The sequence below is a fragment of the Tachypleus tridentatus genome, chromosome 5 (assembly GCF_004210375.1).
Source record: "Tachypleus tridentatus isolate NWPU-2018 chromosome 5, ASM421037v1, whole genome shotgun sequence".
In the NCBI taxonomy this organism is placed as follows: Eukaryota; Metazoa; Arthropoda; class Merostomata; order Xiphosura; family Limulidae; genus Tachypleus; species Tachypleus tridentatus.
The window spans coordinates 51,660,618-51,804,796 of NC_134829.1; the positions used below are offsets into that span (position 1 = coordinate 51,660,618).

The following is a 144,179-nucleotide window of genomic DNA, read 5'->3' on the forward strand; positions in this document are numbered from 1 at the left end:
ATCACCACCCACCCTTAAGCTACTCTTTTACCAACAAATAGTGGGATTGAACGTCATATTATAACGCCTCCACGGGTAAAAGGGAGAGCATGTTTGGCGTGGCACGGATTCGAACCCACGACCCTCGAATTACGAGTCGAGTGCCTTAACCATTTAGCTGTGCCGGGCTGGAAAATTGGGAAGTCATTAGTTGTGTACAATAGGTGACGAACATCATATATGTGTAAAATGTAAGGTTTATATTAAATTAAAACACATCTTAAAATGCTGGCTAAAGTATTAAATATCAATAGTTTCTTTCAATTCATTTCTTCATTTATTGTTCGCATCGTGTTCAACACAAAGTTACACTAAGGGTTGTCATCGCGGGTAATCGAATTTCAAACTTTAACCTTGTCAGCCTGTAAACTTAAACTTACCGCTGCCCCGCTGTGGAGCCTTAAAATTATCAAATTTTGTAAAACCAAAAGTTTATTTTAGCGTAAAAGTACACAATGGTCTAGCTCTGCTGTGCCTGTTGTACTGACTGAACATTGAATTTTATTTTTTTAAGCTTTCAAGCGTCATGCTTTGTCACCGAGGATGGGGGGCAAAACCAGATGGTCTGCAAGAGAGATAACATGTTACACGCAACTTAAACCGTAAACATTTGATGAAATATGACTGATATCGATTTTTGCCTTCCTATTGAAACAAATGAGCTGTAACTTATTTGCGGTCGTTGATTTGGCAAACAACAGTTCGGACAAATGTTAAAGTATAGAACGTCATCTGGAGTTGTTTGTTTTTTTTTCTTTTAATCGCAGTTAGAACTTTTAGAGTTCATCTTAAATTTTACTTAGCGCTAAACTGAAATTTAAGTAAAATCATAATGGGATGAATAAAGAGAGGCCTGTTTAGACTTCCGAAAATAACATTACGAACGACTGTTTGTTTGTTTTGGAATTTCGCACAAAGCTTCTCGAGGGCTATCTGTGCTAGCCGTCCCTACGTTAGTAGTGTAAGACTAGAGGGAAGGCAGCTAGTCATCACCACCGCCAACTGTTGGGCTACTCTTTTACCAACGAATAGTGGGATTGACCGTCACATTATAACGCTCCCACAGCTGGGAGGGCGAGCATGTTTGGCGCGACTCGGGCGCGAACCCGCGACCCTCAGATTACGAAGCGCACGCCTTAACGCGCTAGGCCATGCCAGGCCATTCGAACAACTGAAAGAAAAACTAATTTGGAAAGGAATTAGCGATGAAAATTGGTTTTCAAAATTGAAATTAACAAAAGAGATGGAAAGAAAATACTTCTAGAGTCGACATTACGGACAGCTGGATTCAAATCAAAATTGAACACATATTATAAAGAGAACGAATGATTAAAAATAAAAGAAATAAAGAGAAGCAGTTCTACTGGTTTCCTCTGGAAGATGGCGCAGCAACACAAGGAATAACCTGATTACTTCAAGCCAGTGTTCTAACGCTTTACAACGTTTACAAGTGTTTCGCGCGCTTCAGTTTCATTCCATGTTCAGAAATTGGCGTATGAGGACGTTAGGTTTCCGGCAATCGCGGTGTCTGGCCGGCGTCGTTTCGTCTCCCTGGATATTTCTCTACCGCTACAGTTAAACGTGCTTGGGATGGTAATTAGCTCTACTACCGTATTTACGTCATGCAGTTTGTGCATAAGTTTTTTGTTTTGTTTCTTAAATTCTTTAATAGCTCACAGTTGTTTGATACGTGGCGATATGGACGCCATAGTTTGAGTTAACTTAATCTAAGACTAACTTGGTTATTTCAGGTTCAAAAAGTAAAACTTGCGAGATAAATAACTGGTTTGTAAAGGTGAATTATTGTGATTTTCCTTGTTAATATAAAATAGAATAATTCAACAATATATCTTTAATGTGTTTCTTTTCTTCAGGTTTATAAATTTTAATATTTCAATATAACGGAGGTTCTATCAGTCGCCATTAATCTAAATAAATGCATGTTTAATTCAACTGTCATACATTTAGAATGCGAAACATGTTGAATTCATCGTTTGTAATCTGAAACATATTTTCCATGTTAAATTCAGTCGACAGACAATACGCGTTGGATGACGCAGGACAACATGCTATTGTTTGTTACTTATTAAAACATAGTATAAACACGTATTTAACAGGATAATATTGTCGAATGGAGGTTCGGGCGTAACTTGTAATGTATCCAGACTGTAAATCAGAGATTCTTAGTTCGCATCCAGTTGCTGAACAAACGTACTTCGCACTGTAGTGTATTCGTTAAACTCCAGTATTCGGTCAGACAAGAGTTGGCGGCGGGTGCTTGTTGACTAGTTGCCTTACCTGTAATCCAACGTTTCTTAACGTTTTTCATATCAGGAACCGGCTCGCTGTTTCCTTAAACTGTTGCGTACCGTTAAGAGGCAAGTACAGTGTTAACCCATTACATGACTAATACATCGGTTTATGTTTGTTTATTCGTGTCGGGAGGAAGTTAGGGAAGACGATGCTCAGGTATTTCTTGTGTAGCTTTGCAATAAAAAACAATAAACATTTTAACACCGCGTTACGTTGTTGTACTTTCAAGACTATATTATGCAGATGTAATTTCAGGAGTATGATATTCCGCTATAATTTCAGGAGTATATTGACGTGTCATAACTTCAAGATCTTATTATGTTGTTATGTTTTTAATATTACATTGTACGTTTCGATTTGGAATATTATATTATGCTGTTATAACTGCAGGCGTTTATATTGTTATACTTACGAGATTATATTATACTGTTACTGTTACAAGATTGTGGTATTTTGTTTTAACTTTTCCGGACAACGTATCCAACTTTATAGACTTCTGGTTCATTTTATTAGTGAAAGAGCAAAACTACCTTAATTATATTAATTTATATTCCAGTCGTTAGCTTTTTCTGATCCACTTGTTAATCACAAAATATTTGCAGAGGAGAGAGATAAAAAAAAACAAAAACACATTGGCCGCTACTTCTGCTGGGAGTCATATGCTATAGTGTAATTTGGAACTGTGTGTAAACCTGATCAGGTTAAAAATGTCGAAGAAATTGTTTAACTGAAGATTTACATAAAATAGCTTGTAGAATGTTTTCATTGAGTATTTACAAAATTATAACTTGTAGAATGTTTGTTTGTTTTTGAATTTCGCACAAAGCTACTCGAGGACTATCTGTGCTAGCCGTCCCTAATTTAGCAGTGTAAGACTAGAGGGAAGGCAGCTAGTCATCACCACCCACCGCCAACTCTTGGGCTACTCTTTTACCAACGAATAGTGGGATTGACCATCACATAATAACGTTTCCACGGCTGAAAGGGCGAGCATGTTTGGCGGGACGGGAATGCGACCCTCGTAGCTTGTAGAATGTTTTCGTCGAGTATTTACAAAATCGTAGCTTGAAGAATGTTTTTGTTGATTGTTTTAGAAAATTATAAAGTATAGAATATTTTCATCGAGTGTTATTGCAAATTATAGTTTGTATAATGTTTTCATTCAGTAGTTTAGAAAGTTAGCGTGTGAAATGTTTTCATCATTTGAAGGTTTACTTAGACTAGCTTATGGAATGTTTACTTACTGAGGGATTATAATGGTCTATAATGTATAACTAAGAGCTTCTTTGATTTTGTTTTTACATTCTCTGGGTCACTGTTAACTGTGTAGTAACAATGTGATTACCATACTTTGTTTTAGTTTTGCATCTTTCGATTCACGTTCCCTGCTCTGCACTGATCAATTATATTTAACTCCTACATATGTTCTAGATGCAAAATTCTGAACATATTAAGACGTTCTATTTGCACTTTCCCAACAGAGATATTTCATAAGGTCACTAAACTCAACCAGTTTCCTACTATTAAACTTTTTTCTTAAACGGAACCGAAGACATAATGAAAAGTATTTTATGTGTGTTTCTTTTACTTAAAAACAAATGTACCTTTTATTGAAGTTGATGGTGATATCTCTAATTATTTGATTTTTTTTTTCGTATTATACAAACTAACAACTTCTCTACTTTGGCTTTTTGTTTTTTATTAGAAACATTTTGGAAGTAATGACAGAATAGTGCGAAACAGTCAGATGATTACTTGATGACGAGAAACCCATTTGAAATATAAATGTATATTAGAACGGTTTTTATGGGTATTAATACTTTTATAAATAAGGAGAGAACAACGTTTTGACCTTCCGAGATCATCTTCAGGTTAATAAGAAGAGAGTTCGAATGTGACCGTTGACGGACACATGTCTTAGGGACGAGAGGATAAACGGGTACGGGATTGTAGGGGGCGATGCAGATAGATGTTAGGTTATTAATTAGTATAGGGTATTAAAGTGTTACTTTATATTGGTTTAATTTTGGTTTTAGTTGCTGTATAAGTAGGGCTTCATTGATTTTGCGTTTGTTTATATTTGTTTCCCTACTTAATATTTCGGTGTTTTTTATGGTTATGTTGTGTTTATTTGATTTGCTGTGTTCAAAAATGTGTGAAGGTGTTTTTATGTGTTTTTTTTATATTTTAGTTTCCATTTTTCTGCTTGTTTCTCCAATATAGAAGTCGTGACAGTTGTTGTATTTTATTGTATTTTATAAATTATATTGGTGTTGTGTTTGTCAGTGTAGTTTTTACATAGTATGGACTTTAGTTTTGTACCTGGTTTTAGAATAAATTTGGTGTTTACTGGAATGTTGTGTTTTGTTGTTAGTTTTTTCCATATGTTTATTATTTTTTCGCTGATGTTCGGAACATATGGTATGCAGCAGTATAAGGTTTTGTAGAGCGTTGTATTTTGGGATTTACTATTGTTTGTTTGTTGTTGATCTAGGTGTGCGACTACATTTTTTTCCACGTTTTGTTTTAGGAAATTTGTTGATGTTGATGAAGTGTTGTTTTATTTTGTTGACTTCATCGTTAATTTTATCAGGTGAACATAGTGTTGTGGCTGTGTTTATTTGATATGTTGAGTTTTTGTTTTGTTTTGTTTCATGTGCCGAGTCTCAGTTCTAGTGATACACAATTCTAAACAGAAATCCACAGAAAATTACCCATACAGGATTGTACATTCTATGCTCACCCTTCAACATCAACAACATTTCCGTTTAATGGTGTAAAACGATTAGAAAATTGACTTTTATCTGCATACCAACAGTTTCATTTAACAGTGTGAACAGATCAGGAGATTAACTGTAGTTACATGCTGATTGTAACGATTGACAATGTGAAAACAATCAGTAGATTGGCTGTATGACCCATCGTTCCGACTGTTCCATTTAACACAATGGTTTGTTTTTAATTTCGCACAAAGTTATTCGAGAGCTATCTACGCTAGCCGTTTCTAATTTATCAGTGTAAGACTAGAGGGAAAGCAGCTAGTCATCTCCACCCACCGCCAACTCTTGAGCTACTCTTTTACCAACAAATAGTGGGATTGACCGTCACATTATAACGCCTCCACGGCTGAAAGGGCGAGCATGTTTGGCGCGACAGGGATGCGAACCCGCGACCCTCGGATTACGAGTCAAGTGCCTTAACCACCTGGCCATGCCGGACCGCTCATTTAACACAGTGTTTATTTTTGTTTTTGAAAGTTCATCTGAAGCGACTTGAGAGATATCTTTTGCTAACCGTTGTTGATTTAGATTTAATATTCCAAAGGGAAAACAGACAGTCAATACCACCCACCGCCAATTTATAAATTTCGATTTAAAGCTTTTGTAGCTTTGAGTTAACACAGTGGTTCTTAACCTTGTTGGAGGTACTGTACCAGACCAGTGGTTCTTAACCTTGTTGGACGTACTGAACCAGACCAGTGGTTCTTAACCTTGTTGGACGTACTGAACCAGACCAGTCGTTCTTAACCTTGTTGGACGTACTGAACCAGACCAGTGGTTTTTAACCTTGTTGGAGGTACTGAACCCCAGAAGTTTCGTACTTGCATTCACTGAACCCTTCGTAATTGGAAAAATAAAATATTATTTTTTTTCAAATTCAAAACATAAGTAGATATTTTATTAGTGCACAAAATGAACCATGCATCACTTGCACACAATATAACTGTGTTCAAAGAACAAAACCAACAAAACATTAATTTCACACAAAAACAAAACTCAATGAATATTTACTACAAATCAATGTGACTTTTGCTGTTGCCTTTCAGAGACAAGTTTAGAAATGCGCGGCTTCACCTTGGCAAGTGCCACTCTCATATCATTTTCGCAACAAAGTCTGTTCCTTTTCTTCGTTTTTATGTCTACCATTCACGTAAAGGATTGCTCGCAAAGATACGTTGTAACAAATGGTGTTAGTATCTTAAGGTCTTTCTTAGTATTAAGAGGGTACGCTACGATTTGGTGACACCAAAACGTTGAGAGTATTGTTGTTCTAAAAAGTTGCTGTTGAATTTGGCTCTGCTGAAGTTCAATGATTTCGTCGAGGTATTCATCATTGACATCTGCTGTCGCAATACTAAACGTGAATGGCTGTCTCACCCATGCTGGATGTGACTCTCTGGTGGGAAGTATCTGTCGAGAGACTTTGCGAGGATGGCAATTGCTTCCTTCAGTTCCCCGGGTACAGAAATGTCTCCGATTTCAAACACATCTTCGATCTTACTTACACAGTCGTCCATCAGGAGAAAGTTTGTGAAGTTATCATTTTCTGTTCATCGTTTCCATAACGGTAGCTTTGTTTGAAAAACCTTCAGGTTTTCTTTCTCTTCGATGATGTTGACTTCACCTCCCTGCATCTGTTGATTGAGATGATTGAGACCATTGAAGATATCGGCCATGTACGCCAAAATGAGAATGAACTCAGATTTTTCGAAGCAATCTGCATGACAATGTTGGTGATCTCGCAAAAATAGAGCTAATTCCACACGTATGGCAAAAACACGATTCAACACCTTTCTTTGGGATAACCACCGAACGTTAGAATGATACAGAAGTACCTCGAATTCAGAGCCCATTTCATTACACAGCTCTTTGAAGATGCGGTGCTTCAGGGCACTATTTCACACAAAGTTCACACATTTTACTACAATTTTTAATACTTCTGCCAGTTTTGAAGGCAAGGATTTTGTTGCCAACGCATGCCTGTGCAGAACACAGTGCGTTACAATGATGTGTGGTGCATCGGCTTTCACCAGCGCACCAAAACCAGAGTTTCGTCCCAGCATGACTGGAGCTCCGTCCCAACAAACTGTAGAAACCATATCCCACGAAAGATCGTTGTCTCTGAAGAAGTTATCCACAATTTCTTCACGTCGGCTGCCTTGGTTGTTGTTGTAAGAGACTTACAAAATAAAAAAAATCTTCTTTCATCTTGTCGTTCTTCACATAGCTCACGAATACAACAAGTTGGCTTAGATTGGAAACGTCGGTGGTTTCGTCGAGTTGAAGGCTGAATGTTGCTGGTCTTGAAATCAGATCTGCAACTACTTGAGCTAAGGTGTCATCGCTCATGCCATCTATTCTGCTGCTGATGGTGTCATTTGAAAGAGGAATTTGGGATAACTTATTTTCAGCAGCTTTTCTCAGCATGATATTCGCCATCTTCAACGCAGCTGGTTTTACGAGTGCTTCACCAATGGCGTGGTTTGCCCTGCTTTTCGATCAAATATGCAACTTCGTACGATGCTGTGAGGATCGGTTTGTCGATGGGTACAAAACAGGTAAAGTAGCCTTTTCATCGAACCTGGCTCTCTTTACCTTGAATTCAGCAAACGTTGTGTTCTTGTATTTCCCATCTCCATGCAGCTTTAGGGAGTGTTCTCTTAGCTTTGCCGGTGCTAGACTAGAATTGCTCAACTTGGCATTGCAAATCATGCATTGAGGACGCTGACTCCCATCATGTTCCGTTATACACGTGAATCCATATTGCACGTATTCGTCCGACCACTTTCTGTTTTTGCTTGACATAGTTAGTATGAAGGGATTGAAAGATTAAGAAAAAAATCACAATTACTACAGTCACAAGTCGACTGCTAAGCGCACGAAGTTCCTTGCAGCACAGACATTAAGGCCAATTGATGTGACGTGATCAGCCGCAGCCAATGATGGCCAAGTGGAGCATGACGTCACGAATCATACGAGTGGTGCGAACGTAATGGACACACACACACACACACACAATGTGTGTATCTTTACCTCCGCCGAACTCCTGAGACTGATTCACCGAACTCCTGGGATTCGATTGAACCCAGGATAAGAACCACTGAGTTAATATAAAAATACTTCTTGTTACAAAAATTTTGTTTTTGACACGTTAGACAGTAAAGCGTTTATATATATTGTAGTGACTTGAACAGTTTTCACTGTTGTAAATATCTTTGTAAAATCACTAAAAATGTATGCATTAATTATATATTTATTATAATTTCATCTGTTTGAGTTTTGTTAACTACCGATAAATTAGACAAATGGAGAAATCAGCTAGGAAAAGAAAAAAAAAACAAAAACAGTCGCAATTATCAATATAGAATACCTCACCCAGAACACGTGCATTCAGTTACTCATATCACGGTGGGTCATTATTTTCCATTCTTCAGTAAAACCTATGAGCTTGAAGGTAAAAATATGCTTGACTAGCACGAAGTTAGTCTTACGGAAGCCTAAAGCGCCAAGTGGGTAAAAAAAAAGGTCTCGTTAGTACGAGATGATAACAAAATGATGACGCAAGCCTTTAGCGTTATGTTTAAACGGATTTAATATGAGTGTTTCCATTACTATTGTAAATTATATTTTATCCTGTGATTAACGCAAAACACAGAAATCATCTGTGATTTATATATATGTTAAATAAGAACATTAAGAAAGAATTCCGATAATAAGAAGTTTTTAGTGTTAATGTGTATTTTAACGTAATCACTTAGAAAGACTGTCTTAGCAACAAGGTAAGTGGTCTAACAGTGCATTGTTGTCCGTTACAAGTTCCGGTAAAAGGACAGAAAGCTCTTAATAAAAGTATTTTAACGTAGACAAAAATCGTTTATAATTCGACATATTAATTTACCTACGTTATGAGTCTTAAACAAATAAATGTTTTGTTGTGTAATACTATTAATATTCTAGTTTTACTGCTGAGATTTAAGAACCAGTGTACTTGTATGGTTGTTGTTCTTCAAGTTCCAATACTGTTTAGATTTTCGTATCAATAAAATCGTTTTGTCTCTTAGATTTGGCCGGGAGAAACTTCTACTGACATCTGAGATTTCATCCACAGTCCCTCGCAATGTCAGACTCGTGGCGTGAGGGCGCCCTCTCTCGTATGGTCAAAGTAACGCACAGCGGAGTGAGGATACGAAGTTACTGGGGGTGTGGTGTGTTTTATGTTCTGGAGGTGTTGTATCTGCTGTTGTGTTTGTGGTGCAAAGCTGAAGTTTCGAGAGACAGCAGTATCTATAAAGTCTACAGAACATTTAACAGAACTGTCAACTTTACTCACATCGCGGTGGACTTCCATTCTGGCCGCGTGTATTTAGGAGCCACGAACTGGATATATCAGTTCAACAATTCCTTAATCATGGAAGCTAAAGTTCAAACGGGACCTGTACTGGACAGCGTCCAGTGTTCCCCAATCTACTGTCGTAATCAGGAGAAGACGTACATGGCTAACTTCAATAAAATTCTAGTCATAGATGATAAAAATAGTATGCTAATAGTTTGTGGGAGTGCTCACCAGGGGGCGTGTCGACGTCATCAGTTGATAAACGTATCACATTATGAAGATCTAGTTCCAGTTCCTGTAGCTGCTAATGATGGAAGTTCTTCCACTTACGCCTTCATAGGTACAGCTCCTTATCTTGACAATATTTCACGAGTCCTTTACGTAGGAGCCACCAACAGTCGATTAGGGCCATACAGAGATATGGTTCCTGCTATTACTAGTCGTAGCCTGGCTGACGGACCAGACAAACCTTTTGGGATCATTGAAAAGTCTTTTTCCACTATTTCTCGAGTTGACATTAGTTCACACCTTAGGGATTACTATCTCGTTAATTACATCTATGGGTTCTGCTCTGGAGATTTTGTTTACTTTTGTACTGTTCAAAGAAAATCTCACTTGAGGGCGCTGGAGGAATGGGGATACGTCACGCGTCTGGCGCGTGTGTGTGCGTCCGATGCTGGTTATAACACTTACACAGAAGTAACGTTGCAGTGTGTTAGTAAAGATGGTACCGATTACAATATACTTCAGGATGCAAGTATTGTTGCTGCAGGCTCCAACTTGGCAAATAAGTGTCAGATCCCTACAGGAAGTGATGTTTTAGTCGGCGTGTTTAGTAAAGGTGCTACTGACCACACTTTTCAACCTGCCCGGATGTCAGCCATGTGTGCTTTCTCGCTGGCAGAGATAGAGCAAAAGTTCACTGAAAACATTCACTTGTGTTATAATGGAAGTGTGGTCACTCGCAATATGGATTACATCGCCGGGAGCATAAAGGATTGTCCAGGATTAGGGTAAGCATGTTCATGCATTAGTAGTTAATGCGTCACTTGTAAGACAAGACGGTAGAGGGTGATAAATGCGTATTGACCTCAAGCAATAAGGGAGGGAATGGGTAAAGACAGTGATACCATCCGAGTAGTGAGCGTTGCTAGGTTCCCATGACGGGTAAATATGACGGTGGAATGCCACAGACGATTACGTAGTAGATCCACGAAGTGGAACCAGAGGACACTGGCTTCATGAAATAATGTCATGAAAGAGGGCACGTTGCTAGGCCGCCATGACAGACGAACATGACGTCAAAGACAATGATGCACACGAGATGTAACAAAATATCTCGAGGCGGGAAGATTTAAAACACTGATTCATTAGTTCTGTATTTAATTTTTCTGTTCGGAAATACAAAAGTTGTCACATGGGAAGGGAAGACAGAAGAAAATAAGATAGTTAGAAGAACAGAAAGGTCATACGTATACATGACAAAGGACACTTCCTAGTTGGCCAAGTCTATTTTGCATAAAATGAAAGTAATTTATAACACATTGTCTACGCATATACAGTATAGTTAATATTAAAAAACAAATGCTTCAAAGTTTACATATTTAACACTCACCATCTTTTAACTAAAAATTTTGTATATTACTGAATTTGAAAGTCAGTAAACACAGTTCTTCAATTTTACATTGTGATACAGAACACTAAATATATTTTTCAGTATTTGACGGGACATTCTAGTTAGTGTAAATTATTGTATATTGTGCCTGACATAAGGTCAGATATTAAGACTTGTCAATTGGTTTAGAAAAATTTTCAAAATGACGGATCTATTCAGTTATACCTTTTAATATCTACTTGCGCATGACAATGCACAGGATTTCGTTATACACTGACGTCTAATTATTGTTTTATGTAGTTTATGTTAAAATGCTTCGAAACTGGCGCATAATTTGAATCAGTGTTGTTATATCTTAGACGAAGATTTCAAATACTGTGTGTTAAGGTCATTGACAGCTACACGATAAAGGTCAGCTCTGGTTTATTTAACAGTAGTGGTAGGTTTATTGTATGGCACTTTTTAAATTAGTGACAGAACGTAGGTTGTTATGATTTATTGTACTGACATCCAATATCATAGTCATTACATACAGAACATACTAAATATCTGTCATATCTTTGGGAACACAAATCACCATGGTGACATCGTGTTCTTCATAAAAACATTGTGTCATTATTATTTTACAAACTATAGGCCCGGCATGGCCGAGCGCATTAAGGCGTGCGACTCGTAATCTGAGGGTCGCGGGTTCGCGTCCCCGTCGCGCCAAACATGCTCGCCCTTTCAGCCGTGGGGGCGTTATAATGTGACGGTCAATCCTACTATTCGTTGGTAAAAGAGTAGCTTAAGAGTTGGCGGTGGGTGGTGATGACTAGCTGCCTTCCCTCTAATCTTACACTGCTAAATTAGGGACGGCTAGCACAGATAGCCCTCGAGTAGCTTTGTGCGAAATTAAAAAAACAAACAAACAAACTATGATTGATTCAGTTCTAATTTTACTATTTATGGTATTTACTTAAACCTAAAATTACATGAATATGCGAAATGTATGAGATTTCTTTCATTATACAGTACAACACATTATATATTTGATTGGTTCATTTGTTTGTTTTGAATTTCGCGCAAAGCTACTCAAGGGCTGCCGGCACTAGTCGTCCCTAATTTAGCAGTGTAAAACAAGAGGGAAGGCAACTAGTCATCACCAGCCATCGCCAACTCTTGGGCTACTCTTTTACCAACGAATAGTGGGATTGACCATCACATATAACGCCCCCATGGCTGAAAGGGCGATATGTTTGGTACGACGGGGATCCGAACCCGCGACCCTCGGATTATCAATCAAACACCTTAAACCACCTGGCCATGCCGGGCCGTTTGACTGGTAACAGTGTGTTATTTCCAGGTGATTTAGATAAATTCGTTTACAACTTTGGTTTTGGTTTGTTTTGAATTTCGCGCAAAGCTACGCTAGGGCTGTCTACGCTAGCCGTCCCTAATTTGTAAGTGTAAGACTAAGGGAAGGCAGCTAGTCATCACCTCCCACCGCCAACTTTTGGGCTACTCTTTTACCAACGAATAGTGGTAGTGACCGTCACAATATAACACTCCCCACGCATGAAAAGGCGAGCATGTTTCGAACCCGCGACACAAGTTCGGACACATTAGGCTAATTTTTACTTAAATATTAACAAATGTCCAATCATGTTTGTTCATTTACGTTTCAATGTAAGAAAACGTACTCTTTCAAAACTGACGTAACATAACTCGTATTATCTTTTTTACCTAAATATCGGTGCAAAAACAAATTATATCTACATTACTCTTTCTAAACCTGTTTGTTTAACAAAGCATAAAATACATTTTTCAAAAATGAAAAATACCGAAAGATAAAACAGTCGTGGTAAAACCTTTTGTCAAAAATCAAGTGAATATTTTTAGATAAATACAAAAGAAGTATTTCCTCACATAAAATTATACTTCATTAACAGAACATAGATAGATAATTAAATGTCTAAATTATAAATCAGTATTATGTGAATTTCTTCACACGAAACTCGAATCTCATCACATATCGTATCTTTAGTAGGTAAAATCTCGGACTTAGTTATAACATGCTTTGAAACACTTACTAACAAAACTTTAAAATACACAAAGATTCTGCTCATAAAAACATGAAATACTCATCTGTACGGGTCTACCTTAGTGTGTTATGATAAATTGAGTTTCATTACTATCAATTCTTTTTTAAATCTCAATTTATATACTCTTCAGAAAAAGAAACGCAAAAGGGATAGTTTTTGTTATTTTAAAGAGAAATATATGTAATAACGTTACAAGCTCAGAGTATGTGATGTTACACGTGTTAAGACACTGATTGTCAGACCAAAATGACAATAAAAGTTGTGCACTTTGAAAACTGAGGAAAACATCGGATTTTTCGCCAAACGCATTCGTGTCCAATAAATTTGTTTGAGAGATCTGCATGTTCTGCAAGTGCAACATGTGCAAAATCCCTATAAAAGTGACGGGTTCTCGATTTCCATAGCTCAGTGTTAAGCCACCGACACGCAATACAGTTACGCCAAGACTGACTGAAGCACAACGCAACAACGCCATCGGTCGCTTGGAAGCAGGCGAATCTCGATCAGATGTTACCAGAGCTGTGAATGTCCATCCAAGCACCATCACAAGGCTATGGAATCGTCACCAACAACATGGATAAACTCGTGACCGTCCACGATCTGGCAGACCTCGTGCGACCACGCCCGCACAAGATCGCAACATCCGGTTACGTCACCTTCGGGATAGGACTACCACTGCGACGTCTATTGCCTCAACCATACCAGGGCTGCGTAGGATTTCCGATCAGACCGTACGCAACCGTCTACGAGATGCAGGAATCCGACCTCGACGTCCAGTCAGACGCGTCATCTTCACCCAGCAACATCGTCAAGCACGGCAGCAGTGGACTCGGGCACTTCGGGTATGGCCTCATCGACGATGGAGGCATGTTTGGTTCAGCGATGAATCACGTTTTATGCCTCGTAGGCAGGATGGAAAGACCCGTGTTTACCGTCGCCGAGGTGAACATTTTGCAGCAAACTGTGTGCAGAAAATTGACAGATTTGGTGGTGGCAGCGTCATGATGTGGGCTGCCATCGCCTACATTGCCAGAACAGACCTCTTGCACATTCGAGGGAATCTTAGGCTCAACGATACGTCGACGAGATTCTTAGGCCCCATGTGCAACCCATCATGGTGAACGTCAACGACGTTTTTCAACATGACAACGCCCGCCCTCACACAGCCCGACTCACCACTGTCTTCTTGAGACACCACAGCATCAACGTTCTTCTCTGGCCCTCCAGATCACCAGATTTAAACCCCTTCCAACATCTTTGGGACGAGTTGGACCGACGTCTGCGACGGCGACAACCTCAACCGCAGACTCTACCTCAGCTTGCAGCACCTTTGCAGGCTGAATGGACAGCCATTTCACAGGATGTGATTCGTCATCTTATCGCTTCCATGGGCAGGAGATGCCAAGCAGTTATTGATGCTCACGGGGGTCATACTCGTTATTGACGTTGAGTGACGTTAAACTTCACCTAGTGAGCGTGGACTTCGCCTTTGCAGACTTTGGATGTTCAGCAGTGAATGTGCAAAGTTTCACACATGTCATACAGAACTACTCGGAATAAACTTGTTAATAATTTGTCTCAAATTTTGCCTTTTGCGTTTCTTTTTTTTTAAGAGTATATTTGATACAACAAACTCATGTTACGTGATGAATCAGTGTAATATCATTAACATATGTAAGCAAAGCCACATATTAACAAAGCATCTAAGATCTACTGATATGCCATTTATGAAAACACCTTAGTTTATATAATACTGATTTACAGTGCAATGTAATAATTCCCATGTCATATATTTGTTATAGGTTTCTAGCATTTCTATTAGTCATATCGAATAAATTAACGTAAGTGAAATATAACTAATGAAAGTTTCCTTGTTCCAGAAATTATACAAAACGTGTCATATACTTGAAATATTTAACTAAACATTAAACAGACGGTTCTCCATGGTACAGATCATTAGATCTTTACTCTTACATGACTATATACATTTAAGTTAAGACTTCTAAAATATTACACATGCTGAAATACTTTCAAAATGTATAGATGTGATTGTCATATCTATATAAGTCATTTCTATATAAATGTTTCACTTATGCTGTCATGTGATTAAACAGTGTGATAACTAATGCAACTGTGGTACAAAGAATAAAGGGCCATGTTGAAAGAGAAGAAATGAAAACCTACAATGGTATTGAACAAGTATATTTTTGGTGTTAACAATACTATTGTGAAGTTTGTAAAATAATAATGACACAATGTTTTTATGAAGAACACGATGTCACCATGGTGATTTGTGTTCCCAGAGATATGTCAGATATTTAGTATGTTCTGTATGTAATGACTACGATATTGGATGTCAGTACAATAAATCATAACAACCTACGTTCTGTCACTAATTTAAAAAGTGCCATACAATAAACCTACCACTACTGTTAAATAAACCAGAGCTGACCTTTATCGTGTAGCTGTCAATGACCTCAACACACAGTATTTGAAATCTTCGTCTAAGATATAACAACACTGCTTCAAATTATGTGGTAAGTCAACGGATTTACAACGCTAAAATCAGGAGCTGGATTCCCCTCGGTGTACTCGGCGAATAACCCTATGTGGGTTTACTATAAGCAAACATGGTGACAAAGAAAGGTGTTCAGGATTGACGAGAAAGGTGTTGCTTGACGCCAGCAGAGAAAGTGTTCGAAATGGGTGGAGAAAAGGGTGTTGCTTGAGGCTAAGAAATAAAGGTGTTAAGGGTGGACAATAACAAAGGTCATCTTTTAGTTTCATTTTGAGTTTATTTTCTGATTAGTATATAATAATCTAGTATATTTTGTTACAATTTACATTAAGAAATATCTGAGTTTAGAACAGAAACGATGTTTCAATCACTGGGCCTTTAACGGTAAATTACGAGGAGCCTATAGTTGGTTTAGTTTGTTTTGAATTTCGCGAAAAGCTACACGAGGGATTGACTGCCACATTATAATGCCCCCAGGGCTAAAAGAGCAAGCATTTTTGGTTCCACAGGGATTCGAACCCGCGACCCTCAGATTACAGTGAAGTATTGATAATATACATTTATTGTTGTGTATCACTATGTAAAGTGGAAGAACTGTGTTTCCTGACTTTTAAATTCAGTAATTTACGAAAATTTTCGTTGAAAGATGGTGACAATTAAACTTGTATAGAGTTTGAAGCATTTATTTTAATGTAAATATAAATTACTTTTATTTTGTGCAAACTAAACTTACCCAACTGGGAAGTGACCTTTGTCTGTGCAAACTACACTTACCCAACTTGGAAGTGATCTTTGTCTGTGCTACACTTACCCAACTTGGAAGTGATCTTTGTCTGTGCAAACTACACTTACCCAACTGGGAAGTGACCTTTGTATATGGAAACTACACTTACCCAACTAGGAAGTGACTTTTGTCTGTGGAAACTACACTTACCCAACTAGGAAGTGACTTTTGTCATGTATATGTATGACCTTTCTCTCCTTGATATATCTAATTTTTCTCTGTCTACCCTTTTCGCGTGATGACTTTTGTATTTCCTAACAGTCAAGGGTTAGGCAGTTTGTGTCCAGATTGTGCGTATGATATTTCCTAATAGTGTCTTATTGTTAGTTTCATGAAATTTCAGTGGAAAATGGTTAAATAAAGAGCAAGTCATCCCGTCAATACCTTTTAATTGTAACAAAATGATCTTTAGTTTAATTTCAAATAGAATCTATTCGTTCTAGAATCTTATCCATTTCTCGTGATATTGTGGAATGATGAGAGCCACCTGGAAGCAAGCTGGTAAACAAATTAACTGTGATTGGTGCTGTCGCCTGTCTTGTGAAGTGTTTGCCAATAGATAATCAATAAAACCATTCTAAAGAGAGTGATTGGGCTTGTATCTGAATATTTTATTAACAGTTAGTGCATGTGTTGTTTCAAGTTATTAAAAAACCTTGATTTCAGAATTGTGATAAGAACATTTTTAGAATTGCTGTGGGACATTTTTTCTCATCCATTTAAAAAGATTTCTTTAAGAAATTAAATCATAGGTGTTCAATGGTCAACGACTGAATAAATTATGCTACATAAGAGCTCTCCTTTTGGTCATTCAGGACAATGATAGAACTACTTTTTATCAGGACATTGACTAACAACTCTCTCTTCTATTGCTTCACGTCCGGTAGTGTATGTAAAAGTAGCTGTTGAACCAACTACCACATGGGAACTAAGTTACTAAGAACCACAAGGTTCCTGACAGTACACTTTGGTACTTTGTAAAAACGAATTGTTCTTTTTCAGACCAGAACAAGATGTCCAGTTGTATAACTAACCACTATACCTATTATTTTATAAACATTTGCATTAATTGCAATATTTAACCAGAAAAGAATGGTTTAATTTATGAACACCGAAATGTTTATAATTTAACTTCATTTTGCAGGAAGGGGGTAACGTCTTCGACTTTTGTGGGGAACCCCTTAAGATCAACGGGTCGATTCCTCTGACTGTGTTTGCTGCCATTGAAGACAGAAACGTCACTTATAAAGCAGTAACCACCACAACAACAGCTGAGCACACGTTAGCCTTTGTGGGAACAGATGATGGTCGTTTGAAAAAGGTGATAAAGGAAATCAGTATAGTTTCAGTAAATCATTCCGGCTCTAAAACAGTGTGGAAAAGTAATTTTATGCTAAGTATTTCACACTTGTACCAATTATTCAATAAAGACATATTTAAAAAAACATCTAGTTCCAGAAAACATCAACCAGTTCTAGTGATAGAAAATACTGACCAGAAGTCCCTAATTTTATCGTTCAAGACTACTTATACTTCAAGATGATACATACCAAGAATAGTTAATTTTACAGTACAAGCTCACTTATAATGCAAAAAAACACCCAGCAAGAATTCTTACTTTTACTTTGAATGGCCACTTCTAGTGCCAGAAGACACCCAGCAAGAGCCCTTAATTTTACTTTGAGTGGCAACTTCTAGTGCCAGAAAACACCCAGTAAGAATCCTTAATTTTACAGTACAAGCTCACTTATAATGCAAAAAAAAACACCCAGCAAGAATTCTTACTTTTACTTTGAATGGCCACTTCTAGTGCCAGAAGACACCCAGCAAGAGTCCTTAATTTTACTTTGAAAAGTTACTTCTAGTGCCAGAAAACACCCAGCAAGAATCCTTAATTTTACTTTGAGTGGCAACTTCTAGTGCCAGAAAACACCCAGTAAGAATCCTTAATTTTACAGTACAGGGTAATTTCTAGCATTAGAAAACACCCAGCAAGAGTCCTTAGTTTTACAGTATTGGGCCACTTCTAGCATCAGAAAACACACACCAAGGGTCCATCTTTTGTAAGAAGTGAAATTATTAATTGGTTTTTGTCGCTGTTCATTTGTTTTATCGTAAGTTGAAACACTGGATTGTCTGCATTATACTCAACGCTTGGATATAACATTGAATTTTATTATTGTAAACCCTGGTCCTCATAAAGTTTATCGCTGAGCTACTGGGGCGGGAGAAGTGTTGCTGTTTACTGTAGTTCCGAATACGTTAACTAGAATTTATCTGTGGTATAGTAATATTTGTCATACTTGTATATATATATATATAATTGCGAGGATCAGTAATACAATGTTCAGGGCATTGCAAAAATCAGTGAAGACTATCCAGAGCAAATGATGCTTGCAAGGACTTCGGTTAGGGATAGGCTTAATAAGAGGATTAATAATGAAGGAACACCCACTTTGAAACGCCCTCTACCGTGACCAAACATTCCCGGATAAAACGTATGATTATCTGTATACCTAAGGTGAAACTCTGGTCGTCATGAAGACAGAGCTTTGTTTTGGTGTAATAATTTTAACTGTGTTTTTCTCTCTCTTTTTATAATAATCATGCATATTACACTTAGAAACAAGTTCTTGGTATAGAAAGACAATGAACAACCTTTCCTCTGACCTTTAATAAAACACTAATATGTAAACACAAGAACAATCGCTATATAAGTCTTGTACTAACCCTAATATAACTGGTTGGTGCATGTACTGCAATGAAATGCATTTTTTGGGCGATTTAATTAGTACTTTTACTTAAGGCTTAACGAAACAGACTGTTGGAACTATCAGTGAAAAATCACCGTTTATAAAATTGTCTACACACATTAATACCCACCGTACAGGCTCGGCATGGCCAGGTACGTTAAGGCATTCGACTCGTAATCTGAGGGTTCGAATCCCCGTCGCACCAAACATGCTCGCCCTTTCAGCCGTGGGGCGTTATACTGTGACGGTCAATCCCACTACTCGTTGGTAAAAGAACAGCCCAAGAGTTGGCGGTGGGTGGTGATGACTAGTCTTACACTGCTAAATTAGGGACGGCTAGCGCAGATAGCCCTCGAATAACTTTGCGCGAAATTCAAAACAAACAAACACACCGTACGACTGCATTTCTTACATATATTTAAGTAGCTTATGGTCGATCAAAGTGAGTGATATATACATTCTAAAATAAATATCCCACTTTACCTAGCTCAAATTATTTTTTCTATTGTTTCTAACCCGGAAGTTCAACAACAAACACTAATAGAATTAAAACTAGAAAGTGCAATAGAGGGAGGTTTCAAGTTAGTTAGGATTACAAAAGACAGTGATAATAATATAAATGAAGATGTTGGTTTGTGTTTGAATTTCACGCAAAGCTACTCGAGGGCTATCTGCGCTAGCTATCTATAATTTAGTAGTGTAAGACTAGAGGAAAGCAGCTAGACATCACCATCCACCGCCAACACTTGGGATACTCTTTTACCAATGAATAGTGGGATTGACCGTCACATTATAACGCTCCCACGGATGAAAGGGCGAACATGTTTGGGATTCGAACCGCGACCCTCAGAGTCGAAGTCGAACTCCTTAACCCACCTGGCCATGCCGGGCCCATATAATAAAGAACAAATTGTTTATTTTATAACGCATTATCCTGGAGTTAAATTAATAATAATAATTTCGATAAAAAAAAAAGTATTAAGAATCTCGGATAAAATTCCACAAACTAAGGTTGAAAATAAACAAATCATATTATAACGAAGACAATCCAAACATTTATTTGATATCTTAAATCAAAGAAATGAACTAGAGAAAACTAAGCAGGTGTTTTTCATGTAATAAAACAAGTTGTTGTGTATGTGGGAAAGGTTATATTACGTAAAGGAAATATATATTATTAGAGGCTCTACTGGAGAGAAGATAGTTTTTGTAAAGTTTTATATTTAGTTATAATTCATGTAATGTTAATTGTGTATTATTTTGTATTTATTGTAAGAAATATACAGTATGCAGAAGAAGTAAAAATTTTATGACACGTAAATTTCATATCAAAAATACAAATAATAGCTCATTATTTGTAAAAACACATTAATAAATGTATCGTGGAAATGTGTTACTTTAGAAGTCCTTTTTTTTTCATATATTTCCATTGTGGTGTACTTGAGGAAAAAATAACATATTTTTCTATGAACATTTTTTATTCATAAATTTATAACAACGTTAAATATTACACACTTTAACCAATAGAGGAAGTTTAAAACATAAATCTTTAAGGCTAAAAATGTGGGAAATTTTGCACTGTTAAGTAGGCCTTATTTAAAAAATTTGTCGTTGAAACTGATAATGTGAAACCGGTATTTTATGCATATATGGTTTATTTATTTCTTTTAAATTAACAATAACAAAAGTTTATAAGTAGTTGAAAGTCACACATATATATATAAAATGAAATAAATATCTTCAATAGTATTAATTAAATTAATTTTTAATAGACGGTTAAAATCAGAACTAGTTGTAGTATAATATAAAACAATAATGGACTTAACATACATCAAGCAATAAGAAAATTTTAGTAAAGAATCCACTGTCAATCCAAGTTGTCACCTTTAAAGTAATAACCGATAATGTCTGTGGTAATAGCTTTCGAATGTGTTGAGAATATCCCATTAGTGAAATAAAAATCCAAACGTTCATATTATGCTAGTCAGTAGTCATGGAAAATTAATTGTTTGTTTGTTTGTTTTTGAATTTCGCGCAAAGCTACACGAGGGCTATCTGCGCTAGCCGTCACTAATTTAGTAGTGTAAGACAAGAGGGAAGGCAGCTGGTCATCACCACCCACCGCCAACTCTTGGACCACTCTTTACCAATGAATAGTGGGATTGACCGTCACATTATAACGCACCCACGGCTGAAAGGGCGAGCATGTTTGGCGCGACGGGGATGCGAACTCGCGACCCTCTGATTACGAGTCGCACACCTTAACACGCTTGGCCATGCCGGGTCCCGGAAAATTAATTAAGGGTATGGAGTTGAGTGCAGTTCCTACTGCCTTTCACTGTGTGCAGCCAATTATGGGAAGGCAGTTAGTTACCTTTAAATGTTTTTTGTAATTCCTAAAGTAGAAATGAAACCAGCCTAACATTTCTATTGTAAACTCATATAGTAGAAATGTTATTGTGGTTTTATTTCTACTTAAGACGCTTATATCTAGGGTTTGGTTCCCCGTGGTATATACAGCAGATAGCCCAACGTAGCTTTACTATAAAATAAACAAACAAACAGATCTTTTGTTTTATTGATGTTGTATTTTTTGCGCATTTTGAGTGAAATTTTAAAGTAGATATTAGACGTTGAAGATAAAATTTCGTGCACAAGTGCAAACTTTGTTACAGGATACTGAAATTCTTTCTTCTCTAACGCTTGTTAGGTAGTTACTTTACTAACAAAATAACGCGAGTCATTTGGTTTGATTTTTACGTACGTGTTGATTATATGACGTCACTTTACGTGATACGTCTTGTTTTAGATGCTCCTCAGCAGCAAAGATATGGCAGAAGAATTTGAAGAGGTTTTTATTGATCCAGGACATCCAATCCTCTCAGACATCCATCTGGATCCAAGCGAAAAGTTTCTGTACATTGCTTCTCCTTACACGGTAATTGATAAAAGAAATGACTTTTTATTTGACTAATTCATTTGATGTAGAAATGTGTGTTAACAATATTTTAGTATTGTACACCATAAGGTGAGAGAGGTCAAACTGTGTTGTGATTAAAATTAAAGAAGCAGTTGGTTTGGCAAAAAACACACAACAATACAACAACACACTATTGTCGTCATGAAGCAAACATGATGTAATAGTCAACGTTTTAGAAACAATGGCAGTTAATTCTGTTAACAATATTGACTGTTTAGTTTTGTGAGTCCATTTATTGCGTGTTAGGAATTGGCAGTAATATGTTTAACGCTATTGTCGTAAAACCTATTGTTGTAAAGTGATGACTAATAGTGAAAGTTATTGTTGTGATCCGGCGCTCATTGTTATACTTAACATTGAACCAAAACGTAATGTAAAGGGTGTCTGAAAATAATGGGACCATAGGTACTTCAATTTTACATAATCTGCTCCATGCTGTCTTTGTAAATTGAAATAAGTTTGCAGACGGTATTTATCGTCTCTTTGCACACTGCAAAGCATATTCGTCACATTCTCAGTGGTCCGACACTCGTCGTAAATTCGATGTCTCAGATGTGTGGTGTGCTAATTTTTTTCTTTGTATACACGTGCTTTGAGTAGTTCCAGGCAAAACAAAAGAGAGAGAGAGAGAAGAAATTCGTGGTTGCCAGATCCGGAGATTTGTGGCCTATTCCTGAGGATCATGTCTCTGCAAATTAAATGTCCTGAGAAAGGTGTCATTCAACGATGCTTTGACTTTCCAGCTGCAAATCACCTATGGTTCCAGACTTTTCGGACATCCTGTGTTGATACACCAACAATAAACACTTGGGAGAAATGTGGTTTATGTTCTGAATTATTACGATATGAAATCAACGGAACGTTTTACTAACGCAATTGATGCTATTACATTATTATCATCAATGAACCTTTTATTGTTCTACAATATAAATCATGCGAAACATCAGAAAACATTATGTATTATTCTAATATTAAAAATTCTTTATTTAACGACATAAAGTCCGATTATCTGAACAACAAGAACAGAAAAAAATGATTTGCTCAAATTATTATTTTTACAAATAGTTGAGTAAAGTAGTGATCGACAGATGTCAGCAGTATACCACGTGCGAAGGGTGTTTAGAGTCCAGAAATCCCTACTGTGGCTGGTGTTCTTTGGAAAGAAGGTTTGTGATTAAGATAAAAACTAAAATAATTAGGGTTTCTTCTTACTGATCACAATCTTAGTTTTAAGTTCGATTAAAATAAAACTTGTTTCCGTGTAAAATGTGTGGCGAATTAATCATTTGCTCAAATTAAGAAAAATATTAGTTCACACATTATATTTTTAGTTTTACGAAACTGAAATATAAAAAATAAGCCATTTTGTATTTTTATTGTAGACGTTTACGAAACTAAAGTACGAAAAATAATCTATTTTTTTGTTTCCGTTGTATTTGTTTACGAAGTTAAACTCGGAAAAATAAATTATTTTTGAAATTATTTGAAATTAAAATACAAAAAATATTTTGTTTTTGTTGTGTTCTTTTACAAAGTTAAAATTGGAAAAATAATTGTTTGCTGTTAAGCGTATAGCTACACAATGGACAATTTGTGCTGTACCCACTATGGGTATCGAAACGCGAAATTTTGGGAATGAGGCACCTCTTAGAATGAAAATTTTAAACACACGAACTGTACTTACAAAAAAATCCGTTTAACCACTTTCTTTGATTTATTGTTAAAAGGTTATACCTTTTTCTTCCGCTCTATCATTTTCTAATAAGATATATTAAAAGGGTGATATATATATATTTTGTTTTGGCGTACACCTTTGGGTTAAGTTACATCATTTCTAATGGTGACTTTCATGGTTTACCCAAGACAGAGAAAAACAAAAATTGAAACAAAAGATATATCTGAACTTAGAAGAGTTCATTTGTTTTTGAATTTCGCGCAAAGCTACTCGAGGGTAGTCTGCGCCAACCCTCCTTAATTTAGCAGTGTTAGACTAGAGGGAAGGCAGCTAGTCATCACCACCCACCGCCAACTCCAGGGCCACTCTTTTACCAACGAATAGTGGGATTGACCGTTACATTATAACGCCCTCACGGCTAAAAGGGCGAGCATGTTTGGTGCGACCGGGCTTCGAACCCGCGACCCTCGGATTACGAGTCGAACGCCTTAACCCACCTGGCCGAACTTAGAAGAGAAAACGAAACAAGATATGTTTATTTAATCTTTTTATTACATTTGCTCTCACGAGAATTTGTTTTTGTCGTACTAGTCTTACGATTGCTTGTTCGTTATTGTGTCTCGACCAGAATTTTATAGCAACAAAAACACAATATAACGCAGCTGTGATCTCGTTATAAGTATTTAACTTTCAAAGTCATTCAGTGGATTGCTATAATCTAAAAAAATATCACGTAAATGTAAGTTATGAGTTGTTTAAGAGAGAAATGTGATTGTATCAACAATTCTAGAACAGTCAACAATAAAGTTAGTGATAGTTTTATTACTCGTATTAAAAACGAGTTAAATTTATCGCAAGACAATGAGTGAATGAGGTCAGGTTTTATCTGTAGCATTTATTGTCCACTTAAATTTATATTTTTCTAGTATCTGTAGATTCACTTGCACGCTATAGTTATAGTACTTTTCAGACCCCTATCTTTATCTGATTCGTCAGCACGTATTATGTTTGACTATTTGAGTCTGACAGTAACGCGAATAAAACCGAACTTGCTAAATGGATTGTGGCCATTAGCTGTTGTTTTCACGTGTTCAGTTTTTAGAGTGACAAAATACGAAGTATGTGACTACGTTAGCTATTCCATAATTGGTTGTATTTTATCTTGCGAGTTATTTGAAATATTTTTGTTAAATAATTAAACCAAAAATGTTACGTTTTTAATAATAATACGTGTGGGTTTGACCCTAACTGAACTATTTAATTTCTGATATAAATGTTAACGACAGGAACACGCACAAAAATATGTAATGAAACAACAACAGAAAACTCGAGCACTTTAATTTGGGTGACTGTTCTCGTTAAGGGGGAATATTCGAAGTTAGACAAAATCGTCGTGGGATATGATTGGGATTTGTGACCGATAAGAGATAACCCATTGTGTAGCTTTCTTTTTAATTAGAAACAAACAGACAAAAATAAACAACAACAAAAGATTAGTGTGAATGTGTGAGATCGAATTTTGCTGACTCCAATTTTATGTCAGTCATTAAATTGCTAACTGTGTATTTCCAGGTATTATTAACACGTTTTTTGAATGTAGACCATGAGCTGAAAGTCCTGGGTACTTGAAAAGACATTGCTATTACATACTTCAAAATTCATAAGTATGTTTAAAACATTGCGTTATCGACTTCACCAAATTTGCTCAAAAATTTTTAACGTTTGTAAATTGAAATGTGTTTAAAGTATCATAAAGTTATTGAATCTGCGGTCAAGGAAGTCGCATGCATCAACGTCTAGCGCGTGCGTGTCTTTTTCAAGATGTGTTAATATTTAGGTTAGGAGTAGGGTTCTCTTATAAAAGTTGGGTGGTAGGTCACTATTGATTGGCTGTTTTCCCTCTGGTTCGTGTTTCAGAGTTAGAGACAGTAACAGGAAGGCTTAGATGCTTTGTCACAAATATATAAATACAGTTGTTGTTGTTTTCTTGACGTACAGATGTACGGTGAAGATGGAATGCCAAAACGCCACTTTGACCTACGGATATAAATCAACTCGATGGTTGTCCATGGAGACTCAAAAGTGTATAGACGTCCAGTCTGTAGATCCAGACATGATTCCTTTGGATGCCATGGTTGAGGTACATTTTTAACCAACCGGTATCAGACAGTTAATGAATAAGCTTGTACACTAACTTTATCGTTTTAACCATCAGACAAGAAAAGCAGCTTTAGTTTAACACATTCACTCCTGCAATTGATATTTAGGATCGAGCACTAACTCCATATCTAGGTGTTTGGGTACATAAATTTGTATACCCAGGAGGGTCAGGTACACTAGAACTAACTATGACTGTTATTTGTTTATTTTGAATTTCGCGCAAAGCTACATGAAGTCGCTCTTAATTTAGCAACATAAGGTTAGAGGTAAGGGTCATCACCACCCGCCGTCTACTCTTTTACCAACGATAATAGGATTACTGCACATTATAACGCCCTCGCGGCTAAAAGAGCAAGCAGTTTGGTGTGACGGGAATTCGCACCCGCAAGCCTCAGTTTGCGAATCAAGCGCCCTAAACATTTTGTCATGACTTTTGAGAAGTTAACAAGTTAATCGCTTCACATCAGTTAAAAAACAATATTTGTTGTTTAAAATCTCAACTCCTAAAGTTAGGGTTATGTTCAAGCACTACTTTGTTTAAAAGTGAATTTGCCCATTTGAGGTGAGGTGTCAACCATTTTGTCATTATTGTTTGAAACAATAGAGTATACAACATGCACACTGTCCTGCAAAGTTTATATACATATATGGATACACACATGTAGATATCAGTGTGTAACATAGAAAATGTTCTGCAGAGTTTATATACATATATATATACACACACACAAAGATATTGGTGCACGATGTTCTGTTAAATTTAAACTACTACAGCGGTATATCTACGGATTTACAACGCTAAAATCAGGGGTTCGATTCTCCTCAGTGTACTCAGCAGATAGCCCAATGTGGCTTTGCTATACGAAAAACACACACATAGATATCAGTGTACAACGTGCAAAATATTCTGCTAAGTTTAGATATTTATAGACACAAACATATATCAGTGTACAACTCGCACAATGTCCCTGCTACGTTTAAATATAGTGTATGGGCATATAGGTCTTAATAATTAAATTCCGTTTTGTTTTAGTAATGCTTAATTTGAAATACTGTAACTCATTGTCACATGTATGTTCACTACAAACAGATTAAACTGGTTATCAACCAACTTCCGAAACTCCCTAACGATGCACATTATTTGTGCATATTTGGGAACAGCACACCCACCACCGCCAATAGCACAGAATCTGGTCTTTCGTGTAGAACACCTTTGTTGAAGGAACGTCCTGTAGTTCAACCTGGAAACGGTAAGTTATTTAACACGTTTTAGCACGGCATATTGGCTTCTGAATCATAACTGATATGAAGACAACTGTAATTAAAACTGGTTGAAACAAAACTTAAATATATTGTATAAGTTTACTTCAGATATTTGGTAGAAATCTAGTTTCATATTCCATCTTAACTTAAGGTTAGATTATCAAAAGCTGTTGAACAAAGTCTCATCTTTTGTGTTCATATATTTAACTATCACACAGTCGATTCCTGTTAACAGTGAAATTTACAGTGTTTATTAATTCACTTATTATTGAAAAGTTTCTATCTTATTCGTAAGAAGAGAACAACTAATTTAACCTGAAGATGACCTAGAAAGGTCGAAACGTTGTTCTCCACTTATTAATAAAATGTTAATACCTATACCAGCCGTCCTGAGATACATTTTTATTTCAAGTGGGTTTCTTGTCATCAAGAAAAGTTTATTCGTTTAAAGTCTGAAGTTAATATTGTTTTGGTATAACAGAGTTTCTCTGTTTAAAGCCTGAAGTTAATACTGTTTTGGTATAACAGAGTTTCTCTGTTTAAAGCCTGAAGTTAATACTGTTTTGGTATAACAGAGTCTCTCTGTTTAAAGCCTGAAGTTAATATTGTTTCAGTGTAACAGAGTCTCTCTGTTTAAAGCCTGAAGTTAATACTGTTTTGGTAAAACGCAATTTCTCTGTTTAAAGTCTGAAGTTAATACTGTTTTGGTATAACAGAGTTTCTCTGTTTAAAGCCTGAAGTTAATACTGTTTTGGTATAACAGAGTCTCTCTGTTTAAAGCCTGAAGTTAATATTGTTTCAGTGTAACAGAGTCTCTCTGTTTAAAGCTTGAAGTTAATATTGTTTTGGTATAACAGAGTTTATCTGTTTAAAGACTGAAGTTAATACTGTTTTGGTATAACAGAGTTTCTCTGTTTAAAGCCTGAAGTTAATACTGTTTTGGTATAACAGAGTCTCTCTGTTTAAAGCCTGAAGTTAATATTGTTTCAGTGTAACAGAGTCTTTCTGTTTAAAGCCTGAAGTTAATATTGTTTTGGTATAACGGAATTTCTCTGTTTAAAGCCTAAAGTTAATATTATTTTGGTATAACAGAGTTTCTCTGTTTAAAGACTGAAGTTAATATTGTTTTGGTATAACAGAGTCTCTCTGTTTAAAGCCTGAAGTTAACATTGTTTCAGTGTAACAGAGTCTCTCTGTTTAAAGCCGAAAGTTAATATTGTTTTGGTATAACAAAGTATCTCTCTATTCAGATCATGTTATTGTGGACCTTGCAATCCGTTCCAGTGAAACCAATACAGATTTTCTTCATATCCCATTCAAGCTTTATGACTGTAGCGTCCATAAAACGTGAGTGATAATCTGTACTTAAATTAATGAACCGTAGATTAGGGTTAGATAAGATTTATATGTTTTGAAGGTATTCAAATAAAAAACACAGTAAGTAATTAGTAACTATGATAACACTATGTAACAAAATTTTTACTTTTTCTTGTTCCTGGTCAGAAAGTGTTATTTCCCAATTCCTTATGTCTAAAGTGAGTGGAAAAGACCTATTTTTCTCTTCAAACTTTGCTTTTGTGACCTGGGAGTGTTTTATGAGAACATGATGGGAGACTATAAGTGGGGGCTGATACGTAGAAGTGATTTACATTACAGTCACAAATCTCGAAAAACTACTCACTTCTAAACATTTTTGAATAACTTTAGTATAAATACATGTAAATCTTGATTCATATGCTGTTTTATTCAGACCTTAAAAATGTGCCAATTTGGCCGTTTTTACATAGAAAATAGGTTAATTTCTAAATTTCATTATCCAGGTCACGAAAGCAAAGTTTGAAGGGAATAATGACCATTTTCTGTACTTTTACAACATAAGCAATTAAGAAATAACACATACTATCCAGGAACAAAATTTGTGTTACGTAGTGTTATTATATAGAGTTATAAATTTTGATTGCTTTGAAACACAAAAAATAGTCGAATTTAAAAATATATATTTTATAATAAAATATGTAGAAGTACAAATTTAATGCATAGTAAGTATAGCGTTAAAATAAAGTTTAATGTTTATAACCTTAAATAAATGTAGTTTTAGGCATAAGTATTTCACAGGTGTATGAAAGAAATCATTGATGTAGTGTGGTATTCAGTTAAACGATTAGAAACCAAGCTGCGACTTTCAGTTGACTCTCTAAATGACTAGTTTACTGGGAAGTAAACCAAGCTGCGACTTTCAGTTGACACTCTAAATGACTAGTTTACTGGGAAGTAAACCAAGCTGCGACTTTCAGTTGACACTCTAAGTGACTAGTTTACTGGGAAGTAAACCAAGCTGCGACTTTCAGTTGACACTCTAAATGACTAGTTTACTGGGAACACATTTTACTCGGAAGTTTTATTTCACATTCATTTAAAATTCTGAAAACTGTATCTACCCTAAACATCTATATGTAACGGATGCTCCGAGGGTGTGATTATCCTTTTGTTATCTCTTCCCAGATGTTCCAAGCGTGTGATTAACCTTTTGTTAACTGTCTTCAGATGCTCCAGGTGTATGATTAACCTTTTGTTAACTGTCTTCGGATGCTCCAGGTGTGTGATTAACCTTTTGTTAACTGTCTTCGGATGCTCCAGGTGTGTGATTACCCTTTTGTTTTCTCTCTCCAGATGCTCCGGGTGTGTGAATAGCGCCTGGAAATGCAAATGGTGTATTCACCAGAATGAGTGTATTCGCAGCACTAACTCCTGCCAGGGCACCGTTGTGAAAGTAGAGATTCACGTAAGTAAATATAGACAAGTTATTATGGAAACACAATGAATTATAGACACTGTAAAAAGTGTCTTTTTAAATATACACGTATACACAGTTACGTTAAAAAACATTATCTAGGTATCAATCTAACATATGTTTTGATCCAGTCGTAGAAACAGCAGGTTCAAGAGATTGTTATCATAGTTTGTAATTTTTCATTTAAACCCAAGTTTGTAAACTATTCAACAAAGTGACTGTAAATCACAGGATTCGGATCTTGGCAAGAGCAAAGAACGTAACGGATGCCCAAGGTTAAACTTAAAGAACGAAATCTTGATATCCGATGGAGAGGACCGACGGATCGAACTGGATGTTCAGCACGTTCCGATATTCATGGTACGTCTCTACTATGAAATTTGTTGCGAATAATTGTATTTTTATATGTGAACTTACACAACTTGTTTCACCGTTACAAATGTATAGTATTTTTATGTGTGAACTTACACAACTTGTTTCACCGTTACAAATGTATAGTATTTTTATGTGTGAACTTACACAACTTGTTTCACCGTTACGAATGTATATTATATATAAAGTTTTTAATCATAATGAGTGACTGGTGTTTTTGTCAAAGTAAAAGTTAAAATACAGCCACGTGATCTCTTGAGATACGTTCATATAATTGTACTTTAAAGTTTAGAAATTGGGTTGATGGATAATTTGATTACCCATCTAACAGTTGAATAAGCTAGAACAAACAGAGACAAGTTGAAACTTGTCAGATGGACGTATGATTTTGTGGTCAATTTAGCATCTAGCATTCGCGCATTGTGGTATTAAGACAAAACAAAACGATGAGAGATATTATTTTGGAACTCGACAATGATGTTTTATATCTTCCTTCAGAACGACATCCACTGTGTTATTGAAATCGAAGGTGAAAGAAAACTAGTTGAAGCGCAAGTTCTGGGCAGCCGAATATTCTGTGCGAAGACCACCGTAAGTTGTTGTCCTTGTTTTAATTTTACTCGTATGTAACGTCTCAGTTGAAATTATATTTTCCAACGACTGCAACATCTATTCAATAAGTATTTTTTATCCTCCATTTTATATCCCACCACTATACCCGATTTTGATCATACAAACTTCAATACCACTATGCACGTGTGTAAGACATCCACTCAACAATAAATATTTTCATTAAAAATAAAGACAACGACAAGAAGGAAATCTAAATATTTAGAATGAAACAGCTTTATCTGTAACTGTAGAGGGTTTGAGGGACCCCCGACATCCAGTCCCATGCACAGGGTTAGCTATTTTATGTTAGCCAACCATCCTTATATTTGTGTATAAACAATTAAACACCAGAAATTGATCTTCCTTGTTAATAGTTTTATGTTTGTTCGATCTGAGATAATATGAAGTTGCTAAGCTACACCTGTGTTGTAGAGATATACTACCTCAATCAATACAGTTTGTATAGAGATATACTACCTCAATCAATACAGTTTGTATAGAGATATACTACTTCGATCAGTACGGTTTGCATAGAGGTATACTACATCAATCAGTACGGTTTGCATAGAGATATACTACCTCGATCAGTACGGTTTGCATAGAGGTATACTACATCAATCAGTACGGTTTGCATAGAGGTATACTACATCAATCAGTACAGTTTGCACAGAGGTATACTACATCAATCAGTTTGCACAGAGGTATACTACATCAATCAGTACAGTTTGCACGGAGGTATACTACATCAATCAGTTTGCACAGAGATATACTACATCAATCAATACAGTTTGCATAGAGGTATACTACATCAATCAGTACAGTTTGCACACAGGTATACTACATCAATCAGTACGGTTTGCATAGAGGTATACTACATCAATCAGTACGGTTTGCATAGAGGTATACTACATCAATCAGTACGGTTTGCATAGAGGTATACTACATCAATCAGTACAGTTTGCACAGAGGTTTCCTACATCAATCAGTTTGCATAGAGATATACTACATCAATCAATACAGTTTGCATAGAGATATATTACATCAATCAATACAGTTTGCATAGAGGTATACTACATCAATCAGTACGGTTTGCATAGAGGTATACTACATCAATCAATACAGTTTGCATAGAGGTATACTACATCAATCAGTACAGTTTGCATAGAGGTATACTACATCAATCAGTTTGTATAGAGATATACTACATCAATCAATACAGTTTGCATAGAGGTATACTACATCAATCAGTTTGCATAGAGGTATACTACATCAATCAGTACAGTTTGCACAGATGTATACTACATCAATCAGTTTGCATAGAGGTATACTACATCAATCAATACAGTTTGTATAGAGATATACTACCTCAATCAATACAGTTTGTATAGAGATATACTACTTCGATCAGTACGGTTTGCATAGAGGTATACTACATCAATCAGTACAGTTTGCATAGAGATATACTACCTCGATCAGTACGGTTTGCATAGAGGTATACTACATCAATCAGTACGGTTTGCATAGAGGTATACTACATCAATCAGTTTGCACAGAGGTATACTACATCAATCAGTACAGTTTGCACAGAGGTATACTACATCAATCAGTTTGCACAGAGGTATACTACATCAATCAGTACAGTTTGCACAGAGGTATACTACATCAATCAGTTTGCACAGAGATATACTACATCAATCAATACAGTTTGCATAGAGGTATACTACATCAATCAGTACAGTTTGCACACAGGTATACTACATCAATCAGTATGGTTTGCATAGAGGTATACTACATCAATCAGTACGGTTTGCATAGAGGTATACTACATCAATCAGTACGGTTTGCATAGAGGTATACTACATCAATCAGTACAGTTTGCACAGAGGTTTCCTACATCAATCAGTTTGCATAGAGGTATACTACATCAATCAATACAGTTTGTATAGAGATATATTACATCAATCAATACAGTTTGCATAGAGGTATACTACATCAATCAGTACGGTTTGCATAGAGGTATACTACATCAATCAATACAGTTTGCATAGAGGTATACTACATCAATCAGTACAGTTTGCACAGAGGTATACTACATCAATCAGTTTGTATAGAGATATACTACATCAATCAATACAGTTTGCATAGAGGTATACTACATCAATCAGTTTGCATAGAGGTATACTACATCAATCAGTACAGTTTGCACAGATGTATACTACATCAATCAGTTTGCATAGAGGTATACTACATCAATCAGTACAGTTTCACAGAGGTATACTACATCAATCAGTTTGCACAGGGGTATACTACATCAATCAGTACAGTTTGCACAGAGATATACTACATCAATCAGTTTGCATAGAGGTATACTACATCAATCAGTACAGTTTGCATAGAGGTATACTACATCAATCAGTACAGTTTGTATAGAGATATACTACTTCGATCAGTACGGTTTGCATAGAGGTATACTACATCAATCAGTACGGTTTGCATAGAGATATACTACCTCGATCAGTACGGTTTGCATAGAGGTATACTACATCAATCAGTACGGTTTGCATAGAGGTATACTACATCAATCAGTACGGTTTGCATAGAGGTATACTACATCAATCAATACAGTTTGTATAGAGATATACTACATCAATCAATAGAGTTTGCATAGAGGTATACTACATCAATCAGTTTGCATAGAGGTATACTACATCAATCAGTTTGCATAGAGGTTTACTACATCAATCAATACAGTTTGCATAGAGGTATACTACATCAATCAGTTTGCATAGAGGTATACTACATCAATCAGTACAGTTTACATAGAGGTATACTATATCAATCAATACAGTTTGCATAGAGGTATACTACATCAATCAGTACAGTTTGCATAGAGGTATACTACATCAATCAGTACAGTTTGCACAGAGGTATACTACATCAATCAGTTTGCATAGAGGTATACTACATCAATCAGTTTGCATAGAGGTATACTACATCAATCAGTTTGCATAGAGGTATACTACATCAATCAGTACGGTTTGCATAGAGGTATACTACATCAATCAATACAGTTTGCATAGAGGTATACTACATCAATCAGTTTGCATAGAGGTATACTACATCAATCAGTACGGTTTGCATAGAGTTATACTACATCAATCAGTTTGTATAGAGATATACTACATCAATCAATACAGTTTGCATAGAGGTATACTACATCAATCAGTTTGCATAGAGGTATACTACATCAATCAGTACAGTTTACATAGAGGTATACTACATCAATCAGTACAGTTTACATAGAGGTATACTACATCAATCAGTACAGTTTGCACAGAGGTATACTACATCAATCAGTTTGCATAGAGGTATACTACATCAATCAGTTTGCATAGAAGTATACTACATCAATCAGTTTGCATAGAGGTATACTACATCAATCAGTTTGCATAGAGGTATACTACATCAATCAGTACAGTTTACATAGAGGTATACTACATCAATCAGTACAGTTTACATAGAGGTATACTACATCAATCAGTACAGTTTGCATAGAGGTATACTACATCAATCAGTACAGTTTGCACAGAGGTATACTACATCAATCAGTTTGCATAGAGGTATACTACATCAATCAGTTTGCATAGAGATATACTACCTCAATCAATACAGTTTGTATAGAGATATACTACATCAATCAATCAGTTTGCATAGAGGTATACTACATCAATCAGTACAGTTTGCACAGAGGTATACTACATCAATCAGTTTGCATAGAGGTATACTACATCAAACAATACAGTTTGTATAGAGATATACTACCTCAATCAATACAGTTTGTATAGAGATATACTACATCAATCAATACAGTTTGCACAGAGGTATACTACATCAATCAGTTTGCATAGAGGTTCCCTACATCAATCAGTTTGCATAGAGATATACTACCTCAATCAATACAGTTTGCATAGAGGTATACTACATCAATCAATCAGTTTGCATAGAGGTATACTACATCAATCAGTACGGTTTGCATAGAGGTATACTACATCAATCAATACAGTTTGTATAGAGATATACTACATCAATCAATACAGTTTGCATAGAGGTATACTACATCAATCAGTTTGCATAGAGATATACTACCTCAATCAATACAGTTTGTATAGAGATATACTACATCAATCAATACAGTTTGCATAGAGGTATACTACATCAATCAGTTTGCATAGAGGTATACTACATCAATCAGTACAGTTTGCACAGAGGTATACTACATCAATCAGTTTGCATAGAGGTATACTACATCAATCAGTTTGCATAGAGATATACTACCTCAATCAATACAGTTTGTATAGAGATATACTACATCAATCAATCAGTTTGCATAGAGGTATACTACATCAATCAGTACAGTTTGCACAGAGGTATACTACATCAATCAGTTTGCATAGAGATATACTACCTCAATCAATACAGTTTGCATAGAGGTATACTACATCAATCAATCAGTTTGCATAGAGGTATACTACATCAATCAGTACAGTTTGCACAGAGGTATACTACATCAATCAGTTTGCATAGAGGTATACTACATCAATCAATACAGTTTGCATAGAGGTATACTACATCAATCAGTTTGCATAGAGGTATACTACATCAATCAGTACAGTTTGCACAGAGGTATACTACATCAATCAGTTTGCATAGAGGTATACTACATCAATCAGTTTGCATAGAGATATACTACCTCAATCAATACAGTTTGTATAGAGATATACTACATCAATCAATCAGTTTGCATAGAGGTATACTACATCAATCAGTACAGTTTGCACAGAGGTATACTACATCAATCAGTTTGCATAGAGATATACTACCTCAATCAATACAGTTTGCATAGAGGTATACTACATCAATCAATCAGTTTGCATAGAGGTATACTACATCAATCAGTACAGTTTGCACAGAGGTATACTACATCAATCAGTTTGCATAGAGGTATACTACGTCAATCAGTTTGCATAGAGGTATACTACATCAATCAATACAGTTTGTATAGAGATATACTACATCAATCAGTACGGTTTGCATAGAGGTATACTACATCAATCAGTTTGCATAGAGGTATACTACATCAATCAGTTTGCATAGAGGTATACTACATCAATCAGTACAGTTTGCACAGAGGTATACTACATCAATCAGTACAGTTTGCACAGAGGTATACTACATCAATCAGTTTGCATAGAGGTATACTACCTTGATCAATACAGTTTGTATAGAGGTATACTTCTTAAACTGATACTGATTTTGAAGAGGTAAATAACTACTGTCAGTATTGTTTTTGGACAGATGTACTATCCTAATCCGTTCTTCTTTTGGACAAGTATGCTACCTAAATCTGTACTGTTTTTGTAGCAATATACACCCTGTTCGATACCGATAGTGTCAGATTATATTACTATACTGTTTTGTAGGGTTATATTACTATACTGATTTGTAGTGTTAAATTACCCCAATTGGTACTGTTTTTAACTCTCTGTCTCCAGTATACCTACAAAACCCAGATTGGGAAGCTAAAGTTTAACCTGACACTAGTTTGGCGAAGAGTGTATGTTATAGACCGAACAACAGGTAAGCAAGAGTCTTAAATAATTATTAAATATATTTACTGTGATCACTTCTTGAAGTTTATATGACAGGAAAAATATAGGTGAGGTAAAAGTCCAGGATATCTTGTGATGGAATGATTTTTTTTTCCAGCTCTGATAAACGAAGCGACACAGAGATGATTATAATAAGTTATGTACAGGCGGTCTTCACGTGTGTGCTATGGTCACATTTTGTCGAAAACGAGTCGACAGATACAGACCAAACTTAGTATGATTACTTAGTGGTCTAAAAGAAGACAAATTCGTATTAAACATTCCAGTATATTAAAATATTAAAAACATTTTATAGTATAGCCCCGATAGCATTATTACAATTGTTATTGTAAATAGTTGAGTTTGAAAAAAATGATGCCACAAAAAAAAATTCTGCAAATCAGAGACTGTAAATGAAATGCTAAGCGTTTTTGTTTGCTTTTTGCAGTAACTCAAATTATACAATAATAAAATATCCAGTTACAATACAGAACATAAAGATATTATTGTTGTTTAAGTTTTCCGCTCTTTTTATGATTACAATGTTCTTCAGGATATTTCGTATTTCTTGATTTAGAATACAGTTTTTCATTGGATAAAAGTTCGAGATTATTCATAAATTAATGCATTAAATGTACCAAGTTCAGAGAGTAAAAATCTTTACAACATCTCTACTGTGCAATAGGCTGCTTTGAACAAGAAGTGACGCAACCACTTTGCCATTTCTGTCAATTTTCTCGACTCTACTTCTACACCACACTTCTCCTGTCTTACAATAATGGAGAATCTCAGCAACTGAAAATTTTCGCAGAGGTATTGCTCATTTTCAACCCAATTTACGCGTATTGTCCGTGTTTTCAAAAGAAACGAAAGGGGGGGAGGGTGAATGATCCTTAAAATAACCTGCAAAATTTTTAAGTTAAGACATTTAAATTGTGCTCTTAGTCTTTCACAGAGGTAGCAAATTAATATTCTGTGCAAGATGATGAACATAATCTTCAAGCATGAGTGATGCAGATTAGATACAGAAAACAAAAGGTTTCTGTGAAGTATACAAACGCTACTCTCCAAATGTTGTCAGTGAGGCTAACTGCTAGTGATATACAGTTTTAGTTTAAAGGTGATATGAGGTTTGCATTAATTTCTGTAAATTGTTGTGCCATTTCTTCTTTCGTGCTTAGTAATTTTGCTGTGCAGCTCTAACCTCGTTAGTTATTCTTGGGTTAACGGCCGAAAACGCCACTAGGAGCAAGGATATCTAATTGATGCAGAGTGGCTACTGAACCTTTCTATAGTTTGGCTTTTTCATATTTAAGACTATTTACTGTCAGTAGTTACTGTAGATTTTTATTGTTCTTTTGGTAGAAGTTATACAAGAATGTAACATTTAGTGCCGTCGTGTAACATCAGATGTTTCTTTACGTTTGCTAAAGTTTCCTAGTATTTTATGTAACCTCTGTTGTTTCGTAACATTTATTAAAATTATATATCACAGCATGAGATATCGCTTCAAGGGTATTTCAAGCAGTGTTGACATATTTGAGACTTGACTTTAATGGACTACTCTTGTCGTTTTCTAGAACAAAAAAAACCTGTCCTTCTCTGAAACAGGAGAGTGGTCCATTGAACCTAAATATCCACTATCGTTAAATATTGTTCAACATTTAGTTTTGAGTAACACATGCGTTTATTAAAACTATTTCTTTATTAACATTAACGAACTGTTTATCGAATATGTTGAATTTATCTTGCTTATACCGTTTATTACTTAGACTTCGACATAAAGTTATTATAGGTTAGAAAGGTGATAAGTCTTACCAGCTATATTAAATGTCTGATTTCGTAGAACTTTTTAAGGTTTGTAACATTTTTGCTCCGTTTAATAGTTTTTGGAGATTTCTATTCATTGGTTGATGAATTAGGTAAACAAAGACCACGTAATCTGTTTTTGTAGTGACTTTGTACAAATGTAACCTACTTACTGAAAATGGAAATCATCTGGACTGCTCTTTGTGTTTGACCCGCGACCTCAGGTACAAATGTGTCTGGTGCCGTGACTCGTGCAAGTTTCGTGACAGTTGCCCAAGTCGTGACGTAATCAAGACGTGCCCTCCTCCACGAATTGATTTGGTAAGTTCAAAGCAACGTTAACTTGCTATCGACTGTTTGGTTTTTTGTGTAATAATTCATTCACTCACCGTGAACGACATATGATACTCTAGGTGTTTGGATAACATGTGACATATTGTCAGTTAATTATCCGTTTTTTATTTGCTTGGAAGGGCGAAGTGAATAAACAAGTTATAACTGGTGTTATAGTGGAACGTAAGCGTTTTGTTTAGTTTTAATATATGTTGTTCGTTACTCACCACACGTAACCAAGCAGCACTGATAAGCTGTGAAATCGCAGATAATCGAAAATAGCGAGTCGAAGGCCTGTAATTAATCTTCATGAAATTCAGATTACGCGGGGGAAGGCAATTTATAAATAGATGAATAATCATATAATATATAAATAACCTCTGAATAGTCCTCTGAATAATGTATACTAAATTGTGGCGGTATATGATATATTATCCAAACATTCATCGTATTTTAGGTTATTAGTAATGTTTAAAGAATTACATATTAAAACCGACCAAAAATGATCGCATGCCACTAAAACGTTAGGCCTAATTTGTTTATTCACTTTCTTCCAAGCAGCGCCGATGAGCTGTGAATTCGTAGAAACTAGTCTACTGCAGCCGAATTAGGTGAGTTAAAAAATAGGTTAGACCTCTACGGCATCTTTTATTTTCTGAAATTCACGTTTTAGTGAGGAAAAGAAGGTCAAACGTATATGTTAATCGTATTATGTAGATTTTTCGGGACAGGCTATAAGAGAATGACATTGCTTGTACTTGTCATACGATATTTAACTCATGTTCCTCTGTGGCCCGGCACGGCCAGGTGGATTAAGGCGTTCCATTTTAAATATAGTTGATTGTACAGTTAATTATTCTCGTGCTCCGCGAGGGCATGTTGTGTGGTTGTTTAATAATAAATTACTAGAGAATGTGAACTATACTAGAAATATTGAATTACTGATTGAAAGAAGCAAATAGGGAAAAACTTATTAAAATGATTTAACCGCTTGGTACGATCAGTTATTTAGTGATATTTATCTTGTTACCCGAAAATATGCAAAACTAGAAGCCCCAAACCGTAAGTATAAGCTTGCACGACTAAAGTCAAAGTTACGTAGGGAGAACAATTGTCGAAAGACGCTCAGTGTGATCCTAAGTATTCCTATTACTTGATTTTTTTTTTTTAATTTTGCGCAAAGCTACTCGAGAGCTATCTGCGCTAGCCATCCCTAATTTAGCAGTGTAAGACTAGAGGGAAGGCAGCTAGTCATCACCACCCACCGCTAACTTGTGGACTACTCTTTTACCAACGAATAGTGGGATTGACCGTATCTTATAACGCCCCCACGATTACGAGTCGAACGCCTTAATACGCTTGGCCATGCCGGACCCTACTTGGAAGAGCAAATAAAAAATAAATAAACTATATACAGCTAGCCAGTATAGAAGGGGCCCTAGTTCTGGCACTTGGTACAGAAGGAGCCCTAGTTCGGGCACGTGTTAAATGGTTTGAATAGGGAGAAAGGAGCACACGGTACTTTTTTCGTACAGAAAATAATAGACAGAATAAAAAATACATTCGGAAATTGTATGATGAAAATAATGTGCCTTGTACAGCTATAACAGATATTTTAAACTGTGTATATTCTTACTACCAGAACTTCTATGAATACAGCGATATTGACAGAGACTTTGTTTACATTCATGTTTAACTTAACTAAAAAGTTGTCTTCCGTCGACCGAGGACTTTGCGAAACTTCCATTATCTCAGAGGAAGTATTAATTTCATTGAAAGAAATGAAGAATGGTAAATCTCTCGGTCTCGATGGCTTCACCATAGAATTTTTCCAGATTTTTATGCCTCTTATTGTGGACGATTATGTTAAGTTGTTAAATCAGATGTACTCGCAAAACCAGCTACTACCAGTTGTGAGAAAAGGGTTAATAATTTTGCTCCCTAAGGGAGGCGACAATACCAGATTACAAAACTGGAGACACGTAACTTTGCTATCTCTGTCGTACAAAATTCTATCCCGTGTTCTGGCCTTGCGTTTGTCACGTGTTATTGCGAATGTCGTTCCTATAGATCAAACATTCCGTGTTCCTGGTAGGGATATCATTACCACTCCACTGACGTTACGTTCTATAATGGAATATTTGGATTCAGAGGGGGAGGGTGGGATTCTAGTCTCTGTTGATTGAATGCAAGCATTTGATAGAGTTTATCATTCATACATGTTTACAGTTCTTTCTCGAATGGGATTCGGTACCAATTATTGCAATTGGATAAGATTATGTTATACCAACATCACTGGTTTTGTTAAATGTAATGGATATCTGACAAAAGAATTTACTATTTCTAGAAGGATAAGACATGGATGCCCTTTATCTGCATTACTGTATGTTCTCTGTGCGGAACCTTTCAGGGAAGTCTTGGTACATAACCCAAAAATTCGAGGTATTTCTCTCAAATACAATAATATCTGTTCGACTTCACTGGGATACATGCATGCTGACAATACTCAGATAACAGTGTCTGACGCTGACTTTCTTATTGCCATACAAGAAACGTGTGACGATTATGAACGGGCATCTGGTAGCAAAGTAAACTGGGAAAAAAGTAAAGGTATGTGGTTGGGCTCATTAGCTGATAACCATTAATTAAAAATGGGTAAATTGACTATTGGAAATGGCCCTTTAAAAATTTTGTGTATTCAGTTCCATACAAATGTGGCAGAAATGCATGATCTGAACTGGGAAGTATTGTGTCAGAGAATAACACGCATATTGATTGCTTGGAGATATCGGAGTCTGTCATTGAAAGGCAAAGTTATGGTTGTGCACTCGTTAGCATCCAGTACTATTTGGTATTATCTGATGGTCTTGCCGATTGTAAAGAGGATTTATCTGAAAGTTAAACACGATATTTTACGGTTTATATGGGATGGTGGAGTACATAAAGTGTGTTGTGAAATTTTGGTATCTTTGAAAGACAAAGGTGGTCTCAATTTAACAGACGTCAAGATGAAAATGGTGGTGTTTAGGTTAAAATGGTTCTTCACATTATAACACATTTCAATCTCTGTTTATCCTCTTTGCCCATCTTTTAGGCAAGTATGGTGATTTAAACCTTGGGCACCATGTGTGGTATTGTGACATGACACAAGATGGATGTTCCTACATTGTATTGTGAAGTATTAGAGTCATGTAAAACGGTCGTCAGATGTCGTCGAATCTTCCCAAATAACACAAATTGTTTTCCGGCAACCACTGTTTCTCAATGTTTTTGTTCCCACTATGGAATTAAGCACATTCTATAATAAAAAAATTTATTAGCGCGGGACTAATTCGCTTAAGGGACTTCACTTACGAATTTGTCCCTCGTTGGTTTCTCTTAAAAACTATTATCGAGTTATGTCAGGATGTATCTGAAAGTGTGATACCAGTTCAAGTCAGACAGTATTACAAAAAGTTATATGATGCTATTCCAGAAGAATGGAAAGACTTGGTTGAAAGAGAGATTCCCCCAATTACAGGAACGACAAAACTTATTTTTGAGATGTGTGATTCAGATGGTGAAAATGTTATTCACTTAAATGACCTTTCTGTTTAAGTTAATATACCAGAAGTCCATCCCCGCTACTGAAGAAATTACTGCATGGAAAGATATTTTAATAGATACTAACTGGAAAACAATACATAAATATACTTATCACCCATTTAGAGGTTTTGTCTTTGTTGATGTGGATTATTTATTTTATCACAATGCTTTAATTATGAAAAATAAAGTAGTTCATATGCAAAAATATGATACTGGTTTATGTACACTTTGTGGTAAAGACATTGAAACAGTGAGACATTTATATTGTCTGTGTCCAGTGGTTCAACCCTTATGAACATTAGTTTTCTGCACTATTTCCTTTATTATCATTCTGAAATTAGTACCAATGAATCAGAAACGGTGAATTCTTGTACAGGGCTTCCTAGAAGGATTAAGAAAAGATGACATCCTACAGTGTATGTTTTGATTACATTAGCTAAATATTGTATTATGACTGTTAGGAAAATTTGTTTAGCCAAAAATATCTATTTAAATGTGTTGTCATTTTATAAGAGTCATGTAAGGAAGAACATAAGTTTTGATTATTCCAGGTATGTTATTCGTAGCGATGTCAATTCTTTTTTTCAATTTTATTGTAAACTTGTTCGTTCTTGTTAACAACGTTACATTATTGTATGTCCTTTGATATGAGCAATTACAGATAGTATTAGGTGCATTCAATTGTATGTAACTGTGTATTTGATTTTTGTACTTGTTTTATATGTAATATATATGATTATGAGGGCTCTTTAACAGGTTTGTAAATAACAAAATTAAAAAAGGCGTTCGACTCGTAATCTGAGGGTCGCAGGTTCGAATCTCCGTAGCACCAAATATGCGTGCCCTTCCCTTTGGTTTTACAATACTAAATTAGGGACGGCTAGCGCAGATAGCCCTCGTGTAGCTTTGCGCGAAATTCAAAACAAACATATTTGTCGTTCACATTACAGTTTTTCTCTAAGGGTTAAAAAAGTATCTCATCCGGCTGTATATATATGTTTAATAAACTTAAATACTTTCTGGTTTCCTAAACCACTGAAGCTGATACATTCTCTGTAATGGAGGTGCTGAAAAAAAAAACTGAACAAAATCGAAACCCCATATATATATAATAAGAATCTCTTCAGGCTAGGGGGCGATACTTCACTATCAGCACACACCCCCTGCCCTAAAATGTAGTTTGTTAAACCTTTTTCGTAGCATTATAGGCTAACCTTCAGAATAAAAATGGTCTGTTATAACCTTAATGTTCCTTCAGAGTTACGTCGGGAAGAAATGAGAGGATTTGCTTTAAGTTTTATTCATCTTAAACTAAAATCTTTAATTGTGTCTTTCATAACAGAAATACACACACACATTGGGTAATTTGCAGAGCCCACCGAGGGGAATCAAACCCTTGATTTTAGCGTTGTTAATCCGTAGAGCTATCGCTGTACCAGCGGGGGACCACACACACATACACACACGAACGCAAATATTTATTTAATTATTTGTTATTTTGAATTAAGCACAAAGCTACACAATGGGCTATCTGTGCTCTGCCAACCATGGGTATCGAAACTCGGTTTTTAGCGTTGTAAGTCCGCAGACATACCGCTAAGCCACTGGGGGGCATTTATTTAATTAAACGATATTTGATTTATGTAATTAGTTTATTTTATTAGAAAATCTTAATTGTATTAATATTCATATTCATCGTTGTTTAGTCCTAAGCAAATTTCTTGTGGTGGTAAGGGCACTCACTCGCCCTTTCTTCCGTGGGGTGGTTATAATGTAATGGCCAATTCCACTATTTGTTGATAAGAGTAGCCCAAGAATTGGTGGTGGGTGATGTTGACTAGCTGTCTTCCTTCTGGTCTATCATGGATAGCTAGCGCTAAAATTCCCCGAATAATTTTGCACAAAATTCAAAACAAACGAAATCCAAATACATTTTCCTGAGGCCAAGCATGGCCTAGTGATTAGGGAGCTATTGTATATTTACAGGTCCGAGACTCTCGTTGCGTTGGTGCAAAATCGTAACCCACACTTTGGAGCTGTGGGTGTGTTATAAGAGAGACACACGGACAGATTATTGCGGCCAAAGAGTTGGCGGCGGATGATATTGACCAGTTAGTTACCTTTGCTTATAGTGCCATTTGAAAATTTGAAGTGGCTAGTACAAACAGTTCTTTTGTAGCTTTTTCGCGAATATCAAAGAAACTGAAAATAAATTTTATTCCGTGAGAATTCTTCGTGATGACGAATAAAAAATAATAAACTATTTAATCACAGGTGTCGCTAGTGGACATACTTTTTTTCTTTTTTCACGACATTTTCCTGAAGTACGAGAACAAAGAAATAGTAGAAGATAAAATTAAACAAGTTAGGCATGAAAACGTGACTTTTGAGTTCGTCTGGTTATACTTCCACGTAATTTGGGTGATATATTATTTACCTGGTCCTAATTTAAGTGATATCTAGGTTTCTTTAATCTCTGCACTTCTTATTTCTAAAGAAGACAGTCAATTACATAGAAATGCTAAAGTTTCTGGTTTTATTTTCTAAAATTCAATTTATTTTAAATTCTTGATGATTATTTATCTACTTTTTCATCGTGATTATTTAACACTTTTGTCCATTTAAAAATAATGAAAAAAATGCAAACAAATCATGTAAACCTAATATCCCGCAGTCTAAATATTGGTCACTAGTACCTGTAGCCTGCTTAGAGGTTAAATAAATTTGTTAGTTCTCTGCCCCTCTGGACCCAGCATGGCCAGGTGGTTAAGGCATTTGACTTGTAATCCGAGGGTCGCGGGTTCGAACCTCAGTCACATCAAACATGCTCGCCCTTTCAGCCGTGGGGGCGTTATAATGTAACGGCCAATCCCACTATTCGTTGGTAAAAAAAGCAGCCCAAGAATTGACGGTGGTTAGTGATGACTAGTTACCTTCCCTCTAGTCTTACACTGCTAAATTAGGGACGGCTAGCGCAGATAGCCCTCGTGTAGCTTTGCGCGAAATTCAAAACAAACCAAACTATAGCTTTTCGTTTACCAAGTAAAGAAAAAAAAAACTTTCAAAAAGGAAGAACATGTAAAGATGGGTGATATCAGTCCTTCAAAAATAATGTAGAAAGGTAGTAGGGATGGCATTTGTATCATCCTAACATAATAGTGCGGGTAAGAATAAACATATAGCAACATATATATCATTCTATTTCTGTCTAGTAACGTTCTATTATAAGTAATTCAGCTTTTTGTTTTTCTATGAGGTTTACAGATGTTCTCAGAACTTTGTTGTAAAAGAAAACACTGTGTAGTAAATTTGTTTTGAATTTCACGCAAAGCTACTCGAGGGCTATCTGCTCTAGCCGTCCCTAATTTAGCAGTGTAAGACTAGAGGGAAGGCAGCTAGTCATCACCACCCACTGCTAACTTCTGGGTTACTCTTTTACCAACGAATAGTGGGATTGACCGTATCTTATAACGCCCCCACGATTACGAGTCGAACGCCTTAATACGCTTGGCCATGCCGGACCCTACTTGGAAGAGCAAATAAAAAATAAATAAACTATATACAGCTAGCCAGTATAGAAGGGGCCCTAGTTCTGGCACTTGGTACAGAAGGAGCCCTAGTTCGGGCACGTGTTAAATGGTTTGAATAGGGAGAAAGGAGCACACGGTACTTTTTTCGTACAGAAAATAATAGACAGAATAAAAAATACATTCGGAAATTGTATGATGAAAATAATGTGCCTTGTACAGCTATAACAGATATTTTAAACTGTGTATATTCTTACTACCAGAACTTCTATGAATACAGCGATATTGACAGAGACTTTGTTTACATTCATGTTTAACTTAACTAAAAAGTTGTCTTCCGTCGACCGAGGACTTTGCGAAACTTCCATTATCTCAGAGGAAGTATTAATTTCATTGAAAGGAATGAAGAATGGTAAATCTCTCGGTCTCGATGGCTTCACCACAGAATTTTTCCAGATTTTTATGCCTCTTATTGTGGACGATTATGTTAAGTTGTTAAATCAGATGTACTCGCAAAACCAGCTACTACCAGTTGTGAGAAAAGGGTTAATAATTTTGCTCCCTAAGGGAGGCGACAATACCAGATTACAAAACTGGAGACACGTAACTTTGCTATCTCTGTCGTACAAAATTCTATCCCGTGTTCTGGCCTTGCGTTTGTCACGTGTTATTGCGAATGTCGTTCCTATAGATCAAACATTCCGTGTTCCTGGTAGGGATATCATTACCACTCCACTGACGTTACGTTCTATAATGGAATATTTGGATTCAGAGGGGGAGGGTGGGATTCTAGTCTCTGTTGATTGAATGCAAGCATTTGATAGAGTTTATCATTCATACATGTTTACAGTTCTTTCTCGAATGGGATTCGGTACCAATTATTGCAATTGGATAAGATTATGTTATACCAACATCACTGGTTTTGTTAAATGTAATGGATATCTGACAAAATAATTTACTATTTCTAGAGGGATAAGACATGGATGCCCTTTATCTGCATTACTGTATGTTCTCTGTGCGGAACCTTTCAGGGAAGTCTTGGTACATAACCCAAAAATTCGAGGTATTTTTCTCAAATACAATAATATCTGTTCGACTTCACTGGGATACATGCATGCTGACAATACTCAGATAACAGTGTCTGACGCTGACTCTCTTATTGCCATACAAGAAACGTGTGACGATTATGAACGGGCATCTGGTAGCAAAGTAAACTGGGAAAAAAAGTAAAGGTATGTGGTTGGGCTCATTAGCTGATAACCATTAATTAAAAATGGGTAAATTGACTATTGGAAATGGCCCTTTAAAAATTTTGTGTATTCAGTTCCATACAAATGTGGCAGAAATGCATGATCTGAACTGGGAAGTATTGTGTCAGAGAATAACACGCATATTGATTGCTTGGAGATATCGGAGTCTGTCATTGAAAGGCAAAGTTATGGTTGTGCACTCGTTAGCATCCAGTACTATTTGGTATTATCTGATGGTCTTGCCGATTGTAAAGAGGATTTATCTGACAGTTAAACATGATATTTTACGGTTTATATGGGATGGTGGAGTACATAAAGTGTGTTGTGAAATGTTGGTATCTTCGAAAGACAAAGGTGGTCTTGACAGACGTCAAGATGAAAATGGTGGTGTTTAGGTTCTTCACATTATAACACATTTCAATCTCTGTTTATCCTCTTTGCCCATCTTTTAGGCAAGTATGGTGATTTAAACCTTGGTCACCATGTGACATGACACAAGATGGATGTTCCTACATTGTATTGTGAAGTATTAGAGTCATGTAAAACGGTCGTCAGGTGTCGTCGAATCTTCCCAAATAACACAAATTGTTTTCCGGCAACCACTGTTTCTCAATGTTTTTGTTCCCACTATAGAATTAAGCACATTCTATAATACAAAAATTTATTAGCGCGGGACTAATTCGCTTAAGGGACTTCACTTACGAATTTGTCCCTCGTTGGCTTCCCTTAAAAACTATTATCGAGTTATGTCAGGATGTATCTGAAAGTGTGATACCAGTTCAAGTCAGACAGTATTACAAAAAGTTATATGATGCTATTCCAGAAGACTGGAAAGACTTGGTTGAAAGAGAGATTCCCCCAATTACAGGAACGACAAAACTTATTTTTGAGATGTGTGATTCAGATGGTGAAAATGTTATTCACTTAAATGACCTTTCTGTTTAAGTTAATATACCAGAAGTCCATCCCCGCTACTGAAGAAATTACTGCATGGAAAGATATTTTAATATATACTAACTGGAAAACAATACATAAATATACTTATCACTCATTTAGAGGTTTTGTCTTTGTTGATGTGGATTATTTATTTTATCACAATGCTTTAATGACGAAAAATAAAGTAGTTCATATGCAAAAACATGATACTGGTTTATGTACACTTTGTGGTAAAGACATTGAAACAGTGAGACATTTATATTGTCTGTGTCCAGTGGTTCAACCCTTATGAACATTAGTTTTCTGCACTATTTCCTTTATTATCATTCTGAAATTAGTACCAATGAATCAGAAACGGCGAATTCTTGTACAGGGCTTCCTAGAAGGATTAAGAAAAGATGACATCCTACAGTGTATGTTTTGATTACATAAGCTAAATATTGTATTATGACTGTTAGGAAAATTTGTTTAGCCAAAAATATCTATTTAAATTTGTTGTCATTTTTTAAGAGTCATGTAAGGAAGAACATAAGTTTTGATTATTCCAGGTATGTTATTCGTAACGATGTCAATTCTTTTTTTCAATTTTATTGTAAACTTGTTCGTTCTTGTTAACAACGTTACATTATTGTATGTCCTTTGATATGAGCAATTACAGATAGTATTAGGTGCATTCAATTGTATGTAACTGTGTATTTGATTTTTGTACTTGTTTTATATGTAATATATATGATTATGAGGGGTCTTTAACAGGTTTGTAAATAACAAAAATAAAAAAGGCGTTCGACTCGTAATCTGAGGGTCGCAGGTTCGAATCTCCGTAGCACCAAATATGCGTGTCCTTCCCTTTGGTTTTACGTTACTAAGTTAGGGACGGCTAGCGCAGATAGCCCTCGTGTAGCTTTGCGCGAAATTCAAACAAACATATTTCTCGTTTACATTACAGTTTTTCTCTAAGGGTTAAAAAAGTATCTCATCCGGCTGTATATATATGTTTAATAAACTTAAATACTTTCTGGTTTCCTAAACCACTGAAGCTGATACATTCTCTGTAATGGAGGTGCTGAAAAAAAAACAAAACACTGAACAAAATCGAAACCCCATATATATATAATAAGAATATCTTCAGGCTAGGGGGCGATACTTCACTATCAGCACACACACCCTGCCCTAAAATGTGGTTTGTTAAACCTTTTTCGTAGCATTATAGGCTAACCTTCAGAATAAAAATGGTCTGTTATAACCTTATTGTTCCTTCAAAGTTACGTCTGGAAGAAATGAGAGGATTCGCTTTAAGTTTTATTCATCTTAAACTAAAATCTTTAATTGTGTCTTTCATAACAGAAATACACACACACATTGGGCTATTTGCAGAGCCCACCGAGGGGAATCAAACCCTTGATTTTAGCGTTGTTAATCCGTAGAGTTATCGCTGTACCAGCGGGGGACCATACACACATACACACACGAACGCAAATATTTATTTAATTATTTGTTATTTTGAATTAAGCACAAAGCTACACAATGGGCTATCTGTGCTCTGCCAACCATGGGTATCGAAACTCGGTTTTTAGCGTTGTAAGTCCGCAGACATACCGCTGAGCCACTGGGGGGCATTTATTTAATTAAACGATATTTGATTTATGTAATTAATTTATTTTATTAGAAAATCTTAATTGTATTAATATTCATATTCATCGTTGTTTAGTCCTAAGCAAATTTCTTGTGGTGGTAAGGGCACTCACTCGCCCTTTCTTCCGTGGGGTGGTTATAATGTAATGGCCAATTCCACTATTTGTTGATAAGAGTAGCCCAAGAATTGGTGGTGGGTGATGTTGACTAGCTGTCTTCCTTCTGGTCTATCACTTTTAAATTAGGGATAGCTAGCGCTAAAATGCCCCGAATAATTTTGCACAAAATTCAAAACAAACGAAATCCAAATACATTTTCCTGAGGCCAAGCATGGCCTAGTGATTAGGGAGCTATTGTATATTTACAGGTCCGACACTCTCGTTGCGTTGGTGCAAAATCGTAACCTACACTTTGGAGCTGTGGGTGTGTTATAAGAGAGACACACGGACAGATTATTGTGGCCAAAGAGTTGGCGGCGGATGATATTGACCAGTTAGTTACCTTTGCTTATAGTGTCATTTGAAAATTTGAAGTGGCTAGTACAAACAGTTCTTTTGTAGCTTTTTCGCGAATATCAAAGAAACTGAAAATAAATTTTATTCTGTGAGAATTCTTTGTGATGACGAATAAAAAATAATAAACTATTTAATCACAGGTGTCGCTAGTGGATATACTTTTTTTCTTTTTCTCTTTTCACGACATTTTCCTGAAGTAGTAGAACAAAGAAATAGTAGAAGATAAAATTAAACAAGTTAGGCATGAAAACGTGACTTTTGAGTTCGTCTGATTATACTTCCACGTAATTTGGGTGATATATTATTTACCTAGTCCTAATGTAAGTGATATCTAGGTTTCTTTAATCTCTGCACTTCTTATTTCTAAAGAAGACAGTCAATTACATAGAAATGCTAAAGTTTCTGGTTTTATTTTCTAAAATTCAATTTATTTTAAATTCTTGATGATTATTTATCTACTTTTTCATCGTGATTATTTAACACTTTTGTCCATTTAAAAATAATGAAAAAAATGCAAACAAATTATGTAAACCTAATATCCCGCAGTCTAAATATTGGTCACTAGTACCTGTAGCCTGCTTAGAGGTTAAATAAATTTGTTAGTTCTCTGCCCCTCTGGACCCAGCATGGCCAGGTGGTTAAGGCATTTGACTTGTATTCCGAGGGTCGCGGGTTCGAACCTCAGTCACATCAAACATGCTCGCCCTTTCAGCCGTGGGGGCGTTATAATGTAACGGCCAATCCCACTATTCGTTGGTAAAAAAAGCAGCCCAAGAATTGACGGTGGTTAGTGATGACTAGTTACCTTCCCTCTAGTCTTACACTGCTAAATTAGGGACGGCTAGCGCAGATAGCCCTCGTGTAGCTTTGCGCGAAATTCAAAACAAACCAAATTATAGCTTTTCGTTTACCAAGTAAAGAAAAAAAAAACTTTCAAAAAGGAAGAACATGTAAAGATGGGTGATATCAGTCCTTCAAAAATAATGTAGAAAGGTAGTAGGGATGGCATTTGTATCATCCTAACATAGTAGTGCGGGTAAGAATAAACATATAGCAACATATATATCATTCTATTTCTGTCTAGTAACGTTCTATTATAAGTAATTCAGCTTTTTGTTTTTCTATGAGGTTTACAGATGTTCTCAAAACTTTGTTGTAAAAGAAAACACTGTGTAGTAAATTTGTTTTGAATTTCACGCAAAGCTACTCGAGGGCTATCTGTGCTAGCCGTCCCTAATTTAGCAGTGTATGACTAGAGGGAAGGCAGCTAGTCATCACCACCCACTGCTAACTTCTGGGTTACTCTTTTACCAACGAATAGTGGGATTGATAGTCACATTATAACGCCCCCACGGCTGAAAGGGCGAGCATGTTTGGTGTGACGGGGATTCGAACCCGCGACCCTCAGATTACGAGTCGTATGCTTTAACTACCTGGTCATGCCGGGTCCGCTGTGTAATATGGTAATGTTATACATGAACTATTTAAAGTACCATTTCAATGAGCAATACAAGCCATTCCTACCTAGACAGTGCTGCCCTCTACTTCATAACAAAGTACAAATGTTCCCTTTTTAAACAACACACACATTTATATATCTTTAAATAACAGATATATATATTTAATTTTAAATTGTGTATTTTAAAGTACCTTTTGTTTATGCTGTAGAAAGGTTTGTAAGCTGAGTAACTTCCTACCTTGTCTGCTTGTCCTTCTACAGTTTGGGCCACACTTGGTTTGTACGTTGCACTCAAATAACTCATGTTTCGCACTTTCGAATGTGTGATAAGAGTGATTGTCAGATCACTCTTTTACATTATAACTAGCTTCAAAGTTGAGATTGTTTCCTGTTGAGTATTTGCCTTCTTTCTAGTCTATTAGTTGAAAACTAGGAATGGCTAGCACAGGTAGCCATTATATAAGTTTGCGCGAATACCAGAAGCCTTCTCATCTTGCTTTCTTTTGTTACAGATTGATAGTTTCCAAACTTTAAAAAAGTTACTATCGTATCTATTTATATTAGAGATGATACTAATATATAAATTATTTTGTAATTCAAATTGTTTAAAGAATGAGCTTATGTGGTCGTTATGGGCATGGCATGGCATGGCACAGTAATTGGCATGTTCACACTGTGAATCGTAGAGTTCATTGTCCGCTTTGTAAGAGTGACGGTCAAACATTTGTACTCTGCTAGACAAAATGCAGCCCAACAGTTTACGGTAGGCGTTGTTGATCTGCTGCTTTATCACCAGTCTGTCGGTTCAAAATTACTGATAATTATGGGTAGATGGCGTCTGTGTAGCTTTTCTTAAACCGCATTATATAGGTTTGTTTGAAGATAAAGTCCTACAAGAAGAAGAAAAAAAGACTTTACACATGAAAATTTGATAATATAAATATTATTTAGCAGTGAGTTTACTGAATTAATAGCATCTTTAATTATTTCAACTTTGTTTTGGGGGAAAAGATAGGAAAATAACTAACCAAACTTTACTTTCCGTTAAAATGTACCCAACAAACGTTTGAATGTAATTAAGATATTTAAACATCTGTAAAATGTGAATTGTAAGCATTTTCCTTTTTCTCTTTTTTTAAGACATACTAAATAAAAAATTTCCCAACAGATACACCCTGTCACAGGCCCTCTACAAGGTGGCACCCTGGTGACAATAAAAGGTAGTAACTTAGGAACGATAAAAGAAGACATCCAAGATAAAATTACAATTGGTGGAATCCCTTGCCAAGTGGTGGAATACAATGTTTCTGTTAGGTGAGAACAAAATTATAGTCAATTTAGGGTGATTATAAGCGCCACCAACCAGGGTAATTAGGAAGAAGAGCTAACGTATGACACTAAGATAAATTTTCAGACACAATCTATCATAATTACTTTTATGTATATTGCGAACCCTGGTGTCTCTCAGAGCGTTCTTCTGTCTCCCGTTTGAAAAGCGACGCGCTAAGACTAAGTCTAACATTCACTTTTAAAATGATAAGACAACAGAAATGAATAATGTTGATGCCTAATTTTATTTCACAAGCAGTATATTCAACACTAAATTGTTATAAATTAACTACACAACCATTCACATTTCGAAATGTAACGTAACTTACATAATAATGTATATTCACCTATGTTATCGGTGAGCGGCTCTTAGCATAACTGAAATGTTCAACAGTTGCTTTTCACAATGGGCAGCACAAGTAGCTCGGAACTCTGAGTGAAACCAAGAACGTAACACAATTAACCCTTTTAAAGTATATAAAATAATTTACATTATAGATTACGGCAACAATCTGATATATACGATCTTACTGTAAAAAATTATTTTCATTTTCATTTGAGAAAGACACGCTTAATGTGTAGTTGTAATGCTTGTCTCTGTTGTTCGAAATACAATGTTTTCGTTTTTTCTTTTCCTTTTAAGTCAAGACTTTTTACACTAGCAGATGATGTTTCAACAAAGTATTTTTGACTTTTTTTAGAGTGGTCTGTCGTACAGGTGAAAGTCCTACTGTCAAGAGGGTTGAAGTCGTTGTTGGTAACAACGCGGGAAGAACCACGGCCACGGAGAAGTTCTCTTACCAAGTAAGAACTGGAGATGCGTAACCTAAACTTTTGTGTTTTCAATATTATAGTGCTAAGCCTAACATTATTGACACTATTTCTTTGCTCGCAGCTTGTATCCAAGAGCTTAAAGTATTTTATTGTTAGGAGTTTACAGTTTTTTCGGATATTTACTTGTTTGGTGTTTAATGTGTTTTCATTACAGTGCACGTTTTCTATTATAAAGAACATAACTTGTGTTTAGTAATATACAGTGTGTTACGTTGTGTGATTAGTAGCATATAGTGTCTTACATTATATGTTTAATAGTGTACAATGTGTTACATTGCGTTATTAGTAGCGTACAATTGTGTTTAGTAGTGCACAGTTTGCTTGTTGAAGCATGTTCACATTTTGACTTCATATTTTCATGCGAGTGTTCGAATGTAGTTTGACATTCTCGTAAATACGATGTGCGAAGGGTCATTGTTGTGTCCTTAATTGGCTATTTCATAGAAGCTTGTACCAGCTTGTTCATGTGTCTGTTTCTACAAGTTTATATAGCAACATTTGTACAGGTGTGTTAGGGTTACCTTCTTTGTATATGTTAAAAATGTGGAACGATCGTTGAAGTTAATAATCTAAGGAAATCACTTATAACCCAGTCTGACTAGAATTTGTGGTATTACATTACTTTTTATCAACTACTTGCATTATGTGAACGTTTTAGGAACATTCTCTGAGTGCCAGCAGCTAGTGAGAGGACCCTAAGATGAAATACAGACTGGACAGTTGAGTAACAGACGTATTCAACCTTTGTTTTATGACAACATATGCTTATGTTTATGCTTTCTGTCCTGTTCTTGTTGATTATTTATCCCTACTGAACGTGTCCAGAACATGCACTTTGTGAATAATTGATTTCTTTTCTGGTAAATGTCAATAAACCTGAATAATATTACGTGAGGAAAAATGTACACTCCATAACGTTTTTTTAAACATGAAGAAGATATCTATAGTTTGTTAAGTATTTCTTTATTAATGTTAAAAATGTAGAGTTTTCTATATCGTGGGTTCGATAGCGTAGGAAAAAGTATAGTGTGCTAAATAGCGTGTTTGGCAGCATAAATAAAACTGTACATTATGGTACATCACATGTTTGGCAGCATAGATAAAAGTGTACGGTATAGTACATCACATGTTTGGTAGCATAAATAAAAGTGTACGGTGTGGTACATCACATGTTTGGTAGCATAAATAAAAGTGTACGGTGTGGTACATCACATGTTTGGCAGCATAAATAAAAGTGTACGGTGTGGTACATCACATGTTTGGTAGCATAAATAAAAGTGTGCAACGGTATGGTACATCCACATGTTTGGCAGCATAAATAAAAGCAGATAATGCGGTGTGGTACATCACATGTTTGGTAGCATAAATAAAAGTGTAACGGTGTGGTACATCCACATGTTTGGCAGCATAAATAAAAGTGTAACGATATGGTACATCATCACAGGTTTGGCAGCATAAATAAAGAGATTAACGGTATGGTGCATCCACATGTTTGGTAGCATAAATAAAGTGTAACTGGTATGGTTGCATCATATGTTTGGCAGCATAAATAAAAGTGCAACGGTGTGGTACATCACATGTTTGGTAGCATAAATAAAAGTGTACGGTGTGGTACATCACATGTTTGGTAGCATAAATAAAAGTGTACGGTGTGGTACATCACATGTTTGGCAGCATAAATAAAAGTGTACAGTATGGTGCATCACATGTTTGGTAGCATAAATAAAAGTGTACGATATGGTGCATCACATGTTTGGTAGCATAAATAAAAGTGTACAGTATGGTGCATCACATGTTTGGTGTTGTAAAAAGAATTTTACTTTGTTTTGTCACATAATTAGTAGTGTATGAAAGAGTGTGCATCACATAACATCTCGTGCTCTCTTATAAATTGTTATGAAAAGCGGTCATTCTGATACATCATGTTTGTGTTTAACTCAATGACTTTTAAAACTGTAGTCAAAATTGTTTATTAATCTAAGTAAATTTAATATGTTTGGTATGTACAGGTTCCAATGACTAGAATAAATAATAACCAGAATAAATATGTTATGAATCTTGTAATATTTTAACAAGACAAGGGCAAACAAGAACCAGGATAAATGTATCTGTTGTGAATTTTGTAATATTTTAATACGAGAATGAATAGGAACAAGGGTAAATGTGTCTGTTGTGAATTTTGTAATATTTTTATACGGGAATGAATAGGAACAAGGGCAAATGTGTATTCTGTAACTTGTTCAATAACATATGAAAATCTTTCTTTTACAGAATGTAATTTTAACAAATGTTTATCCAAACAAGGGGCCTCAGTCTGGGGGTACACACCTCTTTCTAAGTGGTTCGAGCCTAAACATTGGAAGTAACATACAAGTTTTCTTGGATAAATTGCCTTGTATCATTTACAGGTGAGGTTATCTGTATACAGTTGTTTTATTAAGATAGTTGGAGTGCATGTTTAGATGTCATATAATACATTTCAAGCTCCCCATAGTTAGTTATAATACTTTTCCAATAATAATTCGTAGTAATTGTTCAGGTAATTTTATCTGTACATATGTAAAAACGGCTCATTTGGGTTGAGAAAATATTTTACACAGAGGAGTGAACAACGTTTTGACCTTCTTCGGTCATCGTCAGAAGAAGGTCGAAACTTTGTTCACTCCTCTAAGTAAAAAAGTTTCTCAACCCAAATGAGCCATTTTTACATGTATATTTCTCTACAAGTGGGTTTTCTCGACATCACTGATAATTTTATCTGTGTTTCATTTCATGGTTATAATTTGAGAATGGATTGTTAATTAAAGCTATTTGTGGACATGTTAATTTCACCAGTCACATGTCATAATGACTACCGTGTCTAGAGTGCAGGTTGAAAAATTTCTATTTCACACAGTAATGTTTCAAGGTGTGCTTTACACTTTCAGCCATGTGTGTGTTATAAGAATGATAGTCATTCAAGTTATTTGATTCAGGGGTAAACAAAACACATTTACTGGTAAGTACTACTGACCAATTGCTCTTATTATCAGTACTTCAATATTAAAAATTGCCAAAACTGGAGACTCTTGACCTCTCTGCTTAGTCCTTGTGTATGAGGTGCAATTCAGGTTGGATTTGCGAGTTGATACACATGAATTAAAGCAGTAAATATTATCAGAGTTCTCAGGTTCGTTGTCCAATGTAAGGAGGGAATTATTAGCATTGAGCTATTGTAAGAAATGTCAGTTGTGTTTAGAAATATTATGAATCATTCAACATGATATACTATGAAAACTGGATTGTATACTATGAAGATTGCATGTATTTATACTATGTGTAATGTTTTATAGCATACTGTATTTCTGTCTTTGATGTGACCATGTGTTTAAGCCACTGTTGATGAAGTGGAGTCCTTTTCTATACTGTGGTTTAAATATGGATACTGATTTTAGTTTTCCCATTTTTCAGAACACTAGCAAGTAACAGCCAGATCAGCTGTCGTACAACTAGAGCCCCCTATCCATCGTACAATGTTACACAGTTGGTCCTTCAGGTTGACGATGCCAGTCTATTGTTCCCCAACCCTTTCACCTATGTAAATGACCCAACCATCCTTCGGATCTACCCACTAAAGAGCTTTGCTGGGTTAGTTGAGGTGTTATATATTATTAACTACATACGTAAGTTAAAATTATATCGTTGTTATCATTCTAAAAGAGCAATGTTAAATTTCATTAGTTAAAATGGTGCATTGTTAGCCAGAATGGGAAGTTAAACTTGGTAATCATTGACATCTTGTGGATCTACTTTTAAAAATCATTGTTGTTTAGTTGATTCAATGTCATCTTTATTTTCACAATTTTTAAATTTCACTTTTGCTTAACAATATTATTTGTTTAGAAAGTCACCAGTTCTACATTTTAGTCTGTTAGTGCATTTTTAAATTTATAAATCATTGCTCTAGGCTAATCTGTTGCTAGGTGCTGGTACATGGGAGGTGCTTCTGCTCTAAATATCCATTTGGCATCTTGAAAAATCAGAACAGAAAACCATGATTGATATCATACTGAAATTCCAAAATTTCCAACACTTATGGGCTCAAGCCTAAATTTTATTTAAGCACATATTGACACCCCTGCTTCTTGTAAAGGTTTTTACAAAACTGCAAACAAACAATTTATAAATGTTTATTTTTTGAGTTGTGTGTGAGTGCATTAGTTAAGATTTTTTGTGTAAGTAGACAGTTATAAAGTTTATGAAAGATATTTTGCCACATCTGCATTATTAAGTAGTAGTTGATTCAAACATCTGATACGAGCTCTCAGTTTGTTTATATGAATGATAGTTTAAGACAAGGCTGCAGCATTTAAAAAAGAAAGAAAAAACATATTTGATGACCTTGAAAAAAATATGAAAAGGTGTGTGGAGATAAGAACTTCCATCATAACTTGGGGCAGGGAATAAAGAGTTTTGAGTTTGTGCACCATTGGGGGAAAAAAAAAATATTTTAAGCTATCTATTTTCATTATAATCAAAGCTTTTCGTGTGCTGAAATTGCATGCTTTGTCCAAGAAATATGTTATTTAAAAAGTAAGAACATGCTGTTCAGCTGTGATACTTATTAATGATAAATTATGACAATCAATGTATTTCACTAAAATAACACCCACAACTTGTGATAAGAGTAGGAAGAAGGTGACTTGAAAAAACATTTAGGTCATGTCCAGGGTCTGCAGATAAAAAACCACTTGAGCAGTGCTCACGTCTGTTAAAGATGGTTAAAGAATGGATGTAGGTTGATAACTGGTATCGACAGATAGAGGCCCAATTGCTGTCCTGGTTTAGGGAGGCGAGAAGTTATTCGTTTTTGGAATTACAGAATGCCTTTTCATGGCACAGCAGTAAATCTGAATGCTTATAACACAAATAATTTGGTTTTGATACACGTGGTAGAACACAGATGTTCCATTGTTTAGGTTTGTGCTAAAAAACAAACAAACAAAAACTATAAAATATTACAATTACTTAAACTTGCAGTAGAATTTTTGGTGATAGGTCATTTGAGTGCCATCTAGTGAATTAAAAATCTAACACTCTAAGCTTTATACTGCATAAATTATAGATATAAGTACTGCAGTTAATTCATGTACTGTATTTGTTGGTGTACAATACAGCCCTGGATATTTTGAGCAAACTAGGTGTATGTCTTTGTGATTCAGTGTATCGGGTGACCTTTGTTGTCAAGCAAGTCTAAGGCATTACATTGGTAACGAAATACTTAAGTTATTTTTAATCTATACTAATTTGTATTCTGGGGTAATCAGTAGAGCCACAAGTGTTTCTTATGCTCTTTAAACGCTAAAGATAGCTCAATGTGGCATAAAATAGATCACAGACATATAATAAACATCTTTCTGAAGATTTCATCGCTGTTGAATTAGTTTTCTATTATAAAAAAAATACTAAATTTTAAAATATAGTAATGTACTATAAAAACAAAATTAGTGTACATTACCGAAACTAACTTTTATTGGTATAATCTGAGCAATATTTTGGTATGACAGATGAGATAAATACATGTCAAATAAATAGAATGTCTTAATTAATTGTAACTCTCATGTAACTCTATGAAGAATTGAAACAAGTGGTACAGTTACAACTATGTTATGGTAACACAGTAGGTAACACGAGGTTAATGAACTTACTCCAAAGAAGTAAACAAAAGTAAAATGAATAATGTAGCTTTGGTTAAATATGTTATTAACTGGAGAGTTTCTACTAGGACTCTATCTCCGAATCTGTGCTTAAGATGAAGGGTAAAATAAGGCACTGTTTTAACAGTAAAACTATTGTCTTATACACTTAAAAATGCAGTAAGCTTAGTTTAATGTAAATGTCAAAACTGGCCAGTGGCTCAGTTCTACTTATGTTGTGTTTGCATAACTACATACACTAAATGAATTACTACATTTGAAAAACTCTAATAGTATAATACTTCAATGTGTAAAATAATCTTTTGGATCTCGGATAAGGATTGATATATTTTCTTGTTACATTTTAAGCAATAGATAATATAACCATGTAGATGGAGTGGATGTTGTGACAATGCAGATTAAATGGATATAGTAATCTTGTTGATGAAGTGGATGGTGTAACAATATAGTTAAATTGGATATTGTGCTGTGTAAATGAAGTGGATTTTGTAACCGTGAAGATGAAAGTCATATACAAGGAGGAGGTTATTTGGAAAAACATTTTGGCAAATTTCATTTGTTTTCAAATATATCTGATAAAAGAACATGTTTAATATTTTGTGAACTTTGCTAATCTGTAACTGTGCCTATTTTGCGTTGTAGTGGTGGACGAAGTATCATTGTTGATGGAACGTACTTATCATCTGTACAACAGCCATGGATGGCTGTATTCAGAAATAATACTCTTGTTAATAAGACGGTATGTTATTACAATTATTCATGTAAATATGCAGATATTTAGATTAAGCCCAGTGTGGGTTATTTGTGTTCAAGTAAATTACATCATATGTTTTCATTGTACATTATGTAACACAATAAATGAATTTCTACAATTCTTATATCACAGACTCCTACATTTAACTGGCTTGTAATCAGTTTTTACTTGTTAGCTGTCAGATGATTTACCTCATGCACGAGTAACCCCATTCAGACAAAAATATGAAATTAAGTGTAAAATAAGTCTAGTATTGAACTAAGAATGGAACTAAATAGAGCAAAGATGAAAATACTGTCTCAGTAATTTGTAAAGTTTTGGTGTACAGTATACAGAATAAGACAAGTGGAGAAATATGAATTATTTCATGAAAAATTAAATACATTTATTATTGTTTAATTAAGTTAATTGAATATCTTTTGACATTGAGACTGGCATGTTGTTGGCATGACTTTACCTTTTGTAGACACACACAAAACACATAGACAGTACTGTATTAGCGTAAACATTAAGAATTAGACATTAACAGACTACGTACCAGTGATTGGACAATGTTTTAAGCTGTTTAATTTTGACTGTTTCATCTGCTTACATTTACTATTTTATTTATTGTTTATTGCTCATAACCTTTGTGCTGGTATGTTGTGTGTTTGTTTTTTCTGTAAAAGTTTAATTTGGTCATTTCAGTTATGTACAGTTCGTAGTCCAGATCAGATGATTTGTCCATCTCCAACCATAAAAGATGAGAATTTCTTCGATCAAGAAGATGTGAAAACTCTTGAGCCTGTTGACCAACTTAAATACAGATTAAGTTTTTTAATGGATGATGTTAAAAAACTGTTGAATCTACAGGAACATTTTCCAACACTTCATTCAGACATTATTTATGTTCCAAACCCTCAGTTTCTTCGATTCAAGAATGATGGAATCAAACAATACAAAGGGGAGCCCTTAGTGATTGAGGTAAGCATTAAAAGCAAACTTTGACATTTTTGGGAAACTTGTAGCTTCCATTTCAATTTTTAAAATTAATTAATTTTTGATAATTTTCCTATTACCATAATTTATAATTTCTGACCCTTTGCCTTCTGTTGTGGAAGGTTTGTGAATATGTTCTAAAAAAATTAAAAACTTTGTGATAATGTTAGACCCTTTTGCTTCTGGTTTTTCAAACTATTGATAAAAAATAAGTGAGTTTCAATATAAAATTTGAGGAAACAATGACCCTTTTGTCTATCCAGGCCACTCTATTTACTGCATTAATTTTAAAAGAACAACAACACAAAGTCAGCTCGCATCATTCAAATGTGCATTGAGATTCTCCATAAACTTCTTTAAATCCTCTTAATCCACAACATCTGAAGCCATCCCTTTCTGAAGGCTAATAATCCTGTTAGATAAATAAAACTGTCTTAGCTTAGGATGACTTCTGCACTGCCAAAGTTATATTTGTGTTCCATAGTCCTACCATTCTCACCTTTAAATTTGAAAATAGATAATGCACTAACACTGCTAATTCCCAGCTTCATAAAATTAGCATTGTCGTTAAAATGGTCAAATTATTTTGGTTTAATTCATTTTGTTTAACATAGTATCACTAAATTGTCCAGTGTTGTTTTAATAGTAAATTCATTTTTAAATAAGTTCTGTTTCAACTCTTGTAGTCAACACTGTGAAAAGTTGTAATATGTATACATAAAACTAAATTAACTGTAATATTTTATTATTAGTGGTATAGTATAGTGAGATTAAATAGGTAGTTTTTAAAATAGTTTCACAAATATGTCACATTATCTAATCACTTAGGAGTAATTGAAAGTCTTGAATCTTTTCAACATTATGAAATATTTATAAATAACAAAAATAGTATCTTCTAAAACAGTTATAATTCCAAGGTTCTTAGTCTTCATCTATTGTAACTTGTTTAACTGTTTATTTTTCATTTCTGTAAGGGTTTTATTATTTTGAAACCCATTTATATGCTTAAAATGTATAAAATCTAATTTAGAGAAAGAACTTTTTTCAAATGCTCCAACATATTTTTTTCATTTCTTTTATGAATGTCTCTCTTAACCTTAATTCAGTCTTCAATTCTAATCTTAAATCACTACTCTTATGAAATCCAATAATATCCACTAAATTAGAATGTAAAATTTAAGGAACTTGGAAATAAATTTATACGTTGTCAGTGTTTCAATAATTTAAGAAAAGAATATTTCATTAGTTTTAAATTTCTTTACAATATTATAATTATATTGTCTTTGAATAATCTGAATCAATGAAACATTTCTTGGAACTTGAGCTTAATAATTAAAGCGCATACACATAATATTCCATATAATCATAAATCTTTAAGATTATTACAATTTACTAACCATTCAGGACTTTCACATTTTTGGAAGTTCATAAAATGAGTGATAGGTGAGATTGAAAGAAACATGCAGCTGCACAAATTGCAACTTGAATTGTACTACAATAATTAGTGACCATAGTAAACTGTGAATATGATAGTTTTTTCATGTGCTCATGATCACAGTGCATTTCTAACATTAGCATAAAGTTTGAGATGAAATTGGACCTATTGGTCCACCTCAGCTGTTCCATCCTCTAAAATAAATTAAAATAATTTTCAAAAAAATATTAAAGCTAACCCTTATCATTCAATTACTTAACAAGTTTATTTCTTAAACTTACTTAAATTTACTGCCTTAACAACATCTCAAAGCAATGCATTCCAAAGGCCAACCACCCTGCTAGAAAAATGAAACTGTACTAGCTTAAGATGACTTCTACCCTTCCAAAATGTATGCTTGTGTTTCCTAGTCTTACTAGTCTCTGTGGTAAGTATGAAAAACAATGATACATCAACATCATCAATTCCCTTGATAATATTAAACATATCAATCAGATCCCATCAAAATCTTCTTTTGTTAAGAGAAAACAATTTGAGAGACTTGAGTCTCTCCTTATGTGACAACCCTTCCATCCTAGGCACCATTCTAGTAACCCTTCTATGAATCCTTTCCAACAATTCAGTGTCTTTCTTTAAGTGAGAAGCTTGAGACTGAATACAATACTCCAAATGTGGCCTAAACTTGTACAATGAAATTATAACCTCTTTAGACTTGTATTCGATATTTCTATTGAAATAACTTAAAATCTTATTTGCCCTCCCACCAACAATAGCACATTGTTTGGGTAACTCAAGAATAATGAACCATTACACCAATATTCTTCATGATACTCTTAAGGTTATTCTCATCGAAACTATTCTTATAATTCATATTATAACCTACATACATTGTCTTGTATTTATTATAATCAAAACTCATCTACCATTTATTTGTCCAACTCAGTAAATGATCTACACCCTTTTGTAAATCATCAATATCCTGTTCACAGGCAGCAACACCCAAGACCTTAATATCATCTGCAAATTAAAGTAATTTATCGACTGTTCCTTCATCTATGCAATTGATGTAAATCAAAATAGCAGTGATCCTGAGACTGAGCCCTGAGAAAACCCCATTTGTGGCATGAATCCAGTTTGACTGAACTCCATTTATAACAATCTTTTACTTTCTTCCTTCTATCCAATTTGCTAACTTATCCTCTACACGTATAGAAATCATTTTTAAAAGTTTTTTATGTGGCACTTTGTCAAATCTTCTTGCAACTCCAAATACACCTAAACTTCACACTTATTCTCATGTACATAAGCAGTGTTTGTATAGCCATTATGGTTACTTCATTAGTTCACTCAAGAAAAACTCGTCTCTCACTGTGTGGTTACTAACAAGTTCCTGTTAGAATTCCAAGAAATAAACTCTACTCATGAAGATAAAAAACAAATTCAAACCTTTTGCTTGCAAAAAAAGTATGAGAGTAATTTATATTTATTATAGTTTGATATTCATATAAGGCAAGATAAGTTAATCTTCACTGTAATTTCTCAACTAAATAAGTTAACATTGAACTTTCACTACATTTTCATTTTTAGAATATTAAGTGTGTAAAATCATCAATAAATCTCATAAATTTGAATTTGAAGTGTGTGTATCTGTGTTTTTATATACATAATAATGGTTAATTAGGTTAAATATAAAATACATTAAGGACTTGTACTAACTCTCATTCATAATACCATATCAAAGCAAAATACCCCATACTTGATTATTGAATACTTTATTATACAAAATATAACATTTTTCTGTTTATGTTTCCAATGGTTGTATTTTGCAACACATTTTTTGAACTTGTTTAGGGATATTGAACTGTTGTAATTGTACAATCCTAAAACAACTAAACTTGTTTAGAGGTATTGAACTGTTGTAATTGTACTATACTAAAATAACTAAACTTGTTTAGGGATATTGAATTGTTCTGATTGTACTGTACTAAAATAACTAAACTTGTTTAGGGATATTGAATTGTTCTGATTGTACTGTACTAAAATAACTAAACTTGTTTAAGGATATTGAATTGTTCTAATTGTACTGTACTAAAATAACTAAACTTGTTTAGGGATATTGAATTGTTCTGATTGTACTGTACTAAAATAACTAAACTTGTTTAGGGATATTGAATTGTTCTAATTGTACTGTACTAAAATAACTAAACTTGTTTAAGGATATTGAATTGTTCTAATTGTACTGTACTAAAATAACTAAACTTGTTTAGGGATATTGAATTGTTCTGATTGTACTGTACTAAAATAACTAAACTTGTTTAGGGATATTGAATTGTTCTAATTGTACTGTACTAAAATAACTAAACTTGTTTAGGGATATTGAATTGTTCTGATTGTACTGTACTAAAATAACTAAACTTGTTTAGGGATATTGAATTGTTCTGATTGTACTATACTAAAATAACTAAACTTGTTTAGGGATATTGAACTACTCTAATTGTACTGTACTAAAATAACTAAACTTGTTAAGGGATATTGAACTGTTGTAATTGTACTATACTAAAATAACTAAACTTGTTTAGGGATATTGAATTGTTCTGATTGTACTGTACTAAAATAACTAAACTTGTTTAGGGATATTGAATTGTTCTAATTGTACTGTACTAAAATAACTAAACTTGTTTAGGGATATTGAATTGTTCTGATTGTACTGTACTAAAATAACTAAACTTGTTTAGGGATATTGAATTGTTCTGATTGTACTATACTAAAATAACTAAACTTGTTTAGGGATATTGAACTACTCTAATTGTACTGTACTAAAATAACTAAACTTGTTAAGGGATCTTGAATTGTTCTAATTGTACTATACTAAAATAACTAAACTTGTTAAGGGATATTGAATTGTTCTGATTGTACTGTACTAAAATAACTAAACTTGTTTAGGGATATTGAACTATTCTAATTGTACTGTACTAAAATAACTAAACTTGTTAAGGGATATTGAATTGTTCTAATTGTACTATACTAAAATAACTAAACTTGTTTAGGGATATTGAATTGTTCTGATTGTACTATACTAAAATAACTAAACTTGTTTAGGGATATTGAACTATTCTAATTGTACTGTACTAAAATAACTAAACTTGTTTAGGGATATTGAACTATTCTGATTGTACTGTACTAAAATAACTAAACTCGTTTAAGGATATTGAACTATTCTGATTGTACTGTACTAAAATAACTAAACTTGTTTAGGGATATTGAATTGTTCTAATTGTACTATACTAAAATAACTAAACTTGCTTAGGGATATTGAATTGTTCTAATTGTACTATACTAAAATAACTAAACTTGTTAAGGGATATTGAATTGTTCTAATTGTACTGTACTAAAATAACTAAACTTGTTTAGGGATATTGAACTATTCTGATTGTACTGTACTAAAATAACTAAACTTGTTCAGGGATATTGAATTGTTCTGATTGTACTGTACTAAAATAACTAAACTTGTTTAGGGATATTGAATTGTTCTAATTGTACTATACTAAAATAACTAAACTTGTTTAGGGATATTGAATTGTTCTGATTGTACTGTACTAAAATAACTAAACTTGTTTAGGGATATTGAATTGTTCTGATTGTACTGTACTAAAATAACTAAACTTGTTAAGGGATATTGAACTATTCTGATTGTACTGTACTAAAATAACTAAACTTGTTTAGGGATATTGAATTGTTCTAATTGTACTGTACTAAAATAACTAAACTTGTTTAGGGATATTGAATTGTTCTGATTGTACTGTACTAAAATAACTAAACTTGTTTAGGGATATTGAACTATTCTGATTGTACTGTACTAAAATAACTAAACTTGTTCAGGGATATTGAATTGTTCTGATTGTACTAAAATAACTAAACTTGTTTAGGGATATTGAATTGTTCTAATTGTACTATACTAAAATAACTAAACTTGTTTAGGGATATTGAATTGTTCTAATTGTACTGTACTAAAATAACTAAGCTTGTTTAGGGATATTGAATTGTTCTGATTGTACTGTACTAAAATAACTAAACTCGTTTAGGGATATTGAACTATTCTGATTGTACTGTACTAAAATAACTAAACTTGTTCAGGGATATTGAACTATTCTAATTGTACTACACTAAAATAACTAAACTTGTTAAGGGATATTGAATTGTTCTAATTGTACTGTACTAAAATAACTAAACTTGTTTAGGGATATTGAATTGTTCTGATTGTACTGTACTAAAATAACTAAACTTGTTAAGGGATATTGAATTGTTCTGATTGTACTGTACTAAAATAACTAAACTCGTTTAGGGATATTGAACTATTCTGATTGTGCTGTACTAAAATAACTAAACTTGTTTAGGGATATTGAATTGTTCTGATTGTGCTGTACTAAAATAACTAAACTTGTTCAGGGAATTTTCATTTACTTACAGATAATATCCATTAATTTGGTTTTGGTTGTTTATTGCATTAGATATTTTCTGTATTAAGACACATTATTAACTTACTGCAACTTTATATTACAATAGGGTAGTGGCCTCTTGCTGGCTGCCTCAGAATCAGAAGTGTCAGTGAAAGTTGGAACTTGTACCTGTAACTTAACATCACTTACAATGACTCAATTAGTTTGTCTACCTCCAAAAGACCAGCCTTCCACCAGTGATAATCAAAGATCTAATACTGATCTTCCTCTAGTTGTGGTAAGTTTATATTATTTGTTACTAATTGTAGGTGTTAGGTGCCTCGATGTGATCAACTGAATAAAACCATACAAGAAAATGGTGTAATTTTTGAACCTGTTAAGTATTCTTTCTTTGTACACATAGAAGAGATAAACATTTTTCCTTCTTTGTTTCTATAAAACACTGTAAACGTATACATGTGAGTTTAATTTTTGACAGATAATATTAGCTTTATTTTCATAGTGAGAGGAAATTGTGGATTTTAACAACCATGAAAACACTAAATCTTTTTGATGAAGCAGTTGGTGGGTTATTTAAGTTACCCAAAACATCATGCACCAATTTTCTCATTCAGGTTATTCGGTGCCTCCAAAAACAACCTTTATCATCTGTATTTAATACCATTGTATGTTGTAATGTGTATTTTCTTATAGCAAAACCACATCTGGCTATTTGCTGTGTTCACTGAGGGGAATTGAACCCATGAGTTTAACAATGTAAATCTGAAGGCTTACCACCATCTCACTAGGTGACTGATATTATTGAAAATAATAAATTGTATTTTCTTTAAATCAGGATCCTCATGAATAAATAATCTGCCAGTTATCCCTAAGTTATTTTCTTAAGTTATGACTAAATAATCTGCCAGTTATCTCAAAGTTATCTTTTTAAGTTATGACTGACTAATCTGTCAGTTATCCCTAAGTTATTTTCTTAAGTTATGTAAGATTTAAAATATATTGTAATTTTTCATTATTCTCAGGTGAATATTGGGGAAAATCTGCAATATGAAATTGGATATTTACGCTATGAGGTGACCAAATTATATGAATTTCCAACAGAAGTAATTTGGGGTGTTGCAGTAGGTGGTGGGCTGCTGATAATTCTTAGTGTAATTACACTTCTTACTCTACGTTACAAAAGTTCTCAAGCAGAACAAGAGTATAAGAGTATCCAACTACAGATGGACACTCTGGAAAACAGCGTACGGTCCGAGTGCAAGCAAGGTGAGAAGTTTAATAAATTAGTTGAAACATATAAATTTAATACCTTAGTACAGTATTTCTCAATGTATGGGAGCATGAGTAGTTAGAGTCAGTAGTAGAATAATGTAGAATCAAGTATTTTAATATATTTTTATTAATAAAAATAATAAGTAATTATTACAATACATGTAGCATCTTAATGTGTATCCATGTATTATATCTCATCACTTAACTCACTCTTTCTCTCAGGAGAGCTTGCCAGAACCCATAGTTATTAAAAGGGGACATGGATGACAAAAGTTTAAACAAAAGCTACATTAATATATGCATATAATTTTTGTCTGAAAAGTAAAAAAGATATGGAATAGATAAATAACATTTTAGTGGTTATAGTATCAGTAGAATACATCTGTGTCTTCTTGCATTTCATATAAAATTTTAAAACTACTATATTATAAAGATATGATATCAGAGTCCTTAAAATAAAATTAATTATAGTATTCTTAATTTTACAGCTTTTGCAGAACTTCAGACAGACATGACAGATATAACTAGTGATCTCCAAGCTTCTGGAATCCCAATACTTGACCACAGGACTTTTGTTGTAAAAGTATTTTTTCCAGGAGTTCATGGACACCCATTATTACAAACTAACGTAAGGATATCGTTGTTTCTTATTTACACTGAAAACAAATATGAATTTCTTTTAATGTACATTTAATATTAACTTTGAAATGTATTGAATCTCAAATCACATTAACATCTAGGAAACTTCCAGTTTCCTTAACAAATATTCAGATTTTCCTTTGCTGAATGATAAGATTTTTTTGTATAAGTTCTTAAAACTTTTCAGCTAAGGATTTGAAACCTTTCCAAAATTTAGCTTCAGTAGTCTTTATTTCAAAAAAAGAAACATAAAAGTTACATTTTATAATCTTAAGAACAGATTACATTATTAACCAACAATGCTGTTTTCAGGCTTCAGTTTGTGAATCAGGTAACCTTCTTTTGTATAGAGTTTTTTCATCATTAGTTATAGTTAAAGCCTTAAATAAATTAAATGTGGTGGGTATGTCACGGTTTCTTAGGATGTGTTTGACTGTTCTGGATTTGGTGGGTGACCTAACATTTGACTGTTTTTATATGTATTATAAGTTTCATTTTTGTAGACTTCTGTAATACATATAACAGAACACTAAAATTTTAGGTCAACCATCAAATCCAGTATATTCAAACATGCCCTAGGAATTTATGATGTAGTCAACTCAATTTGTTTAGAATCTTATCTGTAGCCAATAATAATAGAGGTCTCTGTATATGTTACTCTTCTGATTCATAAAGTGAAGTCTGAAGTCACATCAATGGTTCAACAAGAAAATGATTTTTTTTTTAGTATCAGCTTCTTTCTTCATTACAGCAGCTATCCATTCTTTCCTCTTATTGTGTTTAATTAATAAAGTCACAGTTCATATTCAGGTTTTCCTTGTAATATTTTGTTTTCTATATATAAAGTCACAGTAGATATTTGCTCTTTTCTCTTATTCAGAATCTCTTGCCTTCCTTGTAATAACTTTTATAAACAGTCACATTAGATGTTTATGCTTTACTTGTGATGGTTTGTTTTCAATTCTAGGTGAAGTCAAATGGATTTTGTAACAACTATAACGCTGCAATGAATCAATTCCAACTACTCTTGCTCAACAAAACCTTTCTCATTACTTTTATTGGAGTGTTAGAAGCACAGAAGACATTCACAATAAAGGACAGGTCAGTGGGCAGTCTTTTAACAGCGAGTGTTTTCTTTGTTCTTTATGCAGACTGTTTCTTTATGTACACACTTTCTCTTGTTAACTTAAGGTGTAAGCATATTGTTGAAATATTTAATACACCGTATTTACTTATTTAAAGAATATTAAAAGTAATAAACAGTACTTGTTTGATTACAAAGACGTTATTACATGTATACTACTCAAACTGTTTTATTAAATAGTTTATATTATAGCGTATATAATGTGTATGTGCAATGATTCTTCTTATCAAGAAGTAGATAACTTAATGTTTGTGAGACAGAATGAACTTTATTAGCACGTCCATTTTTCATTTTAACATAATAAACTTACAGGGTCAATGTAGCTTCATTGCTGATGATTGTTCTAATGGAGAAGATGGAATATGCTACTGAGTGAGTAACATTACCTCCTAATGTGTTGTGTAAATAGAACGTGTTACTGAGTGAGTAACATTACCTCCTAATGTGTTGTGTAAATAGAACGTGTTACTGAGTGAGTGATGTTACTTCCTAATGTGTTGTGTAAATAGAACGTGTTACTGACTGAGTAACATTACCTCCTAATGTGTTGTGTAAATAGAACATGCTACTGAGTGAGTAACATTACTTCCTAATGTGTTGTGTAAATAGAACACGTTACTGAGTGAGTAACATTACCTCCTAATGTGTTGTGTAAATAGAACATGCTACTGAGTGAGTAACATTACCTCCTAATGTGTTGTGTAAATAGAACGTGTTACTGAGTGAGTAATATTACTTCCTCATGTGTTATTTGGGTAGCACGTGTTATAGAATGAGTAATACTTTCCCCTTAATTGTGATGGTTAAACTAGTTGGAAATACATTATGAATGACTAAATTTTTAAATTCATCAACGTTTTTATTTTGCATTAGTGAATTAAACATAATTTACTGAGACTTACATCCAGTAGTTGCATCATAAGTTTTAAATTTCATAAATGTTTAGGTAATATTACACTTCTAGTATGTTTCAAGAGAACACTGAATTGGAAAAGTTGCTATCTCTAGCTGATATGTAAATTATAATATAGAAAATGAACGTTTTGGTTAAATTTACAGAAGTCAAACAACAAATTAATTATAAACTTCTTTTTGCTCAGATATATTTAGAATAGAAAATTTTAACACAGTCTTTGTTTTATTGTTTCTGTAGCATATTGAAAACACTTCTTAGTCAACTAATAGAAAAATCAGTTAAAACAACTAATCCACAGTTGATGTTAAGAAGGTATGTTGGTATTTTCAATTTTGTTTGTATTTTCTGAACCAAGCATACTGTTTTTTCTGTTCTTCATCTGATATAGATTAATAATGTATCCACAGAAAACTCTGAACTTTGTTTATTCAGTGGATTTTACATTACCAAAACAAAAAATTTAGTACATATAATTGTTTGTTTTTAATTTCACACAAAGCTACACGAGGGCTATTTGTGCTAGCTGTCCCTAATTTATTCGTGTAAGACCAGAGGGAAGGCAGCTAGTCATCACCACTCATCACCAACTCTTGGGCTACTCTTTAACCAACGAATAGTGGGATTGACCATCACATTATAATACACCCACAAGTGAAAGGGCGAGCATGTTTGGTGCGACAGGAAATTTGAACCTGCACCCTCAGATTACAAGTCGAACACCTTAACCCACCTGGCCATGCCAGTCCAAGTATATATAAAGGGAGAGGAAGTGACTTCCAGTTGGATGAGTTAAACAAATATTAAACCATGTTTAAAAGAGAAAGTAAGTTATGTAGATATTAGGTTTGTTTTGTAGTTTGTAATGGTGTCCTTTTTTTTTTAATTTTAAATCTAATCAGATAAAAGAAATATATATATTTTCAGGACCGAATCAGTGGTTGAGAAGATGCTGACCAATTGGATGGTGCTAAATATGTATGATTATTTAAAAGTAAGTGTAAGACTTCCAGAAACATGTATTAAAATTCTATAATTTTTTCTTTGAAATAAGTACACTAAAATATAGTTTAAAACAAAATTCAGTTTTTAAGCAAACTGTTGTCTGAATTTGAAGTCTTTTTTTATGTAAAATATTTTGTTTAATATTTTTAATGACTAAGGCTCATATTTTTTTAAGTCAAATTTTCAAAAAATCCTGTGACTTAATAAATTTTACTTTTGATATAGTGTTTTATCTGAGTCTATGTCAGGCAGATAACAACCAAAGTTAAGAAGAAATCATTGTTTTTTAATTTATTATTTAGGACCATGCAAGCAGGAGTTTGTTTTTACTTTTTAGTGCCATGAAACATCAGGTTGAGAAAGGGCCAATTGATGCTTTGACGAATGATGCTCGTTTCTCCCTGTCAGAACAGAAGTTGTTAAAAGAATGCATTGAATATTTACCTGTGGTAAGTCATGTGTTCTTTATTCCATGTAGTAGTAGAGATTTTTGTTTCTGAAAGAAGAAAAAGTAGAATATATATTGTGAGCTTTCATTGCCTTTTGGTTTTAAAAGTTTGTAGAGCTTACAAATTGTTCATACCAAAAAAAACAGTGAGTGATTTGAAACAAATATTAATGAATGAATTACTTTTCTTCCTCACAGTTTTCTAAATTAACACTTAAGACCTTTCAGTTAATCTACAATGACCTATGAAATCTATTAAAACCTATATTTCAAAGTTGTAAGATCTTATAGTCAAAATAACCCATAAAACTTATACTCTGTGAGCTGTAAGTTTAAGTTTATTTAAGAGAAATCTTGATAACTATATAAATAATAATGGCTGGCTTTGAGGCTTTTCTTTTATCTAATAGCTTTATTCAGTAATTAGGTTATGTGGAAATCTAAGAAACCTACTTTATTCTCTATAATATTGTGATTTTCTTAGTCGTTCGAGATAGAAAATTGGTTGTTTGCCAAATACATTAAACAGAAAACCTATTTGTATCTGATCAGTAAACCTACAAAAACTGATATTTTCATATTACATCCTGTTTTTGTAGCATATTTATATTAATAAACTAGAAGGTTCAATAGTTTATTGACTGAAAAGTAAGTTTTATATTATATTATAATAAGATAACCCTATTAAGTACTCTGGGCTACTTGAACAGTTTGAAGTTGTTCCATCAAGTAGCCAAGATTACTTTATAGGATTATCTATTTTAGATACTGCTAATTATTGGTGTATATTTAAAAGATTATTAAACTAGTTTAGTCTTTTTTAGAATTTCAGTTCTTCAGAAAGCTAAAATACAGAGGTTAAGTATATTATCTTTGCACAGTTTTGGAAACTATATCATTATAGTCCATGTCACCAGTCTGGTCTGTCTGATAACCATGCACATTTGAAATAGCACTGCAGAATACTTTCCATTGCAAAAGGCTCTGCTGTCAGGCTGTTATGTACAAACCATTCAACCATTCCCTGTATGCTGTCCATAACCCATTGAGTATATGAGCTAAATAGATTTTCCTTTCCCATTTTAATAAAATAATCATAAAAATTCAGAGGTATTGCATTTAGTGACTTGACTGGTGTATTTTTATGTGTCATAGCATAAATACTCATTTCATTATCTAGCTGCTTGAGGTATACAATAGTTAAATGAATATGTTGTGGAAATAACTTTAGACATGATTTTTGTCATTTCTCCACATGGAGATCCTTCTTGATTAATTTGCATACTCTTACCTGTAACATATGGATAGCTCTTGTCACTAAAATATGTATTTGGTAATTCTTGTCTATTAAAATATGCTGCATTTTGTTTTTGCCATGGCAGGGGTATGGCTCATTGCAGGTTCCTTTCTGAATGGTCTTGATGGACCAAGTTGATCCACATTCCTTTTCCATCATTTGGCATTTAATAGGTGCATCCTTTGAATTTAATGGCATTGGAAAACAAAGTTCAATGGTGATTCATTCTTTTCCACTACAGTTGTATATCAGCTGTGTTTGGATAAACGTCTGACCAGATAATACAGTTGCAAGTGTTGACACTTCCAGAAAGTGCTTCATCAGTGTATAGGGTATAGGTCATAAACTTCCACTCTTGCCAAGAAGTGGAAGCAGAGGTGCATTAAGTGTCAGACAGGCCTGGGGTTGAATTTTTTTACTGGCCTATTATGATGACAACTTTCTGTGTATGTAGATATGAAACATTGTAATGGAGAAATTTGGTCATATATTTTTTTTTCCCTTATTTATTAAGGTAATTTGGAAAGGTATTTTGTAGATTTCATTGTTCTTTCCTAATTTTATTCACACTTTCCATGGAAAGCTTCTTTTTCATGTTTTTTTAAAAAAACAAATTTATGAATATTTGCAGACAATTCATGTGTTCCAGGAAAACCAGGATAAAATAATCCAGATTAAAGTGAATGACTGTGATACTATAAGCCAGGTGAAAGCTAAGATTCTGGATGTATTGTACAATAATACACCATTCTCTTTGCAACCTTCCATTAATGAAGTTGATTTAGGTAAGAGGCCATATAAAGAATTGTTATTCTATGTTTAATTTGATTTGAAAACTTTCATGTTATTATATATAAAACTTTTAATTCAAATTACATACAGAATGATTATAAAGAAAGTCTTGCAGCTCAGTATATTAAGGCTTACAGGAAATTTAAATTACACAAGGGTACTAAGGATATTATGTAAAGTAATAAGCCACAATTGCTGCATATTGGCACCAGGGTACTACTACAATCACTTGTAACAACTGTTTAAGGTATGTTCCTCCAGCATCTGGAATATACTGCATCAATGTGACAAAGAACATTACACCAATGATCCATATTTCATCTGGTGTGCTGGTCATTTTTGGATGGATGCCATCTTGAAGTCTGGAATGTTCAAGCTTACTATGGGACAAGTAACACTTCAAGTATTGAGAAATTTGCTGGTGTTAGGTACAGTGAGTAACGTGTCCATTCACAAGGAAAATGACATGTTCTGTTCTGAAATTGCTCCTTCATGACATGTTTCATCATGTTACCAGTAAGTGCAGGGGCACCATCCCTCATGGAAAACCATAGTGTGTCTCTCATTTCATTGCTAAAACACTGGGATCACATTGGTATAGTGTCATGTAATCTTGACTGTGCATGTTTACTGTCTATATACTGAAGATTCTTCAGAAATGTATTGTCCAATAAGAGACTCGGCTGTTGAACCACACCATATCATCATCTTAACATCATGGACATGTGTAGGAAGTGTTACACGTGATTTAACTTCTGACCAGTTAATGCAGTTGCAAGTGTTGACACTTCCAGAAAGTTATCAGTCCATAGGGTATAGGCCATCACCTTCAATCTTGCTTAGAACTGGAAGCAGAGGTGGATTAAGGATCAGAGAGGCCTGGGGTTAAATATTTCTACTGGTCATTACAATTGCAACTAAAGTGAAAACAAAACATACTTCATAATGAGCTTTTTATTAACGTGGGCCTGGGGCTATAGCCCCAGTAGTCTCTGCCTTAATCCACCCTTACTGGAATGCAAAATCACCATATTAGGTTAAATATGTTTCCTTCAAAGTGTAAACATAACAAAACTTGATGAAACTTTGTAGAATGGATGGCATCTTCCTGTTGTGGAGACACGAGTGTAGAGGACGATGTTTTGAAAGTCTTCCGCTTTTCGTCTTCAGGTTTCTTCATGAATACTCTGCCTAAGCAAGCTATCAAAGAATAACAAAACTTCTAAGGCTGCATTTTCATTGTTAATTTTTAGGAGTGGTTGAAATTGGAAAATAGAGACACTTGCGATATAAGGTTCACTGCAGTGCACAGATAGCCCGTTATATAGTTTGTACCAAACTACAGATAAATCGACCAAATTTTATGACTAACTAGTTGAATAACTTTGTTTTCTAATTGAAACATAAATACTTTTTTTTATGACACATCCAATTAATTGTCACAGTGATATGCCTTTGGAATTGTATTTTTAGAAACTAGGGTTTGATACCCATGGTGGGCAGTGCACAGATATCACATTGTGTAGTTTGTACTGAATTACAAACAAACCAACCAAATTTCGTGACAGTTCTGAGGTTGAATAACTTTTTGTTTATTGATATACAAAACTCTTATAAACCATCTCTCTCATCAGCAAACCAGTTGGTCATGTGATTTTATGTAAATATGTAAGTTACTAAAATAGAACATCAAAATATTGACCTCTTTGACTCTAGAATGGAGACGTACTCACAACGATAACTTAACCCTCGTGGATGAAGACTACACGTCTGTGACATCTGGTGGTTGGAGAAGGTTAAACACGTTGAAACATTATGGTGTGAGAAGATTTGCTGTGATGAATATTCTTATTAATCAGAATAGTTTCAGCTCTAACAGTAAGTAGCATTTCTCTGTTGCTAATTGTTGCTTCATGTTGTAATACCATGTTGAGTTTCAAATCTCATGTAATTAATAAATTGTTTCACACAGTATTATTTCTATATTGTCACGTGCTAAGATAGCCCAAAGTGTTAAACCAAAGACAGTCACATAACAGCTCTGTTTGTCACGTGCTAAGATAACCCAAAGTGTTAAAACCAAAGACAGTCACATTTTAGCTTATGTTTTAGCTTATGTGCATTATCTTGAAATGTAAGTATATAAATACATTTTTCATGAAAGGTTGAATTCTATTTTGTGAATAACAAAAAACTAAACAAACTAACTGTTTCATCTATGATAATAGATACAAGACTCTATATGATAATAGATACAAGACTATACAGTAACAGATACAAGACTATACAGTAACAGATACAAGACTATACAGTAACAGATACAAGACTATACAGTAACAGATACAAGACTATATATATTAGAGTTACTTGACATCTCTTTATTTTATTCATTGCCAAATTAATATCATTTAAGTGAAATGCTCTTGGCATTCAGCTTTAAGGTTTTGATAATAAACATTAGTTTTTGGTGGCTCAAATTTATATTTTACCGTCAACTTTCAGAAACTGTGCAACCACAGAGTAAGGAACATGTGATAATAATCCAGGTTTACTACAAATTTACTTTTAGAATTGTTCTTCATAGTTTTCTTTTTGAAGTTTTACTTGTAAAATTTATTCACATTACTAAAATGTGTTTTTTAACTGATTTTACTGATGTTTTATTAAAATACCTCAGTTATTATAATGTACCTCAATAGTTTCTGATGTTTTATTAAAACACCACAATAGTTAGAATGTACCTCAATAGTTTCCTGTTACTTTATTAAAACACCACAGTTGTTAGAATGTACCTCAAAAGTTTCCTGTTACTTTTTCAAAACTGTACAATATACAAAATGTTTTGTAACAAGTCGGTAATATCTTCTTTATGTTTCACCTGCTAGGCACTGAGGAGACTTCTTGGGGCTCAGTAATGCCAGTTATGAACACACTAGAAACAGAACCAGGCATGAAATACTGGCATCTCATCAAACCAATGGATAACCATAATCATCAAAGCATAAGGCCTGAGATCTTTCTCACTAGATTATTGTCCACTAAGGTACTGGTAGCCAAAATAGATTCATAACTGATATCAAATAAATAAATAACATGGTGTTAAAACATTCTTAGCCGTTGTTGTAACATAAATAAAATTTATCATATCATACAATTAGCATTTATAAAGACAATTTTACTAATATGAATAGCATCTCAAACCACTACTTCATCAATTGTGTCACAGCCATCTTTAATAGCCTTGAACTAAAGGTTTTATCAATAGATAATAGATTGTGGTTTACATGATATTATACACTCTTTTTTGCTTTTCTGGAGAAGCTGTTATTGATAATAACCAGTTCTGAAATAATATATAACAAGTAGAATATTTTTTAAGGTACTTTGATAATTTAACTGACTATATAATAAGTGCATTCTGGCTCTTTAAACTTTGGTTATCAGTTTTACGAGTACAGTAAAAACAAAGAAGAAATTACATTGTTTGCACCATTGTCACATTTTTTTTCATATAAATATTTAATACTACATAAAATAGAATAATCAGTAATGATTCCAGTTCTTCTTTGTGTGTTTTGTAATGATTTTTGTAATTTCCCATTGTTTTGTATGGTCTTTTGGTTAGCATGTCTAAGTATGGATCTGTGAGTTTGGGCCCTAAGGTTTATGTTTTGGTTCTAGTTACAGTTAACTTTCCGTTGAGTCATGTACAATGTATTTTTATCTCAGAAGTTTTGTTTTATTTTAGGGCACAGTTGAAAAGTTTGTGAATGACTTCCTGAATACAGTATTCACTGTTACTGAAAATTTTCCAGCCTGTGTGAAATGGTTGTTCGATCTTTTAGATGAAGCTGCTAGTAAGCATGGAATAACAGACCCTGAGATAGGACATGCATGGAAGAGTAATAGGTATGATAGCATCAAAATTTAGCTATTTGATCATTTATTCAGTACTTGAATTCTCTGTCTATTCATGAATACTCTTGTATTTGTAATTTGTATTTGTATTTGTAAGATAAAAAATGTTTTGTAAAATGAAATATGTCAAAATAATGGAGTTTAGAATGTTAAGTTAATTTCAAGGTATAGTTTCACCACCATACTCTAACAAATGTGATAAATATTTGAAGTCATTTAAAGTTACACATGACATTCAAAGAATCATTTTTTACAAATTGTGATATATTTTTTGACAGTCTGACTTTACGATTTTGGGTGAATTTTATCAAAAATCCAGACTTCATCTTAGACATCAACAAAACTCCTCTGCTAGATTCCTGCCTTTCAGTCATTGCTCAGACACTGATGGATGCATGTTCTACAAATGAGCACAGACTTGGGAAAGTATGGAGAAGTGTAATTTAGATTGTTATAATATTTATATTAAAAATATTTTGTTAACAATGGATTATTTACCTGAGTTGTAAAAATTTCTGGGTTTTCTTTAAAAAATGTTTCTAATTATTGAAGATTATTCAAAACCATAAATGAGAAAAAGACATCGATTTTTGATCAGATATTTTACTCTACAAATTTCTTGTTTATTTTTCTAATGGTTGTACATTTAAATTATTCAAAACCGTAAAGTCCCCTGCTGGTACAATGGTAAGTCTTCAGATTTGCAACACTAAAATAAGGGGTTCAATTCCTCTCGGTGGACTCAGCAGACAGCCAAATGTGGCTTTGCAATAAGAAATACACACACACACACACAGAACCGTAAATGAGCCAAAGAAATCGATTTTTGATCAGATATTTTACTCTACAAATTGATCTTGTTTATTTTTCTAATGTTGGTACATTTAAAGTTGTTTGACAACATTAAAATATTTATTTCTTAACATTTACATGAAAAATAATTGTTTAATTAATTTCCTTACACCTGCAAATAAGAAAGTAATGGAACAGCTCAATAACACCGTCTTTTTTCATTTATATGTTTTTAAATCAAAACTACATTGGGCTATCTACTGCATTCACTGCAAGTAACTGAACCTCAAATTTTGCCATTGTAAGCCTGGGGACAGGTGAAACTGATGAACAGTAATATTGTGAGAAGAACCTCGTTTTACAATAGCCTGTGTTAGTCAAGTATATTAATGTTTTTTATTGTGTTAGTCAAGTATATTAATGTTATTTACTGTGTTAGTCAAGTATATTAATGTTATTTACTGTGTTAGTCAAGTATATTAATGTTATTTATTGTGTTAGTCAAGTATATTAATGTTATTTATTGTGTTAGTCAAGTATATTAATGTTATTTATTGTGTTAGTCAAGTATTTTAATGTTATTTATTGTGTTAGTCAAGTATATTAATGTTATTTATTGTGTTAGTCAAGTATATTAATGTTATTTATTGTGTTAGTCAAGTATATTAATGTTATTTATTGTGTTAGTCAAGTATATTAATGTTATTTATTGTGTTAGTCAAGTATATTAATGTTATTTACTGTGTTAGTCAAGTATATTAATGTTATTTATTGTGTTAGTCAAGTATTTTAATGTTATTTATTGTGTTAGTCAAGTATATTAATGTTATTTATTGTGTTAGTCAAGTATTTTAATGTTATTTATTGTGTTAGTCAAGTATATTAATGTTATTTACTGTGTTAGTCAAGTATATTAATGTTATTTATTGTGTTAGTCAAGTATATTAATGTTATTTATTGTGTTAGTCAAGTATATTAATGTTATTTATTGTGTTAGTCAAGTATATTAATGTTATTTACTGTGTTAGTCAAGTATATTAATGTTATTTATTGTGTTAGTCAAGTATTTTAATGTTATTTATTGTGTTAGTCAAGTATATTAATGTTATTTACTGTGTTAGTCAAGTATATTAATGTTATTTATTGTGTTAGTCAAGTATATTAATGTTATTTATTGTGTTAGTCAAGTATATTAATGTTATTTATTGTGTTAGTCAAGTATATTAATGTTATTTATTGTGTTAGTCAAGTATATTAATGTTATTTACTGTGTTAGTCTTTATTAATGTTATTTATTGTGTTAGTCAAGTATATTAATGTTATTTATTGTGTTAGTCAAGTATATTAATGTTATTTATTGTGTTAGTCAAGTATATTAATGTTATTTATTAAGCTGGTTTATCTTTTTTTTTAATCATTGGAGACCATTTTTTGCCAACAAAAAGTGATCAAACTCCTTAAATTATTCTGGTGATTTTATCTTTTCTATTGACCTCGACTAAAATTATTCTCGTTATTTTATCTTTCTTATTGACCTAGACTTTAAATTATTCTGGTTGTTTTATCTTTTTCATTGACTTAGACTTTAAATTATTCTGGTTGTTTTATCTTTTTCATTGACTTAGACTTTAAATTATTCTGGTTATTTTATCTTTCTTATTGACCTAGACTAAAATTATTCTCGTTATTTTATCTTTCTTATTGACCTAGACTTTAAATTATTCTGGTTGTTTTATCTTTTTCATTGACTTAGACTTTAAATTATTCTGGTTGTTTTATCTTTTTCATTGACTTAGACTTTAAATTATTCTGGTTATTTTATCTTTCTTATTGACCTAGACTTTAAATTATTCTGGTTATTTTATCTTTCTTATTGACCTAGACTAAAATTATTCTGGTTATTTTATCTTTCTTATTGACCTAGACTTTAAATTACTCTGGTTGTTTTATCTTTCTTATTGACCTAGACTTTAAATTATTGTGGTTGTTTTATCTTTCTTATTGACCTAGACTAAAATTATTCTGGTTGTTTTATCTTTTTCATTGACCTAGACTTTAAATTATTCTGGTTGTATTATCTTTCTTATTGACCTAGACTTTAAATTATTCTGGTTGTTTTATCTTTTTCATTGACTTAGACTTTAAATTATTCTGGTTGTTTTATCTTTTTCATTGACCTAGACTTTAAATTATTCTGGCTATTTTATCTTTCTTATTAACCTAGACTTTAAATTATTCTGGCTATTTTATCTTTCTTATTAACCTAGACTTTAAATTATTCTGGTTGTTTTATCATCTGTATTGTTCTAGAGCTTATTCTTTGATCTTGTTTTCCTTATTGTTATAGAAGAAAATGCTTTGCTAATTTATCACACAAAAACAGAAATTCCCTTCAATTATATGAAAACAAAATATTAGTTACAAGGTATTATATAATAATTACAAAAATTGGCTATCTTACAGAAAATTTTATTACCAGATAATTTGAATAATATGATTGAAATGAGAAGCTGTCATTTCCCTTTATATAAATTCAAAATGTATAACTTTTTATGAAAGCTAGTAAAAAGTACTTAGGATCAGAGAGGATTCTAAATCAACTTTTAAAAATAATCGGGAACCCTAGTATTTTTCATAAATTGAGCTGTTTTCACGTGAAGACACAAGTCCACCATCAAGAATGCATGGATGTTATCAGTTTTTTATATGATTTATCAACTTTTTATGAATCACTTGCTTGAGTAATTCTGACTACAGTGAAATTAATAATACTAAAATGATTGTGTTTTTATTATTTTAATTTATGATTACTAAAAATGTTTGTTTAAATTCAGTCTACAAACAAGTTTTACTATCTGGTTATTTGTTTAAGTTTCAAATTTTAACATTCATGCCTATTACATATATTTTATTTCACTCATTCATTGTACTGATTAATTTATCCAATTCTGATTAGTTTTACCATTTTTAAACTTTTTGTATTTCCTGTTTTTACACTAGTTCCTTTCACTTCATAATAGAGGTAACTGCATGTGTATTGTATTTATATTTACTCCCTAAGAAGTAAAAATGCATTTAACACTAAAAAATGAGCTATTCAAAATTAAGTTTTATATTTTGTATGATTAACTGAGAATTATACTTTTCAAAAAAAAAATATTTTCAACTTTTGGGTGCAACGAAAAAGCTGTTTCCTCACATATCGTTTTAAAAAGAACATTTTTGTTGAAATAATGGGTAAATTTCGTTTTCAGTTAAATTTTTACAGCATTTTGTGCTAAGGTATTTAAAGTTGTAAAAATAAAATAATTTCAAAATGGATTTCATTCATTATTTCGAATGTATGTTATATCTGTGTGTTGTTTTGATTATAGGTTATTTTGTTTGCAGTTATTAGATTATACGTTATTTGTTTTACAATTACTAGGTTATTTGGATACATTTCTTTTTAATTTTGTTTTCACACAGTTGGCAAATACTAGCTATATCACAACATTAAACATTTTAATCTTTGAAAAATTAAGTGCTTGGTGAGAATCTCAACCAACAATATTTCTCAGCTATATTGCCAAAATATTATATTTTTTTTTAAGGACTCGCCATCAAACAAGTTGTTGTTTGCAAAGGACATTCTTGCACACAAAAGGATGGTGACAACATTTTACAAAGAGGTAGCCCAGTTACCTGCCATCACTAATCAACAGCTCAGTGTCAGCTTACAGAAGTTGTCATTGGTGAGTTGGTCTGAGAAGCTCAGTGTTATTCACAAGAAAGAGTTGTATATACAGTTGAGAAATAACATGAAAGATTAAGGCCTAGGTTAAAATAGTTGTAGAAGCAAGATTTCACTCCAATAAATAAGACTAAAGGCTTGTTATTAAAATAATTTTAATATAAACCTACTTTATATGTGTTACTACTATATTCACCTCTACTTGAAAGATGAGATTCAAAAGTGAAATGCCCAGCATGGCCAGGTTGTTAAGGCATTCAACTCGTAATCTGAGGGTCACGGGTTTGAATCCCAATCAAACCAAACATGCTCGCTCTTTCAGTCATTGGGGTATTATAATGTGACGGTAAATCCCACTATTCATTGGTAAAAAGGTAGTTCAAGAGTTGGTGGTGACTAGCTGCCTTACCTCTAGTCTTACACTGTTAAATTAAGGATGGCTAGTGCAGATAGCCCTCAAGCAACTTTATAAATAAAAAAAAAAAGAAATTACGTTAGTTGACATGTAACCCCCCATGTTTTCCAAGTTAGATTATAATAATGGAGTTTCATTTTATGAAGTTTATTTAAAATGACCAGTGCTGTTTGGTTCAGCCATCTTGTAACGTGTAATGATATAATGTGCAGTTTCATGAAAACGTGTAGGAGAAAGTGAAACATTAGGTTTCAGGCTACTTTCAAAGAACAATGGAAGGTAAATCACAGATGAAACGTCAGAACTTTATTAATCTTCATACTTAGTGCAACAGAAACTCAGTGAAAGTGTTTGAGTTCAGCGAACAGTTAATATATTGTGTGTCCCCCTTTTACTTTAATAACTACAGACAGTATTTCAGGCATTGTTGCAACATATTTAATCAACACGTCATTTGGGATTTTACTCCAAATGTCTCTAATACACTCCTGTAAAAGTTCTTTGGAAGTAGCATTTGATTTATCAAGTTTTTGATCTCTCAAATCCCAGATCTGCTTACCTGGATTGAGATCAGGTCTCTGTGGGGGTCATTGCATTATTTGAATGACTCCAGCAGCTTCTTTCTTAGCTAAATGATTTTTGGATACATTGAATGAGTGTTTGGGATCATTATCTTTATGATAGTAGAATCCTCTCTGAATAACACACAAACCACTGGGTATACCGTGATGGATCAGTATCTGATGATACTGGCACTGGTCTATTATTCCATCTATTTTACAAATATCTCCTGTAGCCTCAGCAGGCCAACACCCCCAAACCATCACGCTATCATGATTTGTGATAGATATTATGCATTCAGGTAAGTATCTTTTGCCTTTTTTTTTTATTGGACGTAACTTACGCTTTGAACCACTTATTTCAAACTTGGACTCATCTGTCCATAATGCCCTTTTCCATTCATTAGCAGTCCAATTTTTGTACTTTTTATCAAATTTCAGTCTCTTGACAATATTTGGAGGTTGAATGAGACTTTTATAACTGCTATATGACTAAATATCCCATTCTTGTTGAGTCTTCTTGTAATTATGGATCTGGACACTTTTCTGTCAATCAGTACATGGTCATTTATCTTATGTTTGACATTGGCAGCAGTTTTCCTTCTCTCTAAAGATTACATAAACAAACATACTTATCAGTGTCATTTAGTTTAGGTGTTCTACCTCTTCCTTTCCTAGTTTCAGTACACTTCACAGTTTTTGGAGACCATTTCAAGTCTACAGTAATTTGTCAGAGTCCAGCCAGCATCACGTAAAGCTTTTGTACAAACTCTCTGCTCTACTTATAATTTTCTACACGTTTTTGGGACATAGAATGATAAAAACTTAATATACAGTGTTAAACACTGTTTTATCAAGGTGTATTTGTGGAATGCTATTAAAATAAATTTATTCCAGAATATACTGACACCATATTCTAGCTTCTTACAAACTTCTTCAAATATAATGAAGACACTACACGGGGTACCATGACAATTCTTTCATACCCTAAATTTGATCAATTTGTTCACTTAAACAGAACCCTTGTGACATGCATGCCCTTGGTAGAAGTATACAAGTATACTCACCTGGGCTCATTCATTTGTTATCAAGTATCCGTGAAGCATTACTATAGTGTTGAAATTTACATTCTGTAATGACATGGAGAAATTAGCTCCGTAAAAGGGAAATAATGATGAAATATTATTTTGTCCTAACACTTTTACACAGTACTGCAGATCAAATAGCAATGATTTTTTCATTTAATATGTATATTATATTTTTTCTAGGTGCACAGAGGTGAATTTGACAGTATGAATGCAGTGAAAGACCTGTACATTTATTTAGAGAGATATGTTAAAGAGGTAATGCTAATTATTTACACAAATTGTGGTGAGGTTTGTCAAGCATTTTAGATGGTTGGAAACATGTAAATAACTCGCATAGAATGGTTTATAAATATTAGCCCGGAACTATCAGGTTATTGTATGAATGCTTTTGTATATCATATATTGGGTTTAACTTACTGTATGTTTTTCAAGATAAACCAATTCATGATCATTTAAATGCCTTTCATTTTAAAATCACATTTGTATTTTTCTATACAAAACTAAAAATATTACATCTGTTGAAGCCCTAGAAAACCCAACTTCACTTCCTTTAGCTTTGTGGTCAAATGTATGTCTAATGCAGGGGTGGGTAACTTCATGACCACTGGCCAAATGTGGCCACTGGATAGCACAGTTGTGGTCAACTCGACTTTAGGAATCAACTTTTTTCATTGTTTTTTTTTATTGCAAACTTGGTAATCAGTAACTGCACTGTCTCATGTCATCTCTAATGTCGCACACTTCATCACTGCCACAGTCTCAGCCCATTTGGTTATGTCAGTCTTGTTCAGATGTTTGTTATCGAGTGTGCGTCGTTTTGCATGCACTTGCAAACGTATTTTTATTGTTGCACAACATTGTTGTTTAAATATATTTTGTTTTTAATTCCATAATATAGATAAGTGGATAATTTGAAAACAAATGAATCCAGATGATGGAGAACACTCAGAAAATAGACAGTTTAATTGGTTCTGGCATTACTGACAAAAAGAGAATGATATGTGACTGGAGAAACGAGAACTTAATGAAAGTTGAGAGTTGAAATTTGTAATGATTGAAGTAAATAATAAACCAGTGTGTGTTTTGTGTAACAAAGTTTTTAGAAATAATAAAGCATACAATCTTAAGCAATACTTTAACAATCTTCACAACGATTTTGATGTAAAATTTCCAGTTGATAGCAAAAATCATGTGAATGAAATTAGCCATCTGAAAGCACAACTTGATGAACAAAATGGAGGCCTAAAAAGATTTTTATCATCGATAGAACTAGTTACATTAGCTAGCTATAAATTAGCTTAGATTGTAGCTCAAAAAAATAAATAATTTTCTGATGCTGAACTGGTAAAAGAAATATTGATTGTGGTCATTGAAACTGTTGGAGAATTATGATTCAAAAATAAAAGATGATATTCTTGTAGTTTGTATGCAACACTGTGGTAAAGATAATACTGTGTAGTTTGTATGCAACACTGTGGGAAAGATAATAATGTGTACTTTGTATGCAACACTGTGGTAAAGATAATACTGTGTAGTTTGTATGCAACACTGTGGGAAAGATAATACTGTGTAGTTTGTATGCAACACTGTGGGAAAGATAATACTGTGTACTTTGTATGCAACACTGTGGGAAAAATAATAATGTGTAGTTTGTATGCAACACTGTGGGAAAGATAATACTGTGTAGTTTGTATGCAACACTGTGGTAAAGATAATACTGTGTAGTTTGTATGCAACACTGTGGGAAAGATAATACTGTGTACTTTGTATGCAACACTGTGGGAAAAATAATAATGTGTAGTTTGTATGCAACACTGTGGGAAAGATAATACTGTGTAGTTTGTATGCAACACTGTGGGAAAGATAATACTGTGTAGTTTGTATGCAACACTGTGGGAAAGATAATACTGTGTAGTTTGTATGCAACACTGTGGTAAAGATAATACTGTGTAGTTTGTATGCAACACTGTGGGAAAGATAATACTGTGTAGTTTGTATGCAACACTGTGGTAAAGATAATAATGTGTGGTGAAGTTTTATAATTCATTAAATGTAGAATACATTTATGTAAAATTATATATAGTATGGTTACTACAACAACTGTAAATTCATTTCTTAACATTTGATATTTGCTTAGATGTTGACAGCACTAACAGTGGACCCAGTGTGCACCAAAACTCACCTGGCATACAAGCTCCAAACAGTGACCTACATTTTACAAGGAGAAGAAACGTCTGTTTGCTGAGAAAAAACATTACTTTCATAGAATATTAAAAAGTGCCAATTAAGAAAGCGAGCCATCAAACTTAATGTTTTTTCTTCTGAATTTCTTGGCCAAAGACTTAGTTCACACACATCAAATCAAAGTAAAATAAACAAAGGGGGTAATTTAATCTTGGTGGTCAGTTAGAGTCCAGGTTGGAAACTCAGGGTCAAATAAGAACTGGGTTTACCTTCTACTACTACTACTACCCCATGAATTAGATGACCAAGTTGGGCTGAAGATAGCATATCAGACAAACATTGAGAAAATGGTAGACAACATTGGGATTGAGAAAACATAGTTCTTATAGACTCTTTGTGATCAGTTGATACATGAAAATAAATATTTTATTGATAGCAATGGAAAGCCAAGTGAATAATAAAATTTTGACTTTTATTTTAAGAAGGCCAAGGAAAACTGACAGTTGAATACTGGAGTTTGTTTGTGACCAGTACTTGTAACGAAACACAGGGTATTTAAATTATGTGTAAAAATGCTTTTTATTTATAAATATACAGAAACTTGTAATTAGTAAATAGACACCCAAGTTTAAAAGAACACCAATGTTATTTTAGAACTGTATATACCTTTAGCAAACTGTGACTGAAGGTAATGCTTTGTTGTGTAACTCTTTACTTCATATAGGTTCATGGATCATATAGACAAGACCAGTAATCCATTTCTGGCACAAAATCCGTATCAGGGAGTCTTCAGAAGTGGGTTTGCTGGAAAGCATGGATCGGTCAAGGATAGCCCACGTGCTCAGTGGGGCTTATACTCCTTACTAGCAGAGTTATACTGATCTGGCTTTCCTTCCATTTCAGGGGGTGTCTGTTTATATCATGTCTCTGTACATTCATGAATGTATTTAAGGTATATATATGTATATCGATACATTTTGTGTGTGTTTAAAAAGTTGTGATGATAAGAGATAAATGCAGACAGATATCAATGAATCTTCCAGACAACATTCCAAATTTTAGTAGGAGAATATACTTATATCCTAGACTTGTATTTTTGAATGAATGAAAAAAACAAATTGTATAAAGAACACAAAATTTTCTTTGGTATAGAGTAAATGATTCTTGGTTATTGAATAAGATCATGCTGTTTATATATTTACAAGCTAGATACCATAAAATAAATAGGCAAACCCCGATAATTACATATTTTTATTTTATTTTAAAGCCACAACAAGTCCAAGGCCTAGAAGGTATTGTATGGTTATTTGTGGCACTATGTGATACATTTTGTAATTTTAAGTGTTCTGAAGGCATAGTATTCGATTCATGTCTAAGGATCAAGTGCTGGAAAATGGGGGTCGTTTAGTAAGTTCTTAATTGTTCAATGATATCAGTTATTTTACACTTGTGACTTTAACTCAGTCACGTTTATTGAACAAAATGATTGTCATCCTATTTCGTTTCATCGTTTTCTGGGCTTGAGTTCTTGTAATCTAATACGTGTTTTACTAAATTTGTATGTATAGAACTATTCATAAGTGTGTTTGATCATAACAATAGGCTGGGGTGGTATTGTCTTTAAATTTCAAGCGAGTTTTTATCATGTATTTAATATATTGTTTCATTTTAATTGGAGGTTTCTTTATACATCTGTAGAAATGTATTCTAATTAATATAATACGAGTGATATACATAATTCTTTACACATCTCTGTATTCAACGTATTTGAGCTCTAAGTATTATCATTGTTTTGATTTACTTATTACTGGCGTCGTCAAGTATTTTTCTACAAAAACGTAACTGTACCTTTATTGTAAAATAATAAAATGCTGACAAAAATTCTTCTTGGTTGTATAGTGTTTGTTTGTGCGCTAATTTACAGTAAAGATAAAGTACTGATTAAACTACATCAACAAACATGTAAAACGTCAGCGTTTCTTAGAATAATAATTAACTGTAGACTCGTGCTTATATTGGTCATGTAGAAAATGTTAGTCGTAAGAACACCAGGTGAATATAAAACGTAACTTCAAAATTGAAGAGTCCAGCTTAGGCTACTTTCAATAGATGGCGCTTGTGTAATTTCCAAATTTTAAATAAAGTGTGAAAAAGAACTTCTTCCAAACTGGCTTAATTTGTTTCACACAAATTGCAAGTGTATTAACAGTGGACAATATGACCTTCATGAAACATCATTTTCTTTAGTTGAAACAAGTAACAAAGTTGGTAAGTGGCCCCCAAGTCAGGGACGTAAACAATAATGAGTGCAAAGTAATAATTATATTCCCTGGTGGGTTAGCGGTAAGTTTGTTTTTTTGTTGAGAGCATAACTACGCAATTGACTATTTGTGTTCCGCTCGCAACGGGTATCGAAGCTCGCCATTTTAGCGTTATAAGCCGACCAGCTTACTGCTGTACCACTGAAAAGGTAGCGTAAAGTCCAGGCTAGGGTTCAATTAGTTGTGATACTCCCCGCTGGGACAGCGATAAGTCTACGGATTTACAAGACTAAACTCAGGGGTGCGATTTTTGTCGGTGGACACAGCAAATAGCTTTGCTATACGAAAACGCACGCACTTAATGCGCCAGAACAACCAACAAACGATAATGAAGTAAAATTTCCTGATTTAGGCCAAATGTTTGTGATAAAAAATCCCGCTTGATTACAATTTTTAGTACAAATTTCTTAATTTGTTCATCACTGATTTCAAATAAATTGTAATTTGGTAAGAGCATTCAGTTAAAGCTAGCTGTAGACTTGATCTTCAGAGGTTAAAAACAAAGCGATTCATCTCAAAATCTTTTTTATCGCTGTGCGTGAAAGAACATAATATTTTGAATTCAACCGTTATTCGTCGTTTACGTAAACTGCTTAATTAATATACGACTAAATATCCCTTTCTTGTTGCCCCCCGCTTGTACAGCGGTATGTCTCCGGATTTACAACGTTAAAATCAGGGGTTCGATTCCCCTCGGTGGGCTAAGCAGATAGCCCTTTGTGGCTTTGCTATAACAAAAACACAAACACACCCTTTCTTGTTAGGCCCGGCATGGCCAAGCGTGTTAAGGCGTTCGACTCGTAATCCGAGCGTAGCGGCTTCGCATCCCATTGCGCCAAACATGCTCACCCTTTCAGCCGTGGGGGCGTTATATATTAGTGGTCAATCCCATTATTCATTGGTAAAAGAGAAGCCCAAGAGTTCGCAGTGGGTAGCGATGACCAGCTGCCTTCCCTCTAGTCTTACACTGCTAAATTAGGGACGGCTAGTGTAAATAGCACGCGAGTAGCTTTGCGCGAAATTCAAAATAATTAATAATAAATATAATAAAAATAAATATACTAGTGTATCATTTGATTCACCAATGGCATCATATTTTTTTACTAATTCTATCAGGATTAGTGACGTAAAATTATCGATATTAAACTTATTGATTGCAAAAAACAATCGACCAGTAAAAATGTTCAATAACTGTTTCATAATTTGTTGTTAATGGAAAGTTTTATAATGTAATTTAGTTGACACTTGAATATATGACGTCATTTTATCTGACCCCCTTTCGATAAGACACGACTTGTGATTTAGTCGTGTTATACAACAAGCTTTACAGACTTATGTCATCAATGAATATTTTCTGAATTATTTCTAACACGGACATATATACATTTTAAAGTTTTTCGAAACACGCATCTTTGGATGACATTTTTTCAAGAAATCAGTGGAAGTGATCAACACATGCTCAACGTGTCACGCCTTGTTGTTCGATAAAGATTGTATGTGATTTTTGTTGTCATAGTAACCTTTCTGCGCGTTTCAAAGCATACGCAGTCTATTATTGCAGATTCAAACTCGGTAACAAAAACACGTGTGAGGGAACATTCTACGAGACCAGTTGGCCTTGCTAACGAAATATTCCGCTTTTATTTTCTTCTGGCTGGTATAACACCTAAAACTCAAAATTTTTTCCCGAGATCAGCCAGTGACCACTCTGTCCGGCAACGTCCGCGCAGTGAGGGTCACAGACATGTCTATTAACGATGGCATTGACCTGGACAACAGGGATCCAAACACTCTCAATGAATACTTGCAGGTAAGTGATCAAGGGCTCAGTCTTAGCAAATGTTATTTCTCTAGTTCTGCTGTGCAGGACGCGGACTGACCCTGTGGCAGAGTTGACGAATTAGATTCACAGTCACGTGCAGTACATAAATGCCTCAACAACTACTTTGGCATCGTGACTGGAAAACAGTGCCGTACTTAAAACAATAATATGTCGTTTCAACATACTGTAGCATTTAATTAATGCAATTTAATTTTATCAGCTTATTGTTTACATAGATGGCCCGGCATGACCAAGCGCGTAAGGCGTGCGACTCGTAATCCGAGGGTTGCGGGTTCGCGCCCGCGTCGCGCCAAACATACTCGCCCTCCCAGCCGTGGGGGCGTTATAAAGTTACGGTCAATTCCACTATTCGTTGGTAAAAAAGTAGCCCAAGAGTTGGCGGTGGGTGGTGATGACTAGCTGCCTTCTCTCTAGTCTTACACTACTAAATTAGGGACGGCTCGGTGCAGCGGGCTAACAACCTACTCGCTTAAATACCTGTTGAAGAATCCGCAAGCGATTGCGGCCCTATGTTCCTTGATGGAATCGAGTGGTGATAACTAACTAACTAATTGTTTACTTAGAATTAATATTAATTCAGCATCTTTGTTTGGCGGCCCCGCGAAAAATGCTTCACGGTTCCCACTTTGAGAAATATTAGGTTTAGGTGTGTGCATTATTTGCTAGGTGTTCTGTGTTGATATTTAGGTCACTACTGCCGAATACTTGATTTTGGTTTTTGAGGAGGTCGGGTGGCCCTGTGATATACCTCCGAATTTCGCAGCCAGTGAGTCTGATTTTTATTATTAAGATGCCGCAAAATTCTCTCAGCAGTTTACGCGGTTGGTGCGTTATAAGAGTAACAGACTACTCCTTAGCATAAGTGACAGGGTACTGCTGACTGGCTGCATCCCGTTTCGTGTTGACGAGAAACCCACTTGAAGTAAAAATGTATTCTCATTAATACCCATACCAGTCGTCTTGAGAATACATTTATACATCCTCTTTCGTCAATACTTCGAAATTAGGGACAGTAACGGATAACCTTAGTAGTTATCCCATAAACACAATAATTGTTTACTAGGAAATAACCAGAGCAAATGCTCTAAAAATAGATTTATTTATTTATTTTTTTACATTTTAACTTTAAAAAAACAACAAGATCTTCAAGGAGGCTGCTATTCCCGGACTTTCCAATAAAGACCCACCTCCCTCTTAAATCTGAAAAGCTAATTATATCTAAGAGCAACAAGTATTCCATTTACCCATATGAAACTTTTCTCTGACTAGTAATTAACGTAATCTTAGAAAATAAAAGTTTGTTTGTTTTGAATTTCGCGCAAAGCTACACGAGGGCTATCTGCGTTAGCCGTATCTAATTTAGTAGTGTAAGACTAGAAGGAAGGCAGCTAGTCATCACTACTTACCGTCAACTTTTGGGCTACCCTTTTACCAACAAATAGTAGAATTGACCATCACATTATAACGCCCCCACGGTTAAAAGGGCGTGCCTGTTTGGTGATAGGGATCCGAACCAGCGACCCTCAGATAACAAGTCGAGTGCCTTAACCGCCTGGCCATGCCGAGCCCTTGCAGAAAGAACAGTTCTGTTTATACATCGTACTACATAGCAACTTGCGAGAGAAAGTACGTGTGATTCCTTAATTGATTGATCCAGATCTATCAATATCTGGGACAAGAGAAGCTTAGTGGATTCCTTGGTCGATTTTCTATACTAAAAACAAGTGCTTAATAGATAATGAAATTTTGAAACACATACACATATTAACTAAAGAACCATAAAACATATGGTAAGCTTGCATCCACAAAAATTGTTAAAATATTCAAAAATTACAATTATTAACAATAAAGTGGAAAGGAAACTCTGCGGTGTTCAAAACGCAACAGAGAATGCTCGCTATGTATGATGTTATCACTATATCAACGTGCCATAAAATACGTAATGAAAATTATGCCACGATGTCACGATAGGACGAGTCACTTAATATAAGTGTTGCAACAGAGTTATTATAACAACTTTCACTTAAAGTAAATCTTCTGATGTTGTGGTTAGGTTATCCATATTAGCGCAACATGACTATGTGGTTAGGGCGTTCGACTCGTAATCTGAGTTGTGGGTTTGAATTACTGTCACTCCAAAAATGTTTGCCCTTTCAGTCGTCGAGGATTATAATGTTATAGTCAATTCCACTATTCGGTAGTAAAAGAGTAGTCCAAGAGTTGAAGGTGGATGGTGATGACTAGCTGCTCTAGTCTTACACTGCTAAATTAGGGAGAGCTAGCGCAGATAGCCCTCGCGTAGCTTTGCGCGATATTGAAAACGAACAAACAAAGGTTGTCCATAATTGTGACAGTAAATATATATTTCCAAAGAAAACAAGAAGGCCGCCTATAAACCAGACTCCACATTAGTTTAGGGATCAACTAATAAACATTGAAAGGGATTTATGTGAATGTTTTATAGTTGATACCTATCTAATGATAGAGCAAATAATTATGGAACGAAAAGGAGAAATGATATATTTTCACCAAGAGTATATGTAGATAGTGCATGAACATTGTTCTGATAGAGGCCTGAGTAAGTGTGGATTACTGTGGCCCTCGTGTAAAACATATAAATACACTTGACAGTTCCTAAAACAAATACAAAGAAAGGAGGAAGAGGTTGACGAAACCTGACCCTCTTTGGTTTATAAACACAAATATCCATAAGAGAGAGACAGCATAATCATAACCATGACGCTTTTCTACTGGCATGTTCTTAAATCCAGAACTCCACGGTTACCTTAGAAGGAACCGACTGACGAGTAGAGCTGAGACAACTGTTAGTTATTTCATGTTTTGTTTTACTCACATTACAGACCTACCAAGAAGCATGTTTTAGAATTTCGCGTTATCCGTCCCTAATTTAGCAGTGTAAGACTAGAGGGAAGGCAGCTAGTCTGACGTCACCACCCACCGCCAGCTCTTGGGCTACTCTTTTATCAACGAATAGTAGGATTGACCGTCACATTATAACGCACCCACGGTTGAAAGGGCAAGCATGTTCGATGCAATGGGCATTCGAACCCGCGACCCTCAAATTACGAGTCGAACGCCTTCACCCACCTTTGCATGCTGAGCCTTGGATTTAATATACTCACTGTTGCGTGTTTTTTTCAGAATTATTCATAGCAACTAGAACTATAGAACATGTATTAGCATATGCATGTCGTTCTTACAGAGTGTGATTAAATTTCCAAATAAAGGTTTATCATAAATTTATGTTTCTAACGGTAGTTTATATAAGATCTCTGCATATTAAATATTGAACATGTAATTTGAATTTTCCTTGTGTACGAAACCCAAATCCCGCGACGTGTCGTGACCGTTCCCAATACGTGCTTCCCTTTAGTAGGTTTGGACTCTCTAGTTAATTACTGTTTTATTAGAATAATATTAGAATGAATATATAACACGTTTTATGTATATCTTAGTAAAATATAATATATTTAATTATAATATTTTTCCCCTTGTATTATTCCTAATATTTTGTGTTTGTCGTTGTATTTGTTTTATAATTATGTGCTGTTTTACAGGGGAAACGTTTTTCAAAAAAATATTCAAACGATAATTTGTTGTTAAACCCAAAACAACACGAAGGGAAATCTGTGCTCTGCCCATCACGGATTTCAAAACCCGGTTTCTACCACTGAACAACTGAGAAGACAAATTCAAATAAAAAATTATGTAAGAAAATTAGTAACGTAATATTTCAAAATTTTATTCAAAAACGGTAATTCGTGACGTTTAAATTAAGAGGAAGTCTCTAAAATAGTTTGGTTTGTTTTTAATAAATTTCGCGCAATTTGTTTGTTTGTTTTGAATTTCGCGCAAAACTACACGAGGGCTATCTGCGCTAGCCGTTCCTAATTTAGTAATGAAATACTAGAGGGAAGGCAGCTAGTCATCACTATCCACTGTCAACTCTTGGGCTACTCTTTTACTAATATAACATTATAAAATCTTCTCGGCTGAAAATGTGAGACGGAGATTCGAGCCCTCAAACCACTTATTGTGAGTTACGTAACCGACTAGCACACTAAGAGAGAGTTGTCAACCTTAAAAGACAGTTATCGAGTAATTCTATGAGTGAAAGTTATCTGTTTAAAAGAGGGTTACTGAGTAAAACTAGAAGCGAGGGTTACTTGTTTGAGAGGGAGTTACTAAGAGTGCAGAGGGGTGAATGCCTTATGTTAAAACTATTTAAATCAAGTCACGTGATAACCACAGCAGATAGAAAGTCTTGGCATAATAGACCCCAACATAATAAAAAGAATTTCCGTTTAGAAATAAAACCAACAGGGTGTAGGTGTACCAAGATAAGGTGTCCAGTAATAGCTCCCTTCCAACCTGAACAGTTTCATACCTCTAGCAACTAGATAATAAAGTAGTTATTCAGTCAGTATGAGAAATTACGAGTAAGTCTGTGGATTTCTTTAAGATTGTACTGTGAAACTGGTGCTGGAAAACCATCACCTTTGTACACTATACAGATTATAGGAGGCTTACAAGGAGGTGTATTATGCATTGTACAAGGCAGCCTTACGATAGAGTCTCTTACAATGGGAACTACACTGCAGGGCTATTTTCAAAATGTGCGGTCGTCAGGTAGACGATGAATAACCGTGGCGACACGCACTGTAGTGTTGTGGTGAGGTTCCAATAAACGTTCTCAGCTTCTGTATAAGATAGAGTTATTAAATTAACTCTTTCACAAGAATGTTTATACACAAACAACTCTCTATGTGTCAGGTTTATCTCTTTTAAATACATAATAGAAATAAAACCACGACGTTTTAATATTTGATTACTTATCTGAAACCTATGTCTCGTTAACTCTGTGAAGTTTGAAGGGAAAACCTTTCTCCATGTTAACACAAAAATACAAACTACAATTGTAATGAAAGTGTTAAGAGAAAATATGCAATAATTATTATTTAGATTATGAGAGTTCTCTGTGTGTGTGTGTGTGTGTGTGTGTTTTTTCTTATAGCAAAGCCACATCGGCCTATCTGATGAGTCCACCGAGGGGAATCGAATTCCCTGATTTTAGCGTTATAAATCCGGAGACATACCGCTGTTACTAACGGGGAACTGAGAGTTCTGAGGTTAAGATATAGTGTAGTATTCTCAGGCTCGCTAATTTACTTTTAGGTAGTTGTTAGTTCTGTGTGTGTGTGTGTGTGTGTTTTCTTATAGCAAAGCCACATCGGCCTATCTGATGAGTCCACCGAGGGGAATCGAATTCCCTGATTTTAGCGTTATAAATCCGGAGACATACCGCTGTTACTAACGGGGAACTGAGAGTTCTGAGGTTAAGATATAGTGTAGTATTCTCAGGCTCGCTAATTTACTTTTAGGTAGTTGTTTTGAAGCTTGAATAACTGGAGGTTCGTCATGAATGGTTTATGGAGTAAGACCTGTATTAACTCGACTGAATCTCAATCCGTTAAATGAAACACAATGTGACATAGAGTTAAATTACCTTTATCTCAAATACTCGCAAACGCAATCAAAATTTTAAAGGCAGGTGATTTGTGAAACTTTTACTATAAAGTTTCATTTCTTGAGGCAGTGTTTTTGGAAATTGGCTCACTATAAACACTATTTTCCAGAATGATAGAAATATGGTATTATATGGGAAGAACAATGATGTCAGCCGTCTCGCGACAAATATTTCCCCCATGTGACTGACCATTGCTGTCACTACAAGATAAGTGTGTGTGTCCCTGGGCATCACCTGATGTATTAGTAGAAAATATTACTGTTGTATTCTATGCATTGCGTACGTTATGTTACACCACGTCTTTTCTTTTTTTCGCGAAAGAAAGCACACGTGATGCCCTAATTAACTGATCTAGATCTGTGAGTAACTTGCAAGAGGGAAACTTAGTAGCTTTCTTGGCCAACTTTCTATGTTAAGAACAAGTGTTCAGTAAGTAAAGAAATTATGAAGCACATACATATATTAACGAAGGAAACATAAAATATATGGTAAGCTTACATACCACAACAATTAATAAAATATTTTTAAAAATTACAGTTATTAACAATTAGTTGTAATTTTTAATAAAAGGCAAGCCACAAAAATTCTATTTGACTACTCTACCTTGGGTAATCAGATAAATACTGTGCGGCTATTGGTGTTTTAGACTCATATATATGTAATAAAAGTTATTAAGTATTGAAAGGTTTAGCTGCTCAAGAATTCGTGCTGAAACGTCCAAATTACTTATTTTTTAGGATAAAATTAATTCTTTCCCAAAACTGTCATAAATCCAACAGAATGTTTATCTGTTTGTTTTGAATTTCGCGCAAAGCTACTCAAGGTCTATATGAGCTAGCTGTCCTTAAGTTAGCAGTGTAAAACTAGAGAAAAGGCAGCCAGTCATCACCACCCACCGCCAACTCTTGGGCTACTCTTTTATCAACGAATAGTGGGATTGAATGCCATGTTATAACACCCCCAGCTGAAAAAGCGAGCATGTTTGATGAGACGGGGCATTCGAACCCGCGACCCTCAGATTAGGAGTCAAACGCCTTAACCCACCTGGCCATGTCGTCCAACAGAATGAGTTATAAAGTCATAAAATATTGGCTCAGTAAAAAGACAATGCCACCATGCTTGTACTAACGATAAATATCGTCTTCGAAGTATGTTTGTGCGTTAAGGAAACTTTAAAGTTCTTCTAAATTCATTTTGTCACGAAACTTCTACATTTAAGTAGGTATTACGGAGGAAAACAACAACAAAAGTTTCAATCCCAATATTTTAAGGTCTCGTACTTGCATGAGCCTCTTGCTATAAATAGCTGGAGATATAACGTTAAGTGTTAAGGCGTGCGACTCGTAATCTGAGGGTCGCGGGTTCGCATCACGGTCGCGCCAAACATGCTGGCCCTTTCAGCCGTGGGGGGGGGGGTAATAATGTGACGGTCAATCCCACTATTCGTTGGTAAAAGAGTAGCCGAAGAGTTGGCGGTGGGTGGTGATGACTAGCTGCCTTCCTTGTAGTCTTACACTGCTAAATTAGGGACGGCTAGCACAGATAGTCCTCGAGTAGCTTTGTGCGAAATTCAAAAACAAACAAACAAATATAACGTTAAGTGGCCTTTATATAAAGAAACTGAGATTTGACTAAATGTATAGTGGTAGTCACGACAAAAACAATTCAAAACTTCGTCTATTCAGTGCGACAATAGAATCCTCCTCTGTTATAAAGTGTAAATATTCACAATGGGATATCTGCGTTGTGAGCATTTCAGTGATATATGTTTTATTGGGAAGTTCACGTGTTTAAACTACTCAAAACATTCAATTATTACCAGAAAATCTTTTAAAACCAAGTTATTTGAATAAACATTGATTTGGTGCAAAAATAGCGCTAAACATTGCATGCATTAAATGTATATTTTGGAATTTCAAGACACCAAATACTCCTAGTTTAAAATTCAAGTTACGCTATTCCGATATGTTCGTGACGCAAAGCTTTTCTATTATTAAACAAATGAGGTTCTATGTCGCTATTGCAACATAACAAAGAAAATGGCGTCAACTATATTTTGTCAAGAGACTCCAAAAAAAAGAAGAACAGCGTTTGTCACGAAAACCATTACGAAAGTCCTTCAACCATTAACCAAAATGTTGTTGTTAAGGAATATCACTGTCGTTTTCTACACGTCGCGCACATTATGTTACACGAGTGATTTTGCGAACGAAAGTACACGTGATACCCTAATTAATTGATCGAGATCTGTGAGTAACTGGAGCGAGAGAAGCTTAGTTGCTGCTAAAATTTATTTTGGTTGTTAGTGTTAACTTCGTGAAAAAATATCCTGTTATGTCATACTCACTGTTTCGGCTGGCATAGTGGGGATTGAACTCTGTTCTACACACGTTTTCCCTGAAATCTCCTGAGGGGACAAATAAATCGTGCACTATTTGAAAATACAATAAGCTTTATACTCTTATCTTTTAATAACTGTTATTTTTTATATTAATTACAGTAGGAGAAAGAAATGAACGAAATATCTATTTCCTGGGTGTTTTCCTGTCATAACAAACTAGTTAAACAACCGTTTATATATATATATGTTGTATCAATTCAAATGTAGCTTTAAATTAAACAGGCCTATTTATTATATTTTTACCTTTATTGAAACATTATCTTTCTGTTGTGTGTGATACCACATGAACATTCAAATAACTATCACAACACCATTTAGTTTTAAGGTGTTTGTGGGAGTTAACGTATTAAACTATAGTTAACGGTCAATCCCACCATTCGTTGGTCTGTCGCTGATAAATCAGGGATGGCTAGCACAGATAAACCTCAATTAGCTTTGCACGAACTTCTAAGCTTCCTCTTTTATTTAGATTATAATTAATTAGTTCATTTTACGGGTAAAACTTCTCTTTATTGTCTAATAATGAATATAAAAAAAATTAAGCTTTGTACATTTGTTTGTTTGTTTTCAATTTTTGCACAAAGCCGTTAGCCGTCCCTAAGTTAGTAGAGTAAGACCAGAGGGAAGACAGCTAGTCATCACCACCCACCGCCAACTCTTAGGCTACTCTTTTACCATCGAATAGCGGGATAAACCGTCACATTATAACGTCCCCCACTAACTCGTAACGCCTCACAACACACAGAGACCGAATAACGACTGAATTACTAATCTAAACTCTCAACCTCAAAGTTTGAAAATGAAAGAACAGCAATGACATGGTAATTAACAGAAACCAACGTACTTTAATTAATGACGTAATGTATGAAATTATTATATAGCCTGAACTACCTATAGAGGTGGCAACGAGCGTATTCATACCGGCTCTGACTTTGATAATTAAAGGCAAATTATTTAAATGCACTTAAAAATTATTACATTAATCAGAAAAGATAATATTTTATTTCTTCGGTTGTTCGCTCATAAGTTATTGATAAGTTATTTGAAATATTTTAAACTTGTCTGATTTTGTTCAAGAATATTTAAAAACATATTTTATTGTTTATTATATACTTCAGAATTAAGGAGATTTTGTTGATAGTTTTTGCTTGCTCAAATAGAGAATTACTACGGAAGAAACACTGATTTTCGTGTAACCATATAAGACAATTGTAAAAATGAACATTGTGGATCTCTTATTATAAAAACATTTATAATTTAGCCTTTTCCCCACATCAGATCAGATGCATCCCAGGGGTTAGCGTGTCGGGCTGCCTAATTGAAGTACCAAGGTTTATCGATGACAATTCTAAACACACTTCACATTTTAAGTGGGGCCCGGCATGGCCAGGTGGGTTAAGGCGTGCGACTCGTAATCTGAGGGTCGCGGGTTCGTATCTCCGTCGCGCCAAACATGCTTGCCCTTTCAGCCGTGGGGGCGTTATAATGCGACGATCAATCCAACTATTCGTTGGTAAAAGAGTAGCCCAAGAATTGGCGGTGGGTGGTGATGACTAGCTGCCTTCCCTCTAGTCTTACACTATTAAATTAGGGACGGCTAGCACAGATAGCCCTCGAGTAGCTTTGTGCAAAATTCAAAAACAAACAAACAAACAAAACATTTTAAGCTGTGCGTCATAAGAGTGACAGTTAATCTCGTTATTCAGTTTGCAATTGAACAACGGCACATAGTAACGACGGATACTTCTGGTGTGGCTGGCTTTCCCATGGTTAGTAGTTCAAAATTAGATACGCTTATATCTTCTCGCTAGGAGTCTCCACCTTCGTTAAAATCAAGGGCTCTAACGTCGTTTAGCTCATTCGCTCAGAAAATGCTTTACAGATTGAAAATACCAATATTTTCTCCACTAAGATGGTTGCCAAGTAAATCAATAACATGACAACTCGCACAAAAATAATAATTAGTTTCGCATGGTGTTTTTCATCTTTCTAAAATTTTTGAGGGGGTGGCATCACAAGACATTAAGGTACACAGTCAGTCACCTTCACAGTAAACTTTAAATACTAGAATGTACTCACATGTCGTTTATTTTGTGGTGTCCATATAGAACAGGTCATTACAAAGACTTTCATACAAATAAAGGACGAAACATGTCAGCACTTACATGCAAAAAGTGATAAACCATCATTGCAAAGTACACAACTACACTAAACTAGGACGTAAATCTACCTCTTGGACATTCACTCAACTCTGATAAATCAACTTCTTTTATTTGTAACTGACGTACGTCAATCTCGTTTAATGCATAATTAATCAAGACCCTTTAACCATAGGAAAAAGTCAACTAACTTTACAACTGTCAGTAATTTCGAATATAAGTCAAACGTTCTAATAACAAATCTCTTAGTATTAATAAGTGAAGTTGTAATTGTACTTGAAAGTTGATGGTTGTTGACGCTATATTGAAGCCTTAGGACAATGTCACATGTACATCCATTTGTCTCTGTGCCTGTACCTAAACTAGAAACAGCTAATGATTACTAGTTTAATCGCTAATTAGCGTTTACCATATTGTAGAAAAAAACAAAACAACTCTGTAAACGAAAGTTCTGACTTTTGTTCAAATAAGAATTTCTAAAATACATGTCACAGCTGCAAATGTAATTTCTGAGATAAAAATAGCTTAAAGAAAAATTTACATTGCTCATAAAACACATGGTTAACTATTGGTACGAATTATTTTCTTCAAGAGGTGAGAACGGAAGGAAGAAGTGAAAACTAATTAGACTTGACCATTGTATTTAATATTTTAGACTTGTTTCTATTTTATACTTTGCTCTTCACTGTATGTAATGCTTTAGTCATGATTGTATTTTATACTTTAGTCTTGTTTGTATTTTATACTTTAGTCTTGTTTGTATTTTATACTTTGGTCTTCACTGTATGTAATACTTTGGTCTTCACTGTATGTAATACTTTAGTCATGATTGTATTTTATACTTTAGTCATGATTGTATTGTATACTTTAGTCTTGTTTGTATTTTATACTTTGGTCTTCACTGTATGTAATACTTTAGTCATGATTGTATTTTATACTTTAGTCATGTTTGTATTTTATACTTTAGTCTTGTTTGTATTTTATATTTTGGTCTTCACTGTATGTAATACTTTAGTCATGATTGTATTTTATACTTTAGTCATGATTGTATTTTATACTTTAGTCATGTTTGTATTTTATACTTTAGTAATGATTGTATTTTATACTTTAGTCTTGTTTGTATTTTATACTTTGGTCTTCACTGTATGTAATACTTTAGTCATGATTGTATTTTATACTTTAGTCATGTTTGTATTTTATACTTTAGTCATGATTGTATTTTATACTTTAGTCATGATTGTATTTTATACTTTAGTCATGTTTGTATTTTATACTTTAGTCTTGTTTGTATTTTATACTTTAGTCATGTTTGTATTTTATACTTTAGTCATGATTGTATTTTATACTTTAGTCTTGTTTGTATTTTATACTTTAGTCTTGTTTGTATTTTATACTTTAGTCATGTTTGTATTTTATACTTTAGTCATGATTGTATTTTATACTTTAGTCTTGTTTGTATTTTATACTTTGGTCTTCACTGTATGTAATACTTTAGTCATGATTGTATTTTGTACTTTAGTCATGTTTGTATTTTATACTTTAGTCATGATTGTATTTTACACTTTAGTCATGTTTGTATTTTATACTTTAGTCATGATTGTATTTTATACTTTAGTCATGTTTGTATTTTATACTTTAGTCATGATTGTATTTTATACTTTAGTCTTGTTTGTATTTTATACTTTAGAGCTGATTTTTTTATTTAGTTCATCAGTTTTGAAAAATTATCTTATAAAGAGCTGTAGTAAATCCTACTTGTCTAACATACTGAATATTTAGGACCTCATTGACCTACACAGTGGACATTTAACCCTTTATGGTCCCATATTGACTTTTACAAAACTATTATTGCTTATGGCATTATTAACACATTTATGAATATTGTATAGAGGGCAGTTTGTTATCAAAATTTAGAGATGGACAAAGAACTGCGTTTCTTAATTATATATTTGTTCGATCGATTTAGAGCCATACAATCTCCATAGTTTGTATTCTGCTAAGGGCCGTTGCTACAACAACCATCATAACAGCAACCCAAACACCCTCGACGAAGTAGGCAGATGTACAAGGTTTGGTTTGTTTGGTATTTCACGCGAAGTTACAGGAGGCCTATCTGCGCTAGCCGTCCCGAATTTAGCATTGTAGGATTAGAGGAAAGACAGTTAGCCATCAACACCCACAGCTAAGTCTTGGGCTACTCTTTTACCAACGAATAGTGGGATTGACCGTAACATTATAATGCCCCCACGACTGAAAGGGGAGGGCATGTTTGGTGTGAGAGGGATTCGAACCCACGACCCTCGGAGTATGTTAACTACTTGGCCATGTAGTGTAGAAGGACTTGATTTAATAGAACACAGTACAAGACAATCCTGCACATTAACGGTTGACCAACTGGGGGCCTGCGAGGCAGTTTTCCACCACGATGCAGAATTAAAAATAGATAGATATTATAATAAGTTAAATATATAGCACATTTTTTTGTACCTTTGAACTGAATAATTTCCTATGTGATGTTTCACATCTAGTTTTGTAATTCATGGTACTATTTATCATTAATGATTAACCCCCGATCCTTGAAACCACACTTGCATTAAGATGCATGGTACTATTTATCATTAGTGATTAACCCCCGATCCTTGAAACCACACTTGCATTAAGATGAAAACTCTGGTAGACATCGCAGTTAAAAGCGGTCGCTGCATAAACCTTCAACAAAATCTTTAATATTTACCTTATTTTTAACTGCAGTAATGTGAAGCAAACTGCTCTTGGAAAGCTCCATATATTCAAAAAATAATTCCTAAATTAAAAGCTCTCTATAAAAACTATGTGAATGAAAAGAAAGTGAGCAGAAACCAATCATTTTATAGCCAAAGTTCAATACAATAATAACCAAAGTTCAATACAATAATAATCAAAGCTCAATACAATAATAATCAAAGTTCAATACAATAATAATCAAAGTTCAATACAATAATAACCAAAGTTCAATACAATAATAATCAAAGTTCAATACAATAATAATCAAAGTTCAATACAATAATAGCCAAAGTTCGATACAATAATAACCAAAGTTCAATACAATAATAATCAAAGTTCAATACAATAATAATCAAAGTTCAATACAATAATAGCCAAAGTTCAATACAATAATAACCAAAGTTCAATACAATAATAATCAAAGTTCAATACAATAATAATCAAAGTTCAATACAATAATAATCAAAGTTCAATACAATAATAGCCAAAGTTCAATACAATAATAACCAAAGTTCAATACAATAATAATCAAAGTTCAATACAATAATAACCAAAGTTCAATACAATAATAATCAAAGTTCAATACAATAATAACCAAAGTTTAATACAATAATAATCAAAGTTCAATACAATAATAACCAAAGTTCAATACAATAATAATCAAAGTTCAATACAATAATACTCAAAGTTCAATACAATAATAACCAAAGTTCAATACAATAATAACCAAAGTTCAATACAATAATAATCAAAGTTCAATACAATAATAATCAAAGTTCAATACAATAATAACCAAAGTTCAATACAATAATAATCAAAGTTCAATACAATAATAACCAAAGTTCAATACAATAATAACCAAAGTTCAATACAATAATAACCAAAGTTCAATACAATAATAATCAAAGTTCAATACAATAATAATCAAAGTTCAATACAATAATAACCAAAGTTCAATACAATAATAATCAAAGTTCAATACAATAATAACCAAAGTTCAATACAATACTACTCAAAGTTCAATACAATAATAACCAAAGTTCAATACAATAATAACCAAAGTTCAATACAATAATAATCAAAGTTCAATACAATAATAACCAAAGTTCAATACAATAATAATCAAAGTTCAATACAATAATAATCAAAGTTCAATACAATAATAACCAAAGTTCAATACAATAATAACCAAAGTTCAATACAATAATAATCAAAGTTCAATACAATAATAATCAAAGTTCAATACAATAATAATACCAAAGTTCAATACAATAATAATCAAAGTTCAATACAATAATAATCAAAGTTCAATACAATAATAATCAAAGTTCAATACAATAATAATCAAAATAATCAAAGTTCAATACAATAATAACCAAAGTTCAATACAATAATAATAATTCAATACAATAATAATCAAAGTTCAATACAATAATAACCAAAGTTCAATACAATAATAATCAAAGTTCAATACAATAATAACCAAAGTTTAATACAATAATAATCAAAGTTCAATACAATAATAACCAAAGTTCAATACAATAATAATCAAAGTTCAATACAATAATACTCAAAGTTCAATACAATAATAACCAAAGTTCAATACAATAATAACCAAAGTTCAATACAATAATAATCAAAGTTCAATACAATAATAATCAAAGTTCAATACAATAATAATCAAAGTTCAATACAATAATAACCAAAGTTCAATACAATAATAATCAAAGTTCAATACAATAATAACCAAAGTTCAATACAATAATAACCAAAGTTCCATACAATAATAACCAAAGTTCAATACAATAATAACCAAAGTTCAATACAATAATAATCAAAGTTCAATACAATAATAATCAAAGTTCAATACAATAATAATCAAAGTTCAATACAATAATAATCAAAGTTCAATACAATAATAACCAAAGTTCAATACAATACTACTCAAAGTTCAATACAATAATAACCAAAGTTCAATACAATAATAACCAAAGTTCAATACAATAATAACCAAAGTTCAATACAATAATAATCAAAGTTCAATACAATAATAACCAAAGTTCAATACAATAATAACCAAAGTTCAATACAATAATAATCAAAGTTCAATACAATAATAATCAAAGTTCAATACAATAATAACCAAAGTTCAATACAATAATAACCAAAGTTCAATACAATAATAATCAAAGTTCAATACAATAATAACCAAAGTTCAATACAATAATAACCAAAGTTCAATACAATAATAACCAAAGTTCAATACAATAATAATCAAAGTTCAATACAATAATAACCAAAGTTCAATACAATAATAATCAAAGTTCAATACAATAATAATCAAAGTTCAATACAATAATATTTTCAGTGTTTTAATTTAGAAACTTCTTAGAGGAAAAGCAACAACAATGATACAATTCCTAGAATACTAATGATCGAGAAATATATAACAACAAGATTTCTTTATAAATTCTAATAATGAGTAATGCAAAGAAGTTGTTCATGATTCAGCAAGTGTTTCAGAAAATGTTAAACAGTGAGAGTTATCTCACATATTTTGCTGGTAAAGAACGGAGAAGACAGAAAATAGATTGTGGAAGTTATTTTGTGCTATCATTTGAATTATGTGATACCAACCTAATGAATATAGAGCCACTTTACAAATAAAAACATGTGAACTTTGATATGTCACTGCAGATTACGTGACGTTGTAACCACAGTTGTCAAACATACTATTCGGTGAAGAGTAGGATAATGTTGACTGGCATCCAACTTCTGGTCAGTATTTCTAATTTAAGGCTGACCATAGCTGAATATTGGAAACTTTGACCTGGTCACTTAGCTGATACGTTGCTTAAGTTCCTGCTCAGGTAGAAAATACCAAACAATAAAAGTTTAACAAAATTACTTAAAATACATTGTTGGTAAAGGTAATATAGGAACATAGAGCTCCATAACATTAAGAAAATGGTTAATATAAAACTAGTGTGTTATTAATATCGAAACGATTTAATGCTATACAATATTGTACCCGGATAATGTGCTCTAATATTGATAAAAGGGTAATATAGAGCCATAGAGTACTTTAGTAATGTGTTATTAATATTGATAAGAGAGTAATATAAAGCCCTAGAGTACCTCGAAAGTGTGTTATTAATACTGATAACAGGATAATATACAGCCATAGAGTACTTTGATAGTGTGCTATTAATACTGATAAAAGTATGATATAAAACCGACATAGGGTACCTTAATGATGTGTTATTAGTATTGATACAAGGGTAATGTAGAGTACCCGGATAAAATGAGCACACAGTTAGATATCAAACATTACAGAATAACTCCATAAGTGTCTGCGCACCAATTTATACCATTACTTAGGTACGGAAAGACGTCTAAAAACGTTTTACGTTTTCGACAATGCGCGTTCAGTCTCTGGCTAAAAATATAATATATATATATTTATATCGCTCAACTTTAGACAGTTTTATATATATATATTTATATCGCCCAACTTTAGACAGTTTTATATATATATATTTATATCGCCCAACTTTAGACAGTTTTATATATATATATTTATATCGCCCAACTTTAGACAGTTTTCTTGTAGCTTCGATTTTATTTAAAAAAAACAACAACAAATAATGAAATCTAAAACATTACTAAATGTTGGAAAATGTATTTTAACTTTCAGAAAGTCCATAAAGTAGATGGACTAACTTACATACTAACAAAATATTAATATCCATAAATATCGTTCTTCAGTCTATGGGTGTCTTATGATCTGTAGCAGATACAAGACAGATATGAACGTTTGTTTCACACATTCTGACTATATATGCCTGCAACAATCAACTTAAAATTATTTGGGCACAAACAAAATAAGCTGTTGCGTTGCGCTGAAATAGCTCCCTCCCCCACATAGTGGCATATCTGCGCACTTACAACGATAGAAACCGATTTTCGATATTCGTAGTGTGCAAAGCACAGATAGCCCATTGTGTAACTTTGCGCTTAATTCCAAACAAACAAACATACTTTCATTAAAATAAGTGAAATCTATCGTAGTTGAACGATGTTTAAAAAAAAAAATATTACCCTAATGCACACAACGTTTCGGGTGAAAAATCTTCCTCAGGTGTTGTGGAGTGTTTCGTTCGAAGCTTTGTGTAAAAAAAAATTAAAGAGAAATACATCATGACCGTTGTACAATAAGCTTCATTCCTTTACATGGTGGGCAGAGCACAGATAGCCCATTGTGTAACTTTCGTGATGACGAGAAACCCACTTGAAGTACAAATGTATTCTCAAGGCAGTTGGTATGGGTATTAGAACTTTAATAAAAATAAATTACAGAACAACGTTTCGACCTTCTTAGATCACCATGTAGTTAAAGAAGAGATTTTGCAACTGAATTTTGCCGGGCACATACAGTCTTAAAAGCGAGAGTGCAAACTGGTAAGGGATTGTAGGAGGCGTTGCAGTTAGATGCTAGGTTATTAATTAGTATCGGTATAAAGGTGTTTCTTTATATTGATTTAGTTTTGGTTTGAGTTGCTGTATAAGTAAGGCTTCTTTGATTTTGCGTTTGTTTTTATTTGTTTTCTTACTTAATATCTGGATGTTGTCTATGGTTTTGTTGTGTTTATTTGATTTGCAGTGTTCAAAAACGTGTGAAGGTGTTTTTTTTTTGTTCTTTGAATCTGGTTTTCATTTTTCTGCTTGTTTCTCCAGTATAGAAGTCGTGACAGTTGTTGCATTGTATTTTATAAATTATGTTGGTGTGGTGTTTATCAGTGTAGTTGTTACACAGTAAGAACTTTAGTTTTGTACCTGGTTTTTACTTGGTGTTTACTAGAATGTTGTGTTTTGTTATAAGTTATAACAAGACATGTACTTGGCAACGGTCAGTTGCAAACTCTCTTTGTTAACCTGAAGATGACTTAAAAAGGTCGAGATGTTGTTCTTTACCTTATTTTAACTTAAGTTTTAACACCCATATTAGCCGTCTTGATTGAGAATACATTGTGCAGCTTTGTGCTTAATTAGATACAAACAAACTCACATGATAATTTGACTAGCAACACTGTTGGACAACAGGTCGTACTGTATTCTAATACATTCATCGTTTTATTACCTTCAGCACTTTGGATCAAATACTTTATCTACCATTATTCGTTTTATAAAGTTTCTTACATACTGCACATCTGATAAGATCAAATAGTTTACAGTCAACTGCAACACGTTCATATCTTAAAAAGAACCCCAGTAAACACGCTATTGATATTCTATGAGCCAGGCGTGGCCTACTAGTTTCTGTCCCTTGACCTGTATCCAAAAATTAAGAGTTCCATTTACCGGCAAAAATACGTTCTGCACTTTGGGATTGTGGGTGCATTATAAAAGATTCAACTATTGGACAAGAGAACAGCAACCCTCGATTAGCGACTTTGATAGTAGACAGTCAAGGTTTAGCATTGTGCCCCCCAAAAAACTAAAATACAAAAAAAAACAACACATAAATAAACTGAGGTTTTGTCCTCGTTCAACTTTACGAGATAACTTTAAAAAATAAACAATCAAACTCATAAAATCCGGAGTTTAGACATGCACAACACAGATGGCTGTGTTTGTTTGTTTTGGAATTTCGCACAAAGCTACTTGAGGGCTATCTGTGCTAGCCGTCCCTCATTTAGCAGTGTAAGACTAGAGGGAAGGCAGCTAGTCATCACCACCCACTGCCAACTCTTGGGCTACTCTTTTACCAACGAATAGTGGGATTGACCGTCACATTATACACCTCCACGGCTGAAAAGGCGAGCATGTTTGGCGCGACCGTGATATGAACCCGCGACCCTCAGATTACGAGTCGCACGCCTTAACACGCTTGGCCATGCCGGGCCAGATGGCTTTTCAACATAGCTTATACTTATGGTAAAGCTACTAAGACTATATGCTAGCGTGCCTAATTTTGAACTACTGACCAGAGATAAGGCAGTCAACCAGTTCCATTTCTTCAGTTATCTTTTACACTATTAAACTGCGTATAGCTGTTATTACACTTCCACAGCATAAAGTGCGGGAAGTATTTTGCGATACTGCATGGAGTCAAACCCAGTTTGCCAAGTCCAAAGTTCATAGGTCGAGCACAGGGTCAACCTTTACCTCAGGAAGATAAACTTTACGCCTTTCCACAGCAGAATGCTAAATAAATCACTTTTCTGAGATATCCTACCAGTAACGGATGTTTTACCGTTTTCATTTACTCATTTCTTGACTTTTGCGATTCACAGTTCAGTTTATCTGTTATTGAGAACTATACTAGAAATATTGACAGCATCTAGCTATCATATTTATGATTTGAAGAAAAAAAGTTATAAAAGAATTATCATGTTTTTGTAAAATTTGGTGTATTGGAATTATACGAAAAATTTATATTAAAATTTCATTCACTAGGTGGAGTTTGATGACGTCATTGCCGAGCCTGAAGGTACTTATTCCGTTGACTGTGTTTGGAAGGGCGCCTATAGTATCTTCACAGGAACAAAGAATTGCTGTTATAAGCTTCTCACCATCCTCTTTGCTATACCTGTTGCTCTGGTAATCGGTTGTAGTTTCGCCATTTTGTCATTTCAGCATATCTGGTGTCTCGGACCGGCAATACGTCATTTCCGGATAAATTGTCACATAATTCGACTGTACGTTCGTACATGCCTCGATTCCTGTTTGGGCCCTTGCTGTTCAGACATGGGTCTCTTCTTCAACAAAATACGGATCATCAAAGGATCAGGAACGGATGACGAAGTTGTTTAACTATCTTCTTCTCTTTTTTTTGTACATAACTATTCGTATCACTTACCAAGGATGTTAGAATATAAAATTGCGGATATTTCGTAATACACATTTTTTTTACAGTTTTTATTGTTGTATTTTCTGACTCCTCAGTTGAAAAAATATGAAATATTCGTACAATGTTAAAGATTGAAGTAACGACTGTTTGTTTCTTTGGTGTCCCCCTCTAGTACAGCGGTAAGTCTACAGATTTATAACGCTAAATCCCCTCGGTGGGTTCAGCAGATAGCTTTATGTGGCTTTGCTATAAGAAAAACACACACGCAGTTATTTCTTTGAATTTCGCGCAAAGCTACAAGAGGGCTATCTGCGCTATCCATCCTTGACTTAGCAGTGTAAGACTAAAGAAAAGGCAACTAGTCATCATCATCCAACTCTTGGGCTACTCTTTTATCAACGAATAGTGGGATTGGCTGTAACATTATAATGCTCCCACGACTGAAAGAGCGAGCATTTTTTGTGTGACAGGGATTTAAACCTGCGACCCTCAGATTACGATTGGGGTATCTTAGCCACCTGGCCATGCCGAGCCTTAAAGTAAGGAACGTGTTAAAATTTATGCCTTTAACTTAGTTCTTCATTGTAAAACACAAAATAAACCGTCTTCTTTGCGATTTTGTTTCGTATTTAGCCTCGATAAAAACGTAAATCAACATAAATAAAACCATAAAAATGTCCAAGTAATTTAAGTAATCGCCTTGTGAATGGTGGTTTTAATTTGCCATGTCCAACATTGTGATTCGCAAATTAAAGCAAAGTAAAGGAAGCTCTGTGATCTAATTATACTTGTTTCGTAAAAATCTATATAACAGTTTAAATAACGGTTTTAAAATGAATGATACTACACTGTTTGATATACCTGACACACCTTTAAAACCAGTCCCAATTTTCTTCATGACACTTCTAATATTTTCTCTTTTTTTTTGTGTGTGTAGTTTGTCCTCGGGAAAATACGTTTGATTTTACACTGAACATTTATTTTAAATGAAAAAGTTTCCGTAGGCTAACATGTACTATTTACTTACTGTTCCCTCGCTGGAACAACAGTAAGTCCACGGATTTACAAAGCTAAAACCAGGGACACAGCAGGTAGCCAGATGACTTTGCTATAAGAAAAATGCATTACTTTCTTATTTGTTTACTGAACAACCTGCTTTTAAATGATGAGACCTAAATATGTTGTATCGAACCGTCTATCCTGTTACAGACCAAGATAAGTTGTACACAACTCTTTATAAATAAAGTTATATAGAGACATTGACATTCTATATATAAAACTTTATATAGACATTAAAATATTTGTATATAAACTTGTATACAGGCATTGATGTAAATATCTATACACACCTGTATATAAATATTGACATCTTATATGTTGAAAGATATTAACATTCCTATATACATATAAATTAAAGTTTCACACGACGATATTAAGGTCGTTTATTTGCAGTGATTAAAGCTTCACATGACGGTATTAAAGTCGCTTACTTGCAGTAATTAAAGCTTCACATGACGGTATTAAAGTCGTTTACTTACAGTAATTAAAGCTTCACATGACGGTATTAAAGTCGTTTATTTCCAGTTACGCGTTTCATGCTTCACTGATCACACTGCATTATAAAATGGCGGGAAAATACAGAACGTTACAATGTTCGATTGTTGATGAAAACGTCATCAGAGTCACGTGATTTGTAAAGTTTTCATAAAATTATTCATACCACTATTTTAGAGGAATTTCATTTAATCCCGGCATATATTTATGGATAAAATGTTTCTCCATAGTTTTTCTGGTTTGCTCACAGTCTTTTCCACCTTATAGAATGGTATTACAGAAGACCTGAAAAGTAGATTTGATCATAAGTTTATATTAGATGGCATTGTGTTTATTCTGCAACACAACACCTTTCAATTTGACAATGATTACTTTCTCCAAATGAAAGAGACGGTAATGGGAACTGACGTATGTCACCATGCAATACCTTTCCTGCACATTAAAATATACAAAGAAGGTTACAAATTGCAAACAGATATTATCACAGGGATACGGACACATTTCAGTATTTGAACTTTACATCTTGTCATCCAAGACACACAAAGACTAACACTCCTTTCAACATGGCTCGGTGCATATGTATCATAGTCTCTGACCCCAAAATAAAAGAACAAAGATTGCAAGAATCGCCAGTCCGCCTTCATCGAAGAAACTACCCAATAATTTTAATTGAGACGGGAATAGATCGGGTCAAAAATATACAAGCGGAAATCCTGAGGACAGTCAAACAAAGAGAAAACGATGACAAAAAAATTACATTTGTACAAACACACAATCCAAATAATCCAGATATTTAGAAGATAATCCAAGCATCAAAGGAAATAATATTCCACGGATCACAAAAATAAAGTCTACAAAATCTGGCTAACGCAACTTGGGTGAAAAGCCAGAAACAAGCCTCTAATTTGAGAAGAATTCTTACAAATTTGGAATTTAAGCAGTCAACCAAGGAACACGGGGCTAAACGATGTGGTCACCCATGTTGCAAAACATGTGAACTCATTCAGGAAAGCAATGACTTAAAATTCAGAAGTTTAGAAGAAACTTTGCATATCAATACAGAGATGGACTGTACATTAAAAAATCTAATATATTGTATAAAATGTACAGGTTGTGGATTGGATTATATTGGGCAGACCGGAGAACAATTAAAGAACAGGCAACAGATAAATCACCCAGAATTGCGACAAATCGGACTGAGTAAACATTTAGACCAATGTGCAAAGTTAAAACACCCGAAATTCCATGTAATACCATTCTATATGGAGAAACATTTTATCCATAAATATAAGCTGAACTTAAAAGAAATTCCTCTAAAATAGTGGTATGAATAATTTTATGAAAACTTTACAAATCACGTGACTCTGATGACGTTTTCATCAACAATCGAACATTGTAACGTTCTGTATTTTCCCGCCATTTTATAATGTAGTGTGATCAGTGAAGCATGAAACACGTAACTGCAAATAAACGACCTTAATACCGTCATGTGAAGCTTTAATTTCTATATGAAATTCGTGATTAGTTCATTTTTAATATATATATATATATACAGTGACATCCTTATTCATAAAGTTGTATTTAGACATTGACAATTCTGTATATACAGTTGTATACAGATAGTACATCCATATATATGTATACAATTGTGTATATACATTGACAGTTTTATATAGATTTTTACATCTCTACATATACAGTTGAATATATAGATTGACATCCCTATATATATACAACTTTATATAAACATATTTATTTTTAGCCTACGTTATTTATACAAAGTGTAGCTTGCAAAGGTCATACTTTAAATGTTTAAAACAGTTTCAATGTCGAACTAAAGTAGAGAGTTAAACTATTAACCACCACAAATGCAATGATGTTAAGTAGTTATTCAAAAACAGTGGTTAAACCAGTAAGGTTATTTCTATTAGAAGTGAATGTAATAAATATTATTTATAAAAACGTGATATCATTAATTTATAAACGTAATAGGAACATCTGCTAGTCCTGTGGAAAATTTGGTTCTAATCCGTGGAATACCATAAAACGTTTCCCCCGCTGTGTGCGTGCGTGCGTCATAAGAGTAACAATGAAGTTTTTAGTTGGGTTTATTATCCCCCCCCCGAAATTGGTACAAAATTAGTGACGGCGGTAAATAGTTTTAGTAAATTTGTTGTAATTAAAAAGAAGATATAAATTGAAAAATATAAAACCCGAAGAAACAGCCTGCGTTACATTTAACTAATGATAATGTATGGGTTTCAAATCTCACAGAAATGGTGCACAGTGTTTGAAAATGAAGGAACAAGCATATTTGAAAAGTAGTCGTTTAAACCACCGTTTAACCCTAAATCTTGCATTTGTTACGCAGTGCATCTGAAGTGTTTATAGAGTGCACAAGTGTGAAGTGTGAAAATGGGTTTCAGTTTCTTTTCTTGAGAACTTGGTCAGGTCAGTAAAAAGAGTACTATGAAGCTACTCCTAGGCTTCCAAGAAACCCAGTCCACCATAACTTCAAACCCCATACATATATCTTTATAAACTTGTTAATTTTTCTATATACTGTGTGCCACTATGTATTAATCTAATTTTGAGAGTTTTTTTCTTTAAATGCGAGTTGAAAAGATTGACTTTAACGTGTGACTTATTAGGAATTAGCTTTAACTTTATGCTTAGCATTGATCAAGATAAAATAGTAATTTTAGCAATTATCTTTTATTTACGGAATAATATTTTTTAAAACAAGAAACAAACATAGTAGAAATGAACAACTTCTCGTTTACTTCAGAGAGACCACGTGATGAATTTCCATTACTTTTCTCATTTGGTCTTTTCTACGTCATCAGTGATTTAACACCAAGCTTTCATTTGTTTGTTTTCAAGGGAAGCAAGGAAACGTTGTTTGATGATTGGTTAGTTATGAATTAAATTCGTGAAACTGTCATTTATTAAGGACAGAAATTTCTATAAATAACTTTGTCATAAACATGTTTTTGAACAACAATTGGACGTCATCGTTGTCAAATTAATTTATTGGAAAATACTCATTTTATTAATTTAAGTTCAGAAATTACTTACTATAGTTAAACAAAATTTCTACAACTGTGTGTTATGTTATATACTGTACAATAGAAGAGTGTTTTCCCTCTTACTGGAAAGATGTCGCTTTCTTTGTAAAAGTTGTATTGCAATAAACATATTACAAAATTTGAAAATAATTATTTTTATAATAATTATAAAATTATAAAATATAATAATTATTTTGAACAATTATCTTTTGACAAAAATAATGAAGTATCGAGTTTTTATTTTTATTTATTTATTTATGTTTGTTTTTTAGTAGTGTAAAACGTTATTTGCAGTAGCTTGGATACTGTTGTGAAATTCGTCTCGTTTTGAATTTTGCGCACAGCTACACAAGGGCTATTTACGCACCTAATTTAGCAATGAAAGAATAGAGGGAAGGTATTCATCACAACCCACCCCCAACACTTGGGCTACTCTTTTATCAACGAATAGTGTAATTGAGCGTCACATTATAATGTCCTCACGGCTGAAAAGGTGTGCTAGTTCTGTGGGGCAGAGATTAGAACCTGAGCTCGCAACTTGCGAGTCGAGTGCCGGTAGTTAAATAAAGGCAAGAAAAACCAAAAAATCAGTTATATATGACAGTCTTAAAACACAAGTATATTATACGTTTCGTCTAAACGACGTATAACACTAAAGAAGCGTAGGGTACTAGATGTAATATAGAATGTATTGTCAACGTTAATGCTGTCATAAAAACGTATAGAGAACAACAATGTAGTCATTAGAACATTTGGTAAACAAAAGTTCTTCATAAGAGCATAAGCAGGAAAACAATACCTTCATTAGAACGTTTAGAGAATATGATTTACTTGCGTGTAACCTTTCTTCCTTTAAACCTTGTGGTTTTTCTCTGTATGTGTGGAGTTCCTGTAGATTTGCCAGTCAGTGCCCGCTAACTGGCGGTTCGAAAGATACTAAGATATAGAGGGGAGTGTGTTTATGTTTTTATGTAATTTCTGACTGGTCTTATGGTAAAGAAACACGTAAGTTTTACGCCAACAATCTCTAATCAATCAAACAAGCAGATTTACTAATCCAGCACAAAAGATCAAAATAAGTATAATATTTATGGTTTATGTGTTGAGCTGGTAAGAGAAGCGTGGAGAAACTTTTAATAAACTGGTCTTACCAATCTAATGTCATTCCTACCTCACAAGGTACGCCAAAAGAAAATTCAAAATCTAAAACAATGAAGCAGATCGAAAATGCTTAAAACTGCAAAGTCAAGGCAATCATAATCACGTATTAAGTGCAAGTTAAGGATTGCAAAAATTCGTGTTAAATATTAGAAAATAAAACAAACATCTACTAAAATTAGTTACCAAACAGGATAAAAGTTACCATCTAAGGAGGAAACCTGGTTTCAAATACTAAACATAAATACTTCAACAAAGATAAGTTTTCATACGATTACACCTCTTCATACATTACCTTCGTCCACCATCTGAGCACAATGGAAGGGCAGCTTCTGACCACTGTTTGATTCGCCGACAGAAAAGACAACCATTTATATCAAAGCTATCTCTCCTGCAAGAAAACATGACTAATCACTGGATCAGTATCCTCGATGTACCAGTATCAGGAAAGTAAACTCCAAGAAAATATATGAATTTTTGGGAAAAAAATGAAATATTAACTTAGGAAAATCAAAGCCATGATACAGTTTTGTACCACACAACTCGAGTGTATCTGTTTAGTCAGTTTCAGACCAGTAAATGATGAAAAAATTCATTTAGCACCACTCACATTGGTACTCTGCTAGTTGTAAATAATTTTGCTGTTTTTTTTTTTTAATTTCGTGTAAAGCTACATAAGGGCTATTTGTGCTACCTGTCCCTCATTTAGCAGTGTAAGGCTAGAGGGAAGGCAGATAGTCATCACCATTCACCGCCAACTCTTGGGCTACTCCTTTATCAACGAATAATGGAATTGATTGTCACATTATAACGCCCCCATAGCTGAAAGGGCGAGCATATTTGGTGTAACTGGGATTCGAACCCGCGACCCTCGGACTACTAGTCCATAGCCTTAACCACCTGGCCAGTTTTAAACACAAAAAAATATAATCGTGTGATGAAAAGGTGTAAGCTAAATGGAAGCCAACTGTTGTTTGAGATTAACAAATTTGAGACCTCAACTTATTCAGAATACAGATCATATAATAGTTTAAAAACCGTAATTTTTAAAATAAATGTTTCAAGAAAAAAAACAACAATCATGAAATGGTTAGTCACATTTTGTGACTATAATAATTAAAAAAACAACCCTCAGCACGGAAAATTAGTCAAATAAATCAAAAATATTGCATAGATTAAAATTCATTTATATTAATATGTAAAACTTTTGGTGTTTTTTTTCAGAATTTTCATCGTTAACACCATTAGTCTCTGTATTGTTGATTGTGCTCACATTCATTCAGATTGTGTCCACGTTCATTCGGATTGATTATGGTGTGCATCGTAAGTAATTTCGCCAACTCCAGTCCTTTGTAGAGTCCTCCATTTTTTCCACCGTTTCTGGAAGTCTTCAGTTTCTCGTTTCGGGAAGATCCAGAACAAATATTTCGCCGAACGTCAAGAATCCGTCTAGGATGACAAGAGGCAAGAAATAATATTCATGGTCCTGAAGGTTAAGAAAACAAATACCTTATATTATAATATTTCCATTGTGCTTTAGGCCTACTTTAATCTAACATTAAAGAAAAAACAGTGTTTCTTCTATATGGTTTTAAACACTTTGGAACCACATGATAAATATTATATTCTATACCTCGGTAGATTGATCTAAATACAGATGACACTTCTCACATTATTTCGTTTTTGAGAACACTATAACAGGATTCATGACAAAACCTTTGGGAAGAAAGTACATATAAATTGACATTTCAAAAATTCGATATTTTCTGAATTAATAGTTTTATTAGAACATTCTTAACAGAAGTACTCTACTATCCTATAATAAAATAATCTCATCCAGAGGATACAGAACTTGTCGTTTTTATTAATAACACTCAAATTTTAAATATTCTGCCTGAACAGTTTCACTGTAAGGTTATAAAAAGTTTCAGTCCTGAATTATCTGATAAAAAAGTGTTTACTCAAAACCTGGAGTTTTTATGTCTTATTTATTCCCTAAAATCTCCAGTTATTATATAAAAAACTGGTAAAATTTTATAAACTGAAATAAAAGAAATACAAATTGAAAATAATATCATACGTTATTTTAATGCATTTTAACACTATGATACTGAACTTAAACTGGGATCTCGTAACTATGCATGTTTTAAATATAAATACACTTGTCTAAGACATAACATGTTTTGAATGTATTTTAAGATTACATTACAATTTTTGATGTAACGTTGTAAATACTAGGTTTAGGTTTAAATATCTAAGGTTAAAGAAACGAATCAACATATTTCGTATCATTTTATCCAAGAAACGTCAATATTAAGAGTAAGATGAGATGACAAGATTAGAATAACTAAAAGTTTGTCTCTAAAACTATTTAAATTACATTTTAAGTTGATTATTTTAATGACAGAGGGTGCCACGGTAAACCGGTGATATTAATGAAATAAACACGTCACACTTCTCTAAATATTAATGTACGGTCAAATATAAATGGTAAACAACTTACTAAATGATCAATAAATGGTACAAATATGTTTGATAACATGCTAAATTTATACAAAGCCCAACACCTCGCCCTCGCAGCGAAGTTGGAAACAGTTCTACTGCACATGCACCAAAAAAGTTTGCTGTGCCCGAAGCCACCATTTTACCAATAAGGTAACATGTCAGAAGAAACTCTTTGGGCTCTGAAAAAAAAACAACAAAAAACAAAACAAGAACTGGTTATATTTATAAACCTTTAATTGAATCTTTGAAGTGAACAATGAATGTTATTTTCGAAAATCACAAACTAAAGAGACATGTGTATGTTAGACATGTTGATTTAACATTTTAGCAGTCCTAGAAAGAAGCATAGTAACCGTAGTAATCAGAAGAACAGTAAAGCAAATGGAGTTCTATACGTGTATGAATCGAAAGACGAGTTTTATTCGTATTTTCAGTGAACAACAAACATTTGTTTTATTAAAACAAAAGACAAACAAATGTGGTTCAACTTATCACATTAATATCGAACGTTAGATAAGCGCCCTCTATGAGGGCTGGAGAGAAGTCTTTATTAATAAAAATATGACTGAGACTTGAACAAAAAATGTTTTAGAAATTTAAGAAAAGTTATAAAGAGCTGTCCTCGGTAGCTATCCCTAATTTGGAACTGAAAGACAAGAAGAAAAATAACCAATTTAGAGCACCATTTGCCAGTTATTGGATTATTTTATTAAACAGGAGATTAGGCAGTCACTCTTACAACTCACTCCTGACCACAAATTATAGACCAAGATTCTGAGATAACGGAATGCGAACCACGGCTCTTAATATTACTCTAACCACTTTATCACATTTGGCCATAGACTGCGAGCTCACCACGACACGCAAAAGCGTCAGTTTTTCGAGAGTGTATGAATTCCCCACATCAGTTTTGGTCATCCAACAATATGGAAGACTCAACTTCCAGGTATCGATAAACATCTACATAGATAAACTCAATACAGGCACCACAATATATACTAAACTACATATTTATACAAACGACATCTTTCGTGGTAGATATTCTGGGTACCAGAGGGGGAACAACCTATGATAATGTGTAACTACACATTGACAAGTTATCCACATTCCAGGACTAATTCTATGTTTTTAAGCCTATAAGCACTCTCACACGAGCGTATGTGTGAATATTTTAGAAATTTGTGGATGAACAGAAGTTCGTCTTTCTAAACTAAAAGTGATATAAATATCTAGTATCTCGTATGTTTAACCTAAACATCACCATGAATCTAGTTTCATTGGATTATTTCTTCGTAGATTTCATGTAAAATATTATCTTTCAAAAAATACTAGAAGACAAAAAGAAATATATTTTAAAACTGGATATTTCAAATGTGTTTAAATTCAACAACTTTGTCTATGCATTAATACCATATCTACAGAATACATGTTTGATGCCCCTAGCGGCACAGCTAGAAAGCTAGAAGCTGATTTTCAATACTCGCAGTGGGCAGAGCACAGATAGCCCATTGTGTAGCATATGCTTACCTTCAAACAACAAGAAGTTTTATAAACCAAGACCACCAAGAACATAAAACTCAGAAATTTAACGAAACTTTAGCACGGTGTATCCCTCTGTCACCCATCCTTTTTTACGTGTTATTCAAAATAAATATTATTTCAATCTAACTCACAGTGAGCATAAATTTATGGATATCCCCTGTAGTCTCTGGTTTTATTTGTTTATTTGGTGATGTTTCATAACTTCCACTTTAATTCATTTTATCAACATTTTACATTAGTTGGAAACTTATGCTACTGCCCCTGTAGTCTCTGGTTTTATTTATTTTACTCAGATCGTAAATTAGGTTTAAACTTATTAAGTGTTTAGCACGTGGGATTTTATAAATTGTTTAATCTTCTTCTTTGAAAATAAAATTTTTATTCCATTATGCTTACCTTAATAACAATGAAAATACGATCACAACAATTAAGCTAATAGTTTCAACGGTACTTGAAAATATTTTGTTGCTTGCCAATTGGAAGTAAGGACGTTACAAGACAACTAAGGCCCTCTATCATCATAAACAGAAATCAGGGCCATTTCCTTCCCCACCTATGAAACATTATCCACATGATAAAATAGCCAGGCATCTCAATGATGGCTGCAAACAAGAAAGGGAACTTCTTTTGGAAGTTAACCTTTGTAGCATAATAGCTTGTGCCATAGAAGGATACGTTGTTGATGCAACTACAAAAATAAAACAATAAACAGCTTCAGGCGTCATTATATATATATATATATGTAGTAAATGTGACTAATAAAAATGAATTTAAACTCGACATTTCAGTATTTGTTGTCCTTAATGAACCTTAGTTCATTGGGCCAAGAGAGCTTTATTAATAGAAAATTGTTCAGTGTATCTGGAAGACAAACATACATTATAATAAGATCATAAGTTACTTTATTTATTTATATTTATATTTATTTAATTATTGTATTTTTCCTCATATTTGGGGTTCAAAACAGACAAGTGTAACCAGTAAATCTGCCTTTTCCCGTGTCCTCTCGCCACAACTCGTCCTATAGAATTAAAAACATTTTAACAAACATTAATATCATTCATATTATAAACACTATATTGAACACATTTTCTTGACATGTTTTATCATAGTGATGAATTTAGTATTTTACAAAACAAATATATACAAAAGCAAATAGTTAGAATAACTATTTTGATCAGTGTTATATTAATATCTTGATTGTGTGAAATACCTGTCCTCAGAAAGAGGTGATAAATTTCAGATCAGTGTTACATTAATATCTTGATTGTGTGAAATACCTGTCCTCAGAAAGACGTGATACATTTCAGATCAGTGTTATATTAATATCTTGATTGTGTGAAATACCTCTCCTCAGAAAGACGTGATAAATTTCAGATCAGTGTTATACAAATATCTTGATTGTGTGAAATACCAGTCCTCAGAAAGACGTCATACATTTCAGATCAGTGTTATATAAATATCTTGATTGTGTGAAATACCTGTCCTCAGAAAGACGTGATACATTTCAGATCAGTGTTATATTAATATCTTGATTGTGTGAAATACCTGTCCTCAGAAAGACGTGATACATTTCAGATCAGTGTTATATTAATATCTTGATTGTGTGAAATACCTGTCCTCAGAAAGACGTGATACATTTCAGATCAGTGTTATATAAATATCTTGATTGTGTGAAATACCAGTCCTCAGAAAGACGTGATACATTTCAGATCAGTGTTATATTAATATCTTGATTGTGTGAAATACCTGTCCTCAGAAAGACGTCATACATTTCAGATCAGTGTTATATAAATATCTTGATTGTGTGAAATACCTGTCCTCAGAAAGACGTCATACATTTCAGATCAGTGTTATATAAATATCTTGATTGTGTGAAATACCTGTCCTCAGAAAGAGGTGATAAATTTCAGATCAGTGTTATATTAATATCTTGATTGTGTGAAATACCTGTCCTCAGAAAGACGTGATACATTTCAGATCAGTGTTATATTAATATCTTGATTGTGTGAAATACCTGTCCTCAGAAAGACGTGATAAATTTCAGATCAGTGTTATATTAATATCTTGATTTTGTGAAATACCTCTCCTCAGAAAGACGTGATACATTTCAGATCAGTGTTATATTAATATCTTGATTGTGTGAAATACCTGTCCTCAGAAAGACGTGATACATTTGAAATCAATGTTATATTAATATCTTCATTACGTGAAATGCCGGTCCTTGGAAAGACGTTATACTTTTCAGATCAGTGTTATATTTACATCTTGAGTATAACATTTTACAAATATTACAAATTGTATAAATAGTGGAATGTAATTTAAACTCTGAAATAAAACAAAACTATTTTATCTTTAATTCCTAGTGCAAAAGTGGACATAAATATATGTCGGGAACTGACAGTTATAATTTGACATATAGATGACGCATCGTCTTTTTTAAGCTTTTAAAATTTTCTCTAAAATACTTGTGTAATACATTCACATATAATTGATTCAATACTTTTTGTTAAAATCAGCTCGTCCTGTGTGTTAGTTTCTGTTATTCTTTTATTTCATTGCATAAAATTCTTAGAATTTTTTATATTGTTTTATAGAATTTCCGTGGCGTTATTTGCAGTTGCAAGATAATAACACAAAGTATTGTGGCAAAATAACAATAATAACACATCTTCAGCACTCAAAATTATATTTATCAAGCAAAACCACAATAACAAGAATGATTAAAACGTTTGATTTCTTAACATATTATACATCAGTACAGTAAATATTGGAATATATAGGTAGACAAAACTGCTCATGAGACATTGTCGTGATTGGTAGGGTTGTTGTTAACATCAGTTTGTTTTGCATTTTACGCGAAACTACACCAGGGCTATCTGTGCTAGACGTCTCTAATTAAGCACTGTAAGACTAGAGGGAAGGAAGCTAGTCATCGCTACCTATTGTTAACTCTTGTGCTACTCTATCAAAGAATAGTTGGATTGACCATCACAGTGGCATTTGTGGTAGGACGGGGAGTCGAATCTGAGACCCTCAGATGGGTAACTTACAACAGAGCACTTGAGTTAGGGGGCGTGATGATTGAAGGTTGACAACATTAAAAATAAAAACACTATTGAAATAAAAAACATTGTTGTTATTCCTGTAACATCAGACATTGTTTAAAAACAAGAAAACTTTGTTGTTATACCTGTAACAATATACATCATAAATTGTTTAAAACAAGAAAACATTGTTGTTATACCAGTAACATTATACATCATAAATTGTTTGTAAACAAGAAAACATTGTTGTTATACCAGTAACATTATACATCATAAATTGTTTGTAAACAAGAAAACATTGTTGTTATACCAGTAACATTATACATCATAAATTGTTTGTAAACCAGAAAACATTGTTGTTATACCTGTAACATTATACATCATAAATTGTTTAAAAACAAGAAAACATTGTTGTTATACCAGTAACATTATACATCATAAATTGTTTAAAAACAAGAAAACATTGTTGTTATACGTGTAACATTATACATCATAAATTGTTTGTAAACAAGAAAACATTGTTGTTATACCAGTAACATTATAAAATATAAATTGTTTGTAAACCAGAAAACATTGTTGTTATACGTGTAACATTATACATCATAAATTGTTTGTAAACCAGAAAACATTGTTATTATACCAGTAACATTATACATCATAAATTGTTTATAAACAAGAAAACATTGTTGTTATACCAGTAACATTATACATCATAAATTGTTTGTAAACAAGAAAACATTGTTGTTATACCAGTAACATTATACATCATAAATTGTTTAAAAACAAGAAAACATTGTTGTTATACCAGTAACATTATACATCATAAATTGTTTAAAAACAAGAAAACATTGTTGTTATACCAGTAACATTATACATCATAAATTGTTTAAAAACAAGAAAACATTGTTGTTATACGTGTAACATTATACATCATAAATTGTTTGTAAACCAGAAAACATTGTTGTTATACCAGTAACATTATAAAATATAAATTGTTTGTAAACCAGAAAACATTGTTGTTATACGTGTACCATTATACATCATAAATTGTTTGTAAACCAGAAAACATTGTTATTATACCAGTAACATTATACATCATAAATTGTTTAAAAACAAGAAAACATTGTTGTTATACGTGTAACATTATACATCATAAATTGTTTAAAAACAAGAAAACATTGTTGTTATACCAGTAACATTATACATCATAAATTGTTTGTAAACAAGAAAACATTGTTGTTATACGTGTACCATTATACATCATAAATTGTTTGTAAACCAGAAAACATTGTTATTATACCAGTAACATTATACATCATAAATTGTTTATAAACAAGAAAACATTGTTGTTATACCAGTAACATTATACATCATAAATTGTTTGTAAACAAGAAAACATTGTTGTTATACCAGTAACATTATACATCATAAATTGTTTAAAAACAAAAAAACATTGTTGTTATACCAGTAACATTATACATCATAAATTGTTTAAAAACAAGAAAACATTGTTGTTATACCAGTAACATTATACATCATAAATTGTTTAAAAACAAGAAAACATTGTTGTTATACGTGTAACATTATACATCATAAATTGTTTGTAAACAAGAAAACATTGTTGTTATACCAGTAACATTATAAAATATAAATTGTTTGTAAACCAGAAAACATTGTTGTTATACGTGTACCATTATACATCATAAATTGTTTGTAAACCAGAAAACATTGTTATTATACCAGTAATATTATACATCATAAATTGTTTATAAACAAGAAAACATTATTGTTATACCAGTAACATTATACATCATAAATTGTTTAAAAACAAGAAAACATTGTTGTTATACCAGTAACATTATACATCATAAATTGTTTAAAAACAAGAAAACATTGTTGTTATACCAGTAACATTATACATCATAAATTGTTTGTAAACCAGAAAACATTGTTGTTATACCTGTAACATTATACATCATCAATTGTTTATAAACAAGAAAATATTGTTGTTATACCAGTAACATTATACATCATAAATTGTTTAAAAACAAGAAAACATTGTTGTTATACCAGTAACATTATACATCATAAACTGTTTAAAAACAAGAAAACATTGTTGTTATACCAGTAACATTAAACATCATAAATTGTTTAAAAACAAGAAAACATTGTTGTTATACCAGTAACATTAAACATCATAAATTGTTTAAAAACAAGAAAACATTGTTGTTATACGTGTAACATTATACATCATAAATTGTTTGTAAACAAGAAAACATTGTTGTTATACCAGTAACATTATACATCATAAATTGTTTAAAAACAAGAAAACATTGTTGTTATACCAGTAACATTATACATCATAAATTGTTTAAAAACAAGAAAACATTTTTGTTATACCAGTAACATTATACATCATAAATTGTTTGTAAACAAGAAAACATTGTTGTTATACCAGTAACATTATAACATATAAATTGTTTGTAAACCAGAAAACATTGTTGTTATACGTGTACCATTATACATCATAAATTGTTTGTAAACCAGAAAACATTGTTATTATACCAGTAACATTATACATCATAAATTGTTTATAAACAAGAAAACATTGTTGTTATACCAGTAACATTATACATCATAAATTGTTTAAAAACAAGAAAACATTGTTGTTATACCAGTAACATTATACATCATAAATTGTTTAAAAACAAGAAAACATTGTTGTTATACCAGTAACATTATACATCATAAATTGTTTAAAAACAAGAAAACATTGTTGTTATACCAGTAACATTAAACATCATAAATTGTTTAAAAACAAGAAAACATTGTTGTTATACCAGTAACATTAAACATCATAAATTGTTTATAAACAAGAAAACATTGTTGTTATACCTGTAACATTATACATCATAAATTGTTTAAAAACAAGAAAACATTGTTGTTATACTAGTAACATTATACATCATAAATTGTTTGTAAACAAGAAAACATTGTTGTTATACCAGTTGTTGTGGTTGTTTTAATTAAGCACAAAGCTAAACAATGAGCTATCTTCTGTGCTCTACCCATCACGGGTATCAAAACCCGGGCTTTAGCGTTGTAAGTCCGTAGACATACTGCTTAGCCACTGAGGGTCTGTTATACCAGTAATATTATACATTATAAATTGGTTATAAACAAGAAAACATTGTTTTTATACCTGTAACAATAAATATTGTTTAAAAACTATTAATTATTGTTGTTATACCCGTAATATTGTACATTATAAATTGGTTAAGAAAAGAAAACGTTGTTGTTGTATATGTAACATTAGTTATTGTTTAAAAAAAACAAAACACATTGTTATACCAGTAACATTATAAATTGTTTAAAAACAAGAAAATATTACTGTTACACCTGTAATATTATAAATTATAAATTGTTTAAAAATGGAAAACGATGGTATTATATGTGTAGCACGAGATATTGTTTATAAACAAGAAAACATTGTTGTTATACCTGTAACATTATACATCATAAATTGTTTAAAAACAAGAAAACATTGTTTTTATACGTGTAACATTATGCATTATAAATTGTTTATAAACAAGAAAACATTGTTTTTATACGTGTAACATTATACATTATAAATTGTAAACAATATCTAAGCTTGATGTTAAAACAGCTTTAGGTTTTAGGTAACAGCATAATTAAGTTATTACTTATTTTGTGTCTAACCCAGAGATATTAATCACAAGAAATTGAAAAGCACAAGTTCTTAGCATGCTCTGGAGGGTGAAGTTTTTCGGGTCTAGAAGACGGAAATTAATTTTATGTCTCTTTAATTACTGTCTCAGTTCAAAAACCTCATTACTTAGTCACCAGTTAATAAAAATGTTATTCCTTGTTTCGTTACACGAGGACTACCTGCGCATATAACCCGTCCCTCTATTTTGAACCGAAAAATACAATAAAAAGCAGCATCCTTTTGTTTGTTCATGCGTTATGAAGTATATTTAAGAAATTTAATTTAATATAAAGCTCAAATGCATTTAGCTTAAAGAAAACGGATTTATTTTTCAGTGTTTATCGTTTCTTTGCTTAATGTCAGGCTGAACTGTTGTCATTTCAATGGTGGAAGTATGAAAAACAAAATGGATGACTTTACAGTATTGGTTGGAATGGAAGATTTTAGTATGGTTGGAATACCTGAAACGTAGTTAAATGTAAAAACTTATAATTTTAGGATTATTTTTAAATATGAGGTTACAAGTTGTTTAATAGTGATAGAGTTCTCAAAAGAGAGAAAGGATTGGCTTTATATGTAAAACTTGAGTTACATCCCGATGATGTTGACGATGTCAAAAATACTTGCATTGAGATTGAATCTATTTGGCTTTCTATTGCTGTTTATGAGAGCAGAAGACTTTTAATTGGAATTTATTACAGGCCACTGAATGAAACTTATGAAATTGATAACAAACCCTACAGTGAGATAAGGAATTCAACTGTTAAAGAGATAATAATTATGGGGAATTTTAATTTCCAACATATTGACTGGGAAATGCTAAAATGAAATAAGGAGGAAAACAGGTTTTCGGTAATTATTCAGGATGGTTTTCTTCATCAGTTGCTTATGAAACCTATAAGACACAATGCTATTTTTGATTTATTGTTAACCTCTGATAAGAAGAGGAAAGATGAATAGGATAGAGGTTGGAAAGCATCTGGGTGTAAGTGTTCATTGTTCTCATAAAGAGAAAAGCAATGACGGTGTTTTTCAAGAGATGAAACAAGAAATATTTGCTGCAAATTTGACAATTCAGTTAGTTCAATGTCGTGATAAAATGGGGGAAAAAAACGTTTCCAAATAAATGTTTAAATATTCAAAATTGGCATGTTTGTTGTAGGAAAAACGGGTGGCTGCAAGTTAAAAACCAAATGACTCAGGAAGGGTATAATGGATGGAACCAGGTAAAGGCATTATAAATACAAGACGATTAAATTCGTTTCAGTGGAGAGAGATTTGGAGTTAATATTATAGAATATTAAGATCTGGTCAAACGGAAAATCAGAAAATAAAAAATATTGTATACAGAAAGATTGATTGAAATTTTAAAAAATAGATTCCAATTGTAAAAACTTATTGTTTTTTTTTTAATTTCGCGCAAAGCTACTCGAGGGCTATCTGCGCTAGCCGTACCTAATTTAACAGTGTAAGACTAGAGGGAAGGCAGCTAGTCATCTCCACCCATCGCCAACTCTTGAGCTACTCTTTTACCAACAAATAGTGGGATTGACCGTCACATTATAACGCCCTCACGGCTGAAAAGGCGAGCATGTTTGGTGCGACGGAATGCGAATCCGCGACCCTCAGATTAGGAGTCGCACGCCTTAACCCACCTGGCCATGCCAGGCCAGATTTATTGAAATACATTAAGTGTAAGCAGAACGTTAGGATATGGGCAAGGCCTTTGAAGGACGATACCGAAAGGCTAATGCTTGGTAATTATGGGATGGCTGGATTTTTTTTGTTTGCTCTTGGCAATACAACCAGCATTTTTCATCGTAAGTAGTTACAAAACGGAAACAAACTGAACAAGATTATTACACTATTTCTAAGCTTCTTAGAAAAAGGTAAAGTTTAAAGAGTGATAAACGTTTTGTCCAGATAATATATATTTTACACAAGGATTTCGAACGAGGTTAAGGATTGGACACGTGAGTTAATTTCTATCATTTTTACAAGTCCTAGAATAAGATGCGGAAGTTGACTAAAGTTACTTCTCTTGTTGAAGGATCTGTTTGTTTGTTTTTTGTTTAGAAATAAGCACAAAGCTACACAATGAGCTATCTATGCTTTGTCCATCACGGGTATCAAAACCCGGTTTTTAGCGGTTTGAGCCCGCAGATGTACCGCTGTGTCACTGGGGGCAGTTGTTAAAGGAACTGATAATAACTCTTTCATTGATTACTTCATTAATATATAACGGAGAGAATTTTTTGGAAGTGTGATAAAAGATGCCTGGACAAGTAGTTTAACAAAGTTATTATTTTTATTGGACAGCTGTCATGGTTTCAGTAGGAAAAAAACACACCTTGCTTTTCAAATCTTTTGATATTCTTTAAAGACGTTAGTGCTTATGTAGTTGAGGGCAAGGGTGTAGATTTGGTATATCTGAATTATCAGAAAACACTTGACAAAGTTCCATATAAAGGGCTTCTAAAAACAATTATTTCTGGATGTGTATCTAAGGACGGCTGGTATGGATATTAACACTTTTACTAATAAAGCAGAGAACAACGTTTCGACCTTCTTAGGTATGTCTTCAGGTAAACAAAGAGAGAGTTTGGAACTGACCGTTGCCGGACACATGTCTTAGGGAGGACATCACCAATTATTTCTGCAGATGTGAGGGATAGACGTTAGTTGGATAGAAAACTGACTGGATGGAAGAAAGTAGGTGATTGTTATTAATGGAGTTCAGTCAAAGTGAATTCATGTTGGGACTCAGTGTTATGACCTTTGTTCTTTTCATATTCACATCAATGAAGTAAACCAAGGAATGGCCAATAGATTATTTTAATTTCCTGAGAACATTGAAAGTTTTCGATACTGCTGACTCTGAGAAGAATGCCACTGTCTTACAGAAGGGATTGGATTATTTAGTGACTTGGGCAACTAAACTTCAGATGGTGTTTTAATTATAATAAATGCAAGTTAATACGTGTAAAAGACCACATTTTAACTTATAAGTATACTGTTGATGTGTATATTCTTCAGAGTGTCATGGAAATAAAAGATCTTGATGTTCTAAAGAGGTTATAGTGTTAGTCGATGGTTAGGCTAAGTTATAAGCACTGTGCTCAGTCTTGGGCTTCTTATATCAAAAAGGATATTGGTTGTTGGAAAGGATTCCTTCATAAGAGATCTTCTGGGATGATACATGTAGTTCTCTGAAGAGTTAGATAGGATCTGGTTGTGGTGTTTCGGATTGTTGAGGGAACTGATACTATTGGTGCATTATTTTTTTCATACTTAAGGTAGGAATGGTGGAAATGAATATAAATTTTAGCAGGAAATAAGTTATCCTCAGTTGAGACTGATGAATATTTTTAACAGAATTTTTGTCTTCTGGAATCGGTTGTCTCCGCATATTGTGGATTCAGTTAATTTAAGGGAATTTATGGAAAAGCTTGTTAAATATTAAAATGATAAAAGCTGACATTGGAGTGTTTTGGTGGGATATTTCACTTTGTTGCTGTCTGCCTTCACTTTCGTCAGTTATCAGACTCTGTTACTGTCTGTCCTTACTTTTGTCAGGTATCAGACTCTGCTGTTGCCTGTCCTTAATTTTGTCAGTTATCAGACGCTGTTCCAGTCTGTCCTTACTTTTGTCAGTTATCAGACGCTGTTACTTTCTGTCCTTACTTTCGTAAGGTATCAGGCACTGTTACTGTCTGTCCTTACTGTTGCCGCTTGTCATGACTTTGATCAGATATACAAAATGAAAAATGGTTATACATGAACTCCAGAGATATTTGACTAGATATCTGGACCATGGACGCATCTGTTAAAAGCTATACTCTTTTATATTCAGTAGTCTTACCTTTTCTTATAAGGAGATTTCGGGAGAGAGTTCCTTTTTATTTATTGCAACTATCTTTTCAAAAACCTTCATAGCCTCAGAAACTCGACCTCTTAACAATAGAAATCTGAGAGATTCTGGCAAAAACCTAAGTATAACCAGAAGAAAGAATGCGTTGTAGAAATATGTCTAAGCATTTAAGATAATTCCTATATAAAGTAAATTATACACATTTTAACAACGAGAGAGGGCTACCTGTGTTAAAAGAACTTGAAAGAACAGCTATCTCTTTATTTAAAAAAGAAACAAGAATGAGTTAATCGATAAACTCTTTGTCTAAAATTGACAAAATAATCGATATTTTGTCAATACATTTTGACCAACATTTTTTCAGTACAACTGATTAAGTGAATTAGAGAAAAATATATAGCAATAGAATATTTTATTTCGCGGGTTTTCGTAGTTATTGTAAAATGTGAATTTTTGCTTGTGTGATTTGAATTTCGCGCAAAGTTACACGAGGGCTATCTGCGCTAGCTGTCCGTAATTTTGCAGTGTAAGACAAGAGGGAAGGAAGCTAGTCATCACAACCCACCGCCAACTCTTAGGCTACTGTTTTACCAACGAATAGTGGAATTAAGTGTAACATTATAACGCCCTCACACCAAGTGGTTAGGGCGCTCGACTCGTAATCCGAGAGTTGTGAGCCCGGCTCTCCATCAAACCAAATATGCTCCTCCATTTAGCCGTGAGGGCGTTATAACGGCCGGTCAATCCTACTATTCGTTTGTGAAAGAGTAGCCCACGAGTTGGTGATGGATGGTGATGATAGCTGCCTTCCTTCTAACCTTACACTGCTAAATTAAGGATGACTCTCGTGTAGCTTTGCGCGAAAATTTAAAACAAACAAACAAAATTGTGTTTTTTGTCCTATTTCCTGACTTAATGGTTTCCTCGTTTTTATTTGAACTCTATTTTTGTTACTATACCTTATTTTCTTTCATTCATTAAACTTTCAATATTTATACTTATTACTTGAATGCATCTTTCTATCTACATCTATTAGTTTCACTAGCCGATTACTACGTGGTGCCAGTGTATTAGATCCGCGTGTGACGTATCCATGACGTCATATCTGCACCCTGAAAATGGAGAGAAATAAAGTTATCTGTGACAGGAGACTGAGGCGAAACATGCACACGTGATAAAAATTTCGCGAAGTTGGGGGTTGGATATCGGGCAATAAAAAAGTTTTCTAGAATGATATACACAAGAGTTCCATTACAGTACAATGTCGATACACTTTGTGTTCTCTTCTGCGCACACTCTCAGTTCGTTTCTTTCAACTGGAGTTGTAATTCTGCCGATTTCCTGTTTTTTCTGTTTAATTAATTTAACGTTCTTGCTCACTGCTCTAGTTTAATTCGACTTTCTTTTTCCGTGTAATTAATAGTGATTGGACTATTTTGTTAGTCGGTAGAATACACTTTACTTTATAAAACTTAAATTAATGCAAACACAAGTATAAAGAAAAGTCCTAGGGTTTCCGACAGTAATATTCCAATTGGTTTTCTCTTATTCTAATAAAATATGGATAATAATGTATCATTATTTTGAGTTTAAAGTTATTACATTTACTGAAACGGGCTCCTATTTTAGTCATAACAGATCTCAAAATGAAAAAAATTAAATAACGCATTTCAGACTTCCACCTGATGGGACAGGAGTGAGTTTACAGACTTAAAACGTTAAAATGCGAGATTTAGCACTACGCTGTAATAACTTATTTATTAGTACTACACTGTAATATCCAAACGTTCTATATAACACTTCTCTTTTAGTGGACACAGCAGATAGCCCAATGTAGATTGGTTTTAAAATAATCAGATGTCGTTTTTTCACACTTATATTCAAATAGATTAAAAACTTGCTCGTTAAAGACTTGGATCATACAGAACTTGTTTCAATGTATACCTACTATAAGCCACTATGTACTGTTAATACCCAAAATGACTCAGTAGTGAGATAGATCTCAAAGGGAGGTTCGTATGCAAATATCAGTATACTTTGGATTATTTTATGTATATATATTCAGAAAAATCGAGTACTTTAATTTTTTAAATTAATGTGTGTTAACACTGGGTTTTAAAAAATAGCTGTTAAAGTGCCTCGGTGGTCACAGTGCTTGTCTCTCAAGTAATATAATTCAATAAATGACCGTATTTACAGTGACCTCTTTCAGTAACTTTGTAGATTAACGTAGGAATTTGAGATATTGTTTAATATTCAAATTAAAATATGAGATGTTTACCGCTCAAGCCATCTCAGTTTTTAATTTCATCTAAGTATTTATAATACTACTAAAGAAATGAATTCTAAAGTAAAATTCTGAATAAAAATAATTTAGAAAGAGCAAAAGAGAGAAAACGCTGGTCACCAAGAGAGAGAGAGAAAAGAAAGTACGTGGATGGAGAGACGAAATCAAGTAGGCTTAGCGAAGATTTTAGTGATTGAGGCAGAGAGAGAGCAAGTAACGTGTCCCAGTGGAGTTTTTCTTTGTTTATAATTCAAGCATAAAACTACACAATGGGCTATCTGTGTGCTGCCCACCAAGGGTATCGAAACTTAATTACTAGCGTTGTAAGTCCACAGACATAACACTGTGACATTGAGAGGCCACACGTAGGTCCTGAAGAAACAGAGCGAAGAAGACAAACTGATGTTGAAAGATATGCAAACGGGTTCTACCCCCGTATTTATCCTTATTGTTCATTAAAAACAAAAAAGATTAAATAAAAACAGCGTTATACGTACTAAAAAATATTAACACTTAAAACAAGAAGTTGAGTTTAAAACTAAACACACCCAAACAGAGTGCATGAGTACAGGGACGGCGGTGACGACCGTAAGTATCCACCAGAAGTTGATAAAGAAGCTCAGACCTCCTAGCATAATGTGGTCTAGACCATTACCAATAGAAATAGGTAGAGCTATGAGTGACTGGAGCCTCTTCCCCACAATCTCACTCACTGTAATATTCAAACGTCCTACACTACACTTCTGTCTGCCTAGCACTACACCGTAATATTCAAACGTTATACATTACACTTATGTCCATCTAGCACAACACTGTAATATCCAAACGTTCTATATAACACTTCTCTTTTAGTGGACACAGCAGATAGCCCAATGTAGCTTGGCTTTAAAATAATCAGATGTCGTTTTTTCACACTTATATTCAAATAGATTAAAAACTTGCTCGTTAAAGACTTGGATCATACAGAACTTGTTTCAATGTATACCTACTATAAGCCACTATGTACTGTTAATACCCAAAATGACTCAGTAGTGAGATAGATCTCAAAGGGGAGGTTCGTATGCAAATATCAGTATACTTTGGATTATTTTATGTATATATATTCAGAAAAATCGAGTACTTTAATTTTTTAAATTAATGTGTGTTAACACTGGGTTTTAAAAAATAGCTGTTAAAGTGCCTCGGTGGTCACAGTGCTTGTATCTCAAGTAATATAATTCAATAAATGACCGTATTTACAGTGACCTCTTTCAGTAACTTTGTAGATTAACGTAGGAATTTGAGATATTGTTTAATATTCAAATTAAAATATGAGATGTTTACCGCTCAAGCCATCTCAGTTTTTAATTTCATCTAAGTATTTATAATACTACTAATGAAATGAATTCTAAAGTAAAATTCTGAATAAAAATAATTTAGAAAGAGCAAAAGAGAGAAAACGCTGGTCACCAAGAGAGAGAGAGAAAAGAAAGTACGTGGATGGAGAGACGAAATCAAGTAGGCTTAGCGAAGATTTTAGTGATTGAGGCAGAGAGAGAGCAAGTAACGTGTCCCAGTGGAGTTTTTCTTTGTTTATAATTCAAGCATAAAACTACACAATGGGCTATCTGTGTGCTGCCCACCAAGGGTATCGAAACTTAATTACTAGCGTTGTAAGTCCACAGACATAACACTGTGACATTGAGAGGCCACACGTAGGTCCTGAAGAAACAGAGCGAAGAAGACAAACTGATGTTGAAAGATATGCAAACGGGTTCTACCCCCGTATTTATCCTTATTGTTCATTAAAAACAAAAAAGATTAAATAAAAACAGCGTTATACGTACTAAAAAATATTAACACTTAAAACAAGAAGTTGAGTTTAAAACTAAACACACCCAAACAGAGTGCATGAGTACAGGGACGGCGGTGACGACCGTAAGTATCCACCAGAAGTTGATAAAGAAGCTCAGACCTCCTAGCATAATGTGGTCAAGACCATTACCAATAGAAATAGGTAGAGCTATGAGTGACTGGTGCCTCTTCCCCACAATCTCACTCACTGTAATATTCAAACGTCCTACACTACACTTCTGTCTGCCTAGCACTACACCGTAATATTCAAACGTTATACATTACACTTCTGTCCATCTAGCACTACACTGTAATATCCAAACCTTATACATTACTCTTCTGTCCGTCTAACACTACACTGTAATATTCAAACGTTATACATTACACTTCTGTCCATCTAGCACTACACTGTAATATTCAAACCTTATACATTACACTTCTGTTTATCTAGAACTACACTGTAATATTCAAATGTTCTACATTACACTTCTGTCCATCTAGCACTACACTGTAATATTCAAATGTTCTACATTACACTTCTGTCCATCTAGCACTACACTGTAATATTAAAACATTATACATTACACTTATGTCCATCTAGCACTACACTGTAATATTCAAACCTTATACATTACACTTATGTCCATCTAGCACTACACTGTAATATTCAAACCTTATACATTACACTTCTGTCCATCTAGCACTACAATGTAATATTCAAACCTCATACATTACACTTCTGTCCGTCTAGCACTACACTGTAATATTCAAACCTTATACATTACACTTCTGTCCGTCTAGCACTACACTGAAATATTCAAACCTTATACATTACACTTCTGTCCATCTAGCACTACACTGTAATATTCAAACCTTATACATTACACTTCTGTCCATCTGACACTACACTGTAATATTCAAACGTTATACATTACACTTCTGTCCGTCTAGAACTACACTGTAATATTCAAACGTTATACATTACACTTCTGTCCATCTAGCACTACACTGTAATATTCAAACCTTATACATTACACTTCTGTCCATCTAGCACTACACTGTAATATTCAAACGTTATACATTATACTTCTGTCCATCTAGAACTACACTGTAATATTCAAACGTTATACATTACACTTCTGTCCATCTAGCACTACACTGTAATATTCAAACCTTATACATTACACTTCTGTCCATCTAGCAGTACACTGTAATATTCAAACCTTATACATTACACTTCTGTCCATCTAGCACTACACTGTAATATTCAAACGTTATACATTACACTTCTGTCCATCTAGAACTACACTGTAATATTCAAACGTTATACATTACACTTCTGTCCATCTAGCACTACACTGTAATATTCAAACCTTATACATTACACTTTTGTCCATTTAGCACTACACTGTAATATTCAAACCTTATACATTACACTTCTGTCCATTTAGCACTACACTGATAAATATTCAAACGTCCTACATTACACTTATGTCCATTTAGCACTACACTGTAATATTCAAACCTTATACATTACACTTCTGTCCATTTAGCACTACACTGTAATATTCAAACGTCCTACATTACACTTATGTCCATCTGACACTACACTGTAATATTCAAACGATATACATTACACTTCTGTCCGTCTAACACTACACCGTAATATTTAAACGTTATACATTACACTTCTGTCCGTCTAGCACTACACTGTAATATTCAAACGTTATACATTACACTTCTGTCCGTCTAGCACTATACTGTAATATTCAAACCTTATACATTATACTTCTGTCCATCTAGAACTACACTGTAATATTCAAACCTTATACATTACACTTCTGTCCATCTAGCACTACACTGTAATATTCAAACGTTATACATTACACTTCTGTCCATTTAGAACTACACTGTAATATTCAAACGTCCTACATTACACTTATGTCCATTTAGCACTACACTGTAATATTCAAACGTCCTACATTACACTTATGTCCATTTAGCACTACACTGTAATATTCAAACCTTATACATTACACTTATGTCCATTTAGCACTACACTGTAATATTCAAACGTCCTACATTACACTTATGTCCATCTAGACACTACACTGTAATATTCAAACGTTATACATTACACTTCTGTCCATCTAGCACTACACCGTAATATTCAAACGTTATACATTACACTTCTGTCCGTCTAGAACTACACTGTAATATTCAAACCTTATACATTACACTTCTGTCCATCTAGCACTACACTGTAATATTCAAACCTTATACATTACACTTCTGTCCATTTAGCACTACACTGTAATATTCAAACGTCCTACATTACACTTATGTCCATTTAGCACTACACTGTAATATTCAAACCTTATACATTACACTTATGTCCATTTAGCACTACACTGTAATATTCAAACCTTATACATTACACTTCTGTCCATCTAGCACTACACTGTAATATTCAAACCTTATACATTACACTTCTGTCCATTTAGCACTACACTGTAATATTCAAACCTTATACATTACACTTCTGTCCATCTAGCACTACACTGTAATATTCAAACCTTATACATTACACTTCTGTCCATCTAGCACTACACTGTAATATTCAAACCTTATACATTACACTTCTGTCCATTTAGCACTACACTGTAATATTCAAACCTTATACATTACACTTATGTCCATTTAGCACTACACTGTAATATTCAAACGTCCTACATTACACTTATGTCCATTTAGCACTACACTGTAATATTCAAACGTCCTACATTACACTTATGTCCATTTAGCACTACATTGTAATATTCAAACCTTACACATTACACTTCTGTCCATTTAGCACTACACTGTAATATTCAAACGTCCTACATTACACTTATGTCCATTTAGCACTACACTGTAATATTCAAACGTCCTACATTACACTTATGTCCATTTAGCACTACACTGTAATATTCAAACGTTATACATTACACTTCTGTCCATCTAGCACTACACTGTAATATTCAAACGTTATACATTACACTTCTGTCCATCTAGAACTACACTGTAATATTCAAATGTTCTACATTACACTTCTGTCCATCTAGCACTACACTGTAATATTAAAACATTATACATTACACTTATGTCCATCTAGCACTACACTGTAATATTCAAACCTTATACATTACACTTATGTCCATTTAGCACTACACTGTAATATTCAAACCTTATACATTACACTTCTGTCCATCTAGCACTACAATGTAATATTCAAACCTCATACATTACACTTCTGTCCGTCTAGCACTACACTGTAATATTCAAACCTTATACATTACACTTCTGTCCGTCTAGCACTACACTGAAATATTCAAACCTTATACATTACACTTCTGTCCATCTAGCACTACACTGTAATATTCAAACCTTATACATTACACTTCTGTCCATCTAGCACTACAATGTAATATTCAAACGTTATACATTACACTTCTGTCCATCTAGAACTACACTGTAATATTCAAACGTTATACATTACACTTCTGTCCATCTAGCAGTACACTGTAATATTCAAACCTTATACATTACACTTCTGTCCATCTAGCACTACACTGTAATATTCAAACGTTATACATTATACTTCTGTCCATCTAGAACTACACTGTAATATTCAAACGTTATACATTACACTTCTGTCCATCTAGCACTACACTGTAATATTCAAACCTTATACATTACATTTCTGTCCATCTAGCAGTACACTGTAATATTCAAACCTTATACATTACACTTCTGTCCATCTAGCACTACACTGTAATATTCAAACGTTATACATTACACTTCTGTCCATCTAGAAGTACACTGTAATATTCAAACGTTATACATTACACTTCTGTCCATCTAGCACTACACTGTAATATTCAAACCTTATACATTACACTTCTGTCCATCTAGCACTACACTGTAATATTCAAACCTTATACATTACACTTTTGTCCATTTAGCACTACACTGTAATATTCAAACCTTATACATTACACTTCTGTCCATTTAGCACTACACTGTAATATTCAAACGTCCTACATTACACTTATGTCCATTTAGCACTACACTGTAATATTCAAACCTTATACATTACACTTCTGTCCATTTAGCACTACACTGTAATATTCAAACGTCCTACATTACACTTATGTCCATCTAGCACTACACTGTAATATTCAAACGATATACATTACACTTCTGTCCGTCTAGCACTACACTGTAATATTTAAACGTTATACATTACACTTCTGTCCGTCTAGCACTACACTGTAATATTCAAACGTTATACATTACACTTCTGTCCATCTAGCACTACACTGTAATATTCAAACCTTATACATTACACTTCTGTCCATCTAGCACTACACTGTAATATTCAAACCTTATACATTACACTTCTGTCCATCTAGCACTACACTGTAATATTCAAACGTTATACATTACACTTCTGTCCATTCAGAACCACACTGTGATATTCAAACGTCCTACATTACACTTATGTCCATTTAGCACTACACTGTAATATTCAAACCTTATACATTACACTTATGTCCATTTAGCACTACACAGTAATATTCAAACGTCCTACATTACACTTATGTCCATCTGACACTACACTGTAATATTCAAACGTTATACATTACACTTCTGTCCGTCTAACACTACACTGTAATATTTAAACGTTATACATTACACTTCTGTCCGTCTAGCACTACACTGTAATATTCAAACCTTATACATTACACTTCTGTCCATCTAGCACTACACTGTAATATTCAAACCTTATACATTACACTTCTGTCCATTTAGCACTACACTGTAATATTCAAACGTCCTACATTACACTTATGTCCATTTAGCACTACACTGTAATATTCAAACCTTATACATTACACTTATGTCCATTTAGCACTACACTGTAATATTCAAACCTTATACATTACACTTCTGTCCATCTAGCACTACACTGTAATATTCAAACGTTATACATTACACTTCTGTCCATCTAGCACTACACTGTAATATTCAAACCTTATACATTACACTTCTGTCCATTTAGCACTACACTGTAATATTCAAACCTTATACATTACACTTCTGTCCATCTAGCACTACACTGTAATATTCAAACCTTATACATTACACTTCTGTCCATCTAGCACTACACTGTAATATTCAAACCTTATACATTACACTTCTGTCCATTTAGCACTACACTGTAATATTCAAACCTTATACATTACACTTATGTCCATTTAGCACTACACTGTAATATTCAAACGTCCTACATTACACTTATGTCCATCTGACACTACACTGTAATATTCAAACGTTATACATTACACTTCTGTCCGTCTAACACTACACCGTAATATTTAAACGTTATACATTACACTTCTGTCCGTCTAGCACTACACTGTAATATTCAAACCTTATACATTACACTTCTGTCCATCTAGCACTACACTGTAATATTCAAACCTTATACATTACACTTCTGTCCATCTAGCACTACACTGTAATATTCAAACCTTATACATTACACTTCTGTCCATTTAGCACTACACTGTAATATTCAAACGTCCTACATTACACTTATGTCCATTTAGCACTACACTGTAATATTCAAACGTCCTACATTACACTTATGTCCATTTAGCACTACACTGTAATATTCAAACGTCCTACATTACACTTATGTCCATTTAGCACAACACTGTAATATCCAAACCTTATACATTACACTTCTGTCCGTCTAACACTACACTGTAATATTCAAACGTTATACATTACACTTCTGTCCATTTAGCACTACACTGTAATATTCAAACGTCCTACATTACACTTATGTCCATTTAGCACTACACTGTAATATTCAAACGTCCTACATTACACTTATGTCCATTTAGCACTACACTGTAATATTCAAACCTTATACATTACACTTCTGTCCATTTAGCACTACACTGTAATATTCAAACGTCCTACATTACACTTATGTCCATCTGACACTACACTGTAATATTCAAACGTTATACATTACACTTCTGTCCATCTAACACTACACTGTAATATTCAAACGTTATACATTACACTTCTGTCCATCTAGCACTACACTGTAATATTCAAACGTTATACATTACACTTCTGTCCGTCTAGCACTACACTGTAATATTTAAACGTTATACATTACACTTCTGTCCGTCTAGCACTACACTGTAATATTCAAACGTCCTACATTACACTTATGTCCATCTAGCACTACACTGTAATATTCAAACGTTATACATTACACTTCTGTCCATCTAACACTACACCGTAATATTTAAACGTTATACATTACACTTCTGTCCATCTAGCACTACACTGTAATATTCAAACGTTATACATTACACTTCTGTCCGTCTAGCACTACACTGTAATATTCAAACCTTATACATTACACTTCTGTCCATCTAGCACTACACTGTAATATTCAAACCTTATACATTACACTTCTGTCCATCTAGCACTACACTGTAATATTCAAACGTTATACATTACACTTCTGTCCATCTAGAACTACACTGTAATATTCAAACGTCCTACATTACACTTATGTCCATTTAGCACTACACTGTAATATTCAAACGTCCTACATTACACTTATGTCCATTTAGCACTACACTGTAATATTCAAACCTTATACATTACACTTCTGTCCATTTAGCACTACACTGTAATATTCAAACGTCCTACATTACACTTATGTCCATCTGACACTACACTGTAATATTCAAACGTTATACATTACACTTCTGTCCGTCTAACACTACACCGTAATATTTAAACGTTATACATTACACTTCTGTCCGTCTAGCACTACACTGTAATATTCAAACCTTATACATTACACTTCTGTCCATCTAGCACTACACTGTAATATTCAAACCTTATACATTACACTTCTGTCCATCTAGAACTACACTGTAATATTCAAACGTTCTACATTACACTTCTGTCCATCTAGCACTACACTGTAATATTCAAACGTTATACATTACACTTCTGTCCATCTAGCACTACACTGTAATATTCAAACCTTATACATTACACTTCTGTCCATTTAGCACTACACTGTAATATTCAAACGTCCTACATTACACTTATGTCCATTTAGCACTACACTGTAATATTCAAACGTCCTACATTACACTTATGTCCATCTAGCACTACACTGTAATATTCAAACGTTATACATTACACTTCTGTCCATCTAGCACTACACTGTAATATTCAAACCTTATACATTACACTTCTGTCCATTTAGCACTACACTGTAATATTCAAACGTCCTACATTACACTTCTGTCCATTTAGCACTACACTGTAATATTCAAACGTCCTACATTACACTTATGTCCATTTAGCACTACACTGTAATATTCAAACGTTATACATTACACTTCTGTCCATCTAGCACTACACTGTAATATTCAAACGTTATACATTACACTTCTGTCCATCTAGCACTACACTGTAATATTCAAACGTCCTACATTACACTTATGTCCATTTAGCACTACACTGTAATATTCAAACGTCCTACATTACACTTATGTCCATTTAGCACTACACTGTAATATTCAAACCTTATACATTACACTTCTGTCCATTTAGCACTACACTGTAATATTCAAACGTCCTACATTACACTTATGTCCATCTGACACTACACTGTAATATTCAAACGTTATACATTACACTTCTGTCCGTCTAACACTACACCGTAATATTTAAACGTTATACATTACACTTCTGTCCGTCTAGCACTACACTGTAATATTCAAACGTTATACATTACACTTCTGTCCATCTAGCACTACACTGTAATATTCAAACGTTATACATTACACTTCTGTCCATCTAGCACTACACTGTAATATTCAAACGTCCTACATTACACTTATGTCCATCTGATACTACACTGTAATATTCAAACGTTATACATTACACTTCTGCCCGTCTAACACTACACCGTAATATTTAAACGTTATACATTACACTTCTGTCCATCTAGCACTACACTGTAATATTCAAACGTTATACATTACACTTCTGTCCGTCTAGCACTACACTGTAATATTCAAACGTTATACATTACACTTCTGTCCGTCTAGCACTACACTGTAATATTCAAACGTTATACATTACACTTCTGTC

The 144,179-nt window shown here is 33.6% G+C and overlaps 2 protein-coding genes across 2 annotated transcripts; both read left to right on the forward strand.

The window, feature by feature from the left end:
• The first annotated feature begins 1,491 nt into the window (after positions 1-1,491).
• LOC143251165 (plexin-B-like) lies at positions 1,492-88,016 on the forward strand. Its single transcript, XM_076502563.1, has 36 exons — positions 1,492-1,632; positions 9,194-10,478; position 10,536; positions 17,611-17,787; positions 22,029-22,157; positions 23,265-23,365; positions 25,873-26,014; positions 27,125-27,284; positions 28,548-28,644; positions 29,968-30,079; positions 30,320-30,448; positions 30,959-31,051; positions 36,625-36,709; positions 38,675-38,850; positions 52,935-53,080; positions 53,797-53,899; positions 56,201-56,337; positions 57,380-57,556; positions 60,268-60,364; positions 61,067-61,342; positions 67,356-67,526; positions 68,272-68,515; positions 69,010-69,149; positions 70,128-70,261; positions 70,617-70,676; positions 71,458-71,532; positions 72,145-72,211; positions 72,525-72,671; positions 74,599-74,752; positions 76,476-76,637; positions 77,645-77,802; positions 78,508-78,668; positions 78,956-79,103; positions 83,063-83,203; positions 85,446-85,520; positions 87,403-88,016. The coding sequence occupies exons 2-36, from the start codon at positions 9,250-9,252 to the stop codon at positions 87,508-87,510; spliced, it is 5,712 nt and encodes a 1,903-aa protein (XP_076358678.1). The 5' UTR covers positions 1,492-1,632; positions 9,194-9,249; the 3' UTR covers positions 87,511-88,016.
• A 3,314-nt stretch (positions 88,017-91,330) lies between these two features.
• LOC143251166 (caveolin-1-like) lies at positions 91,331-112,985 on the forward strand. The gene is made up of 2 exons (XM_076502564.1): positions 91,331-91,580; positions 110,944-112,985. Exons 1-2 carry the CDS (start codon positions 91,515-91,517, stop codon positions 111,298-111,300), a joined length of 423 nt encoding a protein of 140 aa, XP_076358679.1. The 5' UTR covers positions 91,331-91,514; the 3' UTR covers positions 111,301-112,985.
• The last annotated feature ends 31,194 nt before the right edge of the window (positions 112,986-144,179 follow it).

Coding starts and splice junctions, on each gene's coding strand:
- LOC143251165 (XM_076502563.1), top strand. CDS start 9,250: ATGTCAGACTCGTGGCGTGAGGGCGCCCTCTCTCGTATGGTCAAAGTA. Junction 68,516..69,009: donor ACGGTCCGAGTGCAAGCAAG/GTGAGAAGTTTA, acceptor TTAATTTTACAG/CTTTTGCAGAACTTCAGACA. Junction 69,150..70,127: donor ACCCATTATTACAAACTAAC/GTAAGGATATCG, acceptor TTTCAATTCTAG/GTGAAGTCAAATGGATTTTG.
- LOC143251166 (XM_076502564.1), top strand. CDS start 91,515: ATGTCTATTAACGATGGCATTGACCTGGACAACAGGGATCCAAACACT. Junction 91,581..110,943: donor CTCTCAATGAATACTTGCAG/GTAAGTGATCAA, acceptor TTCATTCACTAG/GTGGAGTTTGATGACGTCAT.